Below are 144,179 nucleotides of genomic sequence, written 5' to 3'. Positions count from 1 at the left end.
ACGCCTCCGACAGAGGGAAACGTATTGCTGCAGCTCCACCTAGTGGGGAGCGGCGGGCAGCGCAGCGGGCGGTCCGGAGCCGGCCCGGGAGCGGCGGGGCCGGCCCGGGGAGCGCGGCCCGGAGCCGGCCCGGGAGCGGCGGGGCCGGCCCGGGAGCGCGGCCCGGAGCCGGCCCGGGAGCGGCGGGGCCGGCCCGGGAGCGCGGCCCGGAGCCGGCCCGGGGGGCAGCGGAGGCGGCCTGAGCGCGGCCCGGCCGCGGCAGCTCCGACCGCAGCCTCTCCCGCTGCTCCCGGCCGGAACCGGCCCTGCCGCCCCTTCCAGGCGCAGCACGTGCTCTGCTCTCGGTATCAAAGCTGGGAGCCTGGCCCTCTGTTTGCCTCGTCAGGTGAGAACAGTTCTCTCGCTCAGAGAACAGCACCCTCTAATACTGGCAAGCATCATCCATCTAAGCGAGAGGTAAAGCTGCCGAAATGATATATGCTGATAATCAAAAGGAGTCTGGATTTTCAGATTCATTCAGAGTTTTCACAGAATCACAGAATGGGTAAATTGAAGCAGACCGCAGTGGTTCTTCTGGTCCAGGCTCCCTGCTTCAAGCAGGGTCGTCCCAGAGCGCATGGCACAGGGTTGGTATCATTGAATATATCCATTGAGTATCTCCAGTGAAGGACACTCTACAGCCTCTCTGGGACACCTGTTCCAATGCTTGGTCACCTGAACTTCTTTCTTATATTCAGGTGGAACTTTCTGTGCATCAGTTTCTGCCCACTGACTCTTGTCCTACTGCTTAGCACCACTGAGAACAGCCTGGATCCATCCTCTTTACTCCCACCTCTACCAGATAAAAATATGGGAATTTACTGTGTCCACACTTCATTTCGATATTCATTTATGCTTCTATAATAAATTTTATTGCTTTAAAGTTATTTCCTGATACTGACATTGGTATTGTTGATAGATGAGTGATTCATAGATGAGTGATTCCAGGACATAGTTTCCAAAATGCCTCAGTGCCTCAGTGTCTTTACCTTTGCCTGACATTCCCAAGTTGACAAAATATGAGAATCATGCACACATCACCTCTTCCCAGTAGACACAGAAGATAAGAATTTTGGAAGAGCTGTAGGCAGGAAAAAAAAGAACAAATCCAAGCCAAACCCCCAACCCTTTTGATGTCACACCTTTCCTGAAAGACAATGAATATGGTGGCATATTCACAGTTGAATTCCTTGATTTTTATTTTATGTTATGCACTTTTTTATCATTTTCTTGCAGCTTTCTTACAAGCAGTCCATGTTTCATTGTGGCCCATTAAAAGCATCAATCTTTTCCAAAAATCAGCCCACTCTGAGCCCACTGTGCAAGCAGCATCATTTGTATTTTTTCAAAGTTGTTCCACTACTCATTTTCCCTGCTCTGCATGGGACATGTAGAACTCACATTTGAAGGGCTCTAAACCACTGGCAGCAAGGGCCAGGGTTTGAGTGGCAAACACTCCAGCCCTGCTGCTGGAGAGGAAACCTGACACTGGTTCCTCCTACTAGAGGAGGTGAAAGAGAAGCAAGATCTGAAAACAAAAGACATATTAATGGGGAACAGTCTACAGATGGGCTGGGCTATACTGTTTGTGCTTAATTATAGCATATCCAAAGACTAAAGCAGCAGTATAAAAATTTTCATCACACAAATAATATAATTCATTCCAAAAACTGTAGTAGACACTCTGCATGGTAGAGAGAATAATTGCAATTTTTTGCACATTCTTGCAAAAATGCTCATTACCATATGGAGTTAAAATTAAAAGAAAAAAATAGTGGTGAAAATATTTAGTTGAAATTGAGGCTTGCAAGTTTTCCTGTGGCAGCTAATGGAACAGTTTACAGATCTTAATTCACAGATCTTAATTCAGTGTATCAATATGTATTTGCAGAATTGTCTCTACATAAGCAACAGAGGGAAGGGATCCATCTACCAAAATTATTTATTTCAATATTTGTAGCTATTTTAGTTTGTTTCTCCTGAAAATAGAAATATTTTTTTCCAAAGAAGAAACCCAAAAGGTGCATAATGACTTCACTAAATTCACGTTAACTATACAGGGTAAATTAAGCAGAAAACATAAAGGCCAAACACTGTACACAGTAATTAAGCTCAATATTACAGGGCTGTACTGTAATAATTACAGCCAGCATTGCATGCACACTCTGATAATTCACTTAAATTGCCTTCAGAACATGCCAAGAAAATCTCCTTTATCCAGAGAGTTAAAAAAGATTTTAAAAAAGTCAAAGAGAAAGAAAAGAAAATTTTTACTTTTTATTTTGAAAACTATGATTTTTCCTTCTTCTATCTTTTTTCACCTAGAAAAAAAAAAAACCCAAACAAAAAACCCCACAAAAAATCACCTATAAATAGAGCATTTGCTGTTGTCTTTCTACTAAAGCTTTTAAATTTAAGGAATAATAGATGCCTGTCTAGACAACCCTAAAATTGTTTTAGTTACTGATGTATGGATGACTGATAAATGTCATCTTTTCTGCCTGCAGTGCATTTTCCATCCAGTCTAGTGACATTTGTCTATAGCTGACCTGAGTCTGCATTTTTCATTTGCATTAAGCATTTAAATTTTACAACTCTGGAGCTTCAGCACTCACTGTTTACCAGAAAATACAATACCATTCCCTCCTCCCCCCTCCACCCCAAAGGAGAGATGCTTTCTTTGCTTGTCACATGGCCATTTTTAATTAAACCAGCAGGGAAGATTCTAATCAGACAAAGGCAATGGAATTTGCTTCATACCTTTCCAAGTGAAATAATTATTAATTCCCTAGTTTCACATTTCTCATACAGATAAAATGAAACATGCAGCATGGGCAATGAAAGGAGGTTTCTATTTAAATATGGACACGTCTTTTGAAACAATGCAAAAGACAGTTAAGTATTTCATGGTAAATGACAAAAACATGGAGATGTGGAAATTAATAGGTTTACCAATTATTTTTAAAATATGCTTTATCCTATTAATGTCTTCAGGCATGTAATTGCAAGGTGGTAGAATTACCTCATAGACAGATATCCATTACAAGACAGATCACTGCATTTTTACACACTTCTACTGAGAAATGCTTGTTGCTGCCTACTTTGCAATACAGAAGATTCTGATATTTTACTCTGTGAACTGTATTCTTCAAGCCACCATTGCTCAAACAAGGCATGATTTTTGAAATGCATTACCCCAAAGGGCTGAACTCAATGGAAAATCTTTGCAATCTATAAGTGGTCTGCTGATTTTGACCATGGCTTGTGTTTCAATGGCCCTGCAAATCCCAAATTGCTGCAAGCTTTTGCTGTTCACAGTTACTGCATGCTTTTTTAAGGGTTGAACTGCTTAAAAGGTCCCCGTAATAAAATTCCCTCGAAATTACTGGTTTTGAATCTTTTTCATTATAAATACGCAATATTATTTTTTTCCTTTCAGATTTTTTTCTACCAGTAGTTTAGCAACTGTAGCAAAGGTAAGAGCTGGGGTAAATGCTTTGCTTTTTTGTTGAACTGACAACAACATGGCTTGGCTGGGAGGCCTAAAGCAGGGTGTCCACCTTTGCATACATGAATAGTGCCATTAAGCCCAATGGATTTGCATACATCCTATAGAGGGTGCAAATAAGTAGTCCACAATAGACTTATTGTTCTACTGATTAAGCTACATCAGGGAATCTGCCCTACAACAAAACCCTTGGGCAAATATTTTCCCCTGCTGACTGGTACCAGCACATTTCTTCACAGCTTTGGGAAAGTCTCACTCCTGTATACCATTTCTTCAACAGCTTTCTGAAGAGGTTTCTCCATGTTGTAAGCCCGTCAGGACTTTTCAGGTGATACAGAGAAAGGCAACTATGTTTTCTATGCCTACCCTACCTGTGGCAAAAGTGCATCAATGCAAGGGTTTGTTCCTGTCCTTGTGTTAGCTAAATCTCACCCTACCTGGTACAAGACACCCTCTTGCTCCCTGGATCTTGGCAAATTTTCCCTCGGCATTTTTCTATCAGGCTATACCTCATTTGCTCCCATTCTGCAGAGCTGGCTTTAATATTTCACCTCTCTAGCACAAAACAGCACAGAAAAACATCAACTGTCAAGCACCCCCAGCAGTCACAGCTACAATGGGAACGAGTTCACTTAATATATTGATTAGTTTTTGGGGCTGGAGATATTTGCCTAGACCTGGCAAAAAGACCCATTTTAAAATTGTATCTTCTATGATTGTTAAAAAGCCCAGCAACCATTTCTGCTCAGTTCTCTTTTCTAGGATCTAGCTGTATTTTTAGCCAGATCTAGACAAATATCTCTGGCCCCCAAAAAAATAACCCAGGGGCTCTTTTTAAATACTATCAAGAAAGCATATGCTCTGAGTGCAGAGGAAGTTGTAGCAAAAGGAAAACAGAAAACAGTTAACCTCCACCTTGTCTATAAATCAGAGCAACAGATGTAAAAGTAAGTGTACATTTGGAACCTACTGACCCAGAACACCAGAGCTGAACTTGTGTTTTCTCTCCTCTCCAGTATGACTCCATCCTGTGATTTTTATGTTCACAAGGCAGAGAGGATAGAGTAGTTTTGTTTTGCAAAATTCATTGAGAAACATTTCTGCCTTGTCCTCTAAAGCATCTTTTTTCCTCAAGAGAGTTGAAGAAAGTGTCATCACAGAACAACATCCAGTATTCAGATAATTTAAGCCACATGGTGTTCTTAAATGCAGGAATCAGGTATTGCCAGATCTGAAGGAAAAAAGCCCACAATAATGCAAAATCACTCTAGGATTGGCCTAAGTGCTCTCTCATCAACATTCAGCAGCAGTTCAAAAGCAAAGAGGAGAAAGAAAACACCCCACAGACACATGAGACAGAAAAAAGATAAAAGGTGTCCTGAATGAAGAAAAATGTGTTATTTCTTAACTGAGCTGTGGATTAAGCAGAGGAAAGGGGCTCTGACATGGCCTGCAGCTCTTTGTTTATACAAGCATTCTTCCAGTGATCTGAACCAACATCAGGTGGGAGCACATCGCTACTCCTCATCTACTTTCAGCACTCTGGCTCCTGTGCAAACTTAGGTACTCGGTACAAATTTGTGTCAAAAGGCTACAAAGAATTATTTCAATGCTTCATGCAGAATCTTCAAAATCAATGCTAGGAAACATGCTAGAGGTTTGCAGGCTCACATTGTGCTATACATCAAGGTCCCAGTCCTGCAATTAAGCCTCTGTCAGCAGCCCTTTGTGGTCCATCCCAGCTCTAGGAACACAAGACCTGTGGAAAGCTGAAAAGGGTAGCAAGAAGAGTTCAGAAACTGATTTGGCATCTCAAGCAGGAGGTCTACCAGAAAAACCCCCAAAACATAAAATATTTATGTAATCATATACATATACATATACGTATACATATATATGAGCAAACTGAAAATCGGAAAAGCTCTTACAAGCCTTCATTTATTTGCTTTCTTTAGAAAAGTTTTCTCAAAATTCTATATCCATTTTAAAGGACTAAGGAGTCATTTTTCTTTGTGAGGATGGTACAATCTATACTGCAAATTAAGCTCTTTTCACAAAAATTGTCAAAATTGTCTTCCTGTGACATAAAAATTCTTCCTTCACAAAAGCAGAGCTTTATCAGAAGATTTTGGTCTTAGAATCCAGCTTATATATGGGGGAATAAATTTTATAAAAAACCAGTAATATTAAAATGAAAGTGAAAGCAACTACAGTGCAATAAGGATCTGGTTTTATATCTTCCATAGGCTGACAATAATTTTTCAGAAACTGCTTGTGTTACACCAATACAAAAGTGATCCAAATTTGGCCGTTCAAACTTTTTCAAGACAAAAGGAATAAATGTTTGTTCTCCAACAAAGGGGCAGATTATTCTCTTTTCTTGGGCTTTTTTGTTATTGCTCTGACAGCTGAAGAGGGCAATTGTTGGGACTGTCCTCTATAAATTTCTGTTTATAATTTTTATTTATTTCTCTATTTTTAAGCCTCTTCTATCTCACTTGTCTTTATCAATATGGTTTGCTTAACATCTTCATGGAGATTCTTTATGAATTTCTGCATACTATGCATCCATTTATGTATATAATGTGGCATTTAAATACAGAAATATTTCCATCCTATACTGGAGAAGATTGCATCCTCCAAATATCTACCTGGTAGAGATAGGAAGCTAGACAGATGGATATTTGGAAATGGCATTAAAGGAAGGACAAGGTTGCAAATTGCTTGATTAATACAGTACAGCAATGGAGAGAAGAACTGAAAAAGTCTTTATCCTATAGGGATAAGGATAAATATAGGTCAATGATGAAAATTCAATTGCCATAATAAAATAGATGTACATGAGAAAGCATAACTTATGCACAGGCAATAATTGACTTTGCATCCAATGGCTAGTGCTTGAAATAAAAAACAAAACTATAAAACCAGAAAAATATCATGAAAATAATAATGAACAGTTGGGCCCCACTGTGTGCAACTGCTGTGTGTGCCCATTTTGCATCTGCAAATTTCTGCCTGTGCCCAAACCCATCTCTGGAGCTGGTGCACCTAGCAGCTCTAGCATTTAGCAGGCATCTGCACTCAACTATTGCTTGTTTGCAGCTGTCTACAAGGGCTATGGAAGTCACATGGACTAAAGGTTCTCTGTTTGCAGATAGGGAAACTGAGACCTACAGAGAGCATCATTTGCATGTGGTCCCCTGGGGACACAGGAAAGGCCCCTGCATGAGCCTCCTTAAGACTGGGCAATATTCAAGCCCTCTCTCTTGAGAAAAGCCCAGTCCCTATCCACCCATAGGATGATTATAGAAGGGTTTTCTGCCATAAAATGGAAAACAGCTCAGAACAGCTCTTGCCAGGCCAGGAGGCACAATGCCTCTTGGTTCTGGGGAGTGGAGGGCTGCCCCTGCAAGCTGTCACACAATTTTTGTCCATGGCTGGGTGTCCTCACCCTTCCCTGGGTGACCCCACTGTTTGGCATCCACGTTGAACCCCAGCATTTGTTTTGCAATTAGCTGTGATTTTAACAAAACCCTTCACACCACATGGTCTCTACCTGAGAGTCCTAGCTAGAAAAATAACTTCCTCTACATCTTCTACTACCTCCTCATTCACCGTTCTTTTCTCTCAAAAAGAAATTTCCTTGCATCCCTCTTGCTCAACTGCACAACTGTAAAACATCTGCCTTCAAGAGTGTGTCTTTCTTGCCATCATATGAATCAGATGTATAAAACATGAGTCTTCCTTCTCAGCATGGGAGACTGTTGGTACAGACTCCATTACAATACAGCATCAATAACAACCCTTTACATGTTCAGCATATCAAATTCAGACCTTTATAACTTCCTGACATATCTATTTTTCAGTCTGAATTTAACTTAGTGTTGATTCTTCCTAAAATAAAATTATTTAAGCTGCAAAATTTTTCCAGATATTTCCAAAAGTTATCTGAAGGAAACATTAAAAAAAAACCACCAAAAACCAAAAAGCAGAACAAAACACAATAAAACAAAAAATAAAAAAATTACAAAAAAAAAAAAAAAAAAAACCAAAAAGCCCTCTAATTTTTAATTTTGAAGAGATCGAGAAACAACTAGATCTTGAAAACAGCAGAATTTTGGCCTAAGTGAGGAGCTGTGCATAAATTAGTCTCCTTACTGGAGATTAAAAGAATAAAAGTAAAAACATTAGTTAGCTTTTTTAAACTTTTAAACTGGTTATATCTGGGGGGGAGGGGAGTGCATTTTAAAAAGCCTGTAATATATAAAATTTTGGCATTAACAAGCCTTTCGTGTTACTTTATAAAAGACAGTACAGGATTCCATATTGAATCAGGGTCACCAATCTCATGTGAGATCATGATAGCCATTTTTTCCTTACTATGCATCTCCTCTTTTCCAAAGATGTTAGGTCATCCACAGAGTTCTATGATGCAATTTTTATGTGAAACTATCTGAAGTTCCTAAATTCAAAAATCTTGACAAGATGAAAGACATTAAAGAAATTAAAGGTTGTAAAGGTTGTTTGGAGGTTTTGGGTAGGTCAGTTGGGAAAAAGTTATTAAAACTATTTTGGGCTAATTCTCAGTTGTCTTGTACATTGCATTGCTGCATGCACTTCATGATAAAAAGCAACAGTCATATAAGTACCATCGAGTTCAAAATATTTACAATTATTTTGCACTGGAGTATACAGCTAAAGAAAATTAAGTACAACTGGAAACAAGTCGCTTATCTCCATCTGCAAGAGCCCTTAGCAAGGTGTGTGTTACATGAGACCTTTGTTTATTTGGGACACACTGTAAAAAGCAAGGACAAAAGTCAATTGCTTCTAGTCAGGCAGAAAATGGGATTACCTGTTAAAACCTGACTTTTTTTCTTATTGCATTCTCAGTCCTTTGTTTCCTATTTGAAACAAGGCAGCAGCAGTTGCTCATGGCTTTAGTTTCTGCTTGCACTGTTTCTGCCAGCCAGTAGCATATTACAGCTTGTAGCAGTCCAGAAAACCTAAAAGTCTAGCTATGGGTGACTCCCCAGTCTTTCATGTACTATTTTCATCAGCAATACATGCTCACTTCTGTTGTGCTGGAGAGCTTTCCTTCTGATATTGTTTGTTTGTTTGTTTGCTTGTTTGTTTGTTTGTTGGTTTGTTTGTTTTTATCTGTGGTAATACCAGTCTTGTTTCTCCCTCCTCAGTTTAATGTGACAGCCAGGGAGCTCTACTTTCACCTCCCCAAAATACTAGAAAATGAAGTCTCCTGCACCCAGCAGAGGATGTGTCACTGCCTTGGCATCAAAGTCAGTGGGAAATTTTACACTGCCTCCATCAAGGATCCCACATCTTAACCAATCTGCATTTTACCTCTGTCTGGGTTCTTAAATATCCCTGGCAGCATTGCATGGTAGAGAGCAAAGCCCTCGAGTAGCATTTAAAAGTAGTAAGATTTGATTATATTTTGTTCTGTGAAAACTATGCACCCTTCTTACATCTCAAATACGAGTTAATGTCACTTCATGGAAAAAGAAGGAAACCAGATCATTCGAATTACATGATTGTTGATGGATTAATTTGTGACAGAAGAAAGTGAAAGTAAGGTGGTGACAAGGGGATTAGTTAACAAGATGCAGTAAGAATGCTAGGAGAGCTGCACTTGCTTTACAAATACACTAGACTTTTTGAAGATATTGCTAGCATGACAGATAAAGGGAATGTAGCTGCATTATATATTTAAATGTTCCAAAGGCATTGGGAAAGATACTGCACAAATGGCTTATTTTGAAAATAAAAGCCCATGTGGTGAAGAGAAAGCTGCAAAATGAATTGAAATGTAAGAAGAAAGGAGGGGGAGGAAAGGAATAATGAATATAATGCACTTAAAATGGAAGGTATTCTCCTGAGAAGCATCACAGAGCTCTGCAGGCTTAAACCAGGGTATCTGAACCTTGTTATTTAATCTATATAATGCTTTGCTTATAGACTCTTATTTGACTGAATTGATGAAAATACTTTATGGGATGCAGATGTAATTTTTTTACCTTATTTATAGTATTTATACTCTATTCAAAGTCTGAAGCTTCTTCTTTATTATCACAGAGATGGAAGAAGAGGTTAGCAATAGCCTTTTCATTACAAAGCCCACAGGCTTAATTGTTATAGAAATCCTTTCCCACTTCTCACGTGGAAATTATTTTTCTGTAGTACCTCTGCTGTGGCTCTTCTTACACTGAAACCTCTAGAAAAGAAGTACCCAGTGGGGTCTGTAACCCAGAGGTGTTTCTTTTCAAATAGTTTCTCTTTTCAGCCTTTTTTAAATCATTGACTCTCTACATTCATGAACTATTGTGTTATTAGATATACATGCACAGATTTTACATGGCCCCATTGTCTGCAATTTTATGATTACACTCATAGAATGTGAGAAGCACCAATATCCCATTCTTTATGGACAAGGGAAAAAAGACAGAGAGAAACTTACACATTTGTCCTCTTAAAAGTAACAACATGAGGTATAGAAAAATTTAAGGCATCATGTATTCAAATCCCCAGTCATTAACCCACCTTGAGAGTCATGAACTTAAACTCAGTTTGTCCTTTTGCAAAGAAAATGACAGAAAGAGCAGAGAATAAATTCATACAAAGGCAGGCCTGCATTCAAGTTCTGCTGCTGCTGGAACTAGACCAAGAATTTTCCTCATAGCTCTGCCAGTTCCCTTGTGAATACCTTAATTGCAAAATACTTGAAGTGTAAATTTATTTTATTGGTGTTACTCTGTGATTTATAAATGATGTAGTAAGAAAAAAGGGAGTGCCTCTTTCTTCCAGCACTATTCATCTATCACATGGATGTACTTGTGTTAGATCACTGCCATGAAAAAGGCAGGAGTCTGAATCCAGTTTTTCCCACCCTGAGGAAAGGGATATTAGCACTTACTCAGCCTTGTGTTGACACAAATTTTAAAAACTGTTTTCAGGAGATCTGTGTTTCAGATATGTGCTTCATTAGCCCCAGTTCTAAGCAATGTGTCTCTTTTGGGCAAGTGTCCATCTGTCTGTGCCCTCCTACATGGCTGTGGACAGTGATATAGAGGATAGTACCTAAGAACCATCACAGGCCTATTTTGAGGAACACAAAATCCATCAGGCCCAAAAGATTTATGTTGAAAATTTACCAAAAGATACAGATTGAAAAACAGGAGAAACTAAATCCATTGCTCCTAAGTTCATAGTCTGTGTAGAAAACATTATTTTACTCACATAAAGAGCATCCTATGATACTTTTTGTCATCAGCCATGATGCAGTTTGGCTCCTGCCATATCAAAATTTTGGGACCTTACCATCTTTTCGCATATTTTAGGTATTTTTGTCTCCTTTGTAACCATAGTTTTGAAGAAAATACTGATATTTGCTGAAGAATATAGTAAAGTTTTTTGGTTTCATGGTGGCACTTGCAGAGAAGTAAGATTTGCAGAGAGTAATGTTTCAGAGAACATTGAATCAGGTTAAATGTGGTTTCCTAAGAGGGGTGGAACTTTCAATCTGAGTGCAATCTTCTGCTTCAAAGCCATGTTTCTTTAAGTGAGATCAGCAGAGGTGATTAAATTCTCTGGGCCCTGATCCAAAACTCTATTGAGTTGAACAAAGCTGTGGCAGACATTACATAAATAAGATGAACAGCCACTGTGTCAAGGATGTTCTTGCTAGCCCAGTTCAGGACAGAATATTCAGCATAGCTCAAATTTAAACTGCTTAATTCTTCTCAAATCAGATACAATATGCAGATACTAAGAAACTTCTTGGAATGCAAATGGTGCCTAAAGTAGATTTTGAGATGTCCAATATCAAGATTTACTGCTTGCTTAGGGAATGTGGATTTCAGTTCTTTTCCAATATGGATCAAAACTTCTATTTTGTTGATATCCAGGCATCTGCAAAATCCTTCAAAGGACAAGAAATTATGGAAGTACTTTGGCTCAGAAATTATGAAGAGATAATTTGATATATTAAAGATTGTAACTTACAATGTCTTTTTTTTCTTTTACAGTTGGGACAGGATATGTTGTTATTTATATGTTCTTAAAGATCCCAATATTAAGCTTTAAAATTTATGAATTGAAGCAGATAGGCCACAGGAAGGCCTTCTTAAATTTGTACTCCATCTCCAAATAAATATGCCTGTAGTTGAGAGAAAATGTAAATATGGTCCATAGCAAGTTTCTAACATTTCTTCAAACAATTGTTTATTGTGACCATTAGTGTTTGGAAGACATGCTTCTACTCTGCTATTCACAACTATATTAAAAACAGTAATATTATATTGGCCCTGAATTAAAGAGGAAAATAAACTCTGGAAAAACCCAACAATGACTGGAAAATATTCAGAAATTAATAGAAGTGAATTCTAGAAAAAATAGGACAATTCAGAAGATGTTTCTGATGTGCTCTGCTCTTCTTGAATTTCCTGATCTGTCTTCAAGGTCATTTGTGCATAAAGTCAATGGATTTTGCTTGATCTAATGAAGGGTATTATTTTCATCAGCATGATTTGAGGAACAGTCACAACATCAAACTGCAAACTGAATAAGGAAAATGTTGTTGACGATCACGTCTGCCTAGAAATTCAGAAGGAACAGAAATTTCAACAAGATTCAGAATCCAACCAGCAGAAAAAAACAAACCTAGGGCTGCATGTCTACTGGATGGCACACAGTGTATTTTGATTCATTCATTGTTTCTCTCTCCAGCTCCAGAAGGCCTCAAGGTGCCATGATTTCTGTGAACCTGTTCTACTGTGCAGTGAGGATAGGTTCAGGGATAATATAGCACAGACTTTGCATGGATCATCAGAAATCTACTGAGGGAAAATTGAAAACTTGAGTCAAAGCTGGGTAAACTCTCAGAGGAAGAACTGGCAGGAAACTATCCTCCCAAAGGATTTCCCATTAAAACCTCAATAGAGGATTTTAAAAAAACCCCAGTGTTGATTGTGGAATTTTTTTTCCTGTTATGGATTACTGGCTCAGTATTTGATGCTCCTGTCCTTGACATATATTTTGATTGCCCTTTTATAGTCCACTGGCATTTTAGGATTGGGAACCCAAACATCAGGTCAGTCAAGGCTCTTTGGTAACAAGATGCAAATGTGCACCATGTGGCAGAAGGTATTTAGGTTTCATCAGCTTTTATTTTGGATTGTGTGGGAAGCATATTAGGTATGGAATGGCTTTGCTGTTCAGGAAATAAATAGCAAAGGAAATAGGACTGGCTAATTTTAACATTGGTATAGATGCAAAATTGTTGATGCTGGCTTATTGCTACAGGGAGGTGTTAGCTGTCAGATCCTATTGATTTCAGCTTAGATGTCTTAATTAGTCAATCCTATTGATTTCAATGAGGATGTCATGAGAAGGAATTGCTCTACATTCAGCATAGTCATTTTTCTATTTTAGCTTCTTTTCTCCTTCAAAAATCAGACTTTTAAAATTGCTAATAGCGCTAACACCAAGAAGGCAACCAGATTATTTGGTGTAAGAATCAAAACTAGACTCCCAAGACCACTTATCATCATTTTGACAGTTTTTGAAACAGACCACCAGAGCTACACTCAAAACTGTCAAACAAAGTTGTGTTTCAATATTGCTTCTTCCCCAAGGTCTGATTACAGTTTGGTATTCTTAACTTATTGAATTTTCCCTCAAGTAGTCCTTGTGCCTGAAAATTGTTGAGCTGTTCCATTGTATTAGCAAGAAGTGCTTGTTCTAGTAGTGTACAGCAGGGACAGCAAAGCTCAAACAGTGCTGTGTCACCTCGTTCATTTTTCCACACTTCTCACTTATTTATTTCATGTCTGACATCTTCTCTATGGCTTTGTATGATCAAAGTCAGAAAATCTAGTTTTTGGTGCACTGTCTGTGGATCAAAGGGTATTTTTATCAAAAAAGATTGCATTTGGCTAAAATCAATATACATATTTTATAACACATTTCAGTTTAGTCTCAAGTGTTGTTTGGGTCATGCTTTAATTTAAAATTAATCCCATTTTACAGACAAAAGACCACAAATAAAAGATTTAATTCATAGACTAATACTAACCACACAAGAATGTGAATATATTTTAAAAACTGCAAGAAAAGTTCTGAACAAGGACAGCAGGAAAAATGGTACTCCTGCTGCTTTTATTTAAATAATAAATAAATAAATACATACATATACACATAAATAAATATTAAAGCCAGCAATCTTCATGAAAAGCACAAAATATTTTCATGAAATATTTTTTAATGTACCTAAGTAGAGCACAAAAGTTTGATGACACAATGGCTCTATCTCTCCATGTGATTCTGACTGTCTTCCCAATAAACACAAAGTTAACACAAACTTTTAGTTTTTCTCTTTTACTAAGCCTATCCCAAAGCATTTTAACTAAGGCTGATTGTCTATCAGCAGTTTTCCAATTTGATTACCAAAAGCAGGTCCTGAATTTTAAGAGCTGGAAAACTACTTTTGGAAGAGGAACTGCACAGAGATATGAACATATTTATACACTAAAAGAAGAAACCTGTGGTAATGATGAATCCATAGTTCAACAATTTCTTGCCCATTCCTAAACAGATTTTTCCCCTCATATTGTTCAGACTGGAGAAAGTAACAGAATATAAAATGGGCAGACAAAAACACAGAAAATGTTTCTTGACAGACAGGCTCATTGCAAAATAATATTCTCTGCATAGATATGAGGTTCCTTGGTTGTCTCACAAGTTCTTGGAGCACGATTGAAATAAAAACTGACCTCCTATTAGTCCAGATGTAACACTGGGGAGCTACAAGGCTACTTCATGTGCTCTTCTTGCAAGGTAACCTGCTTCTTTTGAGAAATAAAGGATGAAACAGACCAAATCTTATAGCTTAAATCTTGTAGCTTATATCTAGGACATTGTGATTTTGTGCACATCCTGCTTTCACAGAAAAATAGCATCATTTTCCTAGTAATTTATACAACAGAATGAGTTGAAGAGAGTTCATGGACTAATTTCCAAAACAAGAAGAGAAAACACTATATTAAAACCTTCTTCATTTAGATTGGATTCTGGTAGTTTAAGAGGATAATGTTTGGTTCATGTAATGGTACTGAATGCATATCAGAGATTCTGGGAATCGTGTAGTTTACACTGTCTGCAAAGACAGTGAGCATACTGTAAAGCCTGTTGGATTGGTTTTATATCAGGAGTAATTGTCTGACTATATAAACCTGGGCCACATCCTCTGTAATAAATAGTGGTCCATCATATAAAACTGAGATTGCTTTCTTAAAGTATACATTTTTATGAAGTCACTGTTAAAGCATCATTTGTTTCAATATTTTAATGTACTGCTATGTAATTTTACTACTATTTTATTATAAATTAGAAATTTCTTGACATGGTATATTCTACTTGCTTCAATGTGTTTTTCCCTCTTGAAATCTGGTGGCTTTGGTTTATTTGACTTTCTGAGCACGTGCTGCCTGCTGGGATGGAAGCACCATTTCCTCAGTACCTCAGAAACTAAGGAAAAAAAAACCACAAGGAAACAAATAAATATAAAACAACCCCAAGAATATCTATGGGAATTCAGTTCTGAGAGAGAGAAATTTAAAGGAACTGGTGTTTTGTCTGTGATTTCACAATTTAATAATCTGTGCATTTATTTTGTGATATTTTCTCTGAAGGTCGTTTTTTAATCTTGCTATATTTGTACACTATTGCTGTATCAGCTTTTTCTTCTGTAAGGTGTCAAATCTGCCCCTTTCTCTTTGTGCCTTAAATGTTCAGATTTGACCCCAAAGTCTAAGTTGTGGAAACTGGCCAGGAAGTTCAATGATACAATGAAGCAATCCCTGGTGAACTTTTTGACTTTAATTTAAAATATATTTTTTTTTTTAATTCAGCTGAACAAGTGAATTTTAATGTGGTCACTTAGATCTTCACAGACACTGTGGCTACTGTATTTGTAGAGGGCAAGATCTAATAAACAAGAGAAATTTTTTTACATTTTAATATATCCTCCTGAATTCCAAGAGTATTGTTTTATATCTTTGTCTGCAAAGAACAGTGTTATAGGAATGAAAGATTTCATACTGCAAAATGACTAGCCAGAAGGAGGTTTCTTTGTATTACCTCCTGGGTTCCTTCCAAATGATCACCACAAATTTGAGTTTAGTTCAGTGTTTAAATTAATATAATACTCTATAGCATACTAAAGTTTTATGATTTTCAGGGGGAAAAAATAGTGTCTTCAGTTGGCATACTAAGCTGGAGTTTCTGTGGAAGAAAGAAGATGCATTTATCTTACTTTGGATGTCTAAGTTAGTGTATATGTAAGATGTAAAATGATACTGCAAGAGGCAGTTTCTTCCCAAAACTGATGAAACAGCTGGAATAATTCAATGTTTATTGTATAATTGACAGAGAACCAAGATATTTAATCTGCTGAGATTCCTAAGAAAATGTGCCAGTTTTTTTGTGCATACAGCAGTTGATCAATGTAATATAAAAATATATGCATATATAACTCATATGTGTATGTATCATAATCTCATGTTTTATTTAAGCTTACAAATATAAACATTTTAAATAAATAAATGTTTAAAAAATTTGCAACAGAACCTTTCTGTCAAAAAATATAATTCTGAAGGATCTGAATACTAATATACATCACTTCTCAATTTGTTCTAGCAATCGCAAATTTTTACTTCTCTTTTGCTTTTGTCACACTAAAGTGAATTGGACTGTGGGTTATTTTGTGCACTGAAGTGTATGAGCATTATGTGTTAGAAATATGGCTTCTCAATGTCTTTTCCATCTCCTCTACAAATCTCTGGTCTGTGGAGTTTTTATGATACTTTCCGGTTGCAACAGTGAAAAAAATAGATTATCCATCTGACATCTTAACATTAATAAGTCAAAGACCAAAAAGCAGAAAATTCAAAAATCTCCATATTGTCTTTGGTCAGGAAGATATTATGAAAAATGGGGACTGTCAGAAGTGGCTTTGGGTTAATGAGCAAAATACTGTATAGCTGTAGGCAGGTGCCATATGGGATGCATACTTCCCTAATTGTTGCACTTCTGTCAGTTAAAAAAAAAAATTAGGAATATATTACACAAAGTTTGAAGTAAGAGCGACTGTGCCTTGCACCAGGGCTGTTCTGTGTGCTGAGCTGCAGCAGGGTCTGACACTCATGGCCCTGCTCTGCCTCAGCCCTCCCCACTGTGGGACCCCCAGGGATGCCAGGCTGGCACCCACGAGCGTGCTGAGTCCCAGAGATCACACACAGAGAGATGACAGGAGAGAAAAATGTATTTACAGGAAAAATACCCTGCTCTCATGAGCAATTCCTTTATAACTTCTGACTTTCCTAAATGACTTGAAAAGTTTTTTTGGGTGACCAAAAATGTTTCTACTTTCCTTTTCCAGTGTTTTGTTAGTGTGCTCAGGAGTGCTGTGGTATATAGAGCTTTGATTCATCAGGTTTAAATCTTTTTGAAACACACAATTAGGTGGGTGTTCTACTGAGGCACTTCTTCAAGATGTGATTTTCTTTTATGAAAGTGATGTGAGTTATAATAAAATGAAGGGATCATCGAACTGGTTCAAAATTGCTCATTTAATTTCTGTGGGTTTTTTTTTTTTTTCCTTTACTGTGCCTGGTAAGATTAATATAACTGTAAGCCTCAATATAATTTTATACAGTTTATTCAGAAGAAAAACATATATTGTTTCTTTGTCAGTTGTGTAAGACCTAATACAAAGAACAACAGATTCTAATGATTATAGTTCAAGTACCATAATATCAATGTTTTAAGCTAATTGAACTCCATGGGTCTATTTTGCAGTTAATGTAATTTTATTTTGCTTTCATCACCTCTCTGAGCAACACATGCAAACTAGGGTTGTTCAGTCATTTAGCATGCGTGGCCAGATGATTTCCTGACCTCTATGCCCTAGTGGAGGAATAAGCAATCTGGCCTGTGCTGTTCCCCAAGGCATGTCCAGCTCCTATAAGCCCCTGGAGAGTCAGATGAACTTCTTCTGCAACTCAGTCTCATGTTGGAGCCCTTAGGCTCACGCTGAAGTGCCCACTGAAGCTGGCAGAATGCATGAGGCCAAACACAGTATTGCACACATTTCAGGGTTCTTTGGAAGGTCTGGATGGAAAAAAAAAATGTTTCCCACTCACAGAAAATATTGCAAGCCTGTAAGGCTTAGGAGATGACAGTATGTTGTTGGTATTGAGGTGGTCTTGGTTTGCCAGTGTATCAGCCCTGGACACAAACTGTCTCCAGACAATATCCTCTCCTGATGCATTTGTAATTGCAGCAAGTGGCAGAATCACAGCAGTGCTCTCCTTCCACTGAGGACTTGCTCCTTCAGCTTTTTCACAGATAATTTATCCTCATATATGTCATATCAGTGCCCTGCCTCCTCTTTATACACTAAGTAGAGAAATTACACAAATAATGAAATGTGCAAAAAAACCCCAAAACACAAACAAGCAAAAACAACCGCAGAGAAAACCTCATCCTATTGAAAGTTAAATCCAAAATTTCTCAGTGCTTATAAATCTTCAAGGCATATTTTGAATAGCGTTTCATATATCCAATAAGTTTTTCATCTCAAGGATAAAAATTGGCCTTCCTTTCTGAAAAAAGAATAAGGAGACGTCAGGAAATTATGAAAATGCTTTTTTAGTTGATCCCTTCTGTCTAATTATTTTAACAACTGCCCCCAACTTCTGAACAATCACTAGATGGCATCTGCCATCTCCCTGCACTCTAAGGTTTTAAAGGCTAATTTGTTGTACTGCATTTTGTTATCATTTGGGAGACCAGTACAACCTACACTCTAGGAAAAGATAAATAACTACTGGAAAGAAAAGGATCTGGGCCAAACATCTTGTTTGGAGGGGAAAGAAGTGTCCCTTCAGTATATGCTCAATGAAAATACAGCCCCACCAGTCAACTGAATATGTGTTGGAGTGATTCCAGCAGGGATCCTTTAAATCGTGTCCCTGTTCCTTTGTTACCTCATCTTTCAAGTATTCTGGTGTTTAGTAGATAGTTATGAAGAAGATCATACACAGTTGTCTGCCATTTTTTTCCTATTGCTAGCATATTTGTCCTGCTAGCAAACCAGGACATTTGAGCACTGTGCTACATTTTCATTTCTGCCCTTTGCTCCAGTGCCTTGTAGCATTTAGTAGTTTTGTTTCTTGAAAAAATAAGCTGCAGCATGATATTTATCCAAGCACACTTGCCTAGCAAATTCAATCAGCACAATTGTCTCTGCAGGCACTTGTTTGTTTCTTGGTGGTGGTGGTCAATTACACAGTGACAATTGTCAGGACACTGGAACAAGATGGAGTTCCCTAACAGGCAGGTCAAATGATATTTTCAGCTCCTAAGTAGTAGAAGCTCAATTAGTACATGAATCATTTAAAACCAGATTGAACAGAACAGTCAATAACATTCTTTGGGGAGTAATCTTGTACTTGCAGAGGGACCTGTCTACTTAGCAAAGCAGCCTCAGGGCTGCTCTAACCTTTGCCTGAGGGCTGGTCCCCACTCAGCAGCCCAGAACAAGGGGAGGGCTTAGGTAACAGCTCTTCTTGTTGTGCATTCCCACCCTCCATTCCCAAATTGAACCATGCACTTAATCATCACCTGGCACTATCAGCACTTTGCTCCTTAGACACTTCCTCACCATCCAGTGCCTTAAATCATAAGCCATGGGAATTTGAAACCAATATCATTCATTTTACTATAATTGCAAACCCTTATTTTCTTTTCTATTATTTTATTATTTTTATTGCAACTTTTGAACTTGCAAAACAAGTGCAGTTGGGATGTTAACAGCAAGCTGAGAACATCCACAGCCATTAGACTTAGGCATGTAATTTCTGCTTCTAAGCATGATGTCACACATCCTCAAGTCTCACTAATTTCACCACACTGTTTCCACATAAAATTATTGCTGTCATCACTTTTCATTCTATGTCACCTTGACTCTAGAGTCATGTAGCAGTTACATCACATTCAGCTATATTTATTTTTAGAATTTACTCACTTCCTCTACCATATCTGCATGCATAGGATAATTAAGAAATCAGACTCAGGGATGTGCCACAAAATCCTCTTAAGATAGTACAGGAAACTAGGTCTACAAAGGAATCTAACTCAATGCTGCACAGTGCAGCATAGGTGAAGAACACCAAATTAACACAGAGGTATCTGAAAGTGCAAACATGGTTCTAAAAGCAGTTTAGCCATCTCAGTGCATTATATCTTTGAGATAATGTTGTACTGACACAGGTATGATGCCTGTAGTATGACAGCTGGCATGACAGTGAGAGCCCAGAGGTGGTTCAGAGGCCACAGTATCAGCTTGTAGACATTGCTGAGCAGTGATTGTTCAGCATCATCAAGTTTTGGAGTGGGATTTCTATAGGCTGTTTTTGTCTGTTCTCCAACATCAAATCAGCTACAAGGAAAATATTTTAGAATGAGGATGGTGAGACACTGTAACAGGCTCCTCAGAGAGGCTGTAGATGACTCATACCAGGAAATAATCAAGGTCATGTTGGATGGGGCTCTGGGCAACCTGATCTACTGGAAGTTGTTTCTGCTCATTACTGGACCAGATGACCTTCAGAGGTCCCTTCCAACCCAAACCATTATATGATTCTGTGACCAAAGAGGAGCTGAGGTGCTAACTGCCATCCTCAAAAAAAGCTCCTAAATTTTTACTTGTATGGACAGCCAGAAGCATCTTAGCCTCAATGGCTCTGAACTCAATCAAATTTCCTCAAGGAGATCCAAAAAATTATGAGATCTCTGTATTACCCAGTAGAACAGAAAGTTTCTCAATAGATGTTTTCCCAAAGAGACTGAGTGTCTCCATTCAGGATACATCCTTCCCTAGCACTGAGTGTTTGACATATGTCAGTCCCTTGTGTTAGAGAGAGATTCTGTAGATACAAAATTGGGGTAAGGCTTCCACAAGGGAAAATATATCACTGCTACTATAAAGATCTCAACTTACTCTTTTCAGTGATTTATATACTGCTGGTATATAAACCTCTTCGTCCCTATATGAACTGTAAATGGTAGCCACATTTTTTTCAGATATGACAGACTCATGTAATAGGTTATTTTTTTCCATTAGAACACATGCCATTAAATCCATTATCCTTTCTAGTTTCTCTGTCAGGGCAATCAGTCTCTTTGCTGTGCTACAGTTGTAATGCCACTATTAATTAATCTTATCCTTAATTTAGAACTCATATATATATTTTTTTAAGTAAATGTACAGCTTGTAATGAGCTGGACTGACATATTTTGAGATCAAAGGCACAGATATTCAGAGATACATGCACTCTTAATTACTATTTAGGTAGCCAGCTTCCATTGATTTCTGTAGTAAGTAGGTGACAAAATATCTTTGAAGATTGGTGCCAAAGTTTAGATGTGTTAGTTATAGCCCAAAGTTCCCATCATTAGATCCATTTTGAGGGGGGCTGTGTCAAAATGTGTTAGAACACAGCACGGGGTCACAGAGTCCATTCAATCTCCAGCCTTGCTGCAAGATATGAGTGCAACTATTTTTGGGCACAGCTTTGTGATTGGACAAAAGTTTTTACCCAGCTGGTGGCCAGATATTCAGTTCTAACAGTACTTCTCACATAGATCATAGATTCACAGACTCAAAAGGTGGAAAAAGATCTCCAAGATCATTAAGTCCAGCCTTTGACCAAACACCACCATGCCCACTAAATCATACAGCAAGGTGCCATTTCCACTCACGTTTCACACTTCTAAGAACAGTGACTGCCATTTCCCTGGGGAGCCTGTTTCACTGTTTAACAGTTTTTAATGCTTTTTCAGTATTTATTTATTCATTCTTCTTTCAGTGAAGAAATTTTTCCTAATGTCCAACCTGAACCTCACCTTGAGCACCCTGAGGCAATTCCCCTTGTCCTGTGACTAGTTGCCTGGTGAAAAGGCCAATCCCCACCTCACCACAACTTCTTTCTCTTGTCCAGGCTTAACAACCTCAACTCTTTCTTCCACTCCTCATAAGACTAATGTTCCAGTCCCCTCACCAGCCCTGTTGCCTTTCACTGGACACACTCCAGCACTTTAATGCCTTCCTTGTAGTGAGGAGCCCAAAACTAAACACAGGACTTGAGATGTGGCCTCACCAGTGCAAAGTACAGGGGGATGATCTCTTCCTTAGTCCTGGTGGCCACACTATTTCTGATCCAGGCCAGGGTGCAATTGGCTTCTTGGCCACTGGAGCACACTGCTGACTCACGTTCACTCAACGGTTGACTAGCATCTCTAGGTGCAGATGGAAAGAGCTACATGTTTCCTTCAAAACCAATGACCAAGGATTAAATCATAACTTTCTAACAGTTATTAATTTTATATTCATAAAAATATGAGGATTTGGGGGAGCCTTTGTGATTCATAGAGGACACTTAGCTGAAACTAAACCTGTCTTCTTACATCATTTCCTGTGGATAGGAGAAAACATCCATTCTGCTGAAAGTGGGTGGGGTATTTTTTACAACTGTGGTTGAAGCAGCAATAACTTTTATGATGGGCTGCAGCACTGTGGTGGTTTCTGTTCCACAGGGTGGCATGCAGTGCACACTGCTTATCTCTACATGGTGCAGCACGTCACAGTGTGCTCTGCTTTCAGCCTACCAGCAGCTCCAATGAAGTCAGCCATGACTCTGAATTTAAGCATTGCTCAAGTGCTCTGTTGGATCAGGTCAGAGTGGTAAGTAGTTTTTTAGATTCTATCTCAAATATCTTAGCCTGAAGACTTCTGCCTTATGTAATGAAGGGAGGTGCTTTTATGCACAAGGTTATAAAAGTAAATGATACCCAAATACTCTTAATTTCTAGGATTCCTATTATCTTTCCTCAGGTTGGCTTACTCACACAACAAAGTGTGAACAAACTTTACAGTAGGCTGGCTATTTTCCTTTCAATAATACTATAATGCTTTGTCTTGTGTCATGGCACTGTAATATTTTTCATAAAAAGAAACAAAATGCCCAGTGCATGGACAATAATCATTCCAATGTAGCAGCAGCTTAGTAGAGGATGAGCTACCTTTATTCCAGATAAAAAGAAGCAGAAGCTGACTCCCTTCGTGTTACAGGGTGGTATAGCCCTGCAGACATGCTGGAGCAGGCACTCAGCTGCTCCCTAACATTAGGGGTCACCTGTGCCACTTAGCCTCATTACCAGGGAGGACATGTGTCACGTGGGACTGACCAAGCACCCTCAGTGGCATTCCTCATCATCTGAAATGAAAGAATATTAAAGGAGCTCGACATTTTACTTCAAAGGTCAACAAAAACCTCTCAGTGTCTCCATATATAAAGCAAATGACAGAAGACAACAGGAACAGCTTTGGCCTTGCAGTGGTTGCAATTTAAAACAAAGTGACAGGAAATAATGAGGTTTAAATTGGTGAATTGGTTTGTGTGTACTGGGGTTTAGTTTGTGATACACAGTGCACCCAAATTACAGAACTTCAGAGATGAGCCAATTTAAAGCATTGTAGCACACACTCTGACTGACATGATGCTCATTTACAGGTATACTTCTTTATTCTCCCATAGTCACATAATAAACTAAAATCTTTAACTACCTCACAATAAAATTAAATGGTATTAGAAGATAAACACACCCAAAAACTATTTCAATAGAGTGCATGATAGAGAAAGTAAGATGCATCAGCTAAGGTGAAGCTTAAGTGTTATATTTTTACTAATATGCCAACATCAATATTTATGAATGAAATTAAGCACAAAGAGCCAAAGCATAACTCATACATTTGTGCTTTTTAAACAAAAGAATGTGATGAAACTAACTGTGGTATTTGTATCCTTCAGAACATTCCCCATGACAATCCAGATGTGGGTTTTGCAGAGAAAATGAGTGGCAGCACACAGACCTTTGTGTCACCATATGTCTCCCTGTGACATGAGGAACTACCATGCAGTTGCTAACACGTTCAGAGGTCACATACAGCAGGTTGTGAATTCAGCAGCAGTGAGTAACAGGAATGACAGGATGCTCTGCATCCTTCTAAACTTGCTGCTGTTTTCTCTTGCCTTTTCTGGATATTCTAGTAGGCAGAGAGCGTTGCTCCAAGAAACTCAGTCTGAATTGGCATGAAATGGGGCTGGCAGTGTGACAACACAAGTGCTGTAAGCTTGATGGGTTCAAGGATTCTCGGGTGCAGGATTCAATATAAATTAAGCTGTAAATAAATAAGGACTCTTACTCAGGGAAAGATAAGATTCAGGTGAGAGAGAGGACAGGGCAATGCAATTAATAGTTATTACACTAAAGAACCTTTTATCACCAGCAAATTATATTAAGGTTGAAGACAGTAATTTGAGGAAATTATTCTATTCACATGCTTTAGTTGAAGTAGGTTCCATGAGTCTATTCATTGTGCTGGAGAAGGTATGTTCTTTGGATCTAAGAGTTTCCATGGCTTTGGCTTTTTATTGACCTTTTTATGTCCGCATTCACTGCCCCCCCCCCCCCCCCCCCCCTTAGCAAGCAGAACACAAAGATGACATCTGACATATCACAGTCAATTCCAAGCATTTAAAATCTGCAAAGCACACTCAGAATACCAGAAAGATTGACCCGTATAAAAAATCATTAAGCTGAATTATTTTCAAATAAAAATAATAATGATTATTATTTTTCTGCATATAAGTTTCATTGTTTGAGAAGGCTTTCTGTTAACTATGGTGCCTTCAAGCTTACTCTGACCATGACAAAAAAAAGATTCTTTGGCACATATTGATATATCTGCAGAAGCTGAGGCATTGCAACAGGCAATAGCACTGTGTTAGTTCCTGGACTAACTGCCCTTCTGTGTTCATCAAACCTTCTTGAATCTATCCTCTCTAACTGGATACCCTTGAGACTTACAGCACTATATTTTTAAAGGGATCTTTATTACCCCTATCTTCAAAGTGCAAATTTCTCCTTAAGTAGGTGTCTCCTTCTATAAGTCAAAAGCTGAAAGCTCCAATGGTGCTTTCCTCATGAACAGGGAGATGGGGACTCCTCTCCTGCCCTGCAGAAGGACCCCATCCCTCTTTTCATTTTCAAATTATTTGTTGGTTAATGAGCAGCACCTCAGGCTGTCAATCTCTGAAAAGGCACAGTATCACAAGGACAGAATATCTGTCTCTACGTATTTAATCACATAATGCAATTTAATCAACCTGCAAAAAAAGCCCACATTAAAATAGAGGACAGATTGTGCTACAGTTAAATTGTGATTTTGGTGTTGAGATAAAAAATGGATATTAACGCTCATGTTGCAAAAGAAAAGTGTACTTCACAGTACATAAATTAAATATATAAAGTTTGTTATTTTATAGTACATCTGTCTGCATATTTTAGAGTATTGTTCCATTTTATTACATTTCTGATCAAGACCAATGCTCATTAAAAATCTAATATGACAATGAAAAATTTTATATGGAAAATTCTTGTCCTCTATTACAATTGCTATCTGCTCCACTTTTTGGAAACCACAGTAAATTAGACTTGGGCCATGGTAATCTTAATTATATCTTGAAATAGATGATGTTGGAAATACATTGAATAAACTCTTTTGGTGAGATTGCTTTTGCCTCTTAATTCAAACTCTATGTTCATATGCTTACATTATTTAAATTACAAAAGGCAGGCATCTGAAAAACTGGATGCTTTGTTGGGCCGTCATATTCATGAAAATTCATTCAGTTGTGAGGAGGTCAAAAAAACAGGGGAGAAAAAAACTGCCTGCTGATCAAAATGTAACCTAAGCTGTACCATTTCATTTAAGCTGCAAAATGCATAGACTAAGAAAAAGACAGTTCAATGTGGTCTCAGAACTGTGTTCTATGAATTCATCATACTTGTAGCTAGAGAGCAATTGTAACCCAACCTATTGACTTGCTTTATTTGAACAAGACAGGAAACAGAGGCCATTCTAATAGGAGACACAAGCACTCTAGATATTGGGTGGCTGATATGAAAGTTACAGATTAGAACATCACCACATCCAGCACTTTGGTTTTTGCTCCAATGTTATATCAAAGTGAAATGTTGACTATGAATGCAACCAAAAACCCAATGACAGCTTTATCTCAGTTGGGGTTGTGAGAATAATGAAACAGAGCATGACATAGCAGGTGATACAACTGGCAAGTTCAGCTGTGTCACATGAAACAAGGTGTGATGATAAAAGGGGATTGGTGACAGTAAGAGCTGCCGTGGGCTACAGGAAGGACATTGTTTCACTCCCATGGCATTACTGCCCATTGATAAGGAGTGTGGTTAGGTAACACTTAGAGGAAGGGTCCCAGAGCTGTGATGGGGAATGTGGTCATGTCTCCCTGTAGGGCAGCCCTGTGAAGGGCCAACAAACTGCCAGTGGGCATCTGAGGGCATGTTAAGCTGCTGGGATATGTTTCATGAGCTGCTTAATAAAAATTGTAAATAAATCAGCTGCTCCAAATATGAAGTTTGCAATCTACAGGTGATACACTGAACCACAAACCAAGCTACATTGAATATATTGAGCAAGGCTGTCTAATCTTGTATCTCCAGCAAAGAAGTTTTCTTATACTCTTCATGGAATCAACAATGTTAGCCAATTTTTGCATGTCTTCCTTCCTGCCTCCTTTCACTGAATTCTCTTGAAAGACCAAAAAACACCTTATTATGTACTCTATTTTTTCCTAACCAATCACTAACTCCTTTAACTTGTTCAGGTAATTTCAGTCCCAGGGTCACATCTCCATGTGCAATCTATGATTATGCTTCCTTGAAGACCTTCAGTATTCTAAAATTGAAACACCAGCTGTTGTCTGTTTGGTAAACCCACAACAAATTGGCAAAGGAAGTTAGGTGGGAGGCCCAAAATGTCACTGAGCCTAATCAGACACGAGACTCAACTGTTCAACTCTTGCTACAGTAAGACACAAAGAGACCAGCCAGTGCTATTCAAATCAAAACCAAAGCAATTTTAAAACTGTGGATTTCTAGGCTTTCTGCTCTATTCTCAGAGGAGAGTGCTAAGCTTAGGATAAAACTACCCCTTGATCAGATTGGCTAAAGGAAAATCTTCAACACTCGCTGCAGTTCACCACATCATGTCAGACATTGGTGGCATTCACTGTTGCAAAAGGAAGAAGTGATGTCAGACCCAAAATCATTGGGGAATTAAGAGCTCTGTGCTGATGCAAGGGTGTCCCAACATAATGTGACTTGGAGAAGCTGTCACATCAGGCCTTTCTTTCTAAATTTTTCTAAGTCACAATGCACTGGAGCAAAGGCAGTGATTTCTTAAGTTATCCCTGTCCAGAAAAAAATATGCTGCTGAACATATGGTTAATTTTAAACACAGATGGAATTAAGCACATACTTCAGTTCTTTTCTGAGTCAGAAGTAAAAATTGAAGATCATAGCTATGTAATACTTTGCCATGTTACAGCAAAATCAGCTAAAATGCTGCCATCTCATATGATTTCAATATCCTGCTTGAGCAGAGGGGGTTGGATTAGATGACCTCCAGAGCTCCCTTCCAACCTCAGCAATTCTGTGATGCTGTGAACACAGTAGAGATGAAAGCATATTAGTTATATATTTATTCATTGTGTAAGGAATATAAACCATTTCCTTGTTTATGTAAATACTAAAAAAAAAAAAAAAAAAAAAAAAAAAAAAAAAAAATAGTAAAAGGCAAATGTGTCATTTGGATCATTCATTTTTCTTTATTGAGCTTTGATGAAAAACAGTCCATTTGAAATATTTCCAGCAACCATTTCAATTCCAAATGCTCAATACAAAAACGTGGTGTCAGAGTTCAAACATATAAAGTTACATCTCATTATAATTTAATATTTAACAGCACTAATCATTTCTGATTTTTCATAATTAAGTTTACAAAAATAATGTTACATTTATAAAATAGATCAGCTTTTCCCAATAAATTACAGTGGTGTTCTTATTCAAAAATGTAATATATCGTACAAAATAGACAACAGCTTTTTATCAGATAAAATACTAAAGTATCTTTTTCCTCCAGTACTTTTTTTTGGCAGTGTGTGAAAACATTTTATTGTACACTTGATATCTAAAGTTCACTTTGAAAAATAAGCTAAACTATTATGCACATCTCTCATATAAGGCAAGGGTGGCCAGCCTGAAGACTGAACTTTATTCCCAATTATATGTTTTTAGTCAGACCAATACTGCCATGTTCATGCAACTGACTTAATTTTCTGACCCAGTAAATTCATGCAGATTCACCTAGAGTCCAAAACTCTTTCTATGACAAGTACAAAAAAGTGAGCCAAATCTATAAACTTTTGGGCTGCTCAGTATCTCTCACACTTGTTTTACCTTTGTGTATCACTGTGAATCATTTGTGGCCAGCTTATAAAAACAGCACAGTCTGGATACCCTTGAAGTTAATGGCAGAACTTCAGTACCTTATTCTGCCATAAAAAGTCATACTAAAAGGAGCTTGTAAAAAGAGCAATGCATTAATAAAAAACAAATAGTAAACAGCAAAAAGAAAAATAATCTAAAAAGCAAAAGGCAAACATTAATAGCTACTGTATACAGACTTTACAAAAGCAACTACTTTAAAATAACAAAGAAACACCGCGTCTACTTGGTGGTAGGTGCATTCTCATTAAAGCCTTTTGAATGCTCAGGTCAGCTCAGCATTTACTGTGTTGCATTTCCTGCCTACAAAAATGTATTTGAAGAATAATTCCAGATTTTTTGAGAAACTTTTACAAGCCAAGGGAGTAACTGCACCATCTCTGGAAGCTGTGATTAAGGAAGGCATCTTGTTCAGGATGGGCAACATCTCACCTTGAATAATTTCTGACTCCACTATGTTTTCTCTTTGCAATAGTTCAGCAAACTGCAATATATTATTATCTCTTTTTTTGTCTATTTCTCTCTTACACATCTTCTGGTAGAAAGTTTGCTTCAAAGTACTAAATCATTGCTGCCTGGAAAATAAAATGTGCGAAGTGACGATTTTCTTATGATATTAGTATTGTGTGAGCAACGCATCACTTCATATACCATAAAGATTACTTTCACAAATTGTACCTCAGTAGTATAAATGCCCCAAGTGAACATGTGTCACAAGATCCACTTTGTGCAAATTCACAGAGGGTCCAAATCCAGATGAGTTGTTATGGTCTGTTGTATGGACACAAAGCCTAGTCAATGTTGGATCCCCAGACTAGAAGGGAAGGAAGAGGTGGAGAAAGCGGCTCATCACAGGAAACCAAGTCATCCCATGCTTCTGAAAACTCTTAATAGTTGAGAGGATGAGTGTGTGAATTGAGAAGATGTGCTGTCTTCTGGCTTGAAAGATCATGGCTCAAACCAGGAACACCTGGAGCTGAACTCAGGCACATTTGCCGCTGCACTCAGTAAGTCATACCCCTCCAACACAGAGCTACTACATTAATTACAACTTTTCCGTGGGTGAATTTTAGTGATTGCTGAAACATGTATTTACCACACAGTTAGACAAATAAACACAATGGCTACTCTCACACTAGTAAACCAAACACCACAAAGTATACTCCAGCCCTGAGGTCAAATGAGGGTGGCTGGAACAGGCTCCCCAGGGAAGTGGTCACAGAAAGTCTGACAGAGTTCAAGAAGCATTTGGACAACCCTTTCAGGCACATGGTGTGACTCCTGGGGATGGTGCTGTGCAAAGCCAGGAGCTGGACTCGATGACCTTTGTGGATCCCTTCCAACTCAGCTTATTCTGGGGTTCTGTGATGCTCTCTGTATCCTTAAAGAGAAGGGCTGTGTCCAAAGGGCTGTTAAAAAGAGTCCCTAGACTGGCTTAATTCCCAAAGTGTGCCCATAACTTTTTGGGAAATTACTAGTTAATCCAGACCAAAAAGCCTACCAGTCCTTGTTCTAAGTATTTATCAATATCAATGCTTCAGCATGGCCAACTGACTACATATAGACATAATATCCATATATGTTTCATATATAGATTTTAAGAAGTCCTCAAGCATATTCACCCAGGCAGGCCTTCTGCTTGTCACAAACTGTTAAGCAGGGAGGATTCAATGCTTTTGTTGAAAATTTACTTGAAAGAGATGGTCCTTTCAAATCAGTATTTTTTTTTTTTATATAAATAGCTGAGTTTTTCTGTCCATTAAGTATATTTTCCTTTTTTTTTTTTTTTTTTTTTTTTGATTCATGTACTTTTTTGGTAGCCTAATGTTCTACTAATAGCAGAATCTTGGCTTTTGCCTGAATAACCCACTTTTTCATGTATACAATTCACAGCTAAACAAGCACTAATCAGTTCCATTATGATGAAAAAAATATATACATCTAAAACAATAATATTAAGACAACAACTAAACAGGAAATAAAAACATGAATCTGTGCATTTATAAGATGTAAAAACAAAATCTATCTCTATACATATTTGTCAAACTGCAGCATCCACAGTTACAGCAGTATGCAGTAGTCAGAACAGCACTACTTTCCAAATCATGAGGTGTTTTAAGGAACACCACTTAGTAGTGGCTGCTGAGGAAACAATTTCCTTTATCAACCTGAGATTTTAAATGTGCAAGTGTTATACCAATCTATCTAGTGCATGAAAAGGAAGGGAAGGAAGAAAAAGACAGATAAAAATGTTATCACAATGGTTTTTGTTTCAAAATAGATTGCTGTGCAATGACTGAAGCCTGATTTGCAGACATTTTGTATTCTTGTCCAGAGCCTTGTGGAGGTGAAGGTAATGGAGTTTCTGGAGTTGCTGAAAAAAACCATAAAAATAATTACATATTCTTACAGCCTGGTCTACTCCACATATACATACTACTGTACTGAAAGGGAGCCTTGTTTCATGCCTGGGAAAGGGAGTGCCTTGACATGCTAGGCAAACAGGATATTTTAATGATCAGCATTTTAAGTTTATTAAAGATTCTGCATGTAAAAACAATGATATATCAGAATGGTGCTGAATTTTTAAAATTAAATTAAATTCAGGTCAAAGTCTTAACACCATTTATATACATACATTTTTAATGCACAATTATTTTAATTTAAGAATGATGATGAAATAGCTCTATGAACACTGACAGGCCACCATTCTAATTAATATTTTAAAATGAAACAGTGAAGTGCTATGACAGAAGGCTAACTTGCAATTACTTACGTATCTGTTCTGTATGTACAGGAGCAGACATTGAACTTATGAGGACAGTTTGGCCAGTTAATGGATCTTGGGCTAAGTGAGGATGCATTGGGTGATGCAGATGAGCAGCATCATTAGAAGTACCTGCAAAAATAACATGAGTATATATCAATGCAAAAGAGCATGTTGTTGCCAGTGACTTATTCTTCAGTAATTACATTTCCACAGAGTAAATATTTTGATTGGCAATTTGAATAATTGCCTCTGGGTATTCATTAAACAATTTAAGCAGACTTCAAGCATATTAAGCACTGTGTTTATTTTCACTGTTTTGACTGCAATAACAGTGTGTTTCATGAAATATTTCTAGGGATTCTTTCATCTGCCTAGGGAATTGTAGGACAACCCAGTAGTTACTGAGAAGTACACAGCAAAATCTGTCCTTGTAGGACTAAGTTAACAAGATGAACTGCCAAGACAAGAAGGCTTTAGCTAACAATTACACAACAGAAAACTCAGACAGTGAATCAGAGTGGTAGCTTAGATCAGGATTCCCTACACATCCCAACATGGTAAATTCAACATGACACAAAATGGTAAATTTAACAAATTGTTAGCTTACCTCCCAGTAACATTTCCTGAAGCAAACTGTCAATTTTAACAATTCCAAATAATTTAACCAGTTGTATCTGTTCAATCATTTGCCAAGTGATGCTTTGGAGTGTAGGCAGTAGAAGAAGTAGTTCTCCAAATCTTCCTCTGGAGTCATACTGACGGTCATTAATATAATCCTCTAAACTGATTTGGACTTGGAATCGCATATTCTTAATCTTCATTGGATTACTCAAGCCCTTTGCATCTTAAAAAATGACAAAAACTTAACGTCAAGGCATTTTACAATTTGGGAGGAGCATCTCACTGATTTTCATTTTATTCTTTTCCATGCAGCTAGATAACACGAACAGATGCTACATTAACAAAAATTACTTTCGATACAATCACACGTAAAACAATTGAGAGATATTTTTGCAAAAATACCTGGATCAAAAAACACAATTGCTTTCAAGCAAGCGTATTCATTGTCATCTATCTGAATTTCCTGGAAGGGACGAACTAATTCATCCAGAATCCGATTTGCCACTCGGCAGATCTCTATTTCAGTGCTGTTGCGATGAATGATGTAATTGTTGCCTTAGAGAGAAAGAATACCAGCATATGAATGAACAGAAACATTTTGATGTAACTTGCTAGATGAAACCAGTTTTCAAAAGTACATTTCATATTGCTTGATCAAGTTAATAATTTTTTTAAGTAATAACTCTCCCTTGCATTACACACAACTTTTCTTTGCAAACAGTGTATATGTGCAAATTATAGCCAACCCAGTAAATAATATGTACATATAAGTATACCAACATGTACACAGGAGCAAGGTTGGTATTTGAATGTACAAATATGAAGCAAGTAGATATTTATGTTTAAATAACAGATAAATATACTAACAAATTGATCTTAAAATGTCTTCATCCCTGATTAAAATAATGTATCCCAAGCTGAATGAAAAGGATTTGAGTATAGAATAGAGTAGAGGAGACAATAGAAATGCTTCTTTTTCTAATGGATATTATTGCTGTTCTTAATAAAATTTATTAGCATCATAAAACTTTCAGTTAAGAATTATTTTTACCAAGAGTTTTTTGAGTTTGGGGAGTTTTTTTAAATATCCATTTTGGAGGTCTCCACTATTGCATCTAAATTCACCTTCTGGAGAACACTAGGAATATAATGGAGCTTTCAGAAACCACCATGCAGTTTTGGAAAGAAAAGCTGATAATTATATCACAAGAGATCTATGTCAAAATGACTCACAAAAGAGACACCTCCCTCCAAGTGTCAAAAATAAGCCTTGAAGCCTCAAGCATTTCCATCTTTTGGTATATCTGCTGATGCTTGTGATATATAATTTTCTTACTATTATTTTATAATTGTTTTCCTTATTACCTTATTACTAATCCAAATAAAATTCCTTTTTTTTTTTTTCTGTTAATTTTGGTAGTGAAACTGTATGTAGGGAAATAACTACCTTAAGAAAGTCATTTGTACAGCTTTTATCTTGAAAGGATTGCTGGCAAAAGAAATACCTCAGACCAAGCCCTTCTTGTCCTTTTAATGTTTTAATATGTGCAAAAATAAATTCAAGCTAATTTAGACCTATGAAAAGGCAGGCTCAAAGAGGAAGAGGAACAAGTAGTAGAAAATGTTCTTGTACACATAACCAGTGAAGAGACAAGTCTGAGTCCATATTCCATATGGAATGAAAATGTAAGGAGGCAATTGCCAGGAAGTCCTTTAAATTGTGGTTTCTGCTACCCAATAGACTTTAGCTGTATTAACCCACATGAATCCATCCACCTGCTTTTGCTAGAACAGGCACATGACATTATGTCATTAATAGCTATTTAGCATTTACAGAATGCATTGCTTTGATTGTGCCAGAACAGTTGTCCCACTTAACTGACTGTATGGTTGCTAATGTACTATAACATCATCATCAGTAAGTAAAACAAAACCAATATTTACCTAAAAGTAAAATGTCCTTATATGCCATGGACCGTTTTGCTGCTCCAAGCAACAGGTGCTCTCCAGCATGTGCTCTTAGCAGGGCAACCTCACAAAAAAACAGCAGACTCATTAGATGATAAAGCAGTAAGTTTCAATAAGAGCAAAAGAGAAGAGGATACATATTACTGTGTATTAGGTACATGCTTAAGACTGTTAAGATTCTAATGTAAAATGCAAAGTGAATGCAAAAATCTTAATGTCATAAAAACAGCACTTTCTAATTAAACTGTCATCCTCTGTCACTTCTAGCATTCTGTCTAGGTTTTAAACGTCAGAATCTACAAAATACTTTTCAATAAATACACTACCTGCATTTACTTCCTACTGCGAGTTCCCTTGACAAAGCTTTCTCTGGCATTTTAAGTTGACACTAAAGACTCCAGTGGGCTGGAATGAACTGTTACAGTAAATTTGGTTCTATCAGTGCCTTATTGTTCTCTTGAAGCAAAAATTTATGTGGCATTTAAAACAGCTTTTTCCCAACAAAGCCAGATATGCTAATAGAGCCACTATTGTCCACAAAGAGGAATCCCAATTTGCACTGGGAAGGAGCTTGTGTTTATTAGTTTATTCTTTATCACCTATTTACTTTCTTCTGGTTTTAATGTCTGCTTGAAATTTCAGCAATGGCCTTTATTTCCTCAAAGAACTAATTTCTCAACAAGTAATTCTTATCCAAGCCAATCACTTTAGGAGAGATATAAAGGTACATAGCACCTGGGTAATACTTATATGTTGAGATTTTTCAGGTTCTCAGTAGAGTTACCTTAGATGCTCTGGCCTCCTCTGTGGTTTGTAAATCAGGCTGACTTCCAGATCAGGAATCGTTTTTTCAAAACCAGATGGCTTATTTTTATAACTGAATGTACAATGCTTCTTAGAAACTGGTATCACAAATGAAAAAGTAGCATTTGTTTTATCTCTCAATATCTTTGTCCCTAATTTTCTATGGTACTTTAGGTTTCAGAGTATTTCCCAACATTACTCTTCAAGCACAGCAGAGGTGTTTTCAGTCTATCATTCTAAGCTGATAATTTATTTTTTTAAATGCAGATAGGAACATTTTAAGGATATTTGATACCTTCTCTTTTTCCTCCACATTATCTTAACAATAAAAGCAGCAATATTCTTTTTGCTTGCTTTTGTTGCCCTTGTGGAGCAACAGCATTTGAAATTCTCTTTCACATGAACAGTTTTAACTTATTTGAGTATGTAAAGATTGCGCATATATGTGCTCTGTGGGTCTGCAAAAACATAATTTAATTTAACTCCTTTTTTGGGGAGTCTCCTGTGGCCTGAAGCACATGCATATTTCTGAGGAATGATATAAAAAAGAATGATGCAGTTCAAAATCAAGGATGACCTAACACTTGCAAGATTTTGTTAAAAAACTGAGAGACTGGAGAAGCAAAAAGAAGGATTTACACACTTCCAGCTCACACAGTGATTTTCAAGATAAATCAGATTTTAGTGTGGAATCAAGAGATCCCAAGCATTGAATTAATCTCCTGGGAATTCTCTTGTCAGAGAATTGATCACCACAATGCGGAGATACTGGTTCTGGGTTTGCCAGCACAACCTACTTTGAAAGTCAGTGATATATTAGTATGTACTACATATGTGATGATAGATCAGACCTCTGTTGTAAAAACCCTTATGAATTTTCAAGATTTAGTGCTTTTTTCCCTTACATTTATTATATACAATATAATTTTAGTACATTGTATTGTATGAAAGATTATGTGCTATGGATTGATATCATTATATTTGGAATTGGTTTGAGATTCTAATTGCTTTTGGTTTTTGCAAGTAGAGAAGACTTGCATCAAATTAAATAATATGCTGTCTTAAACCATATTATAATGAAAGGTGAACATGAAATAAATACTTTATAAGGTCTGAAAAAAGTTATGCTTCCAAAACACTACAGAAAGAACAAAACACTTAAAAGACATGCTGCTTTGCTTCTTCTTTTTGTTCATGTCTTTTCTGTTGTGGTGGTGTTATTTCAAAACTTAAAAAAAATAAATTAAGAGGGTGGGTCTTGTACTCAGCTCTATTTGTTCAGACAGAAAAGAATGACATTTAATAATCACAAGAATAACACAGGAGTGATTAGAGTTTTCTCTATGGTCTCCTCTTATACCTGGTCATCCAGTGGTAGTTCACAGAAGCCTGGAATATATTTAGCCCATTCCACCAGCACTAAAAGTTGCTGCTTCATAGATTCACAGACATCACTAACACCAGCAATTTTCTTAACATTTATATCAGTGCTAGAACCAGGACTGGAAATTGAGATCTGGCCATAAGGAGAGAAAAATGAATGATGTTAAATTTCATATAATTTTATTTTCACTGGTTAACAACATATTTAAGAAAAATGACAGCAGTAATTGTAGATACTCTTGAGGAATTCCTTGACCATATGGACCATTACCCTGCACATAAATTAAAATTTTTTTCTTTCTCATTACTACCAGTATGCATTGTAATATTATAAAACTTCAATTAATCATATCATGATCTTCTCATTCCAAAATACTATTTTTAAACATACTAGAGCTCTTTTCATTTGTAGAAGGGAGGTGGTTGGTTTTTTTTTCCTTAAAATGGCTGACATTTACCTCATTTCAGAAAAAAAGAAGAGTTCATAGTGGCATGCAGTAATGTTAAGGAATAGAGATATTAAGAGAAAGCAAATGATAAAGGGGTAGCATGTTCTTCTAGTGTAAAGATAAGTATCATTAACTTGAGAAGGTAAAACAGGGGGGTTTTAGTGCCTGGAGGAGAATGGTTTGTAATGATGAAGCAGCAGTATAGGCAGAGGCCTGAGACGTTTCAGAGGAAATGTAAAGGATATGAGTGTGCATTAGACCACCTGCAGGGAACAGTGCTCTGTGAAATGGCAAGAGAGCAATATCTTCCTGGGCCTGAAGCTGAGGCACTTCTACTGAGCCAAATCCTGAAATTCTTAATGACTTTTCATGGAAAGGAATGAAACTAGGCTTTCTCTTAAGCCAGGTGGGAAAGCCAACTTAAGATAAAGTCAAACCTGGGAAAGTAAGGTCAGTTTATAGTTGCTATCATAATAGGAAAGCAAAAAGAGAAAGGAAGCAGAAAAAGGTGGGGTAAAATAAAAAGGGAAAAAAGGAAACAAAAATAAAAAGAAAAAAAAAAAAGAAGAAAAAAAAGAAAAAGTGAGAAAAAAAAAAAAAAAGAAAAAGAAAAAGAAAAAAAGAAAAAGAAAAAAAAAAAGAAAAAGAAAAAGAAGAAAAGGATCACTTTACAAGGCCTATGAAACTGACTTTCACTTTTCACTTTCACAAAAACATACTCGGGAAATCATGTTGTGTGATTATCTTCCTCAGGAAAAGAAATTTATTGTTTGGTCTTCTAATACCACGCTCCTACACTTTTCAGGATAGTGGAATGTATTTAGGTTGGCCTCCAGCAGTTCCCCTTCATTCATGTTAAACCCCACAGTGGGATCCGTGGTGAAGTCCCTGATCCTTGGGTAGTCAAAATGAGTTGTATTTCTGAACTAAAGCTTCCTAAATAATTCAGTAGTGTAAAACACTGAAAACAGCTTAGATATGTATGTCAGTTAGCCAGCTGAGCATTACTTCTCAGGGAAATACAGCAGCTAGGCTGTAGGTAGGTAAAAAATTTCTGACACATAATTCAAAGGCTATCCTGTAGGAAAAAGGTTAGAGGTATTGCCACTTTGTAGACAGAGAATGTGTGAAATCCATGCTATAATCATGAATCCATTTCTGGCATCTCCTTTACAAAAAGGAGGTTGAAAATACTGATATTCATTCAGGTGATAGCTACCAGAGCGATTCAGTCTAGAAAACCTTCAGTACAGAAAGACAGTAAAGAAATTCAATACATTTCATTTTTTTTCCAGAAGAGTAAAAGGGGTCTTGATCATGATTCAAAGGAACAAAGAGATTTCTGATAGTAGGTCACACTCTGTTCTACCTGAAAATGATACTAACCATGCACCAACTAGAAGATAATACAAGAAGGTAAAGAAGAGGTAGATTGTTTAACTGTTAGACATACTGATTCATGGAGTTAATACATTGTCCTTCCCATAATATATTTCAATCAAAGCTGTTCATAAATTACATCTTACATTACAAACTACAGTCTCCATGCTAAATTACTTGGTGAACTTCCACTGGGGATTTGTGGGATGTCTCCCACAGAGTTCATTATGAACACCTAGGATTGTATCTCTTGACAAGGATATGAAGCTTTCCATTTCTATGTCTATATAGTGCTTTAACCTGCCTCTCATTCATGGGGTACAACACAGGACTCATTGATTTGACAGAATCATAGATTAGCACAGGTTAGGAGGGACCTTGAAAGACTATCTAATCCAACCTTATATAGCAAAGGAATCTTAGAGGTTATCTAACACCCTGTCTAATTGCATCTTGAAAACTTTCAGTGTTGAAGACTCCACCACATCTCTGGAAAGGTTGTTCCAGTAATTGTTTGTTCTCACTGGAAAAAATTTCTTTCTTATATTGAGGAGAAATCTTCCCCAGTGTAACTTGTACCCATTAATGAGTTGATGAACATGACAATGTAACACTGTATCCCAGTTGTTCTGAAACCCTTCAGAGACAGATACCTTTACTCATATGAGTCCAGCATCCCCTTTTCATATTTACATAACCTGGAAGCCTCTCCCAGGTCTGTACCAGAAAAATGTACTTAGACAATTCCCCCTTGTAAGGGACCTTAAGGAACAAAATAACTTATTTTCCCGATTTAATATGAACACTTCAAAAGGGCTGAAAATATCTAATTTTCCTTATTTAATATGAAAATTTCAAGAGATTAATGCCACCCTCTTCTTCATTTCACATCTGAAGTACTTGGATAATGATTTGGGACACTACCACCTCCTCTAAATCTCTTTTTAGGACTGAACTAATCTCACAGACCTATTCAATTGAGGGAAGAACAAGTACTTTAAGACTTCTTTGCTTTTCCATCATGTTAAGGTAGTCTCTTGGACTCTGAGGCCAAGATTGTATCTTCATATATGTTTTATAAAGTGGAAGCAATTCTGTTTTACTAAAACATACCAAATAGTAAGTACAATAAATTTGTGTGTACACAAGGACTTTTAGGCCAAGAACCTACTGTGTGAAAAGAAGTTTGTGCTATAAACAGCTGAGGATGTGATTCTGTTCAAGACAATTCTTATTCCTGAACTGCATATACCAGTTGGAAATGATTAAGGAGTATTATAAAAAAAGCACAATAAGCAAGTTCAAAAAATTACTAAGAAGATAAATATAGCTATATTTTTCATACTGTATAGGTATGAAAGGTAGGAAGGTACATTATGTTCTAGTCTACCCAGACATGCAATATGTGCCAAAGACTATCACCCAGTAATTCCTGCATCAATTCTTTACAGACAGTTCCAGCCTAAGAGAGATGCTGATAAAGGATGAGATTACAAAACATTTGGGGATGTATAAATCAGTCAGCATGAAATCATAAAGGTGGCAGTTAAATTCTAAGCAAGTTAGTAAGAGGTGCAAGAATGCAGAATCAATGACCGTGATTTATCTGAGGTGCAGAAAAGGACTGGAGACTGTTCCATTCAGCAATTGATTGGATAGGGGGGAAAAAAAAGAAAAAGAGAAAATGAAGTTCAGATGAGACAAAGAAAATTTAAAAGCGAGATGTGAATTGACTCTGCAGTTGGAATACTTCTGTTTGCCTTACTTATAATGTCTAAGGATATTAAAAATGGGATTTTCAAAAGAATGTAAGGAAATGAGTGTCCACAACCTTTCAAATGTAATGGCTTTGGACAAATTTTTCCCTATGTTTCATGGGGAAGTCTGCTTCAAGGATAGATAGATGCCACCAGCTGCCTAAGACAGCAACTGATTTAAAAGCAGCAAGAACCATAAACCTTTATTAAGAAAGGTGCCTAAGATATATTGTCCTGGACAAAGTAGAATTTTTTTTATTGACCATGATTCAAGAATGTATTCTATTACTGCTTCTTCCATTGAGAAGAGGAAGTTGTGTGCATTTTGGAAGTAGAAAAAAGTAATCTCAATAATTATTTTCAATATAATAAGAAATGGAAAAGTATTTACTTTTAACAAAAGTGTTCTTAACGTCACTAAATAAATTTGTGATAGATCCCAGTACCTGGCGGGAGAGTGCCTCAGCTTGTGACAATGTGCTAATGGAGGGACTGTTGCAGCCATCAAAAGTGTTTCTTCTCGTACTTATCCTGTCCCGTTCGTTTTGTACAGCTGGAAAAGAATAATCATGCCATTTATTGACTTTTAAACACTGATACAAAGAATAATTTCAGAACTTTACTCGATTTCAGAAGATAACTCTAGAACCGAAAGGCATGACATTCAAAGATGATGATAGCTCTGAGTGATGAGGAAGGATGATAATACATGTTTATAGTCTCTATCAGAACACTACGTGCCTGTAAAAAGCATGTATAACTAACTGCAGATAGACACTGAATCATCAGCATTTCTGTCACTGGTCTAATTACAGTCAGACCTCTTTCTTCCTTTGAACTTGAACACATGGTCTCAAGTTCGACCGATTTAATAAGTCAGGCTTTATGACAACAGCAGAAATGGACATTTCCAGACTGCCAAACAGGTCAAGTGGTACAACATCACCACTGAAAAAATATCTCTCAGAGGAAGTATGAAAGCCCTACTCATGCTCTGCTGTGGGAAACAATGAAACAGGAATGAATCATGAATTTAACCTACTAGTAAGATAATTTTGAAACTTAAATCTCATGTTCCTCCTCAGTGACATTTCATTCCTAGCCTGTTTATGGAACATTAACTAAGTTAAATGGGAAAAAAAAAATAACCCAACACAAAAAACAGTGCACCAAAGAAGTTTTAGGATAGTAAATTCAGTAAATTTTGTCTCATGGGGTCCAAAAACAGGCATTTGAAATATCTTTGGATAGGGAATCTGTAATCAGCACACACAAGGCTTATGAAGCAAGAAGGTATATTTTTGAACTAAAGGAAGAAGAAAAAAATGAAAACTAATAGTCAGATCCTTCTAAATCCTGATCATGTCCAAGATTAGGCCAAGGAAAATAAAAAGAGGAGTACAAAAAGAATTGTGCCAATGGAAATCTTTCTAATGCATGAGGAATTTCATTGTCTTTTAAGAGCAGCAGATTTATGTCCAAAGATACATCTGCTATTTTGCAGGAAACAATCTGCATTACAGAATTTAGGAGTAGTACAAGAGGTTTCAATTGGAAAAAAAACCAAAAACTCTGTGTACCTAGTAGGTTCAGTGTTTATTTGAATGATGCACATAGTTTCTTCCAGAGATGTACTAAATTTTTTCCAGGGACACTCACTGCATTTTATTAAGGTCATAGGAAGAAATCTTGTATGGTGATAAACACACCATACATATGTTATAGACAGGAAGGAGAAAATATAACCTTTTGTAAAAGAATGCTGAAACAAACATCCAATGGTGAAACAAACAGATAATTAAAATAAGTTTAGCATTGATGAGTTTTGCAAAAATAGTAAGGTATTCTGACAATACAACACTGGTGAAAATCAGTGGTGGAACACACTTAAAACCACAGATGGAGGCTTTAATCTTCTTCTACATGCACATAATTTTAGATTATTAGACTAGATTATGTGGCTAAAGTTTTTTCTTCAATTCAGGCTAAAATTGCCTTAACAGCGGAGGGTGGTACATTTGCTTAAAGAGGTCTTGTAAAGCTTTTAATAACTGAAGCCTTTCTTATATTTGTCCTGAAGAAAATAAATAGATTTGCTAGAAACTTGAGAAACTGTCATAGACTCAATGCTACATTTATACTATGAAACATGCCCTGATCATGTAGAGAGGTTATAAAAAAACAAAAGTAGCATTGAAAGTTTTAGACACAGTGAGATCAGACTAGGACAAAGTAGCATTAAGCAGCTTACAAGTTTTGTGCCATGCTCCAGGCTGCATTAGCATCTTGAGGGAAATGAGCTTTTCTCTGTTTTGGGCTCCCCAGCACATGAAAGATGCTGGAAAACTAAGCAGTGCCAGCAGGGGGCTATGGAGATGTAATCCACAAGATGCACAAGCAGAGACAGGCATCTTTGGTTATGTAGAAAAAAGAGGACCAACATGGATGTGAAGGTCTTCATTTCTGAAGCATACAGAAGATGGAGCCAGATTCTTCTCAGATGCATAATGAAAAGACAAGACCCAATGGACACTGCCCTAACTGCTGTAAGAAATATTCTAACTACTCATAAGGAAAAAACCCTTCCCAAAGAGGGTGATCAAGTACTGGAAGAGCTTGTAGAGCGAGAGGTTGTTGAATCTCCCCTCTCAGGTTCTGTCTAAATCTATCTGAACAGGGTCCCAAGCAACCTGACAACCTAGATGTCAGCCTTGGTTTAAATGGGGGCTGAACTTGATGAACTCCAGATGTCCCTTCTGAGATAAACTATTCTTTAATTCTAGGTTTTGAAAGTCTGTAAAACTCTGCTATGTGGAAAACTTCTAGGGCTGCTATCTATACACAGCTTCCCCTTTCTTCATATCAGATTGATAACATATATACAATATGTTACTGACTTAATGGCTCAAATTGCAAAAGGCCAAACTCTCTTAAAGGAGAACCACAATAGTAGGCAAACCTATTTCATATACCCTGTGTAATGCTGTTTAGAATATCCCTATCCAGCTTCAAGGAGAAAAATCCTTTTTCTCTCATACCAATAACTTGATCACTAGCAAAGTACTGCTACAGGACAGATACTCAAGAGCACAAAGAAAAAGCTTCCTTTGTACAGATGAAAACAATGGTAACCACGTAACGAGAGTTAAGCATACACCTTTCAGATTGGCCTGCAAGCATTTGCATCATGCTTCAAACAAAAAAGGTAGAAAAGTTTGTGACAAACCACTTTTGAGTGTGTATTTGAAATGGATATGGACATCTTTTGTCCCTACATCATTATTGTCCTTGAAACAACAGCCCAAACAAAAAAACAAAAAAAACAAAACCAAAACCATCTAGTATTAGCACTGCTCTTCATTCTCAGTTGTTGTGATCCTGTGGTGATCTGGTCCTTCCACTTTGACAGAATCACTGTGACACATTTCTCATATCTGTTAGTGAGATGCGTTAAGTAACAATTTTCCTATATTAAGCCTGAGGGAAATTAGAATTTTTAATTAATGTGGACACTCCACTGACAGCTAACACTACCCTTCTCACTACTTTTTCACTCAACTTCACAGTCCTTTGTCTGGCTTAAATGCTTCATATGTTTAAATTTAAGGGAAGAACCAGTAAATTGGCCCTGACATTACTTGGAGGGGGGGGGAAGGAAAGCCAGATAGAGATTTCATTACTCAGATTTGGTAAATATTTTAAGTAATATCCCATGGTTTGAAATATTCCAGCATATGGATCAGAATGTAGAAATCAATGAATTTTGGTGCCAGAACTCATGAATTAAACAGTTTCAAATTTACTGGAAATTCATGAACTTGCTGATGTTCCAAGTGCTAGAACTGCTTATCTACTTGAAAGTTAGAAGACATATATTCCATCTCAATATAAAAGCACTTCTCCATTATGAAGATATTGTAGCAGACTTTCCATTGGTTTATTCTGCTGGAATTTTTTAGAATTTTCATTTTACTTCAAAGCAGATTCAGATTTTTTCTCTTTGTATATGAAAAAGTAAATGACTGCATTACCTTCCTTTTTCATTCCTGCTCGAAAACACTTTTTTAAACGACAATATCGGCATTGATTCCTTTTGTCCTTGTCAACAATACATTGTCGGTTGAATCTATCAGAGACAAGAAAAGGTAAATGTATAAAGCATTAATAAAGTAACACCCTGAATACAAAGAAAAAAATCAACTAATATGTCCTATCAGAATAATATCTATAACCACAGACCCTCATCTTCAGTTACATTGATTATTCTTCTTTATTAACCAGTTTTGAGAGGTGTTTCATACTTGCTAATTTTCCAGGAATATATGTGTGTGCATAAACACATGCATGCATTGAATTGGCAAGTGTGGAAAATTTTGTAGTTATGTACATCATTTACACCTCAACTGATTCATGAGGTATGTCAGTAACTGGCTGCATCGAATGGCAGTGGAAGGAAAAAAAAAAAAAAAAGAAGAAGAAAAGCTGCAAATATAAAAAGGAAAGGACAATCAAGGAAAAAGTCAAATGTTCCTGACATGGAGAAGAAGCCTCTTAGCTGCAAAACCATTACCCTTGTCTGGCAGGGTTTACTCCTTCTGGGAGATAGCAATGAACAAGCTGCATGTTTTATCCCTACAGGTGGCAACCTAAACAGGAAATGAGAGGAACCAACACAATGAAATAAAGACCTGAGGAAATACATGGAGCATGACATGGCATGGCAGCTCACCCACGCTATTATGCACATCTACAGGTGTGCCTAAATGGAGTGCATATGAGCCATTTTCCCCTCTCTCTTTCTGGGTCTGCCTTTTTTCCTTTGCATGAGTTTTTTAGATAAACAGGCTCTGCAAAAGCAGAGCTCTTCTTGCAATCACTTATGTCAGTTCGTGACACACCATTTTAGGGGTATGTTTATGCTATATCACTGTGCTATGTCTATAAGGGAGAGGTTTTCTTATAAGAATATTACACGACCAAAGAGGAGTGTAGGAAACAACATTTCCAATAACAAGCCATTTGTATAAAAGTTTTATCATTTCCCATGCAATGGCACAGAGGGACAGAGAATGGGTGCTACAGTCAGTTCACCACGTCTCTGCTGCTGTTTCCTCCTCAAGGGGAGGACTCCTCTCAGTCTTCACCTGCTCCATTGTCATGTCCTTCCAAACAGAGACAGTTCCCCACAAGCTTCTCCAATGTTAGTATTCCCATGGGCTCAGCTCTTCATGAACTGCTCCAGCATTGGATCCCCTTCAGGGTTAATATTCCTGCCAGAAAACCTTCTCCAGGTGTGGACTCCTCCTTCCATGGGGCCACAGGTCCAGCCAGGAGCCTGCTGCTGCACAGTGTTCCTACAGGGTCACTTCCTTCTTTCTGGCATTCATCTCCAGAAGGGGGTCGGTCTTCCATGGGCTGCAGTGGATATCTGCTCCTCTGTGAACTTCCATGGGTTTCACAGGGACATCTGCCTCATCATGGTCTGTCGATGGGGTGCAGGAGAATCTTTGCTTCAGCACTTAGAGCACCCTTCCTTCTCCACTGAACTTGGTGTCGGTAGAGTTGCTCCTCTCTCATGTTCTTACTTCTGTCTTCTCTGGCTACAATTTTTTTCTGCAGTATGACAGTTTTTTCTTCTTAAATACGTTATCCTCAGAGGCACTACCACCATTGCTGATAGGCTCAGCTTTGGCCATCTTGGAGCTGGCTGGGATTGGCTTCATCAGACACTGGGCACACTTCTGATAGATTCTGACAAGAATCCACTTTTGTAGCCCCATTGCTACAAAATCTTGGAATGAAAACCCAATACACCCCTTCAGTGATTTGTTCAAACTCATCGAGTTTTCACTATATTCTGCTGATGATTCAAAATGGACAGTTTATGGCCCTGAGTGTACACAGATAATTTCATCAAACATGGTGCAGTGTGATATTTTGGAAATTAACAGGTAGCCATTCAGACAGGGGGAAATGGCTGCTCAAAACACCTGTGTGTCACACCAAGTGGGAATATGTGCAGATGTGTTTGTACAGCCCTTGAAACAAGACTCATAAATCTTAGACTTTCTATTCAGAAACTACCTTCATAAGGAAAGAATTTTAGGAAACAGTTAAGAATTACAGCTTTCACATTGCAGTGAAAATGCAGTGAGCATTTTTCCTTTTTCTTTTTTCAGGAGATGACCTTTGTAATCATAAATCAGAGTGAAACACCTGAGTGATATCAACAATATCATCAAGCATCTGGAACACAGTTTCTGGAATGTGTAATATCAAGTAGCATTCCTTAAGAAAAAGCTGAAAATCTCCTGACATAGTTTGAAAATTCTGATAAGGTCTGAATATAATTTTTGCTTAAATTCATTAATTTAGTGCCTCTAGATGAACTTTTGGAATACCTGCATGAATAGACGTGGTTTTTCCTTATGCTACGTCTGAAAAATCCCTTGCATCCATCGCAGCTGGAAGCACCATAATGTTTCCCGGTCGCTCGGTCTCCACATATTGCACAGAGACTACTGACCCCGTTGTCAGCAGCATTCATGTTGGCAGCTTCTCCTGAACTGTCTGACAAGAGACGAGAACATACATAGTTATGGATCAGATGTCCAAAAACCCCCAATGAGCAAGTTGTACTTAAATGGAGGCTTTTCCTGGCCTTTTCCTCTTTTAATTGCAACTTATGATTTATATAGCATGACCCATCTGATTATGTCTGATTCTTGCTGACATGAAAACTTTCAAAGAGAGATGTTAAAAGAATCTATGAAGTTCATAACAACAAATAATTGTGTTCTAAACTCTTTTCAGCTGAAGGGTTAAAAATTGAAGTGCACTTCTGCATTTATAAGTACACATAAGTTCCTAATAACATGAAGAGGAACTCTGGCACAAAAACCGTCTTAATTAGTAAAGATCTCATGTATCAGTTCTCATACAAGATGGCAATGGCTGGCAACTCTCATACAGATTTGTGACATTAAAAAAAAAAAGAAACAACAAGAAGGGTTTTGTACAATTTAATTTAAAGAAAGAAAAAACAAACCAACAAAAATATGTGCTAAGAGCGCTTTCTGTTATTTCCTTGCAGGTATTTTTGACAGGAGCACTGGTGCAGTCTTTCCTTGCACAGAATAGTAGCTATATGATTAACAATTAGTCACTGAATATGGTAAACACTACTGAATAAATTCACCTGAAGTCAAACCAGATATACTTATTATTTGAGTCACAGTGTTAACATAAGTGTTCAAGCAAACAACAAATAGCTTTTTCTTTTTTCTTCTGGTTTAAATGGAAGGAATGGAACCTAAGCATTTGTAGCTGTTTTTTCCAGGAGAGGAAAGAATGTCACATTAATTAGACATGCAGATATGAATTAAAAAGTCAAGTACATAAATTAATGAACAGTACACAGGATGAACAGTAAAACTGTTTATATTGATACATAATATTATTCATATTGTATAGATCCAACTGAAACCTATAACACAAATGCTTTACAAAATTTTCATTGTGTCCCACAGAGCTTAAAAGTTAAAGAGTTCTTTAGATACTTTAGATACAGAGAGAAGCAACATTTCTGGGTTTGTTTTACAAAGCTGTAATTGATATGAATTACATAAAAAATTATTAAGAGAAATAAATCTTAGAAGTAACAATTCAGTTCTGTAAAGACCCTATTTTAAAATTAGAATTGCCATGGAAAATTATAAACTATTTTTAAACTAGGTTACAGAATTGCTTTAGAAAGCATTTCCTTTGAAGTTCTTTAACTTTGCATCATATAACAGAATAATTAAAATTACAGTATGTAAATGTTATGATGAAATATTTCACAGAAATATAAGTTGTGCGTATGTGTGTATATGTATAAATATATATATATATATATATATATATACAGGAATACTTTTTTTCTTCGGTATTATTCTGAATCAAGATGTCTAGAAAATTGACCTGGTGTTGAAAAATTATTTGATTTCAACAGAACATTCTAGTCTGTCTGAATGTGGTTTGTTAAACTTCTCTAAATGTTCCTAATTAATTTAAACAACTAGGAATATACACAGGAAGGTTCATAATGGGCAGGTTTCAATTCTAAAGTAGCACTGTAACAAGACAATGTTTTTATAAATGCTACAAGAAAATACTTAGGCTAAACTCAAAACATACTCTAAACATAAAAAGGCTGCACCTGATAATTAATAATTATCAAGCTAATCACTTACAGTAATAATTTAACCAGCTCTATTGCCAACACATAATGCAACCAAGCACAACCTCCCTAATCTGCCTTTCCATTTTATTTAACATTAACAGATCCAAAAGGGTGCTATTCAGCAAAAAATACATGACCACTGAAATACCCATATTAGAACAAAAAGCAGAGAAATCATCTAAAGTTATATAATCATTGTTGACAGCTACAAATTTAGGTAGTGCATAAAGTTCTGGTTTTTCTTCCTAAATTGATAACCAAATCTACCCTTCTGTTTACTAAGCTTGCTATAATTTAACACCAAAAATTCAGATAAAACTTAAAGCCCAACAATAAAAACTTAATTAGGTTCTATACAGCAGGAATATGTGGAAACGCAGGTGCTAAATATTTTTCCTGCAAATCACTACATATTGGTTCTGCCTTTTAAAAATACATACTATTACAGATCTATGAATTATACTTTAAGACACAATAAATCAAAGTTTTTAGTGTATTAAAAGATTTGAAAGGCCATTTTTGATTAGTTTAACTTGCCTGATACTTTTATTCACATTTCTTTTTTTTTTTTGTTGTTTTTGGCAGTACTTGATGGCATGATGAAAGGGTATGCTTTCTATTTCAAGCATAAATTATTGAAAACATTTCTTAAAAATTGCATATAAAAAAGAGTCTGCCTAAAGTGTTACATTCACCAAATGCAAAAACTTTTTCTCAAAAAAACATTATCCTCTAGAAAGCTGATGTGATTCTTCTCAAATCACTGTTGTGCAATTATACACTTAGCTACAAAGGCTAGGTTAACACTTAAATAAAAAAAAATATTAGTGCAACAATTAGAAACTAGACATCAAGAAACAGTAGCTAATTTCTTTCACAAACCTCTGGATAATTTTGTCCTTTCCTTCTGAAAGTTACAAAATATACTTCCATGTCCAAACTGTCAATACTAGTTATTCATTCGTCTTACAGTAAATAAAACAACTGCTGAATAGACCTTTTTTTCCCCCTTGATTAACAGACTGGTGACAGTACAGCTACTTTATTATATATAACCTCTCTTTTATTTTCCTTAAAGAATTATAACATTACTAACTCAGAGTCAGTGATGAAGTGTAAGAGAGTAGATTTGTAGTTTGAAAACAACCCCCAAATGTTCCATTAATAAAACATTTAAGTAATACCTTATAGCATTACTAAACTTCACTTCTGTTAACCAGCTTGAATTTGCCTCACTGGGCAGAACTCACCATTGCCATTATAGAGAATCTGCATAGTTTCAAACTCCAGTGCTGTATAGGATGGATCTAAAACTTCACTGTAGTTTGCCATTTCCATGTCCAGAATTGGTTCTGAGAGCCGCATCATTGAATGCAAAAGCAGTGGAAAAGCTGTTCAAATGTACAACCTTCCCATTCTGTTTCACAGTGATTGATAATCCAAAGTTAACTATAACTGTGTCACTTACGTGAAGAAATGGGAGGAGCTGCAAAACTGCTTCTGCATGCTGTATTTTACCTGGCTATTTTTTTTCTTTTATGATACAGTGCAACCCTTCTGATAATCTTGGAATGCTTTTTGAAATAATCTTATCAGGAGTTGTATTGGTTCCAGTTCTTGCATGAACCCAAGGACGTGCAGGAAGCTTCCTATCCCTCATGCTTTCTTGCACATTTTGTTGTCAATGTGTGGTACAACCAGTTCTAAACAAACTACACTGGTTGTTCTATGTAGAGAATGCAAGTTCATATGGCATTTTGCTCTCTCACTTCAGAACAATAAGGAAATGTGATATGACTATGGACTATCTCAAACTCTACCCAAATCACCCACCTACATGTTTTAAAAGACAGCTGTAAAATCTCCCATTTTACAGCTGATAATGTTCTTTCCCACTGGCAATGACCTAGCTCTATAGGCATCCTTAGGCAAGGCTTCAAGCCACACAAGTCTGCAGCAAGGCCAGTTCATAAATCCCCTCCATCACACACTGTGCTGCTGCAATGGCTCCAGGCACTGTACCCTGAGCCTCTCAGACAGTGCCTTCCTGCTCTAGCCCTTCCTCAGACAAGATGTGATGGCTGCATGGCATTTCCATGCACCATTCCGATGTACAGGGAAAAGGAAATATTAGTCATCTTCTCTACCTCTGAGTAGGTCCACAGCTCATCAGTTGTAGACACATACAAACCCAGTTAAAAACCCTCCTGTAAAGCAGCTTGAATCTGTGCCAATATATAGTTGAATGGCAGAATTTCACTTGCTAATCTGGTGCTTTCAAATGTTGGATAGCAGAATTTTAAATGTTATTATTCTCAATATATTCTTTACAGAAAACTACCCTTTACACTGCTGAAAAACAGTTACATAAAGATTACATGTGTAGGAAAACTACCCAGTTTATGCCTAATTAACAAGAGCTAGTAACTATATACAGCATTGAAATGCATATTTGAATGGAAAAGTGTCTGCAGTTCCTACTCAGTAAAAGTAGCTGTAAAAAAGGAACCATAAACCAAATCTTTGATTAAATAAATAATTTTTTTTTTAAAGCAATTTATGACAGACAAGTTACCAATGAAGGAGGAAAATTTACACGAAAAGACCTAGGATAAAAAGCCTTTTAAAATTCATCCTTCTAATATCCATGTCCCCAGGATTACCTGAGAATCACAAATCATCTTGTTTCCTTGTGGACATGTAGTTGCAGTCTCAGGTCAGTTCTCCTCCTGACTCCAGCAGAGCCCAGTAACATAATTATGACAACAGGATTCTTGTATAATTCACAGACCCATCCCTAAACCAAAGCATATTTACAGTTGTGTTACTGCTTGCACAAATTCTCCTCAGATTTTGGAGGGTCTCCACAGGGGCTGTCCTTTTCAACCTACTGCTAATTAATTTTCCTTTAAACCATTCCTCCATTATTATATTTAATGAGATATCAAAAAACTGCAAAAGTTACTTTTTAGAAAGGGCAACTGATATGACTACAAATACTTCCTATACACAATAGAAGACAAATAATACAAAAAAGGCAATTTTTAAAGATATTTAAAAATATGACTGAAATTTTAGAATATTTACTGCCTACAGTCATGGAAAAAAATTACTCAGAAAGTATAATTTCACAGTACGGGAAGTGTACAAGGTTTCACAATTTTTAAACACAGCTAATATTTCTTTCTTTTACTTAAAGAAGTACATTCAATTAAGACTGATGAAAAGCTATTTGTTTACAGCCAATATTGTGTAGGAAATCACTGCAATTTTATCATGAGATGAAATAATTTTATATTACCTGATGGCTCAGTTTGCGAAGTTTCTTCTGTAGCAGAATTTGTTGTATTTGCTACAACCATTTGTTGTATTTGTATAGTATTTGCTATTAAACTATCAATTACATAACAAATGATTCATGGCCTTAATATGCTACTTAACATAATATAAAAAGGCTTACATGTTAACTAGAATTATCTATTGTTTGTCAGTGTATACTTTTTGATAATATGTTCTATAAATATTATCTGGCTTTTAAATACCAAAATTGTATGCATACAAACATATCCACTGAATATTTTTATTTCAAAAAGCCAGTCCTGAAAACATTCTGGCATATAAGTAAATTTAGAATAAGAGAATGAATGGAAGATGGAAGATATCATGTATGACATGATCAAATCCTGCTATTCCCTCTGCTATTAGCAGAACTTCTTCAATGCTGCCAAAACAGGTCCCTTAGTGACTGCTAAAGAGAGGGAATGAATTGACCCTTCATACTTCTGTCATATGAAAACTCATTTCAATTGATTTTTTAATATGGAAAAATGTATGCTATAGGAAAGACATTCTTTATACTATTTTTTCATGTTTTGCTAAGGAAACTTCTTACAGTCAAATCTTGCACTCATAAAAATGTGCTTTCTGGGGGATTTTTGGCATCATGAAGTACATCATGAACAATTAATGTATACTAAATCACTATGGTAAAATATTAATATGTTTTCTTTCAGCCTTAGGTGGATTAGAATGCAGTCCTGGAATTAGAGTAGTTGAGGAAAGAAGCTAATGATGAACAGCTTTTGGTCTTATGTCAATTCAAGCTTTATACTGTTCACTAGTGTTCAGACTCTCACACAGCAGATTTCTTTTCATATTGGACACCTGCACTGTTTTTCAAATTCTGAATGACACTGCAGCTTGTAGTATAAAATAGTGTAGGCCAAGTCATCTACTACTGACAGCCAAGAAATATCAGCCTAAGGTAAGCAAAAGTTTTAAAACTGTGTAACTAGTCAAACTGCTAAGCACTTCTTCGAGGTAAGTGAAAATGTAAATTTGAGTAAGAAATAATTTCTCAAAGTGAATTTTGCAGTAATTGTGAAGAGCAAGCTACACAATAATGGTTTTGTTCATGTGGTTTTCTTGCTTTTTTTCTTTAAATCTGATGACCTCAGGATCACATACAGAAAGCATTCCTATCTTATCTTTAAGACTATTAACTCTGTTAATTGTTCAGCTCTCCATATTAAATGTAATCATTCTTTCTGACTGGGGCATAAAATACAGCACAACCTAATAAAATCAAGGTTATTTCCATAAAAAGTCTTCCTGAAAACAAAAACAAATCTCAAACTACTACTATCACCACTGAAATAGTTTCAGTTTTCTCTTTTTTCTTTTTTCTTAATAAGTAGCAATACGTTCTTTTACCTTTCCAACTTAGTAAGAAGGTAGGTTGCCAGAAAAAAGTATTAAGTCAAAGGTATTTTTTTCCTGTTTCCCACGTATTCTGGATAAGAACACACCTTTATTTCCTGCTTTGCAAGTACAGTGAGTTGTGATAGATATACTTGGAAGGCATCCTGTTTTTGTCAACAACCTGTCATATTTATCCAGAATGCTGGCAAAACACACATTTTGATCTGTTTCCCCTCTTGATGGTTGGCACATGTAGGACAGGGCATGCATGGAGGCCATACCGAAAAACCCTAAAGAAACCATATGAGCTGAGCCAGAATGCCTCCTTACTACAGTAAACTCAAAGACCTCCAAGACAGAGAGGTTATTTGCCAAAAGCTTGTTACTCCCTAGGAAGTAGTGTGAACATTTCCACACACCCATGGGCAATCTCATCTTTGGCTTACAAAGATACACACCCACATAATGCCACAGACTGAGCTTCCTTCTCCTGGAACACACCCTCAGTGCCAGGGAGAACACTGGAACACTGCTAGTCACCATCACATCAGCTCTGCTGACACCCACTCCCAGGTGCTTCATACATGGTCCATGAGCAATGACTGGGAAATGTTTGCTTGCATTCTAAAACATGAAATTATGACACGTTTGACATGGAAAGCTTTGTAACACTGTGTCATTACTTTATTTGATAGAGATTGCTGGCTTTTTATATTTTAAATAAATAAAAATGTTCGAGTTGGACCAGATCTAAAAAAAATGTGCACTACCAAGCTTCTTCTAAAAGAAATAGCCTTTTTGCTTAACACCTAGGTAACATGATGGAAATATGGCTACAGTCCTCTACAAATCTAAGATATTACACCAAGGCTTGTAATGTTGTCATGCCCCCCTCTCCTTCCCCCATTCCCCAAAAAAGTTCAGAGCCAAACAAGGACAAAGATGCCTTTGAGCTGGTTAATGTGAAAGGATTTTTCATAACAATTTATGAATCATGAGAATAAATATATAGCACAAAGGCTTCCACTAAGGTGACCAAAGGCATCATCTCATACTACTCAAACCCAGAACCAACTATCACCTTCAACATGTAAATTTATGGCACTTAGACTTTTCACTTTGTCCTAAAAAAAAAGTGGTTAAACAAAACACCAGAAAAGCAAAGTCAGTACCAGAACTGAGTAACAGGTTTTCACGGCACACTTATTAGGCAAGGTGGTAAGATTAGCTGCAACAAATCATTCCAGGTGAAACTGAAGTACAGATCTTGGCAGGAAATCCAGGCTAAGCTTGTTTTCATTACTCACATTTTTAGACACTTAGACCACCCCAGGCATTCTATAGAAAGGAGATTCTTGCAAATATTGAATTTGCCTCTTTTTTCAGTTAAATTGGTCATTCATTATGTTGAGTTTCACTCTAATATATAACATATATAGCTTTCTTTTGTAAAGTATGTTGAGGGTTGTGTTTTTGGTGGTTTTTTAAATTTTGGTATAACAGGGAACAGACAATTATTGTGAGGTCTGATTGTCTTCATATTTATGCTTTTGGCTTAAAGTATGACTTGTCTTTCAGAACAACCAGCTACAATTCAATGGTCACATACATGAATAAATATAAAAAACAAAGAACATGCCTGGTGTCTAACTTGTCAAATACTATAGAGCCACCCTACAGTACTCTTTAATAATCCCAATTTAAAAAGTACTCAAAATAATCCCAAAATAGTTATTAAGATGTCAATGAGTAATGTACTTCAGAGTTTCAAAGCTGTGTAAGAGATCTAATACTCCAAATTCTTTGATGAGCAATTTACAATTTTAATCTTGCATTCACTTTGGTATTTGCCCTTTCAGCAGCTGAGGGGAAATGTCAAAGGAATATGAAAGCTCTAAAATTTTTGAGCCTGAAGAATAGTTGCTGCAGGATAATTTTAAGGATAATTTACACTTGCTGAGGACATAGCCTGCTTTCAGAGTCTCCTTTTCTATTCCAACTATAATTCACTCCATCTTATTCTAAAAGGATAAATGATTTATTTATACACTTTATATACCACAGTGTCATTGAGGGGATTTGTTGCTAGGACAGCAACAGTAATATAATGGTGTCATATGCAAAGAGATGTTACATCCACTCTTAAGGTGAAGGTAGACAAAGCCATCTGGTTTATCTGATTTTATTTATCACTTGCGCATGCTCACATACATCAATGAAGGACCTGGGTAACATCTCACAAAGTATAAGACACACTGCAGTTCACAAACCCTTATTTGTGTTCTCTCTTTAACAGAAGGGTGTTTTGAGGATGACTCTCACATTGTATTCACTCACAATTTTCACACAGCAAAACTATTAAGACAGAATATTGTTCATTTTACAGATGTCCCATGCTACTGTTTGTTAATGGTTTAGTGAAACTCATGGTGTATCTGTGGCAGCTTTTCAGCAATTAACACCACCATTAGGAAATATTCGGGGAAAAGCCATCTCACAGCCAAGAGTTGAAACATGGACCACTGCAATATGGGCCATCACTAAATGCCAGCAGCTAGCTGCACTGAGGGAGAGCATTGTGTCAGGGTGATGGAAGACTCAAGGCCACGATGGTGCCAGCTGAAGTAGCACGTTTCTGTGGGAAGATTTAGAAGGATGAGTAATGGTGAAGTGGAAGCGTGAAGACAGTCATTCAAAAAGGGGGCTGAAGGGTGCCCTCATTGCTCTTTACAGCTTTCTGAGGACAGGAGGTGCAGAGGGATGGAGATGGTGATCTTCATGTGCAGAGATAGACTGAATGGGGATGGTTCAAAGCTGTGTCAGAGAGGATGAAAGTGGATATTGGGAAGAATTTTTTTTACCAGAGGGTGGTCGAACATGGAAGATTTCCAAGACAGTTGATCCATGCCCCAAGCCTGCCAGTGTCTAAGAGGCATTTAGACAATGCTCATCAAGCTTTTAATTTGATCAGCATTAATTTGGTCATGCAGTTGGACTGTTGTAAGCCCCTTTCAACTGAAACATTTTACTCTATTCCAATCTCATCTAGTCAAGTGCATCCTAATATTTTCTATTCAGTCAGAACACAGTAAGCCAGATTCAAGGGTTAGGCAGTAAAGACTGAGGACACTGAATAGTTATGCTTTATCTGGCCATTCCAGGACGATGTCCACAGTAGACAGTAGACTGCAAGCCATGTAGATATGCAGATTTAAAATCTTTTTTTATGTACATGTGTTTATACCTAAGTATGTACACACAGGAATCTATTGTCAGTGTTTTTGCAATAACTGAATTTGTCTCTTGAATTACTGAGTATACGTACAAAAATGAATCTGACAAGGGAAGCTCTACTTTCTACATACAGATTCTTAGTAATTCTTCACATTGTATTGTCCATGTCCAGATTCTCTCCATGAACTAATAGCAAATTTATATTTTGCCAGTTCAATCCATTTCTGTGCTTGCTTTGTGTCCAGATTAACGGTAGATGTGCTAACTCTATCTGAAGTATGCAGGCACTATTAGAAAATTGCACATATTTATGGGGAGGAAGGATAAAAAACAGGATACTTTTGCTTTTTACATTGCAACAGATTAAGCTTACTCTTATGTATGTGAATTACTATTAGGTAGACTTGGTACTTAGAATTTTTATTTTAACTTAATATTCTTTAGATCATTTTATTCTTGAAAATTCACTATAGTCATGAAGTGTTGACTATTTAGAGGGCTTAAGGGATTTTTGTAGCATAGAATTTTGTGGTGAGATTTGCTGAGGTACAGTTAAATGACTGGATACACTTGTTAATGATTTGCTTAAAGCAGGTAACTTATTATTTTCTGCAACACACAGGAAAATTAATCAGAGAGTTGTCCTGGAGAGCAGAGCGAAATGAGAAGAAAAGAGGAAAGAGTTCAGGCATAAGATAAAACCTAACCATCATGCTACTGATAAGCAAGACTAAGCACTCCTGTTCAGTCATCCCCAGGTGATTAGTAATTTCTTAATAAGCCTTCTTGGCAGGTTTTATACAAACCTGCTCATAAACAATGTTTTATAAAGCTAATTAGATAAAATTAACTTACAATTTACCCACAGTTATCTTAGAAATACCATATAATAAGGTTTTTTTTCCACAGATAAACACCCTTGCCTTTGTCATACACAATAAAAGAGTTCAAAAAGAGGTTAGCCTGTATCAAGGCAAGGTTTGTTTGTTTTTTTTTTAGCCTTGCCTGGAATCTTTCTTCTCTTTGTGATCAATTAATCGTAGCAAATCTTCTAATTTCTGTATTCTATCCCCTGGTGAATGAGTTATGTATTCTACATAACATTTCAAAACAAGCTCACTACACTTCTGCCCATGCTAGTGACTATATAACTCTTGTTCCTACATAAGAGGCTAATTAAATAACTGAATAATCAGACAGGTGCCATTCTTTTCAGTTACCCTGTCTAAAATTAAAATTTTTAACTAGAGCCTAAGCTGACTCATCACATTCCTGAAGAAAGAATGTTGTGTCAATATACTCAGTTTAACTCTTCAAAGACACTAGCATGGTTATGCTTAGCTTAAGTTGTTCTCTAATTGCTGTAGTTACAACAATTAGTTAATGAGAAGTTCAGAGCATATTAAAGACTAGCAGTTTAGAGTGAAACTACGACAATCGAACAAAAACTTCAAATACTCCCTGAACAAAAGAAAACAATGAGAAAGCATAAAGGCATAGTCTGTGTTTCAACTGTACTTCAGATCAGCTCTTTAAAGTATCAAAATCACTCCATTTTATGCATCAAAATAAGTTTTTATAACAATTCACAGCCTAGGAAGGCATGTGTGTACAGTACCCTGATTTTCATAAAACCACAGAATGATTAAGGTTGAAAAAGACCTTAAAGATCATCTAGTTCCAACTCCTCTGCCATGTGCAGGGACACCTCCCATTAAACCAGGCTCCTCAAAGCTCTATCCAGCCTGACCTTGAACTCTTTCAGTGATGGGGCATCCACAACATCTCTATGGATGCCTTCTCAACCTTTTCTAGTCTCACCATCCTCACAGTGAAGAATTTCTTCCTGATATACAATCTAAACCCATTGTCTTTATTGAAACCTGCTATAAGGTCTTCCTGAAGCCTTCTCCCTAAAATTATTACATTCTGTTTCTTAAGAGAACAAAGTAATTATTGCTTTCACCAGACATGAACTGACAACACCATCTCCTTCAAAATTCAAAAACTGGGGCTGTCTTAAGAATCAGGGAGGTAAAGGACACCTGATATCTTTATTGGCAGAGACATCTATACTCTAAGCACAGAAAATTCAGATCCCAGTGAGCACAAAGGTGAATCCTCTGGAGAAAGGGCTCAAGTCTTTGCTTTGCTGTACACATACAGATGCTCTTCAATTGGCCAGTGGTTATCTCTTTAACAGGTTAGGTGTGTTCCCAGGTAGGAACAAAACATTAAATAATGTGATTTCACAGAAGTACAGATATATCTGCTCCCAACAGATTTTAAACAGTGATTTTAACAAGCTCAAAATCAGTAGAAGTCCATTTTCAAAGCTGACAATAAAAAATTAGGAAATAAGCTGGGCCACATCTCTTAACTAATGAAGCCAGAGGACTGATTGAGCTGAGCAGGAAAAAAAAAATCATTGCCATGGAAGATATGAGAGAAGTGGTCTAGTAAGGTTTTAACTCGTCTCTGTTTTGAGAGGAGGTAAGAGGAAACTGAGAAATGGTCATGAGTGCAGTAATGCATGATAACACAATGCAAGACAAAATATGAAAAATTATGTGTAGCTGCAATAATGTAGGTTGCATGATCAAGTTTACCTCCAATAGGATATATAACAGCTGGGTCTGCGTGAATTTTCTGGACCTGAACAATATTCATATGGCTGTATTCCTTGTTTTTAATGTATTCATGTAGAAAGACTCCATCATTTTATCTGAGAACTTTGCAATCAGTAAGATTATTTCCCCATCTGTGAGAGAGGGACAAACTATAGTACCCTTTTAATAAACAGAGAAATAAGGCAAAGGACAACTAAAGATAGTGTTTATGACACTCGAGTCCACGTGTCTACAACACAGTCGCCTGCACACAAACCAAACATTCAATTCCCTTTGTCTATAATGATCAGAAACAGGCACATCTAAACAGATTCCTCAAACTCATTTTTAACAGGAGGTTAAAAGAATGGAATCATCTCCATTTCTTTTCACCGGTTGTCTAACTAAAGTGCTCAAATAACTGCAACACCTAGAATTAGGTGAGATGAATCTACACAAAATACTCCCCAAAATCTAAGAGAGCTGAAGGTGGAGCATCTGGATAGAGACCCACCTCCTACACTTTCCACTGGAGCATACTCTCAAAACTGAAAATATATCATCTAGCACAACTTCTACAGCTTATGAATACCAGGAAAAATATCCTTTATATCTTAAAAAAATTAAAATATTTTTAATGTCCTAGTTCAAAAATTAATGTTTTCACCAACTTAAAATACATTTCAGAGGGCATGAACTTCAAGAAAAGAGTCAGCCAGCTTCACAAAAATGGCAACATATGAAATCATAAAATGATGCATGATACCAATTGAGGATTAACAGAATCAGATTTAAAAATCAAACTAAAAATAAGCTAGATGAAGAACATCCTTCAGAAAGCAACAAAGAAAATATTAAGTTACTATATCTAAATGGGGGACTGTATGGCCTTGCCTGCACTTCTGGTTTGTGAATGGGCACCCAAAATCCTCATGACAAAAGGACAGGACTATAGTTTTCTTTAGAAGGTGCACAAAGCACACAGGTTCTTCTCCTGGCTCCTCTGGCCTGACAACCAGAAGTACCAGGTATGCAGAAGACACGGGACACTTCCCCACCTTGCTGGGACTCTGTTCAGATGCATCTGCTGGGGCCGGGACTGTGACGCACATACACAGTCACAGGAACAGCTTGAAGTTAAGCGGCCTTCTCAAAGCCATGCTCTCTTTTCATGAAAAAGAGAAATCACAACAGATTTGTTAAATTTATCTCCAAAGACACATAAAAGTTGTTGCACTTCAAAGTTTTGGAGTCTTCTCTAAAACAATGCAGTAAAGATACACTTATTAGGATATTTTCATCTGGTTAAGGAGGAAAAGCAGCTGTGAACTGTACTTGCTACTGTTTAAATGCCCTGACAACACCTTAAGTTGATTAATCTTCTAGATAACAATGGTTTAACTAGACACGTGAGAAAATATCTAAGGTGACAGTCCACTTTTGATAAGTGAGTTTTGTTAATAAATTGGCATTTAAAACATGTAAGTATTTAAATACCCCTATCTGATTTACAAGAATGGAAAAAGTAACTTCCTGTGAAAATGCAGTGCTTCAGCTTCGGAAATGAAGCAGTAGAAAAGACTGTCCTAATAAAAAATAACTATTTGTTCAGGAATCTGGAAAGCTGAGTCAGTAGCAGTTGTATGTAAGGAAACAAAGATCACTTAGGTGACAGAAATGTCACTACAGGTTGTATCCTATTTATGTTCAAGTAGCTTACACATACAATCAAAAAACTATTTGAAAACTTTCAGAATCTCCATGTGAGTGGAAAAATAGGACTACCAGGATTTTCTTGTTAAAGTGATGTAAGATCTACAGTCAGTGTCTAGCAGATGTAGTGTGTTACTGCTAAATCTATCAACAACATAGCAGCCAAACCAAAAAGAACAGCAGCATTGGTTGTTTGAAGTGAAAGTCCTGGTTGGTCTAATAAAGATTACTTCTTGCTAAAACTTGGGCTTGCCTGGGCTTTTGAGTAAGTTAAACTCTGAACAACACTGGAACTTCTTTCCTACACTTGCTTCTTTTTTTTTTTTTTTTTTTTTTAACATATAATAAATCTTAGGGATAGGAAAAAATCATAATATTTTCCAGTTGAAGACTGATATTACTTGTCTCATTTGATCTACATAGTGTTCTTGAGGGAAAAAAAAAAGAAACAAAACTACAGGACTGTTGTCTATGTTGAACAGTTGAAAAATATCTGCAAACAAACCATTCCTGGGAAGTGTGGCAGAAGTAATTACTTTAGGAATCTAAAGTGTTCAGAATCATTGGATACTAAAAAATACTAAACACTAAAAAACATGAAAACAATCTTTTCTGTGACCAGTTTGATCTTACATAAGTGAAGTCATACTTTTTATTATTTATGAGAGAAAAACAAATACTCAGAGGTGAAATAGAATACTGGGCTCCTTGCTAATTTTCAAGACTGAAGGGAATTATAATGACTAAAGTAATATTGTAGCAGATTGTGGTATTACATTGTTTTGAAGGGAAGGAAGAAAAAGAGAAAAAAAATAAAATTAGAATGAAAATATTAATTTGAGAGTTATTCCTGAAAGGGATCTGAATATAAAACCCAGTCAAGAAAGAAGAAATATAGGAGAGAACTAAATGACTGGGTATTTGTGTTACATCCATTAGCAAGTTTTATGAGTCCAAAAGGAAGAACTCAATCACATACTACTACAGACATAAGGAATCTTGAATACACAGTTTTTTCCCAGCTATTCCTCTAATCCTCTCCCCAGTACTGGATTGTTCTCCAGTTGTTTACCAATATTACAATTGACAATTAAAAATTTATTTCCTAAGAATAACAACAGCTTTATAGCCTGCACAGGCTAAATTACTAGCATTAATAGCACTCCCTGTTTTTCAGGTGTATACCTAAATAAAATTACCATGATGGACTTGGTTTGAAAAAAATTACTTAGCTGTCTCAAACAGCTGTAATTAAGACACTGCCTTATCTGTTAATTTAGCCAGAATAAGAAGCTGGCCAATCACTTCTGGACTCATTTCCTACAGCCAGCAGAACTCATGTACACCTCCTGCTATCTGTCATTCATCTGACAGTGAACAGCATTTCTGCTTCCATCTACACGAGAAGCAGAGTTAAAAGCTGCCATTACAGCTGGAATTAAGGAGCACTAATGGCTTGTCAGCCATGTTCAGGGCACGAGAATGTAGATCTTACTGAAGGAGACTAAAAGGAGTTGGTTTGCCCATCTCAGAGAAGTGAAAAGTGAGAGGGAGTTTATTCTACAAATAAATCATGTGCTGTAAGCTACATAGGGGAAAAACTTATTTAAACAATAAAACAATTCTGCCATAAGAACAAAGGCATAAATTTGAGGCTGGCAAGTGGAAAGCTTCTAAACATGTCAGGGTTATAGCACTGCAACAAACCACCTCTATTTGGGCAGCAAAAGCGAGGAATCCAACTGGTTTAAAGACATGGAGAGAAATTTATGAAAGGTATTATATGGGTTGGTGATGTCAGCCAGATTGGTGACTCAGGAGATCTCTTTGAGTCTTATTGTGCTGAACATTTGCATCGTGACTATTATTTTATAAAGTGGCCAGTGAAAAATTTCAAGTGTATTATTCTAATTAAAAATTAAAGAAATAGAAATGACAGAAAGTTAACCCCATTGTGATAAGCAATTAACAGAATTATGCTGTGATTAAGCTGATGCATAATTAACAACTGCTGTAAATGATGTTATCCATCTAATTTGGAATTCTTAGCCATATTTAGCAAGTTCTGTGGTAATATGCACTTGAATGAAGTGCTCTTTACTAATGTGTTCAAATTCACAAAGCTGTTATTAGAATTGCAAATAAGGTATACACTAGCATCATTTCCTCTGCCCATCATTTCCTCTTCTTTAGAACTATCCCTGACAGAAAATCAAACTGTAACAAGTCCAAAAGATGTTTACACAAATTGAGCAAAAGTAGTGTTATTAAACATGAAAAATTTGCAAAAAAGTCATCATGATGAACCGAGTGGGACTGAATTCAAAACACAAGCTGCTGCTGAGTAAAACGGAGCAAGAATCATGGAGCTCACTAAGGTACAGAGAAAAAAACTCAAGGTACAATTCACTTAACAAGTAGAAAGGTGAAGAGTATTTTTTCCAGTGATGTATATTTAAGGCCCAGAACTGAAGAATCTCTGATCATTCAAAGTCTAATGAAATCAGTAAAAAAAATCATCAGCTTTCAAGTATAAGGTTTTCATGGTCAATACATGCTGGAGTTGTAAAGTCTTTTATTAGCTGACTAAAGCATACTAATCAAAAAAAAAGAAAGAAGTAACTAGTTGCTCACAGGTCTTCCAACTTTGCCCCAAAGAATATTGGAAAATCTGAACTGAAGAAAATAATAAGATATGATAAGAGAACAATTGCCTGGTGAGGAGTACACACAGAATTAGGTGGACAAAATAAGGATACCATTCAGCAAAAATTTTTGGAGTGTGCATATCTTCCACCAGCTGCCACCAGCTTCTCCAATTTCATAGGTACTTATATGGCTTTCAGAAGCACATGATCTTCACAACTGATTAATCTCTAAACAGCTGTCACTTTCTGAGTGAGAGGCATGTTCAAATAGATCAGGCAATGATACAGTCTCTAGCAAGCAAGGAGGGTAGTGAAGCATGCAGCAAAACTTTACTTACACTCAAAAGAAAGCAACAAAGCACAGACACTTCAGTTCTTCAGAAACTGATGAGGAAAGGTTGATTTCCTAGGCTGTGTTTCCATCCTCATTTCTAGGTAATACCTGCAGCCAATAAGAGTAAAATAAATGTTAAGCTACCTGCAATGCAAACCAACTATGATCCTAAATAAAATTCTTATTTGGATTATAAAAGTTGAAAATACAGTGCTCTCATTCAAGGTATAAAGGCATTTCTGAAGATTAAAGAAAATGTTTAAGTCATCAGAGAACACTGATGCCAGATTTTCTTCCACTTTAGAGTAAAAAAGCATAGAATTTATATAAAGTCTTGAAATACTCTCTGGAAGGATTACATGTAGGGAATAGAAGACAAAATGGTTTTTAAGACTGCGGTTCTGTTGACATAGAAGCATATGAATAAAAGATCCCCTGCTCTTTGGATGACTAATGTTTAGGTAAACTGGGTAAACTACATAGTAAAACAGGATTTGTAGTAGAAAAGCCTGAAAGAAAAACAATTTTAATTTAACTCTGTGCACAGCATTTCAAAAAGAATGAAAGCATTAAATAAACAAAGGGACATTTTGTAGCAACCTTGAGAACTACTTTACAACTCTTGCAGCCTTGCTGACTTTTCTTGGGTGGGGTGTACTACCCTGTTAAATGCTAAGCTTTAGCTAGGCAGGTACTACCAATTTATTGCTTTATATACATTTATTTCAGTGTTGCCTATTACTTCTATGCATTCTTATGTATGTGTAGTCTATGCATTTATGAGAAAGTCTTAAACATAAACAAAATATTCACTGGTCACTCAAAGTTCTGAAAGACAATCAGCTTTCTGCACCCCAAATACAACTTCATATTCTTAAGATCCAAATAAAAGCATGTAATTTTTAGCTTTTTGTATTAAAAAAAAAAAAACAAAAAAGAAAAAAAAAAAACACCTGCTTCAGCAGCATTGTTTGCTTTGCCTTTTACACTACTTAAAATCTAATGGGTAATACATCCTATTTTCCCTTGGAAGAAAGTGACAACACAGAAAATCACTTCTAAACACCAGGGATGAAACTAACTCCCCTTATTTAGAAACAACAGGACTTTAGTCAAGAACAGAGATTCTTACAGTCTAAATTGTAAGTCTGCTGAGGTACTACATTCTTTATTGATTTTGTAAACTGCAGTGCATGCAAAATAGAAAGCAGTAAAATTATTAGCACATCAGTACTTTTTGTCCTCAGGAGTGATACTGTTACACCAGCATGCCAGATTGATTCTGGCATTATCATAAATTAGACTATTTTATTCAACAATTATATATATATATATATATATATATAATTAATTAATTCTTATTTGCTTATTTTCATGTATAGCCCCCGGATCAGGAATTTACCATTTGACTAATAGTGGAGGGAAAAAAAAACACTACTTGAAATGACACAGACTCTACCACTGGAATCACTATAAAGGCACATCAGGGGTACTAAAGTGAGGATGAAGCCCAGAAATTGATCTGTTCTTGAGGTCTCTCTCTGCCTCTCTCCCTACCCTCACTCATCTATGCAAGCTAAATTAGTCTCTCCATTATCCATGATGAGAAGTTGGAATGTCTACAGGAAGCACAAACTTGTCTATATACCTCTTTTAGTTCTACATTTTCAGACCTCCCTTACACACCTAATTCTATAGTCATTAGTAGGGCAATAAAATGGCATAAAATGAGTAAAGAGCAATAAAGCAATCATATTCCAGCATGTTTATTTAGTGTGGTCCTTAATGACAGAGACCTTCGCACCCACTGAAACCTGGAGCTGCTACTAATTCTCCTCAGCCTCAGATCCATGGTTACTATTACTCTCAGACTTATGCCCAGTGTTTTAAAGGCTGATTTACACAAACTGTGCAAAAAAGAAAAAAAAAAACCTCACAGAAAGAAAAATCAGTATTAAGGGGAAAAAGAAAGCTTTTCAAATTCAGCCTAAATCTAGTTGCATATGAATCAGATACAATGAAAAATTTGCATGGGTTGTGCTAAAACATGTGAATATGTGCCTTAGCCTTTGAGTATACTGTCCAAATTAGCTGTTGAGTATACTATTCCAAATTAGAAACATCAAATGGTATATTGGGTGACTGCTGTTATTAGACTGCAGACATATGCTTAGTGGTAAGAAAGGTATTTAAAATCTAACTACATATTTGTGAATCTGATGGAAAATCAGATTTCTCTCTCCCCCCAAAATACTTAATAACCAGTCAAAATAAAGTTGTACTAGCTATAGCATACCATGATTAGTGATTAGTTCTACAACTTTCTCTATGTCAATCTAAACTCTGTTGCATTGCCTATTCTTCTCTTCATCTTCAGACTTTTCTAGAGATATTCACTCTTTTGGTAAGCCTTTTATCAGATAGATTGGTTTTCCTGCAGATTTCAGCAGGGGCTTGTTTCTCTACATTGAGCTTTGGGTATCTGTCATCTTTCAAATTGGAATGAGATACACAAATGTGGAAGCCTGACCATAAAGTACTACTCATCACTACACATATGTGATATGACCCAGATAACATGTGATATGCTGCATTAATATTGTAAGCAAAACATACAACAGGTTGTGTTTGCACAAGCAAATGCATCAAATATATAGAAAATGTACATAGATTGCCAAAATTCTACAAATAACATGATCTACTTAGAAAAGTTGGTCAAAAACTACTCAGGTAAAAGTTCTCCTTTTCAATTGAATTTTTAGGTGTCCAAACACTATCCCATTGTGCAAAAAAAGCAGCTTGCTGAAATAAAAGCACAATAAAAAAGAGCTATGTGTTGAATTATTTTAGTGAGCTAGGATCCAAAGTAAAGCACTATGATAAATCACATAATTTTGCTTAAAAGCAGGAGGAAACAAAACATGGACACATAGAGGAGAAAAAAAAAAAAACAAAGAAAAAATAATGGGAGTAAACCAAAACACAAAACAAAGCAGCGCCTTCCAGGATGATTGAATCTTGCTTAAACTATATTTTACTCTCTGCTACATAATTTTACATTCTTGACAAAGTCAGGCAGCTGGAAGAAGGTTGGAAAAACATATGTAGCTTTTTATCAACTTTATGCCTCCCTAAATTTAGAAGACATTTATGAATAAAGAAGCTAAAACTAAATCACAAAACAGTGTCAGTAATGTGGTCTGAATTATCCAGCCATAAAAAATATGAAAACCTTTTTAATATATTTTAATAGAATTTTCTTAACATAAATAATAGCAACAAGACGACTGGCAACAAAAAAGTTATTTGTAGCTGAATTTACACAAATGACCTTTTTAAAAACCCCTACACTGCCTATATATACTGTGGCTTGTTTACCTACATGTTTAAACTATTCTAAAAACTCATAGTTAAAATGCAGCCAACATGTACTTTACCTAATCTTAATAGCAATACCTGGCACTGAGGTCTTGGATAAGTAAATATAGTCTCACTAATAGTTACAATTTTAGTTTCCAGAATGAAAATCAATACCAATTTATCTGGATACTGTAAATTAACAAAATATATAGAAAAATTAATGTCTACAAATTTACATTACAGTTTTATTTTCAATATATGTATGGAGACAAAGAGACGGAGAAAGAGAGACTGCTTTTGTGTATATAGGGAGTTAGGAGGTTATGCAAATGCACATATCTAAATATGCACATATTTAGATAGGGTCCTGTTTCAATGCAATCCCATTATCTTTAAGGAAATGTGCTGATAAGTTGGAAGTTGCAACATATGCATTTTATAGCAGGTTTAAATGTGGAATTTCTAAAAGAAAACTTCCAGAATTTTGTAAACATTCTTTAGTCATTACAGAAAAATCATCAAAAAGACCTGACAAGAAAGGTGACTATTAGGCTAAGTCAAAAATTTGATTAATATATATGCTTTCTGAAAAAGCATCTACAAAATAATGACAGTGAAAAATGAAAAACAAGGGATCAAGCTGGTTGTCAAAATGAAGAAAATGCTATTTAATTATGGAAAAGTGTTAAAGTTAAAAAGGTTCTTTAAAACTTTAGCAAATGAGTAATTTTCTATCTCTAACAATAGTTAGATGCAACACCAAAACAAGGTTCTCATTTACATCCATTTCTTCCAATTCATTGCCACTTCTCCACCCAATAGCATTTTAGGTCTAGAGCTGCATAACAGTGCCTTCCACCTGCCCAACCAGCCAACAAGATCAACCTTTTTTCTCTTTGGGAACTTATGACGAGTGAGGAGCAGAATGATTAAAAAGCTTTTTTACAATCTCTGTATGATATTAATCATGTCTCACCTTACAAGTCACTCAAGTCCCTGAAATTTTTCATTCTGCTACTCTTTTATATCAATCCTCTTGTTCCTTACTCTTTACAGTCTTATTAAGCTTTTATTTTCCTGAGTTAATGAACACATACTCTTACCTCTCACTCTGACAAGTTCACTGCTGAAACCATTGTTCATCATAAATATGTAAAAGAAAATGGTATTAATTCTATTACAAATGTTAGTAGGTCAGAAAATCAAGCCACTGTTCCTGATTTTCCAACATATCTACATTAAGCTAAACAAGTATTATCACACAATAAACTTGCAATATTTAACTGAATGTAGTCATAATGTATACAATTCAGTAACCAAATCCACACACAAAATGTGTAAATTATTACAAAGCAGCACTACATCTCAAACAATAGTAACATTGCAATACTAAGGGACAACGGACACAATGCTTTTAGTCTTATTAAGCATGTATCATTCAGGACAATTTTTTCAAACAAAATGATGAAGAAAGCTATCAAGTACTCATAGTAAAAAGTAGGATTAGAAAAGACAAATTTGAACCTAGAATTAAACATAAGTTTAGAAACAGGAAGTCACATGAGTCCTAAGACAATCTTCAACATGGAATGCAAGTCTGATAAAAGTTAATAAAATTTTCATCAGACCAAGAAAATAACATTTTCGGGATTTTTATGCCATAAAAAAGGAAACTCTGCAATTGTTTTATGCCACAAAAAATATTTACTAATTTCTTTGTAGGCTCCCAATAATTTTAGTGAAAACAGTCTTTATGTGATTGGAAGACATAGTATAGAAAACACTGAGCAAAGCAGTATTTAGTCTTCAGAAAATTAACTGAGATAAGATTATGAGATTAAACAAAGGAGAAAGAAAAGAGAAAGAAAGGAGAAGAAACACTGAGATATACCACTCTGCCAATGCTCCTTTCACAGAGAGCATTCTGTCTTCACCAATTCTAAACAATAAAGGTGATACACAAAGTCTATGGAAGGTAGTACACACAGGAGAGCTTACAACTCATCTTCTCAACAAAATAGCAGTGGACAAACTGAAATAAGTATCAACAAAACATAAATCAGAAGAAGATCCTCCACAAAAAAGAGCTGTAGAGACTCTTCAAACATGTTCAGGCACCTTAAGATGCAAATACACAGTTAGAGAACCCACGGTTCTTGATAATGGCAGCTTCACCCTGCTGGGAACCAGCAAGCTGAAAAATATCCTCAACTGAAAGAATAAAAAAGGGAAGGAAGAACAGGATTGCCAGTATTCAGAAGAGGCTGAACAAGAGCAGGTATCTAGTGCAGCAACTTCTCCAAACCAAAATTTCCTCCTACACACATACACACACACACACACATACACACTGCAACAATGTTCATTGTACCACCATTCTCAAAAGGAAAGAGAACTAACAACAACAGCTATTCGTGATAGTTTTGACTACTCTTCCTTTCAGCTGGCAGACAAGATGATCAGTTCACACACACCACATAAAGTAGGTAGAATGTATTTTAATAAATACATAATTGCAAATTTTTATGCATGAAAATCTGACTGCAGTCCTAAGTATTCTCTAGACTAGTATGATGATAAGAGTTTGCATTTGCTAGAAAAAAAATGAATTATAAATTCTAATTTAAATACTTCTAAATTAACTGAAAAAAAGGCTTAAATAATTCTAAATATTACCAGCTATTAATTAAAACCATTCTTGCCCCAAAACTGGTTTCCATATATCTAAATTGCATGTGATTTTACTATCAGCCGTATTCTGATATACACTAAAGCAACACAGCCAGTAACAATTGAGAAAACACATTATACATAGCACTTACTTTGCCATGAAATTCTAGATGAGTTAATGATAGATAATGGCTTACAACTCACGTGTGATTTATATTAGCAAATCTCTGATACAGCAATGCAAGCACACTGCGTCAAGGCTGCACTAAGTATAATAAAGGGGCTTGCAGAAAAATCAGCAGAAATTACAGAACACCTAATGGAAAAGAGAGAAACATGCACAGAAGTTCCACAAACATGTTGTTTGACTGTTTTAACACATCTGTTCTATCAGGATTTCCAGTGCAGTTTGTGGAGAAAAGAGCTAAAGTGTCCTACCCAAAAAACTGAAATAGTTACAAAATCCTATCCAGTATCACAGAGATGGCTGTCATCTTGACTGACACAAAGGTGAGGGGTATCTTTGCAACTCTCTTTCAACTTTTCAAGTGATTTACTAAGTCCACATGCAATACCTAAGATGTGGATGCACATTAGATGTACTCTGCGGCAGTGGGTTTGCAGTAATGACAACCCTTGCAATATTTAATAAATTCCTTTCCATAAGTCTGTAAGTATATATTGAACAGCAAAAATCCTAAGAATATCTGTCTATCTGGACAAATCCATGACTTCATTGGTAATTTCCTTTCAGTACAAAAGCTAACTTTAAGCCTAATCCTAGCCCTGCCCTTTGTTTTCCATTAAACAATCATTAATCCAGGAAAAATCTTCCATCTTAACTCATAGTAGCTTTGTTTCCTTACATGCTTTTTTGTGGAAATTTGCCAAAGGCTTCTTGGAACATTAACTATACTGTGACCATGTCTAAAACCACAACCAGCAAGCACTGAAAGGTCCTGAACCTGACACACCCCAGGCTTTGCTACATACTGCATTGGGAGGATGTCTGGAAAGCACTGGCAGCCTTGCTTCCCTCTCATTAACCCTGCTGGCAGGAGAAGAGCTGCGGTATTTGCTTGCTCTCCCAAGGCAAGGCAATCAGAGACCAGGACACAAGGAGCACACACCATGAGGACAATCACTGAGGCACACCCATGTCAATAACGCGCATCTATTCTTGCACCTAGTGATTCTTATGCAGTGTGCACTTTTGGTGCAAAAATTATTTTTATCAGCCTTTCTTTTCCACTGAGCTCAGACTGTAGCTCCACAGATTTCACCTGCAACTGTTTTCAGAAAAAAAAAAATTTAAATGTCATAGTTTTTTACCATTTTCTATAGTCCTTTCATATAGGGTGAAAGATAGAGACTAGTGAGACAGATTAGTGAATACAAATTGTAGCGATTTAGTTAAAATAATAATAATATCTTCAAATACTTTCCTACTTGTGAACAGCATGGAAGTAAAGCCAACTTCACCAGTACTATGTGCAAGAACTTAATGGGGGAAGGATGAAGAGCTGAGATCAAAACAATTTAAAATAGAGCCAGAAGAATCCTGGTTCCCTGTCTCCTGCTGCCCTTCAGACGGCTGCTGTGGCACCCCAGGAAATCACCCCACTCCTGGTCACCCCAAAGGACCCCCAGCCACTTGGCTCTCACTAGCAGCTCACTCGTTGCAGCCACTGCCACACAGACCAGTGATAATGGACTCACCTAAAATAAAAAAACTTGCTCTATGAACAAACAACTCACAAGCAACATATGCTGGAGTGCATTCAGTAGAAATACAGCTGATAAGAAATGTCAGCATACATTTGCCATGGAAGAATCCTTTTTAGATGGTATATATTATTTAATTTTGGTGTGGTTTGGGAAATACTAAAGGAAAGTGAAGCAAAAATAAACATGGAAAAGCCCAAACAGATCCTAGAAAAATTGAAACATCTTTTCCTACTAAAAATATAAATAAAAATTCAGGTGGCACATAAACAGGAAGAAAAGAAATTAGAGTAAGATTTTTCTTAAGAGATCTGGAAAATCTAGACTATTGCCACAACAAAATATAGCCATGTAGCCTGAAGCACACTTTACCATTACTTAGTTTTCTCAACCTTCTTCATTCACCTAGTAGAATACAAATTTGTGTAACTGCATAGATTAAGAGATCCTCTGTGTAATCATATTGCCTGATTAAATGCTTTTTAGTAATAAAGACCAGACATAACAATTATCTAAAGCTGAATTACCAGTTTTACTTGATATTACCTTTCCATCCTCTTCAACAAAAATCCAATGGAACAAGATAAATGTCTTTGCCCTTCTGCTACTGTTTCAGTGTAAATCTAAAGATTCAGGACTGTGTAAAATCAGTTTTTTATAAACTGCATGGAGTTTAAAACAATGTAGTTAATTCAAACACATAAAGATGGACCATCTTTAATTTTTTTTTCTTTGGAAGCAATGGCCACTTCTCAATAGGAAAAATTTAGTTTAACTAGATAAAGAGACTAAACCAGTTAAAACTACCATATTAGCAAGAGCTCTTCTATGAAAAATGTGCATCCAAGTCTAACATCAAAATGCCCTTTTTTGCAGGACCAGACACTATTTTCACCAGAAGAAAATGAACTTTAAGAATGTGTGTAACAGTGCCCTCTGGTGAGAATATGCCTGAGAATATACTTGCCTTGTAGGGGCAAAGATATTTTAGTGGCAGGGCTAATAAGCAATCAGATGATTCTGCAAACTGAATTATGGGACCACTTTTCAAAACAAGAAATGAAGAAGTTAGGTGTTTTGAGATTGTAATTTCTTTAAAATAAAACCATTTATGCTCATTTTTTAAAACACAACCTTGTATGATGAAACAGACAGTAGCCTTGACTAGGTGAAGATTTATGAGTGCTATAGGCAGCATAGCTACTTTTATGGCTGAAAATGCAATAGATCCTAAGCAAACATTGATAAGTCCTCTATTTTTCTGAGAAGTATCCACCCACCAAGTGTCCTGACATTGGAAAGTCCCACAGTTTTGATAAGAATAAAGACCAGCTAACTGTAGTAAACAACTTAATTTCTCCACTTAGTCAAAGACATTCATCAAATGTTTTGTGAGCAAGGGCTGCATCTTCCTTCACTATTGAACAATGACCACCATATTTACAGTCTTACTGAAATGTGACAATCTTCATGAAATATTTAATCCAATATATATATTCAGCCGATAAAATACATTTATATACCCATATGTATACACATACATAGAAAATTAGGTTAGAATATTGGACAAGCTTGTCACTGAACCAGGGAGGAACATTCTACTTTCAAAAGCTTTAACTGCGACACACAACAAAAGATATTTCTTAAAAAATAGCTGATACAGAGTTGTGGTCATGGTCAATGCCCAAAAATACCATTCTGGTCTAACTTATTACCTACTATTTGTGATTGAAAAAAGAGTAGGTTTACCAGGACCTCCCAACGATCCTATCTGCTGTCTTTGAAATAACCATGGCAGTCGCTTTCAGCCTCCTCAGTGCAACCTGAACTGCAGCAGAGTTCTCCTTTGCTTCATCAAGTAAACCCAAACTACAGGCAGGTGCTATCACTTCTTTTCATGCCAAATGAGAAAGTGTTAATGAAAACAAGACCTCCTTCCAGGCACATCAGAGTGTCAATGCTAATTGTTGATTTGGCTAAAATACACTTCGTGATCTTAAGTGATTACCAAATTAAATACAAACAGCTGAAATGCCATCGTTCAAATAAATTACTGTTGCTAAACTATGATTACTGTAAATAGTAATTATTTGCTGTAATAGCAACACCTAGAAATCCTTTGTGCTCATCTGAGTTTTCTCTCAGCCATTTAACAGTTTGAATGACCAGAAAGGCAAGAAGACTTAGAGAACGTACTAGAGCTGTTTGTAACTATGGTGTTTATATTACATAAGAATTAGAATATTAATGAAAGTATTACTCTAGTCAACTTCTCCATCTCGTAGGACAGTCCTTCTCACTCATATCAAGTATGTCTCATCACCCTATTGCTCTAACTTTGGTGACTAATTAACTTCATTGTTTTTAAGGAAGGAACTTGGCAGTCCCAGTTAGTTGTTTAACAAATAACCAGATGTCCCCAGAGGACTCAAAGGAGTCACTTACAGCCAAGTTCCATTGGGTCGGGTATAAACATCAAACAAAAACCCACCTCAGCAGGTGGCAGAAAACTGTGGGGGGGGAACAAGATTGGTATAATGTCATCATCAAATAAAAAAATCTCATTTTACATAATTTCAATGTTTGGTCTATTTATTATAGTGAGACCAGATATTTCAAAGTTTTCAAAGCTCATTAGTTTTACACACATACGCACTCAAGCGCATACACACACAAAGGTGTGGAAAGTTGCAACAACAACAACAAATTTATATACTTTCAAAAAGTTAAAAGTTCTTGCTCCTTTGCAAATTGTCACCTTGACAAAAAGAGGATGGAGTAAACTGTTTATCAAAATCTAACATTACTTTGACAGAAATTTCCACTTGTAGAAAATTAAGCCAATTTATTTTGGCAAATAAAGAGGGGAGAGGGCTGTGTAAGTCAGTTTTGCAGTAAAAATATTAACTTTCCTGATCATACTTTACCAAGTGTTAAAGATCCTAGAGCAAAGGCTACTTTTTTTACTGTGGTAGCAAATGGCATTCGGCCTCATGAGGCCAAATAGCATCACAGTAATACATGAAAAAAACCAGCAATTGTGCAGTTCAGTCTGGGGTCTTCTCTGAACCTCAGATATAGGGTAACTTAGAAGTCATCAAATTAAATTACTGGCTTTTAAACTGTCCCATGATATATATTTGTATAGCTCTACAAATACTTCTCAATTAAGGCAACTAACAGCATAAGACTGTTCAGCAGCGAAACAGCAAAGTAAACTACAGTGTCAATTGTCACCGTTTGCTACTGCAGGAGAAGTAAGAGCTCAATGCAGCCACACTACCCAAGCATTCCTCACTGGTGAATCAAGTGGTATCTGAAAGTGCTTGGATGAGAAAGTGGCTATTTTGTGCCAGACTGATAATTTTGGTAGAGCGAAAAATAATTATCCAGAGTAGCCGCAAGCAATACTCCATGGAAATCTAGTGGAAGTAACAGAAATAGAAAAGCAAACAAATATGAGAGCTCACATTTCTGCAGAAAACCTCAGCAAAACTGGCAAAACCTGACAAATATAGACCTCACCCATTAAGAATCAATGAGATTTGACTGCGATAGATTTTTTTTTTTTTCAGGTACTAAAATCAAGAACATTAAAAAGTCAGAAACATTGTCTCACTTAGGGCATAGCTCTGGCTTGTCCCTCTCACTACAAAGGTCCACATTCCTAGGGTGCAGCAAATTCCCGTGTATGCCACCAAGGCTAGTGATGGCTGCTTTCTCTTGGAGCCTTCATAAAAGTTAGTTTTCCTGAAATTAACTCCTTATAAATCAAAAGCAAAATAATTCTCTCTCCTACAGCTACAGGAGAGAGGAAGGGATAGCTGTTTGGAAATTGGAGAGTCCTGTTGGCACTCCAGGCTTTTTTAATTCCAACCAGCACATCTTTGTCAGTACTGCAGAATGATGGCATCAAGCTGACTTTATTATTCTGTTCACAAAGGTGTATTTCCCATATCTTAGATCAGTCACAACTTGCCCCATTGTTTCTAAAGGAAGTGAAATAAATATGCTATTATTCTATCTTTTAAAACACAATAGAAAAACAACTGGCAGAACACATAGATTTTTGAGTGTATTTCAAAATCTCAGGGTGCTCTGACAGCAATGTTGAAAGCAAAAAAATTCACTCTAATCAAATCTATTTATTAGTCTTTTAGATTACATTACATTGACAGAAGATGGACTCTTGTTTGCTTTCTTTGGGATGACACAGATAGTAAAACACAAAGTTACAAGAAAAAGCAGGGTGAATATTTTTGTTGTTGTTTCTATCAAGTTTTTATAGTGTCTAGGTTTTCCATCTCAACTGCTCTTGTTCAAAGTAAATCTAGTTCAGGGAAAAAAATCCCCACCTCATTTCCCTGAGAACCTAGTTATTTTTATCTACCTCAACAACCAAGCTACTCTACCTTGTCATTTCAATTTTCACATATTTTCTCTTTGTGTATTCGTTCTATGATTCAGTGAAATCTCATCTCTTCAGCCGACTGCCATAAACTACTGTCTGGAACAAAGCTCTCTCTCAAATTCAATCTCAAACAAAATGAAAAAGAAAAAAATCACAAATGAGAAAGTGGACCACAACCAATCCTATGGGCTCCATCCTCACAAGGTCTGCGAGTTATTTTGCTTCATCAAGTAAACCCAAACTACGGGCAGGTGCTATCGCTTCTTTTCATGCCAAATGAGAAAGTGTTAATAAAAAAAAGACCTCCTTCCACGCACATCAGAATGTCAATGCTAATTGCTGATTTGGCTAAAATATGCTTCTTGATCCTAAGTGATTTCCAAATTAAATACAAACAGCTGAAATTTTATCATTCAATTAAACGGGGACACAGACTGCAGCACACTTAGTGGAATCACTACTGCTAAACTACGACTACCATAAATAGCAATCATGTGCTGCAACAGCATCACCTAGAAATCCTTTGTGCTCATCTGAGTTTTCTCTCAGCATTTAACAGTTCGAATGACCAGGAAGGCAAGAAAAACATTTATGTTATCTATACCTTAGCACAAAGGACCGCCCTGCAGAGTCTCACAACTGAATGAACTCTTAGAGAGGAACAAATTTATTTTGTTTCAAAATTTACTGCATTTTTTCTATGACCTATTAAAAAATTTGTAATTTTCAAGTCTATGCATTATTTTTCTTCTGTTGACATGACTTCAACGCTTTGTATAGAATACAGTATAGCAGCTTCCCCAAGTAAACTGTAATACCTGTAACTCATAGGACTGGATTACAAAGCTTTTCTCTCAAACATATATCTGGAGAACATCAAAAATTAAACACTCATGTAGCAGGCTCTTATACATTAAGCCACTGTACACAAACCTGTGAGTTAAAATGACTGAGCAAAGAATCAGTTAAGGTTCTCTACTGTAGAAAATACTTTGTCATATAATGGCGGTTGTAAGTACTTTCTGCAGTCAAGAACAAGCAATTGTATCCGTACTGTTCCATTGTTGAGGTACAAGCTAGGCAAGCCCATAAAATCAACTAACACACAAAGGGAGTTAGCACTAAATTAAAAAATTAGTGTCACACAATGAAAACATATTCAATGAAAATTATGGAATTCGTTTTACCTTCTATCACAGTAATTTTCAAATTGGTGCAACTTAATTAACTTTAGTTTGGTCAGCAGAGTAATCCACAGCAGACTGCAGAACTGATGCAAATATTCATACATGGCGCATGACAGCAGTGACATACTAGTAATAGCATATTGATGCCGATGTTCCCTGTGACTCTTAAAATAGTTTCATTTTGTTAAACAATTGTACTTAGAATTCTTTATTCAGCTGCAAATTGGAAGTGTGATTAAGCAAGTTATTTTTCACTTCTTCAGCTTGAGCTTTTCAAAAGTTAGGTTGCAATGAAAAATTGCCAGCATTTCTTGGTGACTTTTCAACCTTTTTCTTATCAGATTTACACCAAAGTGATTCCATGAGAGTGCATTTGGTGTAGAATGTCAAATTAAAGAATTTGACAAACTGCAATATATTAAAAATGAGCCTCTAACAGGTATACATATACAGATGTAATACACATTTAATACATACACATTTCTCTAATTGTTCAATTCTCCTACAGTCTTCGTAACATAAATCTATTGCTACTATTTTTGCTCGTTTTTCTTGTCGTAATATTTGTTTTTATCTAAGCAGAAAATCTTTCCCTTGTGGACTCGCACAAGGCTCCGTTCCAAGCCCTCCATCTTCTCCCCCAGGTTATCACTTTAATACTGCCTAAGCACTCAACGTGAAGTCATCAGTCACCTATAATCCTAACCACCACACCATCCATTGATGCTTATTTTTAGATGCTTTAACACGTATGAATGTACCTCCTTCTCCTTTGCCCCTGATTTTCAAGTTCTATGTTTCCTCTTGGCTTAAAACACCACAGCCTGAAAAGTGCCTAAAGCAAGCACCTCTTTCTTTACCCCTTCTCTGTGCTGTTTCTCAAATGATTCCATATTGCATGATTTCAGCATCAATCCAGTTTTTCTCCTCTTCTTGCAAAGTGTGTGCTGATTCCCAAAACATTCTCTATATATAAAAATTCATTCACCACACAGCCAGAGCGTACTCTTTTTCTCCAAAAACTATGTAGATGATGGATTACTCATAATCCCAGACACACAATGGAAATTTTTGTACACCTTGTCCCTTTTCAAACATAGTTCCACCCTGAAGTCCAGCCATGTCCATTAGCTGCTGTGACTGATTTCTGAACTGTGATCTTCCTGGCCACAGCAACACAAGGTGCCGGAGGTCAGTCGTTTCATTTCATTTCATTTCATCCATTACAAACTTGAGGTGGGAGAGCAGAACCTTACAACCCCCGTATACACATCTGCACCAAATTCCTTATCACGACTTTCATCTGGTTTTAGTTCAGCTATGTCTCTTTCTGCCCTAAAGCCAAGCTCTCCAGTCCTAGAGATGCACAGACTGAAATATGTGCCCTAACACAGAGAATGGTATTCCTGGTCCTCACTCAAGAGTAAGTTACAATAACAAGAATAAATTTCCTCCAAGATTAACCCCCTCTCTGTCCAAAGAATTGGAAATCTGCAGTAATACAATAAGAACATGTTATGCCACATTTTTTATGCTGTGACTGTCCACCAACAAACCCCATTTAATACTCTGGCAGCTGTTCTCTTTGCACCTTTAGCAAAAGCTGGTAGGCTACTTGAGAGACAAAGAAAAATAAAGAGAAAACAAGCCAAACAAAATCCCAAATACATGCACAAGACATATACAATCAGCCTTTATATGGAAAAACATACCTCTATACATTGTTCTTACTTATTAATACTCGCTTCTATAAATAACTTGCAAATACATTTTTTCATTCTGTTACGGCAAGGTAATTCTGATCAAAATGCACAGCTAGACCAGAAATGGGAGAAAATATATATAGTGGGGAAAATCAAGATTTGACTTTATAGACATTAAAAAATCAACAATTTTGCTTAAATAAAAAGGTTAATATTTATGATACATGCAGAAATTCTGGAATTAAGTAATTTGACATATGTAACAATATAGACAGAATAGGCATCAAGGCTCAATCAACTGGCATCAGTAGGCATGAAGAAATTGCTCAGGGAATTCAAATCAGGGATTCTTTCCTTCATTGCAACCAACAATGTTTCTTAATGCAGCTACTAAATCTTAATGTTTTATTTAAGTAACAGTCTACAGTAAGGTTCCCACATGTGCGACATCATTCCAAAGTGTTACAGGTGAAGTTCGTACAAACCGAAAAATATGCTGAGACCCAAATTACTCAAAAAAGTTAAATTACCAAAATTTTATTTTAATTTTAAATAATACTAATTCAAGGATACGTTTAAAAAGCCAAAACACACACATAACAAAAAAAACCCCAAAAAACAAAAAAAACCCCTACAAACTATAGAAATATTTATTAGTTTTGCTTTTAAGATAAATTTAAATATGCAAAGAATTTGCTTAATTCAAAATTTCTCAATATTGACTGCATGCAGGAAATAAAATACAAATAAAAATAAAAATAAAAATATAAATATAAATATAAATTTGTGAAGTTCATCTCCTTTATAAAAAGGAAAATATGTTTAATAAAGCAGCTGTTAAATGCTTGGCATTTTTTTCTTATAACTATGTCTTCTACAGCTGCATCTGCATTGGTGCTGCAGCACATTTTGCCACTCGATAAAGTAGTGTCACTGTACTAATAAACAAAGCATTTCTTATTTTTTCCTGCATCCATTACATATGAGATTTAAATAATGCCTATCTTTGTTTGTTTGTTTGTTTGTTTTTTTCTGTAAGTCATCATCAGCCCCATTCCATTTCTTTTATTTGGTGTCATTCCCATGGGATTAGTACAAGGAATATGCAGAAAAACTAGTGACTTGTTCTCAAATCATGATCTTCTCAAGGCACTTCAAAGACACTCACTCAGAGTTTTATGTAGAAGTCAACAACATTCTTCTGTATGGTGTCTTTCCTTTCAGGAACTTAATACCTTTTGCTTTAAATGTCGATAGTGCTTAAGTATTGGGTCTGTCTTTAAAACAATTTCTGTATTTATTCACATTGACCATCTACTCTTTAATAGATGATTGCCCAGAATATTTAGGAATGTATTTCATCTGGTACATTTAGTGTCCATGAAAGCAATGTAGCAGATGAAAGAAAAAAGAAAGGTAGTGATGGCATAATACTACCTAGAGCACATTGTGTATTATCATTAAATGTCTGATAGAGCACCATTTGAGAATCACTGTTCTGTTCAACTATAAACACAGGTATTTATAGACCAGCAGATATATTTAGTGTCATAAACATCCCCCCGGTCGGAAAAATTAAATTACATACACTGTTTAATATTAGGTGGCTGGTTTGTTTTCTTTTTCTTTTATTCTTTCTTAAATTACAAGGCTAATGAGGCATACAAAATGATTCTAAATGAATTTAAGAAAGGATGTAAGACTTGCTTTATGGGAAAGATATTGATTTTCAACAGGAATCTAACTATGTCACATACTAATAAGAGAATTACATGTTTTGTATCAGAGCAGGAAGGCAAGCAACTTTCAGACTTGTATGATTCACAGATATAGAAAATATATGTATATCTCCAAATGCTTGCTATCTATGTATCTATCTATCTATCTATCTATCTATCTATCTATCTATCTATCTATCTATCTATCTATCTAAAAATGTAAAGACATATGCTATAAGTAACTCTTAGTATTCCCAGCACAAAGATATCCTTGTAGATACACAAGCTCCTCTTGCAGCTCTAGTATAACACTGACTCTAGGGCCTGGGTCACCACAAAAGGACAACACTGAGTCCAAACAAAAATGATGCAGAAATCTGAACTCAGTGAAAGGAGGAAAGATGAGGATGTTTGTGGTCTTTGGCAATCCAATTCCAAACTGTAAATGGGAAAGCACAGCAGCTGAAATAAAGGGAGTCCTGCAAATAGGAGCCACTAGCAAACCATAGATTTTTCTTGATATCTGAAAAAAAAAAATCTTTTTACTTATCAAGGATTACAGGACATGTTGAATTCTTTACCTAGCTAAGAGCAGTGTAGTATCTTTGATTTTCCAGGATTACAAGCAGCACTTTGTGGAGAATGCACCACACAATCCATTTTCCAGATTTCTAAACCATGTTCCCCAAAGTTTCTGCTTCCCGATGTACTTGCTTGAGGAAGAGCAGAGCTCTTAAACTGAAAAATACAAATCTATTACTTTGACCTCCTTAAATTACCAGAAAAGGCAGAAAAAGAAGCTGTTTTCATAGGAACTTCCATGCTGCCTTTTAATGTTTGATAAGCAGTTAAGTTCCAAACAGCAGCTTCCCTACAACCATTTAACTATGTCACTTCAACAGAGTTTCCCTTCATGACCTTCACTATATGGCCAAGGTTTAACAAGCACTTTGTTTGCTTGGACTGCTCACAATGCTACTCTTCATCCTTTTAGAGAAAGCAAGAGCTCTGAACTACAAATTCAAAGCCACAAGATGCATAAGATCACTGACCATAAAGGGTTAAAACATTTGCTGCAGTCTCATAGATATTTTCTTCAGGCCATTCAAACTGTGCTCATTTTCTACCTGCCAAGGTTTTTGCAATTCATACATGTATCTTAATTTCAGGATAGTCCTTTCTGCTCTCTGGAACCACAGAATCTTGGGAATTATCATTGAGAATGTCTTTCATTTTCTGCCCTCTTTCAGCTTCAAATTCATCTTGGGAAATAAATTACTTGACCTACTAGATTAAAATAAGATAAAAACTCCACTATTAAATTCTGCACTAACAAAACTCATGGTAAAATTTATGTTAACATTTGAATCCCTTTCTCATCCAAAGCATGCAAACTGCTTAACATTTCCTTGCCCTTGAAATACAAGCCTATGGAATTGAAAGTTTCCAAGTTTTGCTCTATTATTTAAAAGATCTTTTTAGACTTGATACCAGAAAGATTACATTAGCGGAGCTGCTTGTTCTTCTGTTTAGCTCTAATGAACAACATGTTAAACATGTGATATTAGTTGTTCATAAATTTTTGAGCACTCAAACATCCCATTATATATCTACCACTCAGCCTACTCTTTTTAGTAAGAAAATTATGGATTTTGCTGACTGACTGTTCTTTTCAGCAGTGCCAGCGCAGGCACACAGACCTCAGCTGTGCGAGTTCAATATTCACTTGATCAATGCGCGTCTGCCTGTATTTGGCCATTTAAGCAACTATCCCCGCTGGGGCCAAGCACATGTATTAATGCTGGCACCTTTGTTACAGGGATGATCACCTTTAGGACAGGTGAGAGCTTAAGTGAAGAAGCAAGTGGTGCTAATGACTTACACTGCCTTGGTTGTTTCGGCCAAGCCAGAAAATGGAAGCAAAACGCATCAGTCAGCACCAGGGAACGTGTACGCTTTCTTCTCAGCTCTTACATACGTGCAAACAAAGGCATCTGAATGAAACCTGAAAACTCTGGCCAAGATGGACCTTAAATTAGCCCAAAAGCTCAAACCAGTCTTGTGTTCCCTGATGTACAGAAAGCACACACATTTTTAAATGTAGTACATATGATAAAGTCCAGGGCACCAGGGCTTTGGTTCATACTACTTTGGTTTTATTCTGAATGCTATATGACTACAGTTAAGAAGATACAGATCCTGTAAAGTGGGGTTTTTTTTGAGGTAAGTTCTTTTCATCTTTATTCACTTTAAACTAAAAAAAAGCATAATAAACAAAGAAATAAAATCCATTCACGGCCCTAATAAACTACACCTGCAACTAGATTAATGAATTTTGCATTTTTTTTCATCTTAACATTCTTCCTGCTAGTCCTGAAGTGACTTTTTGCCTTTTTGAGGAATTTCCAAACCAAACTTCCTTTTATTTAATTTTTATTTTTATTTTAGTAGTGTTTTGCTGCTGCCATAATAATCTACATTTCCATACAAGATTGGGTGTCAGAACCAAACCCTTAAAGAGACTAGTTTGTATTGCTGCAACTTTTCTAAAAAAGTCTGAAATTAGGCATAACAAGATACGTCTCATAATAAATATGACTGCCTTTCTTTGCATTCTTTCCCTCTTACTATCATAGCCGAAGTTATTAATATTCCTACGATCAAACCGTAAAGTTTTACCTTAAACTTATGTGTGCCTAAGTTCTGGCACTTCAAAACTAAAGTAAATTAAAAAGCATTGTCCCTAAGTCTCCCTAAAACCCTGGTTAAAACTGCGTGTTCAATATTAATATAGTTACTGAAGCTCAGATAGTCAGATAAAAAGACCAAAAAAAAAAAAAAAAGTTAAAAGCAATAATATAGGGTAAGACACTCTAAAACATCACCAGAGACAAGAGGGTTGGAAGACATTACAGACTCTTTAAAAATGTAAATCTTCTGGAAATGCTTTGGATTTGGAGATGAAAGTCAGAAATATCACTGTTCTTCCAAAAGGCAAGAAATATTACATAAGGATAATACATACTTATGCAGATAGTGCCTAGCACCAAAATCAAAACTAAGAGAAAAAGCTCTGCATTGCTTTTTCCTTTGTAACTAAAAAAACTACTCCCATTTTTGTGAGGAGAAAAGAGGAAATATTAATTAAAGGCTAACTGCCCAGAAACCATGCAAAACTCCCCATGCAGACAATATATGGGACCTCTATACCACCTAATAGAGCCACTGCATGCCTACTAAACAGTCCAGCAGAAAAGATTGTTTTCAAGTTGTTTAGCAGTTGGGAATAGGCAGCAATAAACAGTTGAAGTATTTAACAATTTGGTTGATTTTAACAAATCCTATCCATTTCCGAAATCATAATCTTATCTTTGAAACACCAGGTACCAGTTAAAGCCTGTTAGGGACCAAGAGAGGACAGGGACTGAGTATTAATGTGCAATAACAGCATGGTCACCATCTCACTGTCTCTTTTCTGTCTAGTGTCTCCGAATAGTGCCCAGACCTTCACTGAGGCAATTTTGTCAGGTACCATAATGTCAGTCTGGTATTTCCTTGCAAAATAAATAAATATTGTCATTCTGAAGGGCATGATACAGTTTGGGGTATGATTCTGAAACAAGTGGCATCAATAAAAATCATCTTTCTCATCACAGTCATCAATATACAAAGAAAGAAATAAACAAGCAAACAAACTGTAGCTGCAGAGGTGCAAAAAGTACTAAAGATATATGATCAACTGGGTTGTTGTAGTCAGAAATCTTCAAGCACCTGGACAGCTTAGAGAGTATGAACTGGGCCCACTCTGTGCTGAGTACTGATACATGATCAGCAGTTAAAAAAAATATATTTATTTAACAAAGAAAAAAGGGAAATTCAACCACCGTAACTCTGCCAGCAAGGCCTATTTTGGTTAGCAAGCAACTGGTGACATTGCTACTGTCTCCACCAAGTTCAAGGCAGGCTGGTGTAGCCTAGCAATCTGAGGCAAAATTTACCCTCAAAAAGAGGTTTCTCATTGCAAGACTTTCACAGATTTCCATCGCAAGATTTCCATCAATTGCAAGCCGAGTTTTATTTGTCATTTCATGGAGTCTCTGTCCCCCTCTCCCACCTGAGCCGAATTCTTTTATTTAGGCAAAAACAGATACACACCAAGAAATCCTTTTCCATCAGAGAGCTAAATATAAATAAAAACACCAGCAGTCTACACACAAACTACGTGTTAGAAATAGACAGCGGAAACCATGCTGTTTGTATAGGTCTATTGCAGTTGGATTCTCAGATAAACAGGAGGCAAGGAAAATTCTCACAGTACCTTGTATACTGCTGACTGTAATGTATGTCCTTGTTGCCTGGATACCTCTAGTGAATTACTGAGAAAGGGTGCGAGTTTTTTTCCTTGATCAGTATTAAATAAAAAAAATCCCAACCTCCTGCTCTATCAGAGGCAGAAGATGCACATGGAAGCTTCCCTCGCCTGTGCCAGCCGAATGCCAAAAAGAGACAAATCGAGCCTTGAGAATTTTAAATCTTGTGGGTTGCCGTGCCACGTTATGAACTAGATCTCATACAATTCATCACCCAAGTTGCAGAAAAATAGTTCAAGAACTCAAAATAATGAATTCTGTCATTTCCAATAGAAGTGTGAAGGGAGAATTATGAATGAACCTTTTAAAAACACGTATGTGGAGGGAGATTGCCCTTCTACAAAATGAAAGCAGCAGGCTTCTATTTAAATGGCCCAATCCTGAAAGCGAGACCTTTCATTTTCAATTAACTTAAATTGACAATTGAGAAAGGTTTGAAAATGTTGTTGGAGCCTTTCAGTTTGATAGATCTCAGTTCTGACATTACACACACCATTCTGACCTGATTTTTAGGGTGTGCTGTTTTAAAATTGAGAATTTGAAATGAAAAATATTAGATTCAATCAAAGCTGTTGCAAGACATTCAAACATCTTAATCTGTTAGAAATGAATTTTCCTTATTTTCTCATCATGATATGTATATAATGCATCATTCATTAAGATATATTAAAACCTAAGAGCCATGCCTTCCCTCAACCTTCTATTCTTTTATGCTGCAGAAATACTTGCACTAAGAAATTTAATTATACTACCATGTACAACAGGTAACTATTTACCCGACAAATAAAACCTCTCTTAATACTCTAATGCACTGTATGTTACAAAACTACTGTACCAGAGTAATGCAGTTACCCAATATGACATAGCTCCTGTCCACCTAACACAACACAGGAAAATCATACTGATTATCAGGCACAATATTAATTCTCAAACACAGAAATGGAAGATTTCTGAAGAGCTAAGCAACTTCATTAAATGGAAAAAAACCCAAAAAAAAAAAAGAAACAAACAAAAAAAAAAAAAAGCTGGAACAAATAAATCAGAGAATATTCTGAAGCTCAAAAATCAAGAGGTGGGTCTTTGAAACCACTGAGAAGTGAGGCAGAGAGATCCCTGAATTTAAATAGTCCGTTTATCAATTAAGACATGGAGTACATTGCCTCTGCTATCTGCTCAGCTCATAACACCCTTATGGCAATGATGCAGTCTCAAATCAGTCATGAATTATTGTTTTTGCTACAATAGACTAAATTCCCAAATGAACCTAAAACAAACAAAAAGATGATGTTTTTTCCATCATATGAGTTGTCATATCGCTAGTTTTGAATTGCAATTTTTTCAGGAAATATTTTTTAGTTAATGACCCGCCAAGAATCAAATTGTTTAAGGCAATGGTTTTTTTCTCATATCCAATGGTAATTGATGTACATGATGCAGATCTGCAGATAACACTGACAACATCCTAGACTCCATTTTCCACCACAGGTTTAACAGACGGGCAATCTCTTGTAGCACGGAGTCCATATGCCCATGATGTAAGGTCTGCCATGAAAGTTGAAACTGAAGCCATGTTGAGCTTAAGGACTGAGTTCTGTTCTTGCACTACTCTAGGTTTTGGGACACTCAGCAGAAGCAAACAGGGATTCAAACTTGAGCAAGAAATCCTGGCCCGTTATCTTGAGTGAAGGGAGCAGCAAAGACATGCTTATACAAGGACACTTCTGTTAGGGAATTGGCTTAGCAGTATTTTAATTCTGTGCACAAATTAGAAGTAAACACCACTTGGCTCTCCAAGAACTGGCCCTTATAGCTGCGCCACAAGAAACCCATTTTCCTCATTGTACCTCCATGGTAGGAGGCAGGATGGAGGGCAGCAGTAGCTCCATGGCACCTGAAGCTTTTCCCAATATGCTGCCCACGAGTACTTACAATTGCCATCTTGGACATGCAGACTGGACCTCTGCATTGCTCTAGTTTTAAACCTCTGCTACTAAGTACTAAAAAATTTTAGAAGAGATATTCCTCTTGTTATATGAGGCAAGTTGCAGAGAAAGTTTCGCTTTGTGTTAAGGAAACACAAAGCTTGCATTCCAGGAAGAGTCCAAATGTGTGAGTTGCAAAACCAAAGGTAACACCATGAACAAGATAACAGCATCCTGATCCTATCCTACACCTGTTTCTTTGGGTTTTTTACTGATACATGTATGAAGTGAGACTTAAGCAGCCTGGTGTTTTTCAGTAGGAGAGAAGAGTACATGACACAGAGTACTGGACAATGAAAATAGTACTTTCAAAATTCTTTTTTCCTCTGAATACTTCAGAAGCTGAAAGATAATGAGAAGTGTGAACTGAACTACCATTAAGCATTTTTTTCCTTTCTCCCCTTTCCATATGAAAAAGGAAGGAAAACAAATGACAAAAATACTGCTCATCATATTTGAAAAACACCTGCATATTTATAAATGTTTAATATGCCTCCTATGTAGGATGTAAGAACTTCTTAAGGAATATGGGAAATGACATAGCACTTTATAGTTTTCTTCAGCACACAAGAGACTCAGGATTTGAAAGCTGTGTAGCATAAGTCTGATTCACTAGCTCAGTTTTAATGAACTCAGCATCGATTAACAGAGATGCTGTGTTAAACTACTCCACTTTCTTTGTAATATGAATGAGAAATCACAGTAAATCAAAGCGTGTACAGCACTTTACAAGGCCTACAAAAGGAAGGCCCAATTCAAAACAGATACAGTTTACTATGGAATAGGATTCACTGTTAAAAATGTGTAAAGTCACTTTATAATACTGATACCATCACAGTCTACTGTCTACTTTCCAAAATACTTGACTGTGTTGTCCATTTCAGGGTACAAGAACAGATGATCAACTCACAAGTGTAATATCTGAAAGCCGGCTTTCATCAAAGATACCCTGCAAACAGTGCACCTGCAACACTGTAAAAGCTGGATCCACTTGCAAAACTCACCCTTTGATTGTTTTGCTCGTTTCACATTCGAATTTTTCTCTTTGAATTATTTTCCCTCTAAGTATTTTGGGATACTGTAACAAGGCATCCAGCCCTGGCCAAGCGCCACTACTAGCACATATCTACATACTCTACAATAACAATTCATCTGTTGCACAGGTGACCGTGAGGGCGGGGGCGGAGAAATCAATAAGGGAGGCAAAACCAAAAAAGCTTTTAGAAAATGTTCCTAAACCCGGTGCAAAGCCGTGACTTCGGCCACTGAATGCCAGCAAATGCCAGCACAGCGCCGGCAGCCGTGCGGCCGAACGCGGGCAGGGGTAGCGCGGCTGGGATACGGACATACGGACACACGGACACGGACACACGGACACGGACACGCACACACACCCCGCCCCGGGGCCCGGGCTGCGCCCAGTGCGGCGCCTTTCCCCGCAACGCCCCTGGGGCCGATAACTGGGACACGTGACCAGGCGACTTAGGAAAAAAAATATATAACAATGATAATAATTTTAAAAAGAATAACACGAAATCCCCCCAAACCGGCTGCTGTCCGCTCGGCCACCTGTTGTGCCGCCGGGCACGTCGCCCTCCAGCGCGGCGGGGGCGCGGGGCTGTCACCGGGCGGCCGCCGGCCCCCGGGAACTTACCGGCGGGGCCGCCCGTCCCTCGGCCTCCGACGGCGCGGTCGCAGCTCAGGCCGGCGGCATCCCCCGGGCCTCCTGCCTCCCCCGCACCCCCCGGCTCCCCGCGGACGTCCCGGCGCTGGGCTGCGCGACTTGTTTGGTGCGGTAACACGGTCCTCACCGCATGCTGAAGCGAGAAAGGAGGAGAGAGGAGGAGAGAGAGTATGTGTGAGAGTGAATTAACTTTGCTCAATGGCGACAGGGCAGCAGCCTCAGCCGCAGCATCAGATCGATTTACTAAACAAACTGAAACGTGGGTGGGGACGTTAAACAGTAACCAGCGGCCCTCAATGAAAACTGAAAGCTGCTGCCGCCGCCGCCAGCCACTGGCCTGCGCAGCCCGCGCCCCGCCGGCGGGCGGGCCCGCCGCTCCCTCACGGCCCGGGCGCGGCCGGCGGGAGCCGTGGCGCTGCGACGGGCCTCGGGCCCGGCCCCGCTGCCCTCGGCCGGCTCCGCCGCAGCGCCCCCGGCCGCCGGGACGGGGAGCGGCCGGTGCCCCGCTCCCGCGGCTGTACCCCGCCGGTCACTCTTGCCTCTGTGACGAGGGCGGGGAAACGTCCCCCGGGCCGCCCTGCTGTGCCCCGGTAGGCGAGCCCAGCGCTCCGCAGGGCCCGAGCGAGCCGACCCGTGTGCCGGGGCCGTCCCCGCAGCACCTCCCGCGGCCCGCAGCTCCCCGCCGTGCGGGCACCCCGACCTCCAGTGTTCCCGTCCCGGTGTCGCTCTCTTGTCTCCACTGAAGCTCTCACGGGAGGAAAGAAGCCCTCTCTTTTTAGCTCTGTGCTTGGCTATGTAAAGAAATGGGATCAAACACGGGGATCCACTGCAAACTCTGGGTTCCCTGCGCTAGAGACACTTCGCCGGCCTCTTAGAGCTGGGAAGGTCGTGACACGAGGAAGTGTTTATAAAATAATAATTGTCGTTGTTTTCAGACATTGAACAGTCACAGACTCGAAACAATAATTAACGCCTTGCTTATGATACTACCCGCACACACCCACAGAGGCATCAGAAAGAAGGGAAATAATTCAAGGAAGGATCGTGTCTTGTCACTCCACATATCATCGGGGGGGCCTCCTCGGCCGCTGAAGGGTGGGTATTTGGCACAGGTTCCCATGTAGGAGTGACAAAAGTCCCCGTAAGAAGGGGCTGCCTCGCCGTGGGTGCGTGAACACGCCTGACATCCGTACCCGCACACCCGTGTCAGTGATTTAACGACGCTCTCACAGGAGAGGAGCTGCACGGGCTCTACACAGGAAGGAGGTTGGAAAAAAAAAAAAAATATGAAAAATGTTCTCTTCCTCCAGTCTCTGAAAGCGGCCGGTGATTGATTGGTTTCCCCAGCGAGCAGATCAGCGGGTTTCCTCTACTTTCTTACCGGCGGTACCTTGCCATGCTGTTGGATCTCGTTAAGATGGCCAATTCCTCATTTCCAGAATTTGCCCGTGAAAACTCTGGATCCAGTTTCTAGGGGCTTTCGATTATCCCTTGAAGGGAACAAAGAGAATTTTGCTTGACAATTCCCCCCATTACAAAATATTAATAATCACTGGAAATAATTGTCCAGATAGCCGCAAGGAAGGTGTAAATACATCCAAAGCCCTCCGGTGTTATTTCAAAGGCGGTTTTTAAAAGGCCAATAAAAGTGGCCGAGGAAGACTTGTTTCTGAGGAGTTCTTGCCCATCTCCTGCCGCAGATAAAATACTGCAGGCAAGGGCAGCACTGACAGTGAAATAAACGTTCGTGCTGCCGGCTCCAGCGCGCCTCGGAGCAATCCGCAGGCACAAATAGCCGGCTTAAAAAGTGACTGTCACTTACGTGAGGGTTTTTTTTGCCTCTCTTCAGAGAATCTCGGGCATATGCCGTGGGCTAATAAGCAGGTTTTTTAGATGAATAAAGAGGATGTGTCGGAGTTTCTTTGCTGTCTTAATTAGAATAAAGTTAACACGTTAAAGCCATGTGGTCATCTGAGGCAACTGTGTTCCCACACTTGCATCCAGATGCGGGTAGATTTGATGGGGGGGTGAGGGGTGGAGGAGGGTGTCAAGACGTTTTGATTCCAGTCCCTTCAGCGTATACAAACGTTATTATTTTCTTTCTGCGGGAAAGGTACCGCTTTGTACCAAAAGCAAATAGCTTGCAGAAGAGTAAATGGAATTTCTTTCCTGTGAGGGGAATATTCGCGGGTAATTCTCATCACATAAGGCCACATTTGATTTAACCTTAATGTAACTAGTGGTTTTCATTTCGACTTCAGCGTTTCCTTAAATGGTTTTTATGAAGTGGTTGCCTCTTACAGTTACCAACGTTTTAGAGGAAGAGTGGGGTGCGGCACAGAGTGCCCTGATGGTCACCTCGCCGCCAGTGCTACCTCTGAAGCAGCATTTTCACGTGTCACGTCCACGGTGAAATCATGCGACCGCCCTAAGAGCCGCGGTAGCTGTAAACTGCCCCAGCGCCCACGGCCGGGAGCCCTTCCCGTTTCCCTCAAGGGTGGGGGCTCCCGCCGCCTCCAGTCCTCCCGCCCTCCGCTGAGGATGGAGCACCAACATACTAGGGCAACCGCAGATCCCTCTACCCGTGTCTCCGAAAGCACCAGCTGGGCCATCGGAGGCAGGAGATGCCCCTTTTGCTCTCCACATCTCTGTCTAACTACACCCCGGGGAGCAGGGGTGGGAGGTGGTGCCGAGGGGAGAAAACCCACGAAGCCTTTTACAGCGGAGATAACGAATATTTCCCGGCGTTGACCTCAAGGGAAAAGTCCCAGACAGTATGATCCCTGTGCCATTTCGATGAAGCCCCTCTAATCACTCGGCTGCCTCTGGCTGTGTCCGCAGACACCTGCTGGGCGGCTGCCCGCCGGGCTGCGGCCGCCGGCATAGCCCCCGATTCCAGCGGGGCCAGTCCGGGCCGGGCGAGCAGCCCGGCACGCTCCCGCAGGGCAGCATCTGCCAGGGTCTGCCCTTCCCGACCTGATCCCAGCAGGGGTTGTCAACCCCTCGCCAAGCAGTTTATTCAGGGAGAACACAGGGGAAGCTGGCGAAGCTGCCTCTGCGGGCGGCGGGGCAGGGGCTGGGGTCGGGAACGGGCGGCCGCCCATCGCGGCAACCCGCCCGCTCTCCTCTCGCTTCGTTCCGGTATCATTAACCTGCGGGTGAAGCAACTGTTTGTGTGCCCTCTCTCCCTCCCCTGGGCTGCTTTTTTCCCTGTTACTGATCCATCCTTCGTAAATCATTTATGGGGAACTAGGCACTTCTCTCCTCGCAGGAGCTTCCCTTGAAAAACTTTCCCATCTTACGGCAAGCGCCTTTCCTTTGTTATCACGAATAATTGATAAAGGACCCCAACGTGCCTTCAAAAACCATCTAAACGGCTGCCAGGAACTATAGTCACTTGAGGTCACGGGGTTCTTCTGCCTTTAAAAGTGCAATACAGGAAACGGTCAGGACCAAACCGGTTTAAAGAAACAGATAGTTTTATGTGGTTACCTGAAACCATAAATGGGAAACGCGGTCTAATTTTACAGGTTCTGGTATCGAGCGTTCAAGCTGACTTCAGCAGAACCCTTTCCCCCTCCCTCTGATCAGAGAACACTTGGCATTCTGTACTAACTAAGGTTTCTGCGTTTTGTGTCTTCGAAAAACGGAGTGAAAGTGTATTGTTCAAAAGAAAAAGAAAAGCCGTAAACCTCTTAAAACTCTGAGTCGTCAGATTACGCCGGCACCACGCGGCTGTGAACCGATTTCAAGGGCTGCGTTAGAGACTGGTTTCTTTAGAGGTTCCCTGGCTAAACTATTAATTGCCAGGATTTCATGAAAGATTTGCAGACTTTACAATCATTTATGATTCGTGCAATAAAAACTCGGAGATATGGGCAAACTGGTTCAAGGTGTAATGCAAAGATGTATTAGGTGCCCTTGGCAACTATCTGTGGGTGCTGTTTGTGTTCTCCGAACACGCCCTTCGCTGCAATGAACATTTCTGCAAACCGCGGGTTGGGTTGTTCATTTCCAGAGCTCTGGAGGTTCACACAAAAGAGCTATAGATTTCAGGCAGGGGAATCGAATGCTTGGAAACTCATTCTAGTCCCCCGAAGAGTTCAAATGCGAGTGAGATAATTACCCTTGACGAAAAGTAAACTTCGAGGGAAAATATATGCCTTTCCCCCTCGTAAATTAAAAGCCCGCCAGAGAGGTCTGAGTGTTCAGCGCCGCAGTGCTCTCCTGACCCCCATCCAGGCGGAGATCACATTATTGTCCGCCACAGCAGAAGGCGGAGAGGAACCCCTCGAATCCCAAGAAAGACACCTCAAAGGGTATCGCCAGCCCTCCGACCATATCCTATTTAGGAGCCTGACAAGCGAGCACCCCAGGCATTTTAAGGATTATCCCCCTAAAGATCTTTGAAGATTATGCTAATGACTGCAGATTACACGAGTTTACTGCCAGAGCGGCCGAACAAAACCCGCCTCGTGGCGGCTGCCCGCGGTCATTTTCTGCCTCTCTTTTAAGATGATTTGCGCCTCCCTCCCTCGGCCGTTCCCCTCATTAGCAGCGGCGGGAGGCGGGGGGCGCGGGGGGCTGCGGTGCGGGGGTGTGCCGTGCCGTGCCGGGCCGGGCCGAGCCGAACCGAGCCGGGCAGCGCCGCAGGTACGGGAGAGCCGTGCGAGACCCAGCCGTGCCACCTAGCGGCGCCGGGCCGCGCCGCCCGCCGCCCGGCACCTGCTGCCGCCCCCGCCGGTGCCGCCCCCGCCACCGGGCACGGGGAGCCGCAGCGGGAGCAGGGGAGCGGCTCCCAGCCGGCAGCTGTGAGTCAGAAAGTGGGCAGAATCCTGCCAGCCTGAGCCAAATGCCACACGCGAGAGGGAAATGGTGGGGCAGCTGAGTGGTTTGACGCTGCCTGGATGATTCATTCCCCCCCCGATCCCACCCCACTCCCCATCTTGACCCTTTTACTCCACAAAGTAATAGTGTAAGAGCCACGATCTCCTTCCCGTTTGCTCCGCCTGACTCAGGTCGGTGGTTCTAGCATTTCTTTCCTCAGAAAAAGCACGTCCTCTGTTCCTGTGTTCCTGCAAATAGAGGGTGTGGAGCACATCATCATCTAGGACGTTGTCATTAACACACCTATAGTGAATGTGTGACAGCATGAATCATGTTCACCATGTTTGTTTTGCTGATTAAAAACCCTGCCAGGCTAAAGCAGGAGTAAGGGCTCGGAAGTACAAATGCTCCACTGATGTAATGAGAACACATACAATGAAAATTATTCCCCAGCTGAAGACAGTAACTGCATATTTGGAGACATAGGTTTGGTCCTGTTGCTAACCCCAAAACATACTCATAGTATACCCTATGCAAATTAAGATTAGTTTCCTTTCCTCCCAAAATACAGCTGAGAAACGCATGCATGAACAAAAGATGAAAGGAAAAACATTTCATAGTTACTTTAAGTACTTCAACATGTCATCTGTAAAAGCACTGGTCATAGCAGATCGGCTGTCTAAGGATTTCTTGCTTGGCCTATGCTTGTGAAGTGTGTTGTTCTGTGATTATTTAATGCCTATCTTGTGATTTAGAACATACCTCATGCTTATCTACAAAAATGATCAAAAGGATTTTTATGCATGGCAATTTTAGCGTGGGTGTATATCTGCTAGTCTACATGGTCTGTGCAATATGGAGTACTCTGAAATGATCCTAGCTCAAGCAGATACTTCTCCGTCTCTGAGTATACAGTGGTTGCCTGATGATACAGGGAAATACCTTGGAAACTGTAGGAAAGCAGAGAACATTGCTGTTGAAAGAGATTTAAACAGTAGTGATACAAGAACACAGTAAAAATGAAACTGGCTGCAAGAGAGATTAACAGGATGAGCATGCATCTGATACATAATTTGTACACAAAATAGTTCCAACTCATTGATTCAGTTAGAGGAGATTGAATTCAAAATGTAGGCATGGAAAAAGAAAATTATCTTTCACTGATAAGTAAGTATAATTCACATTGTGTGTACTGCTAAACAGTGTGTACACATTGATATTGACAGTGTAGACATGGTATATGAAAATCATCTTCTGGTGAGAGTTGGGAATAATGCAGTCTCCATGACATCAGCTGATGAAAACGTATGTTTTCAGTCAGGCTCCATGGGTAAAAAGCAGCCTAGAAGTCTAATGAACCTTTTAATTCCATTTCTGTGTTAATAATGATGGTTAAAACTAAGTGGTCTGTCTGGGATATTTTTATGTTCATAATGATGCAGAGAAGACAAGACAATTCAATTTTGTCTAGGTCTTAGAGTTTGCCAGATTTTTTTATAGCATTCCAGAGTGCATTGTTCTTGGCATTGAACTTAAAAAATTGCAGAATAGGTTTGGAGCCCATTTGGGTGTTAAATTGTTTCTTTAAAAAAAAATAACTTTTTCCCTTTGCAAATCACCACCTTTTAAGTGGAGGCACAGACTCATGGCAATACTCATGGTTTTATTTACTTTTCTTAGTATTCTCTCACATTCTTCTCAATCCATGCAAACCACAGTGATTCATCTTCATCTGAAAAGGCTGCTTTTGGAAAATCTGGCTAACTCCTTTGCGATGGTTTCTGTTGAACTGGTTGCACTTTAACCCATTCAGCACCATTGGCTCACAAACACATGGTCAGGTCTTTAGTGCAGAAGAAGACCCAAGTCTTGGCTGTAGGAGCTGAGGCTGCAGGGCTGGAGCCAGGTGAGTGCTGAAGAACCTGGCCAGTCCCACCTTTGCTCCAAAAACTACTCCTTGGGTTGCCCACCAGCTGCCAGTTCCTCATGTCTGCTGCCAACTGTGTCAAAATTACATCAGCTCATTTCCTGTTAGATGACTCTAACAGAACTGGGCATGCAAGTTGTGACAGGAGATCTGAGCAGGAGGTGTAATGTTCAAAACACAGATCAGAGGGGGGCTGGCAGCTTGCAGCAAAAGGTAAGTGGCTGGATTCTGGGTGAACTACTGTGCTGGAGATGTTGAAGATGTAAGAACTAGAATAGTCATCCCTGAGGGGAAGACTGTCTATCTTCAAGTTGTGAAGTTATCAAATCCAGAAGGGGCAGGCCTTTTATGTATAGGTACCTCAGCCTTTCAAGTGGTCATAGAACTACCACAGCTATGAAGAACCCAGAGAGAGCAGTGATTCATGTATATTCCTCATACTCTGTACAGAGCTCAGCAGCATTCAGCACACATGATCAAACTCTACTGTGTTCAGATCTATGCTAATAATATGAGCCTATTATTATTTATAAGATAATAAAAATGGAGAAGAATGTCATTTTGGCATTTCAGTAGTTATTTTTAAGACTGCTGTTTAACGTAGCTAGAGATTAAAACTCCACATTTTCATTTTCACAGAAAACCATGTGAAATAACACAGCCTCACTTAAGTCTAACTAGAACATCATTGCAGTATGGGCATTCTTACATTCTAGACAGTAAACTTAAATTTGTCATTTCTTTAAATATTTTGCATTAAACTAAAATCTTAATAAAGAAAGTTTAAAATGAAATATCACTAAATGTTGCAAAGAGATAATGTATTTATTTACTAAATAATTGGCAAAATTTAGTCATTAACACTATGAAATATGCTGGGGTCACCATAAAAATAACGACGCTCCATGAATTATATCTTACTATATTAAATAATACTGTTAGTTTTCAGTGGATTTTCTCTTACTGATTTGTACACAGGCATTTTCTTTCACATAATGGGAAAGATTGATGCATGTTTTTTGCAAGCATGACAATAGGATGTTTTAGTTAAGTGCTCAGATTGGTTTTTCCTGAAATGTTTGTATGTGGTTTGGTAGCATGCTAAAGTGGGTGAATTTGACAGTATCCACCTTTTCCTGAGAAAAAAAGAACATTTAAATCCAGATGATATGCTGGTTAGAAGAAATGAAATGCATCAAACTCATTACAAAATAGCTGTTTTAAGAGTTATTGGCCTGCACCTTTAATACAAAAGATATAAAACAAAAGAATCATGCTGGGAAAGAGTATTTTGAAAGGAAATTTTCTCCCCAGTGTGGAATACATTGGATGCTCCGGGAAAGAAGTCCTTGGGAAACAGCTGCTTCTCTATTGTCTCTGCGACCATCATCACAGAACAGCTGATTTGTCTTTGAGGGATGATCTATATGCATATTTATACATTTGTTTAGATGTACTACTTCCTTTGCTTTCTCAATAGACTTATTGTGTGATATTTTGCCAAGTTTCTAGGCTCACTGTGTTCCATTTACTTATTCATGTACCCGGTGTAATGGGATGTTCCTCATGTTGCAACAAATAGAACTTCTGGAGAGAAGGCCAGACTCACACAGGAAAGGAAAGAGGCTTCAGACTCCCTAAAGATGAAACAGCATGCTCCACAGGATCTAGCTCAAAAATTCAGTGTTACAAAGCATGCATGGAAGAAGATCCAAGACATATTTTTTCAGGTGCTTGATATGAACCATATGCACTGGAACCGGGCTTGTGTTGCATCTGAACTACTGGTGTACACCAGATTAATCTTCTCTTATTGTGTTTGAGTCTCAGGGCTGGAAATGTGTACTATGAAGTGAACTTCAGACTTTCTTCTCTATTGGAAACATCTCTTCCCAATACCACTCATCATGCAGTGTTGTATGAAACAGGGAAGGGGATTCAGAAACATGAAACTTAAGTGAGCCCTATGACTGAAGAAAATACTAGATGAAGTTTCTTGAGAAGTCTTATTTTCAAAAAGCCTCTTATCCTGACTTGTAAAGGGACAAAAGTGACCAAAGTGAGTCACCACACTGAATAGGCTGCCAAAAGCAGCTCTTTTAAGGGAAAACAGCTCTTTATATCCTTTAAATTTACTGTCACTGTTCAAACAGGTAAATTTATACCAGCTAATTTCTATTCATGTTTCATCTTATTTTTGACAGAGTAAAAATGTGTAGCTGAAATACATGCATGCAGCCCTCTTGTGGGCCTTAATTACCAGACTTGTGCTAATCACAGAGGCAGCACACTGTATATACACATAGCAATTGGAAGAGTAAACTCTTTCAGCAGATGAATCTCCTTTTTTGTGCTTTAATTCAAAATCCCTAATTGTAGTTTTAATGCTTCATGGAAAGAAATAGAAATTACATATTTTCTCAGTTTTATTCCTTTGCATGTAACAATTTTGCCAATTTGAATTCCAACTCTACAGTAGCTTGTGTCTTGTATTTTGTGAGAGTGTGTAAAATGTAAACTCTATTTTATTTCTCTGTAAATGTCAGGAGAGTATAAATCAATAATAGAGTGGTAACTGTGCAATTAACTCCTGTCACCCCTGTACCTTCACATTAGCATCACTGAGAATGGTCTTACCCTTTAAGTGACCTCAGTAAAAGCAATAACATCCTTTTCTGCTAAAGTTAATTTTTTTAAGTGAACTTAAAGCTCCTGAAAGGTGATAGATTGACAATCCTATAAAGTGAAGTTCCTTATTGGGTCATTGACTATGGGTAGTATGTAATTCCACAAATTGTCTAGTATTCCAACCCTATCCCAGAAGGGTAAGAATGGAATCTGGTACTTCTTCCTTCACCTATTTCATTGAGGCATCACAACTTGGATGTCAGTTGTCAGGATAGTTTCTGATGCAGTTGATGTCAGTTAGCAAGCAGAGTTGGAATTCCAATTCATTTACTGCAATTGCTATTGACAGAAGGTAGATGGCCACCACAGACACACAGTTGTAGGTTCTGTATCCTATTCCCTAAGCTGCTTCATTTGCAAAATGGCACCTAATAGCAGCTCAAAATGCATCAGGAAATCCTTGAAACAACTAAGAAAGTTATATGCAATATAATAACCTTCTGTCAAGCTGCTAGTAAGATTTTGAAAGCTAAAGCTTTCTAAACTTTATGCATTACTGGGGAAAATGAAGAAAATTCAGGCAAGAGGAAAGTGCAAGATAATTTAATTACTCTCACAAGTGTATTTTCATGTATTGATTTTATATCATATGATAGTACTAACCAAGTCTGTGTGTATTTGCCAGAATTCTGAAAGATAATGGTGCTCTGAGCCTTGTGACTACAAGGATTTTCACTTGTCCTCTCTGCTACAGATCTCAACCAAAGACAGAAATGTCTCTCTCTCTTGTCTAGAAGGAATTTTCCTAAAATGTTCCAGGCCAATCTGGGTAGCACTTTGAGCAGCAGCCTAATCTAGTAGATGCTGTCCATTATCTTTAAAGGCCTTTCCAACTCAAACCAGTCTTTGAAAATATGCAAAAACTTCTCTATTTCAGAGCAGTATAGGGTAAAACAAATATACAGAGAATATGAACTCTTCTGAAACACTACCAATAAGGGAGTCAGATAGGAAGCTGAGGTAAGGCCATGCCAGGATTAACCATTTGATTATTAAAGGATATTTCTTTCCTTGAATGTAGGTGCAGTGAAACATCTGAAGAGCAATTGAAATGGCTCCTGTTTCTGATGGATCTCTTTTTAGGTGTACTTCTGTATTTTTATGTTCACATGGACCAGAGCAGACTGCACAAAATAAGTTCCCTTTTTATTCTCCATGAGTCAGTGATGTAGTTTCAACCAGCAATGAGTTTGTCTTCTGCACAAGCAAAGAGTTTTTCCAGGAACATTGTCCTCCAATTTTAGAAGGTAAGGGGGTTTGTCTCTCATTTCAATCCTTTTGGAGACAAAACAACCAAAAAACTACAACCAAGGGAGTATTTAGCAGGAGCAAGTTTAGGACCTTGGACTATGTCTATACTAAGAGATGTGGGTAAGACAGGAGTTAAATGTCCTACTTCTTTTCCAGTGCTTTTATAGGAAGGAAACCTGAGAGGTTAGGCTGGAATGAGCTACAGTGCTATGTTTTCTATACCACCCCTTTAAACAATGAAGTGAGAAGAGCTAGAGGACATGTTGGATATACTGTACATAGTCATAAGGCCTTGTAGCATTCCTGTCAAAATCAAGTCCTACTATTTTCTTTACAGTGAGCTATTCATTGCAGGTCTCTTAAGATTGAGCCCGGTCCTTGGAAATGTGACAGGGGTCACAAAATTTGGAGCAGAGGATGATGGGATTCTTTTAAATGTTGCAGGGATTTCTGCATATCTTTCATTAAATGTGTTGGAAAGATGTGTTTCCAGCCCTTGAGATAATTTTTAAGAGATTTCCCCTTTGTCTTAATAGAATATTTTCTTGTCTGGGATAAGTGCACTTAGCTAGATTGGTCAATGCTGTAGTGCCAGGTTGCACTGATGGTTTTCCTATGGAATGCCTGCCTTTAGGACATTTGCATATGGGGCATCTCTTCTTACATTTAAATCCAACTACTCCCCAGTATGCTGTCCCATTAATTGTACACTGGAAAAAAGAGAAGGAGAACACTGTGACCTGTGTATATGTAGTAGTTAGTGAGAACCTAGGGATTTATTTAACGAACTAAATCACTTCAGATATTTCTTCTACATTCTTGAATAGCCCACCAGATCCCATATGCCTGTAGAAATTTTTATAGGGCTCAGGTGGTCCCTCATTAGCTGTAATGTCACTTAATTTCTTCCATCTTTATGCTGGAAGTACCTTCAAATAAAGCTTGATGGCATAATTCTCTATGGCTGTAATTAACAAATGAGGCAGAGGTGGGACAAGAAGCCACATGTGAGTGCAGAAGAGATCCATGTTGGTGGCAGACATCATGATGTTTACCCCGTGGCAGCAAGGTAGTGAACTCAGCTATCACTGGCAGTATTCCCTTCAGGGACAAAGGTAATGTTAATTAAAATTCACTATGCACAAAAGGGCCATTCCTAATGAATATGTACTGATGAGATGTTTAGCTATGTCTCTTGCATCTTCAAATGTGTTAGAAATACCTTTCATGAAAGATTTCTGTTCCCAGGAAGGGCTGTCAATTTATTTCCCTGAAGGATTTCAGTCAGTACCACTGATTTCTATGTGGAACCACACAGTGACAGGCAGAGCACACTGAAGTAGAAAGTATTGATAGTGTTATTGAAACTATTATATGGATATTATCTTGAAAGTATTGTTATTTTGCAAGAGAGATTCAGATTGAGTTTCTGAGTGGTATTGTCAGTACCTGGGTGTCAGAAGAGCTTGTCCTTTTCAGCAGGTCATGGGAGGTAGAAGAGATGGCCTCCAGTGGTCTAGTCCAGCCTCACATGTTCTATGAGTCCATGATAATTTCTGCATTTCTGTGAAGGAAAACTAGTATGATAAATATGCATGAGCAGAAATGAGTTAATTTCATATGAAGTGTAATGTTGCCAAAGTCAATAGTAAGATTGCTTTTGCCTTCAAGGGAAACAAAATGACTTTTGTTTGTGGTGGAATGTGATTTTTTTGCACTGAATTCATTATAGAATGTACAAGCAAACGTTAAGATACAATTGTAACAATTGTTTATCATAGCTCCACCCTGACATGTAATGACAGCCATAAGAATGGTTTAACTTACGGGTCTTCTGTAAATACTTGCTCTGGTTCAGCACCAGGTCACACTGCAGCCGAAGAATCCTATTACATTTGTCTTTATCTTTTTTGCTATGGCTATGAAGCTGTCCTCAGAGCAAGACCAGACCTGAGTCTTGCAGCACATTCTTGGACCCCACATTCCAGGGTGTGCCTGTTGTGTTTTCACAGCAGAGATTTGCTAGGCTGCTCAGCATAACCCTCCTGCAGAGCAGCCTAGAGTAGCCTCAGAGAGTCTCTTCATGTGAGAAGGCAAGAAATCTTCAATTTGGCTTTTCCAGTGGCTAAAGGGGATGTACAAGAAAGCTGGAGAAGGACTTTTTAAAGCCCCCTGAAGTGATAGGACAAGTGGCAATGGCTTTAAAATGAGGGAAGGTAGGTTTAATTTAGATATTTGGAATAAATTCTTTGCTGTGCTGGGGCTGATGAGGCACTGGAAGAGGTTGCCTGGAGAGCCTGATCTAGCAGAAGGTGTCCCTGCCCATGTCAGTGGGGTTAGAACTACATGGTCTTAAAAGTCCCACCCAACCCAACCCATTCTATGAGTCTATGAATAGTAATTGGGCATAACAGCATATCAGCTGGTATTATTTACATAACTAAATGGAGTTAGGCACTTGGCAGCTACCAAAATTCAGAGTATTCGTGTAGCACCTCAGAGAGTCTGAAAATTCTGTCTGTGTGCCCCAGTATTCCTTCTCCACCCTGCTGAGTGTAAAAGTCTAAACACAAGGATAAGCAGTGAAATGAGCTTGTTTATTACTGTTGTCAGTGTTTTAGACAGAATTTTAGGTTTTGTAAAATAGCGTGAGGTCGGCTGAAAAGGCTGTCGCTCTTATAGGGGATGTGCAAAGTCGCTGTCAAGCGGGGCGTTGTGATCGCCTGCCTTTCTCACAGTGAGCGCTAGATGGCCATCTGGCCTTTTCCTTCTTGCCGCGTTAAACCTCAATTATGATACAGCCCCTGTGGTGTTCTGAACGACTCTAAATAATATCACATTAGGAAATTATTCAGGAAAGTTTAGCCCACGTTAGACTGATTGCATCAGGGTCAGAAATGCACAAATTTTTATTGTACCTGATAACTACACCCTGTGGTCTATAGGAGATGTAGAAAAACTAATTTAGAAAAAATATATTTTTACAAAGAAAAATAAATTCTCTGATAAAAATACCTAAGTCACATTTCTAAGGTACATTCTGGTATAGCATAGCTTATATCCATTAAATAAGACTGCTGCATGATATAGGTGAATGTTCACGATCTGTTTAGTGGCAATCCCTAAATTAAGAGGCATTTCATATCTACCAGATTATAGGATGATCTGAATACTGTGGATAATTTTAATTTGCAAAGCATGGAAGTCTTTGAGAAAAAAGTCACATTAAACAAAACTGTTCAACATCCTTACACATAACTCTAGGAAGATGTTTGCTTTGTCATTTTGCAACGCGTATCTTCTTTTTCAACAACTGGAAATTCTTCATATTTTCTGTAAAATTTGAATAATTGCAAAGGATTTGATGGAAATCATTATTTTTCTCACATTTCTATAGAACTAATTTTCTTTCATTGGTTCCTAAATTCCTAGTAACAAACAAAAACAGTAGTCCTTTTTTCAACAGGGCCTTTGAATTCCATAGGTTCTACAAAGTTTTTACATTTTATTTCCTTATCCCATGTTTTCACTATCTCTGATAGAAACAGTAGGAATTTTCCATCATCTGGTTTTGGTTCCTTTTACAGTAAGAGAGAACCTTTATGAAAATGGTAGATCAATTGCCCACTGAAATTCAATGTAGAAATTACTAAAAAAACCTTAGAAACACCCAGTAAGTTATAAAATAACATCTATCTCTAGAACTATGCATTGAAATTCTCTTTCTGTCTTACAATTAGACTTTCAGGAAACAACAACACACTATTTATTATAGAAAACCTACTGTAGATTCTGGAACAACCTATAGAATTTATTTGATATTACCTAGATCATTGCACGAACCAGAATTGTTTAATAATGAGAATCATTAAGTTCTCTAAAATTGTCTTAAAAAATGTTATTCTTGCTTATGCAGAAGATGTGTAATGTTTTGGGACTTCTTTGGCTGCAAATTGGTTTAGATAGACTTTTACAAAGTAACATAAATTCTGGCATTACTATGTGGTTTTAAATATTCATTTCTTATTTAGGATACTACTGGATACCTATATGAAATACCCTCAAGATGTGAGATCTTTATGTTCTGCCCAAGGATTTGAGACACATATTATAAACAGTTTTCTGGATTTTAGGCAGATGGCTTGTCCTTCGTTTATGTTAGCCTTGAGTAGTAGATCTTTATTGGCCATAAATTTCTGGCACTCTTATAGTGCAGCTGCTTCATGTTTAATATTTGGATGGCAGAATGCTCAATAGTATTGAAAGCCAAGGAATTGGATTTGAGTTTAATGCACTGCTTATTACTCTCAAAGAGCTATTTATTTCAGTGGGGATCAACTATGTATGAGGGCTCTTATATCAAACAGATGAGCAGTTCTTGCTGTAGATAGGACAAATCCTTCTTTTAAAATCTTCAGGGCATATACAATGCTACCCCAGGTAGTTCCCATTACATTCTAATGGGTAGGTCTGGACTCTTGTATTTGGCTTGTTCTCAAAATGTGTTTGGCAGCTGTGAGTGGCTTTCAGTCAGATTCCAACACATTTCAGCAGGCAACCCTAACCTGGTCCTTTTTCCAGGCTGATTCTACTTAGAGCAGAAGGATGGCCTAGATGGCCTCCTGAAGTCCCTCCAACCTGAATTATTCTCTGATTCAGGAATTTAATTTGTTTTCCTGAAAAACATTTTGAGGCTTTTTATGACCTCCTACCAGTTCCTACCTTTTCTAACTATGTTTTTCTGCCTGTTCTGGGAGGAAGCTGACATAATGGTTTCTAGGCACCAGGCTCAATAACAAGTGCAATGCCATTTGCAGACACAAACCTGCAGGATGCTGTAGGTAGATTCTTGGTGAGTGAGAGGTAGTGACTCTTGAGCAAATCCTTCATTCAGAAATTGATTTAGCATACATTTTCTACTGTTGGTCACAGTAAGTGTAGGAGTTGTATGAGAGTTCAGAATGCTTGATAACATAGAAGGAGGCTTAACTGTCAGGAATCCCTCCCTGCAAAACTTGACTATTAAATGTAACTAATGCAAATGTGCTTGAATTTCTTTCAGTAGCTGTATTTAGTAAAAGTGGACTATGCTAGAACTTTACCAGAGCTCTGTTACTAAATGATCTCTGATTGCTCTGTTAGGGCAACTGTTTCCATGGCTGGTTGCTTGAGAAGGAAGATCTCTAACAATCTATGGCAGGCACTGTACTGTCAAACATAATGACTTCTAGAGGGTAGAATTAACTGCCTGCTTGCTTCCAAGATCATAACTTTTCCAACTGTATACTCTTTGAATAGCTTGCCAGAAAGATGAGTATTGTAAATAAATTTTCCAGATCCTTCTTTCTGTTTCAAAGTTCTTAAGGACCTTTGGAAAGGTACCAGCATGTCCAGCAGCCTTCTATAGGGCAATATCATCAAGTCCTTGTTTTGTCTTCTGTACTGGAAAGGGGACTGAAAATATAAAGAATGTTTGACAGTTTGACATGTTTTAACAAGTTGTTTGTAGACTTGACTTTGACAGGAATTATTTATTGGAACCTTCATGTTCCTGATATTTATATGATTTAGATTTACTTGCAGTAGCTTCTGAGTTTTTTGATTTGCAGAATCAATAGGTGGAAGGTTATGCTGACTTTGCAGAGTTGGTGGCCTTTGCAATGTCTTGCTACCATCTTTACTGCAAGTTCCTCTTTGGCTCCAAGTCCTCTTCCTGGTGATCCAATGGAAAGAAATGAAGCCTAACACAAGCCTTTAGAAGAAAAACAATCAAAATATTTTTTGGTGATATTTGTTAACTGTTCTCAATTTGCATTTTCCACTAACCTAGTAATCAGACTCTAAACTGAAAAAAATTATGGATTTTAGTGCTGACTTTCTAGTAAATTACTGAGTAGAGCCTTGTAAACAGATTGTGTGTAGAGCAACACAGAACATAAAATAAAATTATAGCAAACTTTGAGGTGCTAACCTAAAAGGTTCCTTTCTTGGCATTAAAATAACCAATTTTTTTTTTTCTGTAGAGGCCTGTGAACATAGTTTTTCCTCAGCATGGGTGATATCTTCTTCTTTTGTGTGCATTTTCAAATCACTGGCATTGTGGCAAGATGGTTTAATAAACTCACAGTGTTGTAGCCATTGATTCCACATGGAATGTATTGCATGTTTTCCCCTCATGGAGATCACAGGTTACAAGTGCAATCATATTTAATTCTAAGAGATGGATTGCTTAGGCAGATTTCCTGAGCCTGTAATTTAGCTCTTTCACTATTCAAGTAGCACTTGGCAGTAATACTATGTATATGCTCATCCTGAAATGAAAGCCTTCTGTCCCAGTTTAGCTTTCTGAAACACTAGGAACTCAATGTTTTCGTGGTCACTGACACCTCACATTTTGTTCTTTCCCTCCACAACTTTTAGTATATCACCCTATGTTCCATATTCCACTTAAGGACGCATTGTGACAGATTTATTATCCTACTTTAGGTGGAAGACTCCAAGAATGTTCCACTACTATTAATTCTCTATAATATAGACACATAGCTGAACAATTTGACACACAAAACATGTTACAGGTATTTCTAATAAACATCGTATCACATCAGTGATGATGCCAGCTAAGAATTAATAGCTGATATATAACTAAACAAACATCAAATTCATAAAGAATTAGGAAAAATTCTTTCTGCTTAAAGTATGTCCAAACTTTCATGAAGTTAAACTTAATATAATTCTTGACAGTCTGAAATCTTTGGGGTACAATTTGGCTTGGTTTTCTCAGTTAAATACTCAGGTTTTATCAAAATAACTCTCAGAGTAGTTCTGAGACCCCACTATGTTGTCTGCTTTGCTAAGTGTGTGCATTTGAATCTCAGAAGCAAATAAGATTTTTTGGCTGCACTGTCCAAGATCCCCTTAGTGTATTCACTGTCCAAACACATACTGTTGTTCTAGAGAAGTACCCTAGCAGACTGGCCAGACTGCTATTTGGTTTTAATTGGATGCTTCCAGCTGGTTTCTACAAATGTTGAATGACAATATGCTGTAATTTTTTATACATCAAAAGACCGTAAAATGCAATATACAATAAAAAAAAGATATTTTTTCTCCTGCATAGTGAGCTATATTTTGTCATGTCAGCATGGAAAACCTCTACATTCAGATTAAATTTCTCTATTTAATATTTATTGTTAAAATTATGGTCTATTTCTGTTTGCAGTATTCAGCTTAAAAAATATAGATGTTTTCCTTGATATATTTTAGAGGTCATAATATTTCTAGTCATAGGCATTTAAAATCTTGAAATTCCAGCTTTTCTGAATATAAAAAGATCAACTTTTTAGCAATGTCTGTGGCAAACTAAGGTCTACCAGACCATATATAATCATATATCAGTGTAAGCTCATACCTAGCCATCTCTAGTAGGAAGTATATACATATAAAATAAGGAACAAAGGAGCACAGGAAAGGAATACTGGCATCCAATCTACCAGTTATTCTAACTTTTATGATAAAATTTCCATCTTCCTCCTGTCAGACATAAATAACCCTGGTTTTTGGAGCATGATTTATAATCTAAATAATTTTCTCAATCCACTTCACAGAGCAGCCTCATGAAGAATTCTGTGGGCTGATGTGACATACTGAGATGTAGGACAGGAAGAAGTAGTCAGAGACAAAGGGGATGGGGATGAAAACTTTAAAAGTATCCATCTCCTCTAATTGCACATACTGGAGTGCTTGAACATACTTCATTCAATGGCCTTATAAAATATTAATGGTAATATAGGTTAAGCTTCTTGTGGAGCAAATAATACTCTTTGAGAGAAAATGATTGTAGTAAGAACATGAGCGCCACTATCCTCAGTCACGGGTACATAGACCATGATGTTGTATCCTCTCTGAAACAGAAAACACTGATGCAGACTTTCTTCCACTGCTTCCAAGGAATGTGCTGTGTCAAAACAGTTGTCCTACATTCACTTGAGGTGTCTGTCACACACAATGCTGAACTGTCAGTTTCCCAACAAGACCTTCATAGAACATGCAAGCTGCTTCAAGTGACAATTTCCACTAGATTGCTTAAGAATTGTCATACAATCCCTTTACATTCCCCAAGAATAGAAAGTTTTCTTATTATGTAAGGTGCTATGGCCAAAACTGAGAATCTCATGGCCAACTAACAGGTAGAGGGAAAAGACCCTGTATCATACCCATACCAACTTACCTTATTGACTCAATCCCACCATGGTATTTTCTATGAAATAAGTTTTTCTTAAGATTTCCTTCTTGAAAGACCCTTCACTAGACCTTTCTCTTATATCTTTCAGCAGTAAAGGGAAACAGAATTAATTATTTTTACTGAATTTATATTTATAAATTAATATTTATGTCAAATTAAAACTATTCATGCAAGAATAGAGAAACTCTACCTTTTTTTTTCCCCTATACCTTCAGATGCATGCATTCTTCTTTTGAAATCTACAGGGTTTCAAGGTTTCCTTATCTGTCGCTTACCTGATAAAACATCCATAACTGAAAACAGTGAAAACATCCCTCAGAGTAGGAGGAGAACTGGAGTAAAAGCACTGCAGCATCATCACACTATCTCTTGCCTTACAAGTTTTGCCATTTCCTCCCCATTTATTTATTTTTATCATCCTTTATCTCTCAGAAACCATCTGCAACTTAAACATCCCTGGGCCACCTACTCATTCTGAAATATGTCCATCAAGCAATATACTCTTTCTGCATATTTAAACTCTGTGATGGTTTTAAATCTTATTTATATTAATTGCTGATTATATTAATTGTTAGGGATTATGTGTGTGGATGAAATTCATGATAGTGCCAAATACAGGATCCTAGAAAATTCAGGCTGAAAGGAACCCCAAGAGATCTCTAGTCATGCCTACCTCAAACTGGATTCAGTTGTGAGGTCAGATCAGGGCTTTAACCATTTGGGTCTTGAAAATCCCCAGAGATGGAAACTTTACAACCAAATTGGGCAGCCCATTTCATACCATGATGTCCACACAATGATGATTTTTTCCTTCTGCCCTCTATGTGGCTTTCTTGTTTCAGCTTGTGTCCATTATCTCCCATGTTCCAGTCCTTCACAGCTGCAAAGGGCATTGCTCCACATTCCTGTTGATCTTGGTGGGAGGATTTTAGGCCCACTTGAAGGTAAAGTTCTCTCCTCCTAGGATGTTCTTCCCACCCCTTAACTATGCTATATTCTCTTGCTGTCAAAGCAAATTAAATTACTGGTAGCCTACACTCTGCCATGGTCAACTCCTGTTGACCAGGAGTGAGAACCAAGTTAAAATAATAGGCCAGTGTGTCAGCTTTCCAGAGGGGAAAGGGCTAAATGCTCAGCTAGAGAGTGCAAGTCCTGTTGTGGAGAAGGAAGAGTCTCTACAGAGTCATGGCTGATTGGAGCATTTCTGAAAACATCACAGTCCTCATAAGAACAGGTTTGAAGAAAGGGAGTGAGAAACATGCTGCAGAGGGGAATTTGTGCTGGTTTTGTTGTAACATTTGCTTTGCTTCTCTCATGCATTAACTCTTACAGAGTGGGCATAGACTATCACACTTGTTACTTACTGATAGGCCTAACCTTTGTGACAGTGTTCTGGCCATTTTTGAAGCCTTTTAGCATTTTGAACTCCACATTTTGGGTTTTAGTACCATGATTTAATTATTTTCTTTGTGAAAGCATTTGCTTTGTATTTAAAATAATTTATTTGCATGCTGCTTCCTCTTATCTTGTAAAAGTTTTAGTCATCATTCATTTTAGTGATGCTGTATTACAGCCTTTCTTAACTGTCTTTTCCCAGTTGAAGAGTCCTAGTTTACATAACTTCTCTTCAGCTGGTAGATAATATTGATTACATTTTCTTTCCATTTTTTCTAATACTGCTGGAACCTGTTCACAGTGGACATACTATTCCAGATGTTACACCAATGCAGACTTGAAGAGTGATGTAAGAATATTCTTATATAACAAACTTCCATTTTTAAAGGTTGATGAAGAACTCAATTACACATCTTTTTTGATAAGTGAATCTTAAAACTCTCATCAGCTGGACAATGCTATTTTCCCCTTTCATTATTATTTCAGGTTTATTCTTTTGCAAACTGCCTTAATTAATTCTATTATCTCTGCTCAAATGAATGTTTTTGTGTGTCTTTTAAAACTCACTTTCAGTTTCATAATCCAATGAAACTGAATGATGAATGATTCCATGAGAAATTATTGATCTCATAATTTTAAAACCCTCTTTTAAATTATTTCTACTTAAGCTATTGTAGAACATCAGTATAACAGGTTTTTTTAGGATTTTGTCTTTAAATTCCTTTTGTGTTACCCAAAATGAATCTCAAGCAAATTCAGTGGTTTTATTCATACTGCAAAACAAAACAGGTTTTTGGTAGTTTAACTATCATATTCCAGAAAAGATACTTTAGCCTCAATATATGAAGTCCCTGTAGCTCTGAGCCATTCTGCTTCCAGGCAAACAAATCTTCCCTAGAATCCCAGCCTTTGGTGATGTATGGCATTTTTTAGACAGATGAGCCTCTCAAACATTGAAACATTACAGCTGAACTTCACCTACATGGCTTGCAAAATGTTACACCATCAGGCACTGGGCTGTTTCAAACTTCCATTACCCTTGATATCTGAAAATAAACATACTCTGGACAACTCCCATTGCATCTAATCCAACTCAGAGAGAGCAAACTCATGAGCTACAGAGCACTCTGGGGCAGGTAATGAGCTCCTCAACTTCTTACAAAAATACTGATCCATAAAGACAGTTTTGGCCTTGAACTCATGCAAAACTGCTGCATTTGCTCTGTGGTTGTTTTAATTAATGAGCTTACTGGGTCTTATCACGTGAAATGACAAGCAGAATGTAATTTGTTTTGTCTAAGAACTGAAGGTAGTCACACTTTTTTTTTTTTTAATTTTATTTTTTTATTTAGAAAAAATAAATCTAGTTTAATCTAGTAAAGTTTTAAAAATATTCAACAATGTTATCTATTCATTTATTACTTTGGGAAGGTTTGGATAATTTTCACAGTTAGATCAGAATTAGTTTTACCAAGAGACCTGCAATCACTCTGCAGAATATCCACTTGGAAACAGCTAGAATTATTAAAATACCCAGTAAAACAAAGGTCCCATTCCTTCAAGGACAGAAAGAAAAAAGGCACTTAAACTTGCACTTGACCCACTTCCACCTAACTAATAAAAAGAAATACAAATACACTCCAAATAAAAATGGAGTTAAAAAATAAGGATATGAATATATAAGAAAAGGAAATTAATAAAATGCATTTTTAAAACTATGCACTATGAGAGTAAACAAGGAAAAAATATCAGGAACTAAGCTCCACAACTTTTGAAAAGTCTTCAAGATGTTAAGAAAGTGTATGCAGTGTTACAACTCCTAGTCTATTTTTTTTATAGTGTAACTGACCTATGGGAAATTCCCAGGGGATGAAATAGCTTCTGCTGCACTTGTTTCTTTTATAATCAGGAAAAGAAGCATTATAAAATGCCATAACTCTGGGCTCAGAAGTTTGCTGCTCTAATTAAAAAGTGAATGTTCTTAACGTTTTGCCAAATAAAGCTCTTTTATAACAAATAACCTTTTGATGGGAAAACCACACTGTTTGGACACCAAAAGGTAATTTTAAGGCTTATCTTGAGTGTGTGCCATGGTAAATACAGGCTAGAGCTTCTTGCCTTTCCTCTCTTTACCGAGGAATCAGATGTATTTCAGCAAACAGCTTGTACAAATATTCTACTGTAAATGTAACTGAAGTTTGGGGTGACAAATTCTCTTCTAATAACATTTTTGGAGGGATTACACACACTCCTACATTAGGGAAATAGTTCTATAGGATAATGTTGTGGCACGTTTTCTAATATTAACACAAATTTGCACTGCTTTTGTTTAACTGCCACAGAAAGCCTCCTTTTGGTCTGACTTTTTTTTGGCCCTACTTTAATATATTTTCTGCTCAGTTTTTTTTTTTTTTTTTTAAGTTTGAGGTTATTCAGACAAGTTCCATTTGAACTGAGCAGCTCAGAAAACTCAGTAACTATAAGGGATTTTAAAAACACACAAAATGTAGATGTTGATAGCTATGGGCTCAGTCCCAGTCTTACTAATGTTAATTTAACAGTCTTATAAGTAATTACAGTGTCAGTGCATAGACACAGTACCCACAGGCAGCATAGTAGTGGTGACAGAAGCTGTAGCATCCTGGCTTGCAAACCTTGGTAAGGAGAAGGTGGAAGTGAGAGAGGGAGAGATGCATTTTCTCAACAGTTCTGCACTCCTTTCCATCAGCTTTAGAGTATATGTTTAAAGTATGGTCGTTCAAATCTAATGCCATGTGACTTAAAATGTAATATGGAGCATCTCTCCTGATTTTTTTTTTTTTAATCCTCAGATTCATTAGTTTGATTTGTTTCAGTCCTGAATACTGGATTTCTATTAGTAAATAAGCTGAATACAAAATTGTCTTGACAAATTGCAGAGTGTCTCCTTGTGGTCACTGGAAGACAGGAATTGACATTACATTTTGAGAAGCACTCAGTAGCTTGCAGGTTTTCCTCTGGAGTTAGTAAAAGTGAAGAGCAGCTGGGCCACTAATGCAACAACACACCACCAACATCATCTAGGTAACCCCAGTTTATGGTATTGTCACCCACCCAAGATCTTTATCACCTTCAGTGGGACTTTTTCCTTTTGTCAAAGAAGATCTCTGGTCCTTGCAAGCATGTACTGTCATTCCTAGAAACCTGAAAGCAATACACAGCATGTTGATTTGTCAACCTGGGATATACACAATAAAAGATAAGAAGTTGAGGTAGCAAATATTGTGATATCTACACATCTTTAAATGCTATTGTATTTCACAGGATATATTAAACTTCTAATGTCTTATTACCATGGCAAGACAAGAATTGCAAACAGTACAGAACTGCAGGTAATCCATTTTTGTGACAAGTTTTCAATGTGAATGAGGAATAGCAAGCATAAGCCATTCTCATTACTGTATTCTCATTGTCCTCCATAGATGTCACACCTAGGGCAATCTGTTCAGTTATTTTTTAAAAATAATTATATTTCATTTTATTAGATGTTCTTGAGCAGACCAGTTATCTGTGTTAGCCACTTCCAAAAACAAATGTAAATTATCCTTGCTCAGACAGTTCAAGAAATGCATGTCAACAATGAATAATAGTTAGGAAAATTTATGAAATATCTAAATCCTTTAGGAAAATTAAAGCCATTCTGCAGATTCTGGTTTTACAGATTCTGTTTTGATGTGTATGCAAATTAGTGTACAGTAAGGCAGTTATAATGCATGTTTTTTTAATGAACCACAGAATATACATATGAACCATAATTAGAGCTCTTGGGAACAGCATTACCTAAATCTAATTTGCTGACATGCTGTCATAAGGTCAAGTAAGTCTTTAAAGAAAAGAACTCTAGTAACATGAGATCAGAGACTTCAAGTTTTTTCTTCAGCTTTCCACCACTGCTTATTCATGTACATGTTCAGGGGAAAAAATAACCCTTTTTGATAATTCACAAGGCTCTAAACCCTGCTGTTACCATCCACTGAAGCCATTAAGTACTACATTATAAATTAATACACATTTCTTATATTATGACTGGCTTTGTCTTTTTATTTGTCCTTCACAGAAAAATAATTTTGAGGATTGCAGCAACATGAAGAAAACATGTTCTATAAACTATTAGGTCTTCCTTGCACTTGCATTTCTTTACTGCCATCTCTATATAAAATTATTCATATAGTTCAGTTTATTTATTGATAACTTCCTCAGCATAAACTGCTGTTTATTTGAATTCACAGGTTAATTATAACACAAGGATACTGGTACCTATCACCATACAGATGTTCAGTCCAGTGGTAATGTTTTGGCATAAATTATTTTTCCTCTGTACTTTAACAGAGTTAAAGATCTTTACCTTAAAAAACAAAAACAAAACAATAATTCGGTGAAATGTATTTTTTTTTAATTTCCTGGGTTTTTTTTTTTACCTTAACAACTCTCTGGATAAAGTCTGGGAAATTCTTGTTTGGAAAACATTAAGTAATGTAGGTCAAAAGTCTAAAAACCTATGGAATTTTCCATAAACAATACCACAGAGGTTTGCAGTTCAATTTAGGAGTTGAAAAGTATAGTATAGATTGCAATTATACAGATATACTGCATGCTAAAATGCCAATCTACACAACTCATGTTTAAAAATGCTGAGGTGGCTAATATCTAAAAATATGACAATAATAAAAGTTTATGATTTGGGATTAGGACTGATTCCAGATTATGACAGTGAAGAAAATAAATGGATACTTCTGTTTTACTGTGGATCCATTTTCATCAGGAGGGTTTGTTGCCTTTTTATCCTAATGTTACACAGCACAATGGGCTTATTCTGATTTATCTGGAATACCCTAAGTCAATATTTGCCATTCACAGCTCTTTTGAATAGGGAATTTGTGGACAGCTTTGAACATCATCTTGATGGTTTTCTTTTCAATAATTTTTATTTATTTTACATGCTCCAGGTGAGGCTAAATTCTCACTGTTCTTGGCACTACACAGACAACTAGCAGGATGGACTCCCTTCATCAAGGTACATGAAATATGAATAGCAAAGATGGAAGAAGAATATCAAAATAGTCTAGCCTTATTTTGAAGAAGGGAAAGGTCCATGACAGTGATAACTTTTTAATTATGTGCTCATAAGTTACATTCCAACCATAATGAAGTATATGCCTGTTTTTAAAACAAGCGTTTGAACTTCCTGAATTATGAAAGTAATTCCTAATTAATAAAATTAATTATAAGCTCATGTAGTATTCTTAAACCTAATATGAGAGGAATTAATTTTTCCCTTATGTTTATAAGACACAAAGGAGAGACTTGCTTCTTTGATTTGATTATTATTTAAAGGAAGACTTTCTTTAGAAAAATAATTCACTGTAATTAGAGATTTCTTTCTTTATTTTTTAATGTTACAAAATAGTTGCTGCTTTCTGGATTTATTATTTTGTGAACTTGGTCTTGATAGTCTTTCATTTATGGAGATACCTTGTAATTCCTGAAATTCCTCTTCCTTGGACAACCTTAATTTTTATTTTGAAATGGTAAAGTATGAAAAAGTCTCTACTTAAACAACATTTAGAAAAATATTTTGATAGGAACAAGTTTTGTGATGTACTTACTTTGTGTAAAAATGTTTTTTTTGCTAAATATCTGAGAAAAAAGTGAGTATTTTATGCAAAATGAGCTACATTTTAAATCATTAAATTTCTGAATAAACTATCTCTTACATTTCTTTATCATCATCTATATATTTGTGTCTTCATTTTATGCAAAGCACTTTCCTTATAATTCATTTTCCCTGCATTGGATGCCCAACAGCTCCCTGTTGCACCCAGAGTTCAAGCTGTCACAGTCATGCTTTCATCCCTCATTTCTGTTACTTTTTTTTTTTTTTGTGATTTGTGTTCTGTTGTCCAGCCCTTAGCCCCCTCATTTTTTTTCCCCAGCTTGTGCTGCCTCCTCCTAATCAGAGATCATTTTCCATTTGGGAGTCATTCAACCTCCTACATCAGATCTCTTACCAAAACTCGTGTTTACCGAGATTTTTTTGCACTTTTAATCTGTTTATATTGAGTGTAAATTAGTTTTTTTTTTTTTAATTGTGCTTTGCAAATTATGCTCTTCTTAACATAGCTTTCTCCACTCATTTTATATTTCCCACAGTCTTTGCTTGCTGTTGTGTCTATTTGTTTTCTGCTGTCATTTTTCATTATTTCATCTCTCTAATTCAATGCCTGATCTATCTCCACTTATATAAGCTTCCCACTGAAATTAATAATGCTTGCAAAAATGAAATACTTCCATCTGGAACCTCACTCTTTTTCTCTGTGTAAACCCTGCCCCCTATTCAAAGTGCTCTGGCACAGGGCAGTACAGCTTCAGTTTTAAAGATGCTTACACAACCTGAGGACAGACAGATCAGGAGGTTGACTGGTTCAGCCCAAATAAATTTACCCCTTACTCCAGTTTTGTGTTCTTGAGTTGGTTGTCAGAGGCTTATCAATGGTTTGGTGAACCAGAAAAACCAGGCAACTAAACCTTCACAAAGGACACTCAGGAATTCTGAATAATTTGTTTTTCTATCCAGCATGAAAGGGTCTACAGAGACTTCTGTGGAGGAGCCCAAGTGACCAGGGCCAGGAGAAACAGGGAGCAGCACCCTACAGTTTTGCATGTTTGCTTATTTTCTTTATAAACACTGACCATGGACACTTGCTGTTCTCCCCAGTTGTAACACTGGCTCCTTTTGCTGCATTTGCCCTTGAAGAATTCAGCCAGAAGATAGTTGGTCATTAGCTTATGTATGACTTCATTATCTCTGAAAGAGGTAAAAGTCCAGATAAATGCCCAAGTTAGCCATTGTAATGTGGATGTTTTCCAGACAGGCATTCAGCACATTAGAATAAGAAATTGTCATTAATCATAATTTCAGTAGTTGTGTGAGTTCATTAGTAAGAAAAAGATCTCTTGCATGTTTATGGCTGCTCCAACTATTGATTTGGTTTTTGGGCTCAATCCAAAATCCATTTGATGAACTTGCTATTTATAGCCAGATCCTAACATTGGAATTTATTGGATGAGTTTATAAGTGGAGGTATACAATTCTGAATACAAATGGAAAAAGAAATTACAGTTTAGGAGTGTTCAGTTAACCACTGTGAATAATTTTCTCTCCTGACTTCTTCACATATCATCAATTAATTCAGAGCAAAATCTAAAGTATGCATCAAAATTGTTTCAGTATGGGTCTGAGGACAACATGCTTGAATGTTGAAAAGAATTGTGAAAAACACACTGAGAAATGAATAGGATATTTTGCATTGCCTTCAGAAAGTTTCATATAAGTTCCAAAATCAGGCTCATCCTTCACATATTTGTGAGTGAGCCGAGGCTTCCTTATTTGAGTATTTTAGTAATACTTCACAGCTTCTGATATAAAAAATGTATCTCACTCCATATGAAAAAGTGTTTCTCAGGTTTAAAATTTATAATATATATATATACACACATACATATGTATGAAAGCTACAATATATACAAATAGATATCTGTATAAAAGTCCTTTCATGATGAAGGAACAGTTTGTATGTGGATGGGAAGCATTACCTGAAAACATATGTCTGGCCAATGCTTTCCTTAAAAATATTTCTGACAGCCTTGGTTTATTAAATCTGTCATTGTGAAACTAGCTGCTATGCTGAGATGATAATGGTGGTTGGTAGCTCTAGGCTTTCTATGATTATTACTATCTTCTGAAACAATAATAGAAAATACTTGGAAAGGGATTTTTAACATGCTGTTTCACTGACCTAGCACTTTCAAAAGGCAAGAGTAAAACAGTTATTTGTCTTGACAGTCCCAATGTCTATATTCTTAAAGTATTTCCTAGTATTGATTTATATGCACTTGGGTATAAATGAGTATATCAGTGGCAGCTGTCATTAACTACCTACAAATAGCACAAGAGCTGGTGCAATTGATAGGAAGGTTGACAAAATCCTTGGCTGAACAAAGTGGTATTTGTGGTTTTCCCTGATTCTGCTATCAGCCATGTAACCTTTCTACCAAATGTTTTCATGCACATGTGGATTATCTCATGGTGTGGATTCACTGACTGGCAGGGCAGGATGAGCTTTGCTGTGTGACTGTGTAGGGGCAGAGGAAACCACCAAACCTTCAAAAGTAAAACCAGGACTCTTGATGAGCAGCCTTTCCTCAGGTATTTCGTGCCTCTAGCAGTGATATGTGGAATATTTTTCAGGATGGGTTTTTAAATGGTTTATTTTTTAGGTGTATATCACGTATTAATAGCAAGTTAGGGAAAATAATTAATAATTTTTATGTACACACAGAGAGTTTGGGTTCTGGGAATGAAAAGGATGTCTCAGTACTGAAAAGCTCCACCATGTGCTGTAAAACATAACATAAAATTAGGCCCACATTTTCAAATACGTATGGATGTACTTAACTTTATTATCTTGAACAGTCGCAGGCAGTCAAAAGGTGCAAAGCCTGAGAATCAATGAGGAAGAATTTTACTATTATTATAATGATTTAATTATCACTATTTTAACTTTAGGCTCTGAATTCCCTGTGCTTAGAGCTCATTTGTGTCTTTTTAATGGTCTAATTTACCTTTAAATGTGAGCAGCAAACCATGTGAGATTTTTCTGGAACACTTTGAAGTCCCAGATTTGAAAGTGCCTCTTTTGCCAGTTATCTGAGGTGAGAATCAGGTCAGCTGTATTGTTTAAACAGCTTTAGTCTGAAAAAGAAGTTTGGTTAAATGAAAAAATAAGATGACATTTTTTACCATTTAAAATGTGAATATTTCTGAGAAACCATCCTCATTCAAGAAAAAAGTACCTTTTGTCTCTCATACTTGCCACACAACCTTAGAAAGGACACCATTAGCTCATGCCTGGCAAAACACAGCTTATTATTCTTATAACAAATTATTTGCTAGGTGCCAACATTGTGCTGGTTCACAGAATCAGGAAGAGATGGAGACAGAGCTCCTGCCATGAGAATTTTACAGTCTGAATATGCAAAATGCAAAGCATGCTACTGTGTTTTCATTTCAGCAGTCAATGCCTTTATTGAAATTAATTAGCCTTAGTGGACAGAAAAAGTTAATTTTAAAAATCTATTTTGGTTAACATAAATAGGATATGGGCCTGATTCCAGGACAAACAGGTACACAGAAGCTATGAAAAAGCAGCTCAGAGACTGAGACAGGCTGGATGACAAAGAAGAACCAGTTGAAGGCCAAGAACAGAAGTTCAAGCTTGATGTGAGAGACAAAGGAGCCATGGAAGAGAATTACAGAGAAGAGTGATACAGGTCTTGTGCAAATACAAAGACTGGACAGAGACAAATTTTAAATTAAATGCTAGGAAACCTTCAAAAGTATTTTGATTGTCTGTTGAAAATACCAACTTATCTAAGGAAGCATGACAGCAGGATAGGATGCAATAGTGGATGTATTAGTAGGTGAAGCATTCTTTTAATGAAGTAGGAATATATTTGCAAAATGCATCTGGGCAAAAATGCTAGGAATTTCAAGTTCCAAACACAATGTTGCCTAAGTAGTATTTAAAAAAATGGGGAGAAATTTTGTCTTGTTTTATGTATTTCTTCTCGTGGATTTTAATTACATAAAGTTTCACTGGTCTTTGAATTTTTCTGCCTCCAAATACCTTGAAAAGTTGTGTCTTTACCTAGTTTAAATTAATTTCTCACTTTGGTACATGGGATAAAATCTACTTTACCCATCAAAACATCTAATTCTGTGACTTGTATTAATGAGAAATTAGCTATTATCAGGCATCTCAGGCTTAAATAATTAATATAGCTTCTGAAAGATTATGGGTGAATGGTCAAACAAAGTAAATGAAATTAAGAAAATGATCAATAATTTGCACCATTATAAACCATATGCCTTGATTCTATAACAACTGCTTTGTATTAAATTTCTGTGGTATAACTAAAGCATCTGTTTTAGAAAACACAATATTCCCTAGTTATTAATAAAGCTGGGGCCACTTTAATTGTTTTTGAATGTCAGTATTGTGTTACCCAGTGCCTGCTGTGTTGCATTCAATTCATTTTTAGGCACAAGATCACAAAAACAATTTCAATAAAACCCACAGGGAAACTGGATGTTCAGGTTGAACCTTTGTCCTTAAACTATAATGTTTTCATCTTTAAAATTCAATCTCCAGAAAGAAGAGGATAGCCTAAAGTGAAATAACAAATCTCTCAGTGGTTGCTTGGGGCCACGTGGAGTAACATCACCACACATGTTCCTAAGGGTGATTTTAAAAGCATATTGCCAAATTTCAAGCCCAAAGAAGCTCACTTTTGGTCTCAGAATTATTTTTTTGTGTTATAATAAAGGCTGTTATTAGTCCAAAGACTAATTATAAGAATACTTTTCTACTGAGTGGAAACATAAATTTTAAATGTAATGGAGAGTGACAATAATTCTAAAATTCTCCATCCACACATAGCATTTGCAGCCTCAGTTTTAGTGGCTACTCTCTAGTTCTTGAACCACTTTAACTGCAGGGGAGTCTTAAATTCTCAGACTAAGGAAATTATCTTGTTATATTAGGATGAAACACAAGTTTTCTGGGCTAAGCAAGGAAGTTATACCAGCTTTGCTGCATTTGTTGTATGAACATCGTAGCCTGGCTTTGCATGTTTTGCATAGACATATAAATGTATTTGAAATTCCAATATTCTTTGGAAGTGTTTGAAACTAGGGGATGCTAGGATAGCTATGGGATCTGCCTTTGATTGTTGATTTCTATTTTTCTGATTGACAGTTGTTAAGATTTGAGATGGCTAATTCTCAGTAGCTCTAAGACACCATTTCACCAATAGTTTGCTCCTGTTTCTGGAGACAAAATGCTTATGCCATACATCTCATGCCATAAACCACATTCCTTGGTGTGATCATAATGCTGCACTTAGCTGCTGCTTGTACCAAATATATAATAATATTTACTGGCTGCTGTTAAAACCATCTATATAGCTCTGATTTTTTGCTGTTTGAACGTGTGCAATCTTTTCTTTAAAAAATTAAAGTTTTTGCCTGTTGTGGAGGAAAATGTGAAAATATAAAAAGATGTTGGTGAAACGTAGGATTGCAAATTATGGAAAATAAGTTCCCATGGATTAGTGTAATTGTGACAGTGTATTTTGACATCTAAAGAGAAAAATTCCTCTGAATATCAGAAATATGACTTCAAGAGTACTGTGAAGCCTATGGAGAGCTGACACAAGAAACAGACTTGTATTTCTGCTGTCACATCTACTTGAACCTGTAAAATTAACACTTGGTTTGTCCAAGTGGTGTTTGCAGATTGTTCTCCCTTTAGAGCTGATCATTGCTGTACGTCATTTATTTTGAAGGGGTTTTTTTTCCCATATGGTGAACATCTGAAGTCTGTCTTGACAAGGTTTAACCTCTTTAAACCAGGAGAAATAGAGATGTATTTTGGTCATGCATGGCACGGAGTTATCAGTTGAAACTAATTGAACAAGAGTTTCTGTAATTTCATTCCCTACTACACAATAGTTTTGGAGAGTGTGATGCCACTTTTTTGGAGCATGACTAAAGTATTTAACAAAATGTTGATGGATTGAAATATGATGCACCAGCTGTGCAGCTAAAGTATTCCATGGTTAAAGGTGGGACAGTCACAAGGGTATGACATTGTCCAGTTAAATCTAATTATTGCTGAGGTTTTACTGGTTTTAATGGTAATAAACATAGACCCAGGCATTGGAAAGTCCTGTTGTACATACTATTATCCCATTTAATTGGAAGACAAAGTAATTTTACATTGCTAGTTTATTACAGATGTATCAGGCAGTGCTAGCACCACAATATGATAAATTAAATACACTTAGTCTGTAACTGTGGTGTGATAAAGGAATAACCCTGAAAAAAAATTCTATTATTTTCATTCATTTCCCTTTTGAACTCAAATTGTTCATGTTTTTCTCATCCTAAAGGTAACAGTTCTCAAAAAAATGCATTGTTATGTTACTAGTTAACTAATAAAAATAGTGCTATGTAGTCAGGTACTTAAAACATAATTTAATGCAGAGAGGTAACAAAATGTACAGACTGGCAGACTAAGCTCCTGTTTTCTCAGCTGTTCTAGGTTCATTTGTGTAAGATGTAATATGTCATAGATTCACTGCCTTAAAAGCCAAAAGCCAGATTGTTATTGATATTCAAAGTGAAAAATCTGAACATTTACTACATCTTTGTGAAAATTATCTAAATCAAATTACGGAGTTTTTTTACCACGTGTGAAAGTTGGAATAAGACATTACCAAAATCCTATGTGAAACATACCTGTGTATTTCTTACAGAGAAAAAAACCCCATATTTTAATGTTATTCACTCAAGCATATTGTCTTGCCTTCATCATAAATCATAAATTGTGCCTTCTGCCTGTTAAAAAGGCATAATAGGAACTATCTTAGGAAATATTTAAGAAATGCATTATTTAAATATACATTTTGGATTTTGGCTACCTACTTTTACCAGAACACTTTCAGTGGCCAAGGACACATAGATTTCTATACGTTCAAGGTGTTGGTTTTTTTCCCTCTGATATATTGTCTTTTAAAATTTCTCTCAATATTGTCGAACAACTTAAAATAAAAATATTGGCTGCTGAGTAACTTCAGGATACACTTTGTGCATTTTATGCTAAGAGTAAGTCTTTACCATCTATATTTTTTCATAAGAATGTCATCTGCTAAGGGTATTTTATTGATCTTGGCTTAGTAGTGTTTTCCTCTAAACTATTCTTTCTTGCTTATGCTTTAATTTTTTTTAAACTGTTCACACTTTGCCTTAGCTAAAAATATATATAAATATATATAGAAAAATTGTGTTAGTTGGAAAAATATGATTCCTCCACTGGTGTTTTCATATTGTCAGTACCTGTAAAAATAAAAAGCAATCTCTAAGGTTTAGAATGGTGCATGAGGTCTGTCAATAGCTAGGATTATCTGGCTCTGAGATAAAACAGCAAGCAAATTTTAAGTTCCAAATTCATACCATTGCAATGACAGGATGTAGTCTTTTCTAATGGAACAGAATTCAGTTTATAATGCTTGACCCTAATACTTTCATTAAACTGCTTTCTTGCAACTGTAGATGTGACTGCTTCACTTCAAATGCATTCTTCTGGTCTCCCAGAAAGTAATGGAACTATTCCATTGTTTAAGTGCCTGTGTGTTTACAGGGATGAAGCCTAAATTTTCACACAAGACCTCCTTCTGTATAGATAAAATGCATAGCAGAATACACAATAAAATGGAATTAAAGCATGATGTTGTTCCAAAGTCAATTATGAAGTCTTTAAGATCATCTGCATATTCAGATGCACCCAGAAGACAAAGCATTAATTCTTCTCATTCTAAGACCATCAGGCAGCAACACATTTTCTCCTACAGCTTCTTACCTACCATCCTCATACTTCAAGAGGCTAGACTAGAAAATCTATGTTTACCCATGACAAATAAACAAACAAACGCTACAAGCCTTCCTTCAACTGAGGAAAAAAAAAAAAAAATGTATTCAAGTGACACAAAGGCATAAGCTTCAGTTCCTGTAATTGGATGGGGGTGTACATGAAGACCTTGTGGGTGCCTGGGTTAAAGTATCCCCAAGACATTTTGATAATGCAATTCAGACCAGGGCTGCACATTCCAAAAGCAAAAGAAATTACTCTTTGTTAGTTGTTTTCATGACTACCAGGGACCATTTCTAGTGGGGATGTTTCTTTCTACCCAGGTAAGTATGAATTGCATTAGAGACTTTAAAATTAATCTCAATTTCCCTTCAATTTGGTGACAGAATTTTAACAAGTTGCTTCCAGAAACCCTTGAGAGCTTCCCCAACCATCTCATTCTGTTAAAAACTTAGCTATATCCCTGCAAGTACTATAGAATTTAAAACATAGTTATAAGCATTTTTAAATTGATTTTGGTACGTCACCACTATTAAAATTTCTATTAGTTTTTTATTATATGTAATTCCCCTGTAGCACCATGGAGTTGCCTAATAACAAATTTACTCTGTTATAGGTTGTATGGGATAAAGTTGAGAACAGTAATGTAGTGTAAAACTCTCTGTTCAGTTTGTTGCAACTTTCTCAAAAGTTTTTTTATTTGTTGCTGTTGTTGGTTTTGTTTAAATTTTTACTCTTATCTGTACCATACTTCATAGATGCATTTTTGTTAACCATCCTAACTTTAATGGTGTGGATAAATACCCCTGTGAAAGTTGCAGCTTTCAGAAAGTTGTTCTCATTCAGGTTCAATGCATAAAGTTTTTTAGCATAGTATGTAAATTCTTCCTCTCCAAGTCCACTCCCTTTATGACTTTCAGGTAAAACATGGCTTCTTCCAAGCTCCAAACAGACCATAAATTCCCTGGTTTAGTCTTCTACACCAGCATATTTTCCATTAGGGTTTTTTTTCGGTTTCTATTTCAGAGGGAAATGAGGCAGATGATCTGTGTCAGGGGAAATTTGTTGTAGAGAGCAGTATGTTTGGGGTGTTCTGTAAAAGTCTACAGAGATCTCATGTTCTTAAATTGAGAGGTTTGCTATCTGAGTAGTTAAGCATTTCTCATTTTTGCTCAGACTAGTGTAAAAACCAATTGGAACAGAAAAATTTTTTTCAGTTATGAGCTAACACCAAAAATGTTTTGTGCTTTGTTTCAGGTTAGTGCAGGAACAGCACTAATGTTTAGTTTATGAAGGCTGAATTATTGTGGCAACCTCTTCACATTTCTTTATAACACTAATAAATACAATGGATTCTACTGTGGAAGGGCTATCATGCTGGCTGTGGTGAGGATAAATTTGGTTAGTGGAAAGAAAAGGTTTACAGCATGGACTGGCTCACAATTAGAATAGAAAATTACTCAAGGAAAAGACAATGCAAGGACAAGAGTTATATGCTGACCAGAGACTTTTGATGAATGTTTAAAATCTTGTAAGAGAAAACTCATTGTTATGCTGGAAAATAAAATGCAGGTTTATGATGTTGGCGTAATAATCTTTCCATGGGTAAAAGAATTTCAGATGCTAGTAAACTGGGAATTTAAGGCAAAAAAAATTACTTCCATAGCTCACACCTTTAGGTGTCATTAAAAATACAGATATAAGCAGATATAAAATATTTGGTATGTGAGTGGATCAAGAAGGAGCTAACGGAGCAATTATAGCTGGACTGGAGGATTTGAAGGAGGAAGAGATTGTTCTTGCTAAAGCTTGAAAAATAAAAAAAAGAGGAAGTCAAGTGTAAGAGAAATCAGATATTATTTTTTCCTGGTCTCTAGCCAAATACCCCATTGAAGAGGGGTGAACCTTTATTCCAGTAAAGAAAGTTTTCTTGCCAAAAATGTGGAGGTGGCTACTTTGCTCCCAGCCAAGCTGAGAATGAATTATGAATATAAAACTTACATCTACTGGGACCTTCAGTCGTCTGCTACAACATGCTGAAAGTGACTTAATTCAGGAAGATCTGGATTCTAGCTCAGGCTCAGAGGGAACTTGAGGGCTTTATGGCTTCCTTTTTTTCTATCAAGTTTTATAGCCCATATTTGTAGTAAAATAATGTTGTTTGAAGTTTGTATGTTTCATGGGAGTGGTGCCTTGAAGAAGTTATTTCAGTTAAATGGCACCAGATGGAGTGTTTAGTTTGTGACAGGATTCCACTGTTTAGCTTGAAATTATGTTCTTTATTTGATGGCTTTATGGTATCAACAGCTATTCTAATGGCATATATACTTGCTCTGCCCCTTGGAAAAATGGGATAAAATGCATCTTGAATCAATTTGGGGAGGAAAAAAAAGCTATGGCTAGATAATAATGTAGAGGATTTTCTTTACTCTGAGGTTTCATAATTTCATATCAGAGTATGAATTAATTTTCAGTTCAAAAGTATGTCTTGGTCCTCTTTGGACTATGTGAAAATCTCCAGATACTTAGTTAGGACAGAATAAATCTTCAAAAGCAACAATAATAATTAATATTTAGTATAAGAGTAAAAATATTTCTGTACAGATTTTGGGAGTCAGCACTTAATTTAAATTTAATTTTATTTAATTTGCCACCTTTCTTTATGCTGATATCATATGTATTTTAGATCCTCCACTTTGCAGCAAAAATAAAATCCCGAAGAAGATTATCAATATAATGCTACAGGACAATGAGATTGCTACTAATTGTGACACTGACTTTTAACAACTCATTGTTCAAAAGTAATGGGTGAGAGAGAGAAGGCAGATATGAAATGAAAATTACCAGCCATAGAATAGAAATGAAAAATGTGTCACAAATTATTTTAGGAGTGAGAGGTCATCTGTATAAGGGGGCAGCCCTTCAGAAACAGAAAGCACAGCCATAAAAATGACAGTGTAAGTGATTTTATCTTCCTTGAAGGACACTGGGCTCCTCAGCCCACAGATTTTTGCAGTGGTAAAGACTCTAAAGTGGGAAGATAAACATATGGGAGATTTTATCTTCCCTAGGAAAAAAACACAAAGAATCTGAGGACTTCTGGTCATAAGACAGACTCTGAAAAGGAGACAGAAATCATATTTCTTGTTTTGTGTATATTAGTCAATACACTTTCTAAATACTATCTAGAGAGGTTGTACTCTAAATAAAAGGGGAGGGAAAATTAAAAAAAAAAAAAAAGTAAAGAAAATATTGTAAAATTTCAGATGGTCTCCAGTGGTTAATATGAAAGCCAGCCCAGTCACAGGTCATTGAGGCATCACCAATGTGTGAACAGGTACAAAGAGTTTGACAGAAAAGCAGATGGGAAGGTTTGAGACATCTCATGTCCTGGTTCTGGCCAGGACAGCATTCATTTTGTCAGCAGCCAGGAGGAGCATGGTAGGACAAGGAGGTTGTTTTGTATCACCTCAGGGCATGTGCAGGGGCAGCAGGGGAGGGAGTCCCTCCTGCTCAGGAGGTGTGGAGGGAGCACTCAGGTATTGCTGGATGGGTGAACCCTCCTGTGTGAACTGTACCCTTCTCTTGTACACTCTGTTATTGTCTCTTAATTTTTGTTCCTTTTTCCATTGTTGTTTCCAGTAAACTCATCTTTAGGTTTCATGCCTCCAGTTCTCCTCTCCAGCCCACTGCAGGGAGGAGGGGGAAGGGGAATGGAATGGGGAAGTGAGCGAGTGATGCATGGTTTGGAGTGTTTCAGTGGGAATATTAAATTAACACCATTCCTGTACCACAACATCTCATCACTTACCTAAGGATCTAGGAGAGTTAAATTACAGAACACTTCAGCTCACCTGGTCTGAGCATGGGGCTAATAACACCAAGGTTTTGGTTTCGATCCCTGTGTGGCCCATTCATTAAGATTTGGACTTGATCATCCTTGTGGGTCCTTCCAACTCAGAATAATCTCAGAATCCTAAGTATGGGTCCATGCAGTACAAGGATTTAGCTTCTCAGACACTGCAGTGTGCCTAAATCACTTTTAAAATTGAGAGAAGGCACTCAGACATTCCTCTAAGTTTTGTTCCAAGTCAGTCACATCTTTTGTAACCAGAAGCACTTTGAGACCAAGAGGAAATTCTGGAATATTCACATACTCCCCAAAAGTAGAACCCTTCTGCAAGAAAATCACAGGCTCCTGCCAGAGTTCAGTTCAGATTTCCAGCTAATTTGAGGTGTGGCACACTGCAGAAAGTATGATTCATAGGAATTCCTTCATACATTTTAAATATATAGCGAAATTGTATGAGCAGTCAACTCATGCCTTCTTTTTCAGGAACAGAGATTTTAAAGAGACATTGTAGTGTACATTTGATTTTTTCAATAAAATGATTTTAAATATATCCATTATTATTAACAGCTTATTCATAACTTTCTCAAACATTTTTATACTTTCTTTAGCTGAACAGAAAAAAATAATAACACTATGACAACTAGAATGAACTAATGCTGTTAAGAAATAACAAGAGTAATATTTAACTATGAAGGAATTGCAGCTGCTATAGTATTTTTGAAAAATGGCTGATAAATAATCACAGTTATAACAAGAATACAGAGATCAAGGTATTTCTAATTTCCTCTACCTCAACTCTAACAGTTTTAGTGTTCTGTAAAGACCAAGGCCAATCTGTAATTTTTGGACTGATTCTCCCCACTCATCAGTAAATCCCAAACAAAAAACCAACCAACCAGGAAAATAAAGAAACAAACAAAACTACAAGCAAATGAACAATCAAAGAACACAACACAACAACAATCAAATAAAACAAAATTTAAATACCAACAAAAAGCACTCAAAGCCCAAACAAACAAAAAAAAAAAGAAAACCCCACAAAACAAAAACCCAAAACAAACAAAAAACCTTATCAAAACCAAATTTAACAAATCCTAACTAAAAAAGCAAGCTGATGAAAATCAATCTCTGAAGTATCAACAAAGAAACCCCTTGGTTTCAATAATCTCATCTAGGCTGTCCTAATTTTCATTTTAAAGATTAATTTGCTGCTCCTCTTACCAGCAATGTCTTGACCATCCTTTTTTAAGAGATGGGTCTTTCTAAAGCATAGCAGAATCCTTCTTCCCTGGAACATTATGACAAAGGATCTCTGTGGATATGATGATTAAACAGTTGAGCAAATGCCCACTCTTGAGCTGGTGGTCAACTGAGGTGTTCATTGCACTGGTCACCTTTCACACTAAGAGTTGTGTGACATTCCTTGCCTCTGCCATGACCAGTCGTGGACACCATTTACTCTTCAGCTCAGGGACTCTCAGGCAGTTTTCCCTTTCAATCACAGTCACGGAGCATTTGTTTGAAATGCCTAGTTTGCTATAAATCGTTAGCAACCCACACTCCACATCTGGAAGATCATCTAGATCAATAATCCTTTCAGTTATTCTAGAGGAAAAGACTTTTCCTAAGAGTTATCTGCATGAGAACATTATACTGGCATACACAGTTTGCTTTTGAATTTTATTATTACTTTTGCTACTATTTATTCTGCTTTTTAATTCTTTAATTTTCACAATCCCGTCATATACTAATCCTATGCCTGTATCTGTGTTCTTGTGTCCTGTAGTGTTTCCATCTCTTTGTATCTTTGGAACTTTGTAAAATATCTAAATTTGCATTTGAGAAATGATTTTTCATTTTTTGGTGCTGTAATGAAGACCTCAGAGAAGTTCTTTACTGTCAAATACTGTACATGTTTTATTAGCACTTATGCAATGATAGTTCATACAAAAAATGTATATATTTCTATATAAATATATATATCATGCATCTAAATGAAAACAGTGGAAGTGGAACAAATAACACTGCTTACTCTTTACTATTTCATCCTTTAATAGCTCAGCTGTTTTCTCTTTTTTCTTATAAGTAATCACCTTTCCCATCTGAAACAAATTAACTCCTGGGGAGGATATGTTCTGAGAGCTTTCATATGGTCCTTGTTACCAGGGAAACTACTTCTTTTGTCAGTATGTGTTCTGAAGCTCACGGACGGTGTAGATTGCTTTGTAACATCAGATGACAAGAGACAGCAAGGGCCAACTAGTTTGCATGTGGTTTCTGAGCAGAAAAAATAATTAGAGACTCTCACAACGCCGGCCAACATTACTTATCCTGGACAGCTCTTCAAAACAGAGGTGTGCAAAATAGTGTGGTTTATCTATGTATTCAGCTTCCTGCAGGTTGATGAAACAAATGTTGTCCTGGGGGCAGGTGGGGGGGGATGCAGTGCCAAGCATCTGTCAGTGCTGGGGAGTCCTCTGCTGGGGACAGAGAGTTGGGAGACTGCTGGACACTGCAGGGTCCAGGTGTAGAAGTTCTGGAATAAGCTGCCAGAGGAAACCATTTCCCCTTGAGCAGGTTCTTCCTGGGTGGGTGCATCTCCTTTTGAAAGCAGTTCGTAACACTTGTTTTGTTTTTGTCACTACACTGTGTGTAATTTTCCAAATTATTAAGCCTAAGGCTTCCAATTTCTATTGGAAAATAATACCTTCTGATGAAAAATGTGAGGGTTTTGAAAAGGTAGTCTGTTTTTTGTATTTGCAGCAAACAAAACCAACAGGTACAGTGGGGAAGAAAAGCAAAGCAATGCAGGTACCTCGTGATAATTACTGCTGTTTCAGAAGCTTCTCTGATTTACATTTTTAATCTGTAATGAGCTCAATGCCCACATTGGATTGTGGGAGGTATTGGATTTGAAGTGACTAGCAAACAGGATACAGAGTTGAGCCAATAATGAGAAATATCCGTGCCATTAACAGCTTCTGAGAGCTCAGCAAGGCTTCTGTTTTCAAAAGTCTGTTATTAACAAGGCTCAGGGTATGTCTTATGTCTTTAGCAGTCTGCTTTTTTAACCACGTTACAATGTCTAGCATTTTATCCACAGGAGCTGGTTTGTTTTAGAAGTGAAGAAAGAATAGATTAATGAATCTAGAGCATTTGTTTTGTTGAGGATTTTTTAGGAAAGAAAAATAAAAAAAGGAAAATAGAAAAAAAAAATCGTCTGGAAAATCCATTTTCATTCTTTGGAAGACTTATATAATAAAACCAGAAACACTGGCTGCAGAAGTGGAAATATCAGTTTATCTTTAATCATAATCATTCCACCATTGTTGCAGTAGTCCTGACAAGTTGGACTTCAGTCTTTTTTGAAAGCCATGCATGAATATAACTGAAGTTTCAGTCAGCAACACCTAACCATGAATACTGGTTATGAGAACAGATCACAGGAAATGTAGCACACTGACAACAGACATCAAACAGTCTGCTTTGGAAAGCACCTGCACTATTAATCTGAGCAGATCACCAGGTAATGGCTATTCAACAAGCTGAATACAGTCAAGAAGGATAAATCATAGACAGCAAGCAGAGTGAAATAACTGAGATCATAGAAATGGCAGAACAAGTGATTAAAAAAACCACACTGCTTTTACTTACATGGCACCAGATGCATTAAATACTAACAGGAAAGCAAAGTTCCTAAATCAGAAGCATACATCCTAAACAGAGTTTTTATGCATATGATGAGAGTTAGTCAAAGAAAGCCAGCACAACTGGATGTAAAATTTATGAATGTATTTGGTATAATAGGGCATAAAATATTTTCTTGGGATTGCTTATGAGCAATACAAACACTTTTCTATACAATGTTTATGTTTCTCCAAGGTACGTTCAATGGGCTTGATGCAGCAAAAAGTACAGATGTGTTCTTACATCTCATAACTACATGCACAAGAAGTCTCAGATAAACTACCATTTGTGTATGCTTCCAGTGGGACATAAACAAATGCTTCTCTTTTTTTGTGAGCACAGAAATTATTTCGCTTTCTGCTAAAATAACAGACATGACAAATAAAATACCAAACCCCTTCCGCTTGGGACACTGGGCACAAACCCGAAGTAAAAGGGTCTAAAGCATTACTTAAGGATATGAGAAGCTCAGGTGAGCTTTTCCTTGGATTCTGCAAAATCTGTGTTTTCAGGTTGGGTTTGTAGCTAGCAGGTCCTGCAGGAGTTCTGCAAAAGCAGAGCATTTAGACCCTGAGGGAAGAGAAGAAGCTCTTCCCAATCTCTTTCAACAGTGGTTTCCCTTGTCAATTAAAAGGATGCCAGCTACTGTCTGCTAGGAGTCTGTCAAGCCCTTAGTGTAAGATGCCTGAAGGGAGGATGCAGATTAAAGCAGTCTAAGAAAAACAGATGTTAAAGCATGAACTAGAGATGTTCTGAAATTCAAAGAGGTTGTTCTGCCTTAATGTGCTTAATTACAGAATTTCTTGTTGCTGTCATTAAAATTGAACCCTGCTGTTAGCTCATTCATCTATGCTCCAATTTCCATTAAAAAATTTCAGTTCTCTTAGGGGTGGTAGGACCACCTAGATTTGCCAATCCCTGAGATGTTACATCAATAGGGGAAAAAATATTCTCTTTATGATTCTGAACTATTCAGTGATCAGTGTAAAAAGGAAGTCCAGTGCTTAAATTCCAGGACTAGGGATTAGATGATCTAGATTTTATTACATTAGATAGATCTGTGATGAAAAACCAGCTCCCTTGAAAACCTTGAAAGTCTGGCTATTAACTTCAAAAGACCCACGATTTCTCCCTTGCTGCTAAAGTTGGAGTTAGTAATTCAGGTCAGCCTTTTGAAAAGGCCTCAGAACTACAGACCTTACAAGAGCACAGAGCATCCCAAATATGAAGCATCCAGCACTGGTGAACTCCTTTATGCAAATTCTGTACCCATTTTTTATTCTCTTATCATATGCAGAAAATAAGAGAAATTATTTCTGGTTTTGTTGAGATGTTTTACTTACTGATATTAATAAATGAAAATAATAATAACAAAAAATAAAATAAAATTTATTAAAAATTGCACATGATTAATCCTCTGGTGCGTCCTCTCTTCCTGAGTAAGCTCAAAACTCTATTTTCAGTTTTTTACATAAATTTCCAGTTTTCAAGTTGCATTCAGGTATTGAATGCAAAAGGGGGGCATTTGGTTGAAATCATTCTTTTTAAAATATATTTGAAAACTACCCTGAAGAAATCCTTTCCATGAAATTAAATTAAATAAAATTTCAGTGTTCTGTCCCCAGCCTGTGGCACTGCCTGGGGTTTTTGGGACACAAGGGCAGGACCCAGCACTTAGTCTTGTTGAACCTGTTACAGCTGGCCTGAGGCCATTGATTCAGCCTGTCCAAATCCCTCTGCAGAGCCTTCCTGCTCTCCGGCAGATCAGCCCAGCCCAGTGTCACCTACCAACAGAATATGGGTGTCCTTGGTCCCCTCCTCCAGATCATTGATAAAGGTGTCAAACAGGACTGGCCCCAAAAATGAGCCCTCACAAACACCACTGGTGACTGGCTGCCAAAGGGCTGTTTACAACCAAGCAGCATATCCAGACAGAATAACCCCAGTTACTTGGAACCATAAGACAAAGAAAGCAAAATCAAGGACAATATAAACCTAACATTGCAATTTTCCAGAAAACAGAGTAAAACACCCAAGATTTATTTTTGCTGCATAAATATTTAAATTAAATATAGACATGAAAAGGTCAAACTTGCTCCTCTAGGAAGCCAAGAAACAATCTGAGTTTCCTTTTCAGGTTTTTAATAAAGCTATGTAAAGATGTCTTCAAATGTGGTTAAGGATGGGAGAGAGGAACACCCATTCCTGTGGAGTTACTCTGTGGAAGAAGACTCGAGCTCCTGAATGGATTTGGATGGACTTCTACATGCCAGAAGTTATGAGTCGTGTCTGAGACAGAATGAACCTGAAGAGACTGGAGAAAAATGCTGCCACAACCACAGAACCACAAGTATTTGTGTCCATTTAATATAAATATCCTGATATCAAAAACATCATTATATCATTGTCTAAGAACTGTATTATCATAATATGCTATTCACTTTTTCATAGAACAAACTCAATAATTTTATCTACAATTTTATTTGACTTTCTAAACTTTTTATTGTTCCTTCTAGAACATTCACTCAAATATTTGGAGCAGTCTTTACTCTTATTGAATAGTGCTTTACAGTTCTCCAGATTCATTCTGACTAAATACAATGTACATGGTGTTACATTTAAAGGAATTTGGTGTTTTTATTAAGGAACCTAAATAACTGGCCTACTCTTAAAGACATGACATTTGTTACTATATATTAAAAAAGTTATAATATTTCAAATGTTCTCTGTACTTAATATTGGGAGCAAGAACAAAATATTTCTGCAGATCCTTTAGGAACCTCAGTGGAAGCAAAGCACTGCATTTCATTTGTACCATGTGAGCCAATTATTTTTGAAAATCAGAATTTTTTTAGCACAATCTCCATATATCAGAGAGAGCAGTACCTGTGACTGGGTGTTGTAAACTATCTGATTTGGTTAGCATTCCTACCAGCAAACCACGTGCCAGGGTACTGCTGAGGAGTGAGAACAGTAATGTTAGTTAGCAAAAGAGTCAAAGCAGAATATCTTAAAAATTCAGATATTTCAGTATATCTTAAAAATTGAGATATTATTAGAAATACGAGGGACAATTTCCACAGCTTGTTGTCACAAAAAATTACAAATGCTGTTTCAGAAAGTGTTTTTGCAGTTATAGGAACCAGGTTACTGAAGGAAATTTCAGACTGTTTATTTATTCTTTAGTTGAAGTATAACTTAAAATTATTTTGGCATGGACCATCTGAAGAAATATGACATATTTGAATGGCAGTGCCCCTTGCACAATAGCCAGAGTGTTTTGCTGGGAGAAAAATACACAGAACACAGCAGGAGTCAAACTGAGTACTGGTTAATGGTAGCTTGAAACAGATATTCAAGGAATTTATCAGGTAGCTAAAAGAAAATGGAGAGGAAATGAGGAATCTCCATACCATAAGAAATCTTTATTTTAACAGATCACTGAGTATTATTGCTGGACTATGTATTCCAATACAATACCTTCAAGCAAAGTTCCAAGTCAGTGGTAAAAAAGATACCAAAAAGGAAAGGTGATATACATAAAATCCACAGACACCCCCTTCAAAAACCCAACCCACCATACCCAAAACCTTACAACTGCAGCTGACTCCCAGCATATTTGGTTGAAATCAGAACAGAGCTGTACCCTGCCTGCAGAACAGCTTCCAGATACACCCTTCCATCTGGATGTCTGAACAAGTTATACCAGTTTTTCCACTCTGCACCAGCAGGTTTATTAGTAGAGCACCATAATGGATTTACAAATTTATGTTATCTAGGAAAAAAACCCAAACCATTAGGTTTTTTTGAGTGATATTAGTGCCTTCAGGACTGATATTTTGCATGTAATCTAAAGGTGTTACCTGTAGTAAAATATCCCAGGACCAAGTTATTACTCCAGACATGACATTGATCCATTTTTGTAATATTTCTGTACATCTCTGCACATCTCAGAATAATCTGTGAGTTGGTCTGCCTCAGCAGATAACAATGCTGAGTTTTTCAAGAGATCTCAGTGAACATTGGTATGGTCCATGAACAATGCAATACATTCGTTTCTTTGGTGTTTTTGAAGATTCTGCAAAGGTTAGTCAAAAGAAGGGGGGAGAAGGAGAGTCACCCCATGCACTTCTAAAGATATTATAACAAAAGAGAAATCCTCAAATGAAAAACATAGCTACTTTTAATTGTCCCTTCTCTGCTTAAGTGATATCTGCAACATTTTCATTAGCAATGCTAAATTTACCTTGAAAAAAAAGGAAAGGGAGAGCAGAATTTGTAAAATTGTGTTATTCAAAAAGGTCATTTAGTTACAAGTATGTTTCCTACAAATCTGGAAATTCATTCACAGATGCTATTAACATTGTTCAAACTGCTAAAATATGGTGTAAACATTTTCAGCATTGACAAACCAAAAGAGAAATATTTTCTTCACTTTTTTTTCCTTATCACAGCTTTCACAAATTTGCCCAAGTACAACATAAAACAGAAGAGAGCTCGAGAACAGCTCTTATTTTACATCAAAACCTTTCACTTTATACCCCATTATTTCTTATAAGATGTGGCTTGTTAGCTCAAAAATATATTCACTCTGATTTTTCTTTTATAATCTTCCAGTAGTTAGAAATCATTTTTCATCACCTTTCTTGCTAGAAGCAATTTTTCTCCTAAATGTATATTTAGGAAAAAATTTAAATAAAACAACAAACCACCCCCATTTCATATTTTAAAAGTACTTCTGTACTTTTAAACTCTCAACATCTTAAACCAGCAAAGCTGCAGTACATTTGATCAATCCTGACAGACTGTCTTGCTACAAAGATCCATTCCTCAATGAGCAAATATAAACCATCTATCATTTTAAATAAGCTATTGGAGAACTGATCTTAATGTAGGGTAGTAAATATTTCAACATCTGAAGATTTGTCTGAAAGACACGATCCTAAAAGATTAAAACCTATGGAAATATCAAGTTAGAGTGAGAGTAAGGTATCTGCCCCAGGTGTCCCATCTTATATTATGCGCTATCCACTAGTCATTTCTTCTGTTTTCAACCATGAGAAAGTGACTGTGGTAGGCACTGACAATTCCATCACTTGCATACAAAGAGTTTCTCCAGGAGAAAATAGGCTTTATAATACTTGTAGCTGCAAAGAGCCAACTCCAACCTTCTTTACACCTACTCCCAAAGGTTCCTCAGACTCTCTGCTCTGCCTCCACCTCTCCTCATATCCCTGCTTGCCTCCTGGAAACATTTGACTGGTGTCAGCCCTGTTTTGTTTCCCAACAGAGCAGAAATATGCCAGCATCTCTCCTGGGGTGAGGTGGGAGGAAGCCCTAAAATCTTCTAATTTTCAGAAGACTTGCATGAAATTAATGTTTCTGGTAATTCTGACCTTTTATAAAATTGGATGAAATTGTGAGAAACCCTCACAGGGATGATATATATCCACCCAGATTTGATTCAGAGGTTCAGTGCCCCTATAAATCCCTTTCTCTTCCTCATCATACCTAACAGTACCACAGGCTTCATAACCCACATGTATGCTATCAGAGAGGTCTGCTGAATATTTTGCTGTCTGAATAGGAGCTGCATGATGAGCTTATATAATGTTCTGAATAACATATAGGGAATGTTACTGTAATTGTGGAGTTCATTGCATTTTGATGTAGATCTACAAACATGTAGACACCTTTATCCAAACCTAATTTTCTAGCCAGGTTGTCTGTCCTCTGGTTGCTCTTATCAAGAAGAGTTCTGATCTCACTTATTCCAGTATATAAGATGCAGTACTTCCATGTGGTTCAATGTACATGTAATAATCAATGAAAACAGATTCAGAGTCTCTGTATTTTTAATATTATTTGTATTTGAAAGAGCACCATTAAATCACTAAATGAAATTCTCAGGCTTGACCCTCTTTAACTCATAGGCAAAATACCCTTCAAACTCACAGAGCCCTTGGATTTTGTCCACAATCCATACTTAATTTCACCAAATGCTACTCAACCAGCAAATCATGTCAGAAAATGCCAAGTAATTGATTCTTTAGACAAGACTTAATGGAAAGAATAAAACAGGTTAGAGTAGTTGAAGGTGGTTTTTTTTTCCAAATATTTGAACTATATTAAAGGTTTTCACTATTAAACTTTTCAATATAGTGAAATCCTGAATGTTATGCACCTTTCACTAAAGTCTCCACATTTAAACCTGAAGATAACATCTCACTGTATAAATATACTACAGCCTCATAAAACTGAAGAGTCATAATTCATTTGCATCAGCCACAGTGAAGTATCTGAGAGGCATTTCAAGCTAAATGGGACATACATGGGTTGGGTCAACAGTTTTCCCATAACTTCTTCGGATATAACATTGCACTATGGTATAGTGACCACAGAGAAATGCTGGGTTTGTAGTAGGATGATAAGCTCAGGCTGTTTGCTCTGTGTGCATGAATAAATGGCCATGTGAAAGAGGACATGTTGTGTTCTACTGATGGGTTTCCTTGTTGGCTTGTAGTCCCTTCTGCACTGCTGCACCTCTCCGGGTGGATTTTCCCATTATCTCTTCCAGCTGTGTTTTCCTCAGCATGAAAACTCATCCTGGTGTTCTCCACGAAGCCACTCCACCGAGCGGCCGAGGGTGGTGAGACATCCTTTCCAACAGTGCTTCGTGCAGCTTTTGGAGAGGATTTGGGGAGGAAGAGGATGGTGCCGCTGCCTGGGGTGGCAGGCAGCCCCTGGCGATGCCCCGAGCCCAGCAGCACCGCTAGGTGTCAGCGCAGCCCCGCGGATGCAAACTGCTGAGCCGCGGGGACACGGCGCCACTAGCGCACCCTCAAAACGCGCTTCCCTTTCCTTCCCACTGCTTTTAAACACCTTCGTATTCTACTCTTTTCATTTCCCCCGCTCCTTTTAAATGTTCAATATTTGTTAGTCCAACCACCTGGCACCCATGGCACTTTCTGTGTGCTGGCTGTGATGTTGGAGCAAATGCCATGTTACCATAACCTGGTGTTTGCTTTCACTCAGACTGAAACTTATTCCATAAAACTTGCAGAATCAAGCACAAAGCAGAAGTATTAAGCACACACAGCAATCCTACTTGAACATATTTCCTTAAAAATGTAAGTATACCTTATTCCTTTCTGATTTGGTGTAATAATCTGTTATCTTTTCTCATGCATGTTACTCTGATTTCACGCATGAGTGGAAAGGATGGATGATTTATTAGGAGAGCCCTATTCATCCTGCCAAGCAGACTCGTGTTTTAAATTGATATGTACTTAAAGAAATACAGTATCTCAGGTCACAGTTATGAAAATACATTTCTGGTAGCAGCTTCATTAAAGGTTTTCTCTTAAAAAAATGTAAGCAATAGAGATATTAGCTGTTGCTTGTCTTTGCATTCTACATAAAAGATTATACTAATGAATGATTTGACCAGAATAATTTTCTACAACTTCTGTTCCTGCCTTTGTATCGATTTCCATTATTCATCCATAATTACAGTACAGAGTGTTATAAAATGAGATTTGATTTTGAAACATTGCTTCTAACTGGTGACCCTTCAAAGTTTGAAAAACTGAGGCATCAGTTTAATTACATTAGTCTGTCACCAAATATTTTTTGGAAATATTTTTAGTAAGTCTTGAAAACCCATTAAAATATGATTAAATTGTGAGGCCTGTAGTTCTACTCTAATTAACATCTCCTTCCTGTAATGATAAATCACCATTCAATATAGTGGTGAAGATATTTCTAAATTGCAAGCCCTGAGTAATTTGAATGTTGCTGCCAAGATACAGCCACCCAAATTAATAGAAAACTGATTGATGACACTTTCTCTGAATAGAGTGCTGAAAGTAGGAGCAAAACCTCTGTGAGTTAATGAGATGGTCTCTCTTCCAAGAAATTCTTGTGGTGCAAAAGTCAGAGGTTTTGTTTAGAGACTGTTAAATTCATGATGATGCTTTAATTTCAAAGAGCAGGTCAGTGGTAGATGTTAGATGTTAAGACTTAATCTATTGAACTTCTGTTCTGCATTTTTTTCCCCATAATTTAGGCTTCACAATGAATAGCAAGCCAACATGGAAAGCTGGATAGTTCTTATGGCCCTCCCAAACCATAGACTTAGATTTTCTGTGGGTGGTTGGAAATCCTTGCGTCCTTGCATCTAATGCTCTGAAATGCAGTCACTGAACTGAGAAGAAACTGCATTTTCTCCCTTGCATACTTTCACTATTCTACTTTTACACCATGAAAGATTGCTGATATTTTTAAAGTGGTTTGAAATCTTGATTATTTCCATTAAACAAAAGAAACCTTAGTTTCACTTTTAAATTAAATTTAAAAATTAATATAATCAGTCTGTCTGTTCTGAACATGTAAAGATATGGAATAAAAACTTTCGTTCACTGAAATAAAAAATTTCTTTGATACGCTCTGCACTGATCATTACCATTTAGGAGAGACCTTGTGGTTATAACAGATATTTCTAGGAAAACATCAGTTCAGTGCTCAGAAGCTGTGAAGAAGCAAATCGAGTGTTGAAAATTATTAGAGAAAAAATAGAGAATAAAGCAGAGAACATTACTGAAACACTTTACAATTCCGTGGGGAGCTCACATCTTGAAGAACAGGTATAATTCCAGTCATCTCATTGCAAAAATATTTAGTAGAACTGGAAAAGTTATGGGGAAAAAAAGGACAAAATTATGATCAAAATTATGTGAGTTTTTCCTAAAAAGGATCAACAAGCATACTGCATCTCCATCCTGTAAAGATAGGAGGGAGAACTTGTAAAATTCTGTAAAATCATTAATATCATTAAAAGAATGCAACAAAACATTGTCTTATACATTACAAAACCTTAGTGCACTAAAAGAAACAATACAAGAGAAGCTCAAAATAAGTAAAAAGGAAGACTGCTTCAAATAGTACTCCTTTAAACTGTGGAACTCCTTGCCATAAGATATTATATGGATGTTAGAAGTTGTAATGGTTTGGTAAAAACATTTGAAGAGTTTTATGAAAAAAAAAAAAGAACACTGACTGGTCCTAAACCAGTGGATCCTTGTGATATATCATGAGATTTCCATGATATATCCATGCAGAGTTTTGCTTGTGGGGAATCTGACTGTCTGAGGCCCATCACACTCATTTCAGAGCAATGCATTTAAATTCAGTTCATTGCAAACCAAGCCACAGAAGTTTTAATAACTGTGGCAAGGTCAGATTCTGCCAGGAGAAGGTCCAATCTCTTGGCTGGCCATAAATGAAATACTTTTATGGTGTTTCTTGTCATATGGTGTAATGAGAAATGCAGAACCACACTGAGGCTGCCTGCCACTTTAAGAAATGGGAGCAGCTGTCCCTCAAGAAAAATTTTATTACTGTGTTGGTTACTTGTCCAAAATGTTTTCCTCTGCCTATCAATATTGCTTTTACTGTGCCCAGGTTTAGTTCAGGCAGCTGTTCCTAGTCAGAGCACTAACCCCTCTTAGGCTCCTGGACAGCTGGAGAGGGCTAGTTCATGGCAATTTGTTTTATTGGTTGGCAATGAGTAGAAAGTTAATTTACTGAAGGAGAAAGTGATGTAGAGCTGAATGTCACAATGTATCTCAAGCACTTGTGTCTACTGAGCATGACAGGTTCCCCAGAGAAGGTGTACAGGTATGTTAAACGAATGAGAGCAGAAAAAGTTTGTCGCATTTCCAGTCCAACACTTTGGAACTCATACCTACCATTCATCTGTGTAAAACTGACAGTTCAGATTTTTAAGATTTCTGTCTTCAACATCATCTTTTTCATGTCCTATAGAGTAGCCTTATTTAACTGTGGGTGTTTTAGGTTTTACTTTTCCATAAAAATTTAATACAATTAAAAAGGATAGGATATTGTAAATAATTTTTAAAACTTTCATGATAAACAACCTAACAATAATTTTAAGAGGCTGTTTTTCCTCTATCTACTTTTCAGACAAGCAGGACAGCTACAAATCCTTAAATTGCTATAAACTTATTTCTTTTGGTAACGTTTACCTCCCTTGGTGCACCAAAAGTGCTGAACTCAAGTGAGTTTTTAATTTTGCAGGGTTAATAACCATCAGTTCAGTGTGACTCTCATAATACCACTGGCTCTAAAGGTGTGTAAGTGACCTATTGATTTCCTTGCCATTTTGTGGCTCGTTCTGATATGAGCACAGCGTTTTTTGAAGTCATCTTGGTGCAATGACAAACAGTCAATATACTCTGCCAGTGCTCAGTTATTGAAACCTTTTACCCAGTGGTTAGATAGCATTGCCTGAAAGGCATTGATTGAGCCATGTTGCTGGTTTATACTGAAGGCTTTTCAAGGAGCTCCTCACTCAGCTGTGAATGTTTCAGTTCGTGGAGCATTCTTTATTTGCTTAGCCTTGTTCTTCTCCTTAAATTATGCATTAAATATAAATCTGCATCCTGATACATCACAAAGACAACGCTGTACTTGTAGCAGACAGCGACCCAGAGAGGTGATGTAATGTTTTTGGACTGTCTCAGCTCCCTGGAGCGAGACAGGCTGGAATTCCCCCCATGTCAAAGACCTGTCCCCCTGTGAGATATAAACACAGGTTAGCTTAGCCTAAATCTGGTGGCAAGCAGCACTGCACATGCTGGCAGAACTCCTTTCTGTCCTTTAAAGAGCAATAACTAAATAGCTCCCAAATTCTCAAGGGTAGCCTATGTGGTTATCTCATGATATGAGGATGGGTACAATGCTGGTTTGCCCTTTTGCAGAGCTCAGCTTTTCTGCCCCAACAGGACACCACTGTGTGAAGTGTGCCCTCTTTTGCCTGACACTTCCCTTAGTGTGGGAAACAGACTCTTTGCAACTTAATCCTTACCACTGGAGATGGTTTTGTCTTTGGTCCTGACTCAGCTTTGTCTCACTTCACCTCCCTCACTGCCCATTCACCTCAACCTGCATCTGTCAGGAGCTGTCCATCCCCTCCATTCCCTTTCTTTGATGTAAGTGACAGGGAATGTCATTTTTATCCTGCACAATGCCCATACCAAAACTTGCTATCGCTAAACTTTTTTTTTTTTTTTCCCCTTCTATGCAAATGATCTAATTGTACAGGAGATCTGTGAGCTGTCTGGGAGGGGAATGTCCAAAATCAGGTGACACTGAATCCCCCTCTCCATCTGGTATCCTCAGCATATGAAATCCCCTGCAACACCCCTGCCCTTCAGTCAGTGATCACACACAAACAAAAGTTCTACTCACAGTTTGTGAGGTTTTTTTAGTCCTACTCCAAGGAAGAAGTCCTGCAAGGAGTGGAGAAGACTTCAGCTTATGCTTTATTTACTTGCCTTTTTGAATAAGACCATAAACAGTATTGAAAGTAAGTATAATAAGTCCACCTCAACTCACAATTCAATCACAAAACCAGCCATATTTGCATTATTTGCTATGTTTTCTTATAAACTCTGTAAGCATGAAGTACCAAAATTCTTTCCCATGATTCCCAGAAAAGAGTAGAACCTTCAGGTAGAAATCCAATCAAATGGTCTTTCAGAGAAGTCTATAATAATTGATTCCTCCTTCAGGACACCTTTCAACTGAAAGCTTACTGCAGGAGAATAAAAACTGGTAAAGGAAATTTAACAGATCCATTCACAGGTAGGAGTCTGATTTTCTTACCATTAAAGACTGTAAGGAAATAGTAAGGAAAATGAGCATAAATTGTTTGCCATTGTGAAGTCAATTAAAGGGTATTAAAAATACACAGATGCATGCACTCAGGGGTAAACTGCTCTTTGACCATTCCAGCTTCTAGCTACTTCACACCTGAATTCATCCCCCTGATATTTAAATTGTTTAAGCACATGCACATGAAAATAAAATCCTTAGCTGAATCATCTTAATTTTCTTGAAAGATCCCATGCACAGATGATCTTACAGTAAAAGTGATTAAGATTTATTCACAAAATGACACAGATATAAATTATGTTCTGCACTGGCTTGCAAGGCTTCTGTTCTTTGAAATTTCTACCTAGCCTAAAAAACACCAGCTAAAATGAGAAGAGCCTGTCACTGAGGTGATAAAGCTGACAGACAACTTAATTATCTTGGCCAAGGAGAATTTGCTCGCTTGGACAATTGGAAGTGAGGAAGCCAGCTAGCTTTTAGTATCCCAGCAATAATTATGTCTATTATAATACTCAGGACACGGTACTTTCCAGTCACTGTCTCTACAAAAAATGGATGATGGGAATTGTGTTAGAAATAAATGTTATGAAATGTGTTCTCTGGAACAAGGAAACGTTTCATATTGTGGAGATAAGCCGTAGAGAACTGTGTGGATCACTGAAACAAAGCAGCCCCTCTGTTTGCATGGAGAGAGAATGATGACCAGGTGTGTCTCAGCTGGAAAATCAGAGCATGAGCATAGCCTACTGGCTTCTGGTAAAATTGCAGTAGCAGTAATTGCTTTTGAAAGGGGCTTTGCAGTTTAAGATTTTACATGAACTGCAAAATATTTTTCCTCTTTTAAAATTTTACATGTTGTCTTAATGGAAAATCAAAAAGAAATGTTTGATCCCCTAATTAGTGAGTTACTAAAACTACTGCTAACCCTCCACACTACATCCTGAATAAAGTAAAAATGAATTGGTTTATTTTATTGCTTATTTCAAGGAATATCATGACCTATGTGTTTTCCTATGGCCCCTTGAAGTTAGAGGCTTGCTTAGTTTTGCATCTTAACAAGTTAAAGCATTATGGTTATCCACATACAGATATTCTGGGTAGAATAGAAGGAAGCTGCACAAATACTCATTAAATAAGTTCATTAAGGGAATTAAAACTGATATAAGAAAATTTACCTCTAAGGCTTCAGCTGAAACTGCATTCACTATCTGAATGTAAGCATAAGCCATGAAATATGACAATAATAGCTCAGAAGTCAGGATTTTTTTTTTTTTTTTTTTTGCTTTTGTGGCACCCTTTCATTCATTATAATTTCTAGTCATTCCAGCTCTAGCAGCTCTTAGTTCTTTTCTAGAACAAAATTTGCATTTCTCCTAAGGAGAGTTTGTATCTTCACAGGGAATGGGTGCAGCACAGCACCACACTTCTTAAATGATGGCTGTCTCATCTTGGCACTGTGGCACTATGTACCTCTCTAATACCTCACAGGAACTCCTTGCTTCCCTTTAAACAGAGTTTGCAAAGACCATCTGGTCTTTATTTCTTGGCCTTGCATGTCTGTGAATCTGTCTGTGTCATATGTCAGCTACCACTAAAGGAAAGCAGCAGAAAGGGACAGTGCAGTGCCTGCACAGAGACAGCACAGGCTGGTGGCTCAGTGCATCACTCTTCAGCAGCAGGCATGTGAATGAAGTCAGGAGACTGCACACCTAAAAAGTCTGGGTGTTTGGTCAAATCTGGGTTTGGAGTGCTTCTGTGGACAGAGTCTATGAAACATGACACATTATTGATTAATAATAATTTTGACTACCAAAACCAGCAGAAAATGTGTTTTCTTTGCAGAATGTTTGCTTTAACCTTGAATTATCCAAACATATACAGCCTATAGATGTCAAGGAGCAGAGTTGCATGCCTGCCAGAGGACCTTCAAAGTTGTTATCAAATCTCTCAGAGTAGATGGGAGGCTGATAACACGCTTGTTGTCTTTGGCTTGTTTCAGTTTCCTTACTTTCAATCTCATTGCTGATCTCCAGCAGCTTCTCTGCTTGCAATTCTTATTTGACCTTTTTGTTGCAAAGTTATTGTGGAGGCTTTAAATAGTTCTTTATGAGATCTCAGTGGGTATTTCAATCTGAAATTCAGGAATAGTTCTTGTTATAATCCTAAGAATCAGCATATACAAGCTGACCTGCAGCTTAGTGTTCATTTCAGTCCCAGATGTCTATTGTCTCTCACAGTAGGTACAGAAGAGCACTGTATAAGGAAGAAAACTGTTTATTAAAACTGCTGTGAAACAGGAATTACAGGGTTAGTGTGAAAATTTGAATTCTTGAACTGAAATGTCCTTAACATTATTTTGAACATTTTTGGTTACTGTTAATGTTGCAATAATAAGAATTCATTTCTTTTGCCCAATAGAAGTAATATTATGTATTTTACATCCAAATTGCTTCTAAATCAGTACAGTTGTAAAAAGCTGCAGATTAAGAATAGGTTCTAATTTTTCTCCTAAAAATGATCAGCAGATTGAAAATGCATTTGTGCTATCAGAGTTTAGATGGACTAATCATACTCCCAAACTGCAAAAGAAACATGGTTCAATATTTTGACAAGAAAAAAGAGATAGACTGTGCAATTTGAGCTTGCATGAATGAAAACCTGAAGACTATATAGTATTCTGATTTTTTTTCCTAATGTTGATTTGCAATTTATTTTTGCATATGAACTCAAGCAAGTATATTAGAATTACATCCACTGATTTCCATGGAACTTTTCTTTAAAGAACATTATTAATCATTATGAGGAAGGAAAAACAAATAATATATAATATTTGGGGGGAGGGGAATAGGAATATATGGACCAGAATGTTTTGGGGATTTTTTTTTTTTGGGGGGGGGGGGTGGCAGGGAAGGAAGGGGGGTGCTGCAGCTGTGACCATTAAAGTGAGAATTATGGGAGAATTTCTCTTTTAACAGAAAGATTCTCAAACCTTGTATTCCTGCACAGCAAGATAGATAAGCTCTGTTATACAAATAATTATTGCTGTTGCCACTCTCCACATGGTCCCACTTTTATTTTTATTTTTAAATTGACACCTTTCCTTCTACTATTCATTCCATTTCATTGCCAGCTCATGTTTTTTTGCTTCCCACTTATCAGAGAAAAATAAAAGTTATTCTCATAACCAGGAGTTAAGCTAGATGGATTTTTATCTCTATTTTGCTCAGTGTCACTTAGACAAAAGCTCACAGCAATAAAACACAGTTTGTATTGGAACATGTAGTACTTTGTTGATTGTTTGTGATATAGAAAATGTGATTTCTTTAAGAGTTTTCAGTTGCAATAGCAATGTTTCTTTGACCTTAAATGCTTCACCTTCAGCACTTTCTACTAGAATTTTCCTGTGCATGTGAAAAATGAGCATCCTTTAATCACATTTCTAGGGCAATGATTTGCAATGATATGGTGGCACTGAATCAGGTGCATTGTCCATCAGCTGTGAAATCTTGTAATAGGCTGAATTAGCCACAGCCCATTTTACTAGTTACTTCATGTTACTCCACTTTAAATAGAACTGGGCTATTTTATGGGAGCCACACCCTTTAT

At 37.2% G+C, this 144,179-nt stretch overlaps 1 protein-coding gene and 1 long non-coding RNA gene across 6 annotated transcripts; one reads left to right on the top strand and one right to left on the bottom strand.

Moving 5' to 3' along the window:
- Positions 1 to 27,382: 27,382 nt before the first annotated feature.
- HNF4G (hepatocyte nuclear factor 4 gamma) lies at positions 27,383 to 88,078 on the bottom strand. Of its 5 annotated transcripts, none has more exons than XM_079300917.1 (11): positions 87,448 to 88,078; positions 62,674 to 62,775; positions 45,606 to 45,774; positions 43,236 to 43,330; positions 39,651 to 39,757; positions 35,596 to 35,751; positions 33,408 to 33,495; positions 31,866 to 32,018; positions 31,450 to 31,686; positions 30,849 to 30,971; positions 27,383 to 30,446 (listed from the first exon to the last, which is right to left on the bottom strand). In XM_079300917.1, the coding sequence occupies exons 3-11, from the start codon at positions 45,749 to 45,751 to the stop codon at positions 30,328 to 30,330; spliced, it is 1,224 nt and encodes a 407-aa protein (XP_079157043.1). In that variant the 5' UTR covers positions 45,752 to 45,774; positions 62,674 to 62,775; positions 87,448 to 88,078; the 3' UTR covers positions 27,383 to 30,327. The 5 variants fall into 5 exon arrangements, with proteins under 5 accessions (XP_079157043.1, XP_079157045.1, XP_079157044.1 ...); XM_079300919.1 differs by lacking the exon at positions 62,674 to 62,775 and adding an exon at positions 50,092 to 50,225; XM_079300918.1 differs by lacking the exon at positions 62,674 to 62,775.
- A 15,307-nt stretch (positions 88,079 to 103,385) lies between these two features.
- LOC306800255 lies at positions 103,386 to 131,261 on the top strand. The gene is made up of 3 exons (XR_013773784.1): positions 103,386 to 103,548; positions 107,255 to 107,356; positions 131,014 to 131,261. It is a non-coding gene; the product is annotated as an uncharacterized lncRNA (long non-coding RNA).
- Positions 131,262 to 144,179: the final 12,918 nt, after the last annotated feature.

Source organism: Erithacus rubecula (genome assembly GCF_903797595.1).
Source record: "Erithacus rubecula genome assembly, chromosome: 3".
NCBI lineage: Eukaryota > Metazoa > Chordata > Aves > Passeriformes > Muscicapidae > Erithacus > Erithacus rubecula.
Note: the sequence above shows the minus strand (reverse complement) of the source record. Positions and strands in the feature narration are given on the sequence as shown.

Excerpts from the sequence above, each read along its gene's own strand:
- HNF4G (XM_079300916.1), bottom strand. The coding sequence starts at position 48,796 with ATGATGCGGCTCTCAGAACCAATTCTGGACATGGAAATGGCAAACTAC. Across the intron at positions 43,331-45,605 it reads AACCACGTCTATTCATGCAG|ATTCAACCGACAATGTATTG; the intron begins GTATTCCAAAAG and ends TGTCTCTGATAG. Across the intron at positions 33,496-35,595 it reads AACTACCACTGGATGACCAG|GTTGCCCTGCTAAGAGCACA; the intron begins GTATAAGAGGAG and ends TTTTTTTGTGAG.